General features: G+C 41.6%; 1 protein-coding gene across 1 annotated transcript; it reads right to left on the bottom strand.

Annotated features, from left to right (window-relative positions):
* Nucleotides 1–45,681: 45,681 nt before the first annotated feature.
* Nucleotides 45,682–122,770, bottom strand: LOC126355781 (aspartate aminotransferase, cytoplasmic-like). The gene is made up of 8 exons (XM_050006190.1): nt 122,575–122,770; nt 78,915–79,096; nt 71,518–71,626; nt 71,059–71,276; nt 70,792–70,942; nt 70,541–70,706; nt 55,384–55,526; nt 45,682–45,939 (listed from the first exon to the last, which is right to left on the bottom strand). The coding sequence occupies exons 1-8, from the start codon at nt 122,756–122,758 to the stop codon at nt 45,797–45,799; spliced, it is 1,296 nt and encodes a 431-aa protein (XP_049862147.1). The 5' UTR covers nt 122,759–122,770; the 3' UTR covers nt 45,682–45,796.
* Between the last annotated feature and the right edge of the window lie 21,409 nt (nt 122,771–144,179).

Genomic DNA, 144,179 nt, shown 5'->3' with positions numbered 1-144,179 from the left:
CTTATAGATGAGTGACTGTAATTGTAGTGTGATTACGAACAGAAGAAGTAGGAGTGAAATAAACTGGCTGTGTCATGCATAAGTCGTCACACACTGCAACCTCTTCGATATTATTAGAATATGCCGGAAGGGAACGAATAATAGAAAAGTGTGGGGGAATAGGCAGGCCATGTGCCGTAGGCACACGGTCAGAACTTCAGATACTGGCACATGTACCTTGGAAATTAGTTTGTCCTCCAACACTGGCTAATTATGAATGTTCAATGCCTAATTTTCCAACCAACCAGACTATAGCAAGTAAAAATCAAGTATAAATCAACAAATATTACGGAGTGGCAGCTTACAGGTTAAAAAGAGGGAATGGTAGAATCTGTCCACAAGATGTGGCATGGAAGCAACATGACATCACTTACACTGACATTGAGCAGATTGGATTCTGGCAGAAAGAGCATGGAGAAGATTGAAAGCAAAAGATGATTTGATCAGTAGGAAATTAGCTGCCTCAGCAGCGCCCAGTGCAATGAAAGTTGATATGGATATGGATATGAAAAAGAAGAATGCTGAGAACGTCATGTAAAGAATAATTAAAACAGTCTGAAGCACTCTAAACTGTCTGATTCCAGTCAGTAAACTCACAACAGCTGTGAAAATAGCTCGTGAAATTCATTCGCAAGTTGCTCCAAAATTGCACTGCAGAAAGTATATAATACCATTCTCAAAACAGGTGGAATATTTTCTCTCATCCACTATTCGCTGCGTTATCACATCTAGAGAATTAGCTGGTGGAGCGGTAGGTATTGCTGAAGCAGTTGACGAAGCAAAGGTGGCTTGCAAACAATTGGCAGAGATTCAAAGACATAATCAAACAATGGAAGCAATAGCACTTCGTGACGAGAAGCGCTTGTATTTAGGACCATATAAGACAAATGAAGACGATCTGAATCTGAATAAAATTTTTCCCCTTTAAGTCCTCCAACGAGAGCGCTTCCTAATATTGACTTAGAATATTACGCTAAAAAACTGGGCGTGTTTATGAGTGGGTCTTTATCCAAAACACCTAGAAAATATGAGAGCAAGATTGTCAGCCTCCAGACTCAATGTGTACCAGGTTCACATTTGGTGTGTCACAAGAACAAGGGTAACGTTGTATTCATACTACTCTGATGGTTTCTGCAATTTACCATCTCCTCCAGAGTCCCATAGTACTCAGAGCCAACCATCTCCTCCAGAAATAGTGAGGTGTTTCAGAACCTATACAACTAATAAAACTACAATATGCTTCAATCATCTAAAAGGAAGACGTGTGGTAATATTTGTATTAAATTAACAAATCACTCAGCGTATCCTGACATTATCACCATGTGTGTCCTCGATCATGATCTAATGTTTAATCTGCTTGCTAAAAGCTCAGTTATAACTGCTGTCCTTAACCCTACACTAAATTTATCTCAACATGCGCACGAAATTGCGTTATTCAACTTACACTATGTGATCAAAAGTATCCGGACTACCTCAAAAACATACGTTTTTCATATTAGCTGCATTGTGCTGCCACCTACTGCCGGGTACTCCAGATCAGCGACCTCAGTAGTCATTACACATCGTGAGAGAGCAGAATGAGGCGCTCCGTGGAACTCAGAGACTTCGAACGGGGTCAGGTGATTGGGTTTCACTTGAGTCCTACGTCTGTACGCGAGATTTCCACACTCCTAAACATCCCTAGGCCCACTGTTTCCTCTGTGATAGTGAAATGGAAACGTGAAGGGACACGTACAGCACAAAAGCGTAGAGGCCGACCTCGTCTGTTGACTGACAGAGACCGCTGACAGTTCAAGAGGGTCGTAATGTGTAATAGACGGACATCTATCCAGATCATCACACAGGAATTCCAAACTGTAGCAGTATCCACTGCAAGAACTGTGACAGTTAGGCGGGAGGTGAGAAAACTTCGATTTCATGGTCGAGCGGCTGTTCATAAGCTACACATCACTCCGGTAAATGCCAAACGACGCTCGCTTGGTGTAAGGAGCGTAAACATCGGACAGTGGAAAAACTTTGTTTGGAATCATGAATCACGGTACACAATGTGGCGATCTGATGGCAGGTTCAAATGGCTCTGAGCACTATGGGACTTAACATCTGAGGTCATCAGTCCCCTAAAACTTAGAACTACTTAAACCTAACTAACCTAAGGACATCACACACATCCATGCCCAAGGCAGGATTCGAATCTGCGACCGTAGCGGTTAATTTAATGTCACGATTTATTCGGAGCTATGTGGCATACTACTGGATTTGCTTATCATGTCAGGGTTTTCATGGAAGGTGTTGGATTTGCCTGACACCTTACAACCGGCCGGCTCCAATGGCCGGGTGTGGGTATGCGAATGCCTGGTGAGCGTCATCTGACAGCATGTGTAGTGACAACAGTATAATTCGGAAGCGATGTTGTTATGGTGCGGAAGTGTTTTTTATGGAGGGGGCTAACACCCCTTGTTGTTTTGTGTGACACTATAACAGCACAGGCCTACACTGATGATGTTTTAAGCACCTGCTTGCTTCCCACTGTTAAAGAGCAATTCTGGGATGCCGATTGCATCTTTCAACACGATCGAGCACCTGTTCATAATGCACGGCCTGTGGCGGAGTGGTTACACGACAGTAACATCCCTATATTGGACTGGCCCGTATAGAGTCCTGACCTGAATCCTATACAACACCTTTGGGATGTTTTCGAACGCCGACTTCATGTCAGGCCCCACCGACCAACATCGATATCTCTCCTCAGTGCAGCAGTGTGAGGGTGGAAGCTGTCATCAAGTCTAAGGGTTGGCAAACACCATAATGAACTCCAAATTACCGATGGAGGGCGCCACGAACTAGAAAGTCATTTTCAGCTAGGTGTCCGGTTACTTTTGACCACATAGTGTATTTATGTGCAATTCTGTACTGAATAGTACGCCGAGGAATAATAACTTTTGCTTTCATAATCAGACATGAAAAGTGAAAATTCTGTTGAGTTATTTTAAAACGTGGAACGTATGAACTCGGCGACATGTAGCCCTGTTGAGAGAGATGGAGTCATACAACATCAAACTGTGAACTTTGCGACTAGGGGATGTAAACTGTCTAAAACTGCTGTTGATAATATTTTTGCAGACAAATCTACGGCAAAAATTGCTACCACAAAACCAATAGTAAATGGGCTATCTGATCATGACATGCGCCATCTTATGTCAAATGTTTACTTTGCCAGGATAGAAAATATATTAAATCAGAGTACAGGAGGTTAATAAATCAGCCAAAATTGAGAATTATAGGAGATTGTTCTAAGACACGAAATGGATAAATGTTTATAATATTTCTGACTCAATTGCAAAACACAAAGCATACATTAATGAAGTTACTTTCTGATTTGAAAATTGTTTTCCCATAATGGTAACTCAAATCAAACAGAAGTCTAAAGAAAGAAATATGGAATATACAAGGAATAAAGGTATCATGTGAAACAAAAAGGAAACTATATCTACTGTCCAGGAACGAGTATGATGTTAACATTATAATGCATTACAAAGAATGCTGTAAAATACTGAAGCAACTGATCCAGAAATCTAAGCAGCTTTATTATGAAAAAAGATAATTACATCAGGCAATAAAATAAAAGCTATAAGGGTTAATGGGTTATAGTGAAGACAGTGGCAGCTGGAGCCAGAAAGGTAGAAGAACAAATGGCTCTTAAAATAGGTGAGACATTGGCAACAAGTGCTTGTAGTGTTGCAAACCTCTTAAACAATTACTTTGTTTCTGTTACTGATAGCATGGGGTTATCAGGCTCAGTAAACAGTGCAATGGAATATCTGAGACCAGTTTCTACAAATAACTTCAGTAAAATGAAAACGACACTCACTTCTCCCAAAGAAATAACATCCATCATAAACTCCTTAATATCAAAGTATGATGACATACCAATGAACTTAATCAAAGAGTGTTCATGTGAGTTGAGTTCTATCTTAAGTTATTTGTCTAATCAATCTCTTATCAGCAGACTGGGTAGAATGTGCTGAAGATAAGCCTCTCTACAAGAAGGTGGGCGGGGAGGTAAAGAGACACCATCAAATTATCAACAATTTCACTTTTGTGAGTTTTTTCAAAAATATTTGAGAAGGTTGTGTCCAAGTGTCTTCTTAAGCATCTGGCTGCAAATAATATAATGTCCAAGTCACAGTTTGGGTTCCTTAATGGTTCTGATATAGAGAAGGTTAATTACATGCGCAGTAAAAACGTACTTTATTCATCATGTAACAAATTAGAGGCCACTAGCATTTTCTATGCCCTACCAGAAGTCTTTGACTGTGTGAAGCACAGTTTTCTATTAAGTAAATTAGAACATTATGGTGTCACTGGCAGTGCTCCATAATGACTCAAATCTTACCTAACTAACAGGGAACAAAGAGTGTCGTTGCAAAATATATGTGCAGTCAGCTGTCAGTCTTCATCTGATTGGGAATTAATTGTATGTGGAGTTCCTCAAGGTTCCATATCGGATCTGTTGATTTTCTTGTGTACGTTAATGACCTCTTGTCTGTTACATTGCCAGATGCTATGTTTATATTGTTTGCAGACGATAAAAATATTTCGATAAATAGGGGCAGAGCTAATTTTCTCCATTCTGAGTTTGTCTGGAAGTACTTTTAAAAACTATAAAACATGTACAATAGCATTATTTTACTGCATGTCAATAGTTTACCTGGAAAGTTTTCAATCTAGTATTGTGCTACTGAATCCTAAAGCTCAGCTGTAATTCATTCGTATGAACCACATATTGCTTTAAGAAGTAAACCAAGTGTAAGACTCCATTCGCCCTGAAGTCACTGCAACCAGATCTTTCATTGCCAGCTTAAAACAATTTTCTGACTGCATTTTTCTTTAGAAAGATATACCCTACTTCTTTTTGCTACCTTGTCACGTAATATTATGGCACAGAACAGTATTGAGTGAAAGTACACTAGGAATGCCTTTTACAGGCCATGATAATGAGAGAGATTTTTAAGTGCAAAGCAAGCAAGACTGAGAATTTAGTTTAAGTTAGACACAAGCTGGAACCACCTCAATTGGATGAAATAATTTCTGTCAATAGCATCTAAAACAGGAATTGGGTACAACTCCATACTAATATTTGCAGTCATATCTCTCAGTTGTTGCTTATTCCCTTTTTATCTTGTAGATAAGTGAAAAGAGCTGCAAAAGATAAGTAATAATTATTATTATCTACAAGATAAACGTTATACTGGGTTTTGTACGATCCATCTTCATGAAATCGCTTAGAAAGCAGAGGAAGCCACAATAACAAAAACTTGGCATTTTTTTTCGACCATGCAATGACATCAACTGCTGCCATCTGTCGCGACTGTTGGTGTTGATACAAAGAAATGAAAACATGCGATTCTTTGGAAATATTTGTCTTTGTTGTCTTGTCCACTATCGTTCTGGTGTCTTATATGATGGTGTAAAGTGTACTTTGATTGTGTTTCTTATACAAGAGTAAATAAAGTGCTAAACTGTAATGGCTTTAGTAATCGGATATCATTTGTACTCACCGCCAAACAAATTCTTACATTGGTGATATGCTACAATAGTTTGTTCTGTGCCTAATTTGTGATTATGCAACACGCCTTATGGCCGAAATAATGGATATCACAGTGTATCAGAAGATACTATGTCTTTCGCCAGCTTGAACGACCTGTTCTAAGGATTGCACAGTGTGCCGAGCTGTGTGCAACCACTTTAGTCCGAAAATTCTAGTGTTAGTGACTATCAGCCACTTCCAGTGTGTATTCTAGCTTAGGCTGGTGCCGTGTGGCAACATTTACCTGATGGACTTTTCTTAGATGTATGAAGATCAAAAGATTACATCTACTTGTGCTAAAGAACCTGCACTTGATACCAGCATACAAGAACTGATGCAGTGCCTTACTCCTTCCATCGTGATGTGTGCTTCTGCGCCAGACAGTCAGGTTAAAAAATCCTTTTTTAACCAGCGGCTGAGTTCGACAGGCCGAGCCACTCCAGAAGGTCTCTGGGGTCGCTAACGCATCACAACCAGTCAGTGGGGTTCTGCATGCCAATAACACAAATTCGTCAAGTTTAGTACCTCGTGGACACTTTCCCACCAACCTTCCCTGCACAACAGATTCCTCCAAAGCTACCACAGTTCTCACCAGACCAACCACATATTTAGTTTGAGATCGTCATATAACTGCTCACTGATAGTATTTTCAACGATACTGGAGCGTACTCTGCTTTACTACGTCACATAGGTGACCATACAGGTTTGAAACAGTGGTGTCATTCTCTCACCACCACTGTTCAACAAATTTCAAGCAGCCAAGTCTGCTAAATCCAACAGACTGTCTACTCTGGACAATTAAATAAGAAGACACCTTCACGCTTTTGGCACCTGTCGGTAATGTGGAGAATCAAACTGCCTCGTGAAATTCAAACATTTTTTGTATTCAACAAATGACTCCTACAGGAAGTTACGTTACAGCTCACAGATACTGTTCTCGTGTTGCAAGATGGCTGCACTCAATACCCAGCATCCACCAACTGTGCTTACACTCAGCAGCCATCTTGTGCATTGACATTTCTGATGACTAGTGAGGAGACCCAATCACTTTTCATGCATGCCAACATGCTAGACATGGGGCAGTGTGAGCTACTTTGTCCTCCCCTGCAAAGGCGCCACGTGAATAGCATGAGACATGACAAGTGCCTGACTCTACCAGTAACAGTCATAGCCCTGTGGTGGCAGAGATAGACCATGCTTGTATGACAACAGGCAGCTGGGCATTGCCTGCCTCTTGGAGTACAGACATTGGTCAACAAATTGCGCATAACAGTTGGTTCCATGCACACTTTGACAGTGCTGTGCACAAGTGCATTCTTCCTCGTGAATACCCAAAAGTCGCCCAAGACTTTCACTGGGCGTCAGAGATCGCCACAATACTAGGGCACGCCACTGAACCACCTGCGTGAACCGATCGAGTTTGGTCCCATTGTCCACCAGAGGCAAGGGCTAACTGCTTATGTGACTGGCACACCAACCAGAATCTTACTGTAGACACTACATCTGAAGTCAGCACTATTCCAGTCTCCTCTACTCTTCAACCAACTCAGGGCGCCAAATGGATCTATAATTACAACATATGGTACTGCCGTATGTACCATTGATTTCAGTGACAGACAGACCTTTATGTGGACCTCCATACAGGTAGATATGAACGAACCACTGTTGGGAACGTATTTTCTTCGCCACTTTCATCTGTGTCCACCTTTGCAAAATGCAGTATTCCTTTGTCGAACGTTTGGTGTTTGCATCCCAGGCATGGTCAGGCGACATCCAACACAGGCTGTCAGACAGATCACTGACATCCTCCAAATACTGATGCAGGTGCCTCAGCTGCTACGCTCACCAATTAAAGAGCAACTACACACAACCAGTAAATTGTAATGTGCCAAAAAAGAAGAATATCTCATGTTACAAGAAGAGAATATAATGCAAGGGACGCGTTCAACCCACAGCCACCAAACCTCAGTTCCTGTCATCATCACTTCTTCCAGTGACCAGCGTGGAAAGTCTAACTTCACAGGACTTCAACTGCACAGGTATCCAAAGTAATGTGAAGGAACTTGAGAGGTGGTAGGAGGGCACAGAGGTGCTAGTATGGAAGGATCGAAACCAACTGGGGACACAATATAACAATATTCTTTATGTACAAAACATAACAACATTGCACACTGGTAGAAGCATAGACATTCATATTACAATCAGAGGCACTTAGCCCACAAAAATTTAAAAATGTAGAATGCATAGAAACGTAAATTCAAAATATATACCCACACACACAGGGTTGCTAGCCCCCCATCAGGTGCCCCCCAAGTGGAAGGCTTCCCAGATATGGGTGGCACCAGAGAAATGAAATACCCAGGGTAGACCAAAATTGGCAACATCTGTACTCCAGAGTCGTCTATACTCCACATTAGGGGCGGCCTTGAAAATCAGATTGCCAATCCGTGCTGAAGGAGTCATGATGTGTGACAGCAAGGTAAAATGTTCCCAAGTTAGATTAGCCCCACATTCGGATCTTCAGATGGGAGCTGCTTTAGTGTCACAAAATCCTAAGTCTACAAAACGAGAAAAGGAGTGCTTTCAGATATTCATGTATGATTGTCGTTCGCCATTAGAAGACGACATATTGACAGAAATAGAAGAGGAATTAGAAAAAAATTAACTGGAGCATTGTTGGCTTAAGCGAAATATATCCTAAGAGTGAAAACTGTCTTTGACTGAATTTGGGAAATCTCTTCCATAACTGCGACTGTGGTGGGCCAAACGGAAAATTAAATGGAGTCGGATATTTAGTAAACAAAATCGTAGTAGACAATGTAGGAACTTCAAGCAGAATTTCACGTTTGCTCCTCAAAATGTCGGAAAGATATAAAATCCAAATAGTTCAAGCACATGCACCTACTTCTAGTTACTGAGATGAGGAGATAGAATCCTTCTATCAATACCTGAAAGAAACCTGCTTTTATAAAACTATAATTGGTGACTTTAGCGCCAAACTTGGAAAGTACAAGCAGGGTGCTTCAGTTATTGGCAAACATGGAATAGATGAAAGACATGAAACGTCCGCTTAGAAAAATTAATGAATGATTGTGCTGATAAACCCCTTACATTATTTGATTTTCAAACATCTGAGCAAAACTGAACGTACTAAGACATTTCTCTCTTTACTTATACTGATCATCACTAAACTGACACACAATGTTTTTAGCGCAACACAATCTGACTTTCAATAATCCCTGCAAAAGAATGGCCCTGAGTAACAATAACCTATACCTTTCATGAATCATGAATCAGTTTTGAGAGCACATGATCTGGATGTGTGTCTATCAGGGATAGTAAATTTGTAAGACTGGATGTTATGAACTGATATATATATATATATATATATATATATATATATATATATATATATATATATATATATATATATATATGATGCTCTGGACGTGTGTCTATCAGGGATAGTAAATTTGTAAGACTGGATATCATGACATCCAGTCTTACAAATTTACTATCCCTGATAGACACACGTCCAGATCATCCGCTCTCAAAACTCTGCCATCTCTCTCCCCAGATCCACCATTGCTGGCAGCTCACCTCCAACTGCACAACGCTATGTACTGTTCACATCCAACTGCCCAACACTACAATAGCGAATATTACAACAATGCAAATCAGCCACAGACTGCACACAGCACAGCCAGTGATTTTCATACAGAGCACTATGTGGCGTTGCCAATATAAAAACCTAAACAGCCTACTTACAGACATAAGAAGTGAGAGACTGGTTCAGTTAACAGAGTGTATGAAGACACCTGTTATGAATACATTCTTCAAGAAGCATCCTAGTCACAAATGGACTTAGAGGGGCTTGTATTTAAAAGTGAAAAATGAAATAGACTTCGTTCTTACCAACAGGCCTCAAAAAGTTAAAGATGTCTTTGCACTGTCCAAGTTCAATACAAACAGTGACAATCGATTAATAAGAGCAAGATCTGAACTGAATGCACAAGATGAAATACTGAAACTAATTACAGGAACAAGAAAATTTTCAATTTCAAAAATCTCAAAGAACACAAAGAGGAATTTCAGAAAAGAATTAAGAGGAAATTGAAAGACCGTGAAACAGAAGCAGTGACAAAGATACTGATCACAATAACAGAAGAAGTGGGTGACTTGTGCAAATCTCGAAACCAACTAAAGAAGCTGACAAATAAAACATTAAATTTTATGAACAAGAAAAGAAAAATGAATGTAAAAACAGACAAAGATATGACAGAATATGCAGATTTGTGCAGGGGTCTAAGAAAGAGCATGAAAGGACACATCAAAAAGTATGATGAAGATGCGCTAAAAGTCAATCTTGAAAATGTGTCTAATTTGAAGACAGCTAAGCAGCAGCATATGATTGAAATAATCAGCTAATAGCGTTATTGCAGACCATCGTCGGATTATGGATAAGAAAGAAATACTCGAAAGTACTGAGAATTTTTGTAGTAACCTATACAGTAAAGTCAATGATGGTATCTAAATTCTAAACCAATTGAATGCCAGTCTTTCCCAAATCCCAGAAATGCTCCCCTCAGAAGTCAAACATGCTTTACACAATATGAAAAAGGAACCACTCCAGATAGTAATGACTTCTCAGCCGATATTTTAAAGCTGATGGATGATGAATCTATAGATCATTTAGCTAAAATATTTTCAAATGGTTTGCACAGTGGAAAATTAGCAAGAGATGGGAATAAAGTCATAATAATCCTAATAAATAAGAAAGGTAGCATTAAATACATAAAGAACTATCGCCCAGTCTCCCTGCTGTCCATACTATAGAAAGTGTTTAACTACCGAACTGAGCACTGCACTTGACCTGGCCCAACCCATTGAGCAAGCTGCAGTTGAGCAAGCTGCAGTCTGCACGGGGTTTTGTACAACTGATTGTATCCTCACTCTGCACGAAACAATGAACAGATGAACACCACTTACCTTTTCGCCTTACCTTCATATATTTTGAAAAGGCAATCGATTCGATCACTCATCCAGGTGTGTTTGAGGCTCTCACAGAGCAAGGAATAGAACAGGCTTATAACACATACAAATCCTCCTCAGTGTTTGTAAATGTAATTGAAGAAACCGATGAATTTCCCATTGAAAATGGCGTAAAACAAGGTGATTATATCTCCAACACTATTTTCAGAAGTCCTTGAAAAAGCAATGTCTAAATTAGATTGGAAAATAAAGAGAATCCAAAATGTGAGAAAGAGATTAAATACCATGAGATTCACTGATGACATTGTACTCTTTGCAAATAGTACAGAAGAACTTCAGATACCGGTTCGTAAACTTACGTTACTCTGTTCTGATGTTAGCCTAAAAATGAAACAAAGATCATGATTAGTGAATGAGAACCAGTGTGAAATACGTATGTTGGTCATACTCGACTTCAAACGGTAACATTTATGTCTGTCTGAGTCAACCCCTGGATATAAAAGGGAACCTAAAACCAGAAATATTTCGACTTATTAAATTAGGCTGGCAAGCTTATGGGAGATACTCTTCAGTTTTGAAGTACAAGATGTCGGCCGAGGTGAAGAAAAGTTGTTGACCAATGCACACCGCCAGTAATAACTTTTGGCTGTGAGACATGGGCGTCAAATGAGTTCATTGTCAGCCTCGATAGCTGAGTGTTCAGCTCAACGGAATGCTGTGCAAAGGGGCCCGGGATCGATTCCCGGCTGGGTCGGGGATTTTCTCCGCTCAGGGACCTGGTATTCTGTTGTCTTCATCATCATCATCTCATATCCAGCGACGTCCAAGTCGCCGAAGTTGCGCCAACTAGAAAGACTTGCACCAGGCGACCGATCTAACTGATGGGAGGCTCGAGCCACACCACGTTTCATTTCACTGTCAGAAAATTATTAATGGTCCAAAGAGAAATGGAAACATCAATGTATGACCACACAAAGAAAGACAGAAAGAAAGCAATTTATAAAAGTCAGACAACTAAAGTCAGTGGAATAATGGAAAGAGTGAATAACTTGAAATGACAGTAGGATGATCATGATCCTCGAAGAAAAGATGGTAGGTGGTCAAAACAAGTACTGGATTGAAGCCCAATTTACCAAAAAAGACCAAGGTGAAAACAATCAGACAGATGGGACAAAGACTTGAAAGGGGTAGCCGAACTGAACTGGCGATTGGAAGCTCAAGATTGGCAGAAATGGAAAAACCTGCAGGGCTCCTATGTTGCACACCAATAATAACAGTTGTTTGTCACAAAGGCAGATATCCAATGACGCTACACTCAATTGCCCCCCTGCCCCATTCCCAAGGGGTGGAAGGAGGGTCAAGTTTGAAATCTTTAATACGAACTCTCAGTTTTTATTGTGGATTCGGATTCTCCAGGAAAAAATAGGTAATTTTTGTATGGAATAACTTTATTATTGCATGACAGATGGCGCTGCAATGGACACAAATCAAAATGGGTTACAATTCGTTGGAACATGATAGTATCTAAGGAAATTACCCAACAGATTAGGATCGCAGTAGGTAGAAGTAATGCAACACGTGTGTTTTATGACAAACCAACCTGACTCTCCAGACCATAACACATTAAGTGTCCATGCCTTCACAGATGGCGCTGGAATAAAAAAGCAGTTGGAACAGGTGATTGGTTTCTTTAACAATGCAGTAATGGAAGAACCTGATGGGATCCTACATTGCACACCAATAATAGCAGTTGCTTGTCACAAAGAGGGACATCCAAATGGGGACATTTAGCATTACTCAAGAACAACGATGTAGATGTAGTAGTACTTTGTTCCCTTCAGTGTGCTTTTTTAATGTGAGTCCCCTTACCTCTCACTGTCAGGGTGCTTGTTGTAAGTGAATCCCCTCACCTCTCACAAATCTTCATGTTTTACTGAAGCAGATGTTCTAAACTGTGTTCGTTTGCTGCATTACACATTGCAACTCTATTCGTGAAACACAGTCCTACATCTGCAAGTGTCTCTTCGGTAATGTTGCAGATTCAGTGATAATTCGCTGCCACACATTTGGAGGAGTTGTTGGTACGTCCAAGACACATTTTTTTATCGTTTCCCACAGGAACAAATCGGGAGACGTCAAATCGTGTAAATGTGCACACCACTCATGAGGACCTCGTCATCCAGTTCATCTACCAGGGTAGTGTCGATTCAGAACCTCACGAGGTATTCATGAATAATGCGCTGGACCACCGTCACGTTCAAACCATATGTTCATTCTTGTCTGAAGTGGGACATCTTCCAGTAGAACCGGCAAAATATTATCTAAAACGTCACTACACATTCGATCATTCACATTACCGTCTATGGAGTAGAGGCAAATTATCCATATACTTAACACGCCGCACCAAACATTGACAATCCAGGGGCGTTGAAGCTCGACTTGCCTTAACGAGCGGAGATTCTCCACTTCCCAATAACGTATGTTACGCCGATTCACGTGACCAAAATTTGTAAGCATTGCTACATCAGAAAAAGTACCTGTGAATGAAAATCATCATTGGCTGCTAGTTGCTGTATCCAATTGCAAAAATTCAAGTGTCTTTGATCGTCGCTCCCATGTAGGGCTTGATGCAACGACAGGTGGTATGGGCGGTATTTGCGTTCATGCAGTATGCACAGAACACTTCGTCGCGAAATTCCTCTAACTAATGTGAGGATATGTAGCAGTTACAGTTAAAACACCCACTGCAGCATTTTCAGTTGCAGGAAACAGTTGGACCATACTGCGAAATGTCGTTGTGGAAGGAGCATTCCTCTCAAGGACAGTGGCGGATACAACAAAACCTCAAGGAGAGGGCGCTACCTTTACTTTTACCGAAATAAAAAAAATTATTGTCGATTCCGTTCGTTTCTAGTGCATTCGATAGAGGGCCTATACAGTAACAATGTGTTTTTAGGAAAGTCACTATTAACAGAGATATATGCATCAATAATTTCCCATACCTACAGTAGCAGTATGAGTTAGATTTGGGAAACTCTTGTTATGTTATTACTAAAAATATTGTTACAACTAGGACTTCTTACTTATTCATTCTTCAGTCTTAATATTTCTGCTTCTGAAAGTAAACTAGCTTCGTAATCGGTGAATAGTCAGTATTTGTAACGCTTCGTATCGAAAGTTCTGTGTACAAGAAAACAGTAAAATATTCGACTTTTCTCGAACAAATGCCAGATACTACAATGGACACGACTTTTCTCGTAGGTATGTGTTAGCTATCTATGTGCCTGACAGAAACATGTAAAATACGATGACGCGGATGTGCTTGCTACATAGGAAAATACAACTACTTGATAACTCGATTCTGTCGAATCGACTGACAAAAGAAACAACTTCATAGTTCACAGCACAGTACTGATAGCAACAAACGGCTAGCTCAACCACAAGAAAGGGTGCAGTCAACAGGAGGAGCAAGAAGCCTGCAGACATTGCACGATACAGGACAGAATGCAGCAACACCCAGGGATAAACCACCCACAGACAGTGACGGCTTCCATCACCACTATAGCACTGGTTGCCAGCCCCGTCCGCAATAGCTTCTCGAGTATCGGCACACGAGCATACTGCCCTCCCTTTGTCATCCCCGTAACTATCTGTCAAGCCTCACTGAAAACCGACCGACCACATGACTGACCTAGCCCACTCCAGTAAAGCTTTGCTCAGTCAATACCGCCACAGCAAAGGCGTTACCAATGGGAGAGCCAACACACAGCCTACTCCAAAAATAAAGAAAAGGTGCTGTAGCTCATAATTGCAAGGCAAAGTTCAGAACTTCATCCATAACCCTGGGGATAACAAAGGGTATGCTCACCTTGATGAGATACTGACCCAGGCTGTATTGAATTTGACACTGACAGAAACTTTTAACAATTTGAAGACATTCTGTTTCCAAAGAAATCTGTGAACACCATTCATCACTATGCAAAAAGCTGTTAGAATCATCATAGACTACACCTTCCCACTGCTGCCACCTAGGGATCGCATAAATGTCAGTGACCGTGCAACTTGTGACAGTGCAACTGGCGACATTGACTGCCTCGCATGTACATTTAGTGCAACCCATCTACTAAACCACCATGGCATTGAGGGTAGCATGGTCCACCAAATCGAAGCCATAGAGGGATCTCCCATCTCCTGTCTCTCAAAGGCGTGATACATTGCCTCGGACAAGTAACTGATGGGTAAAGCAGCTGTAGATGAATTCCTAACGAAGGGCATTATCTGCCTGTTGGTTTGCACTGATCCAGTTGACCTCCAAAAAGGACAGTACACTTGTTATGTGTGGGGACTATAAAGTCCTCAATGTCAGAACCATCCCTGATTGATATCCAGTACCCAACATCCAAGACTTGTCCCAAGCACTACCAGGTGGCTCCATTTTCAATGACATAGCAAGGTGTACTTGCAGACACCAACAGCAACAGAGGATGTTCCCAAAAATGGTATCCCCTTCTAGGTTCTTTTTACACATTCTGTTCATACTGAAAAATGCGGCACAAATGCAGCAGAAATTCACCGGCTCCACACTGCGCACATTCCTGTTTTGCTTTTCATGCCTGGACAAAGTACACATTTTTGCTTCTTCACCACACAAGCATGAAGATGATTTATAACACCCTGGAACGGTTAGGCATAACAATGAACACCGAAAAACGCCACTTACTACAACAGAAAGTGACATTTCTTGGTCACTCCATTTCGACAGAGGAGATCAAACAGACAGAGGCACTCAACTTACAAAGAACTCCGTAGAGTTATGGATGTGATCAATTTATATTGGCTACAGATTCCTCTTACAAGTGCCCTTTCCAGTATGAATGCTAAGAGAAACCAATCTGATCTGTGGTTAGGGGCTGTGTTATTTTCGAATATATCAAATAGTCACTGCTGAAAGCAGTGATGTTGGCTTACCCCTCACTCTCAACCCACCAGCATATCACTGCTGATGCCAGTGATACCACCATTGCCGCAGTTTTACAATAAACAGTAAATAGTATCCACCAACCACTACAATATATCTCCCGCAGGTTAAAGGGATATCAATGGTTATGGTCAGCATGTGACCATGAGTTACTAGTGCTTCATGAGGCTGTGAAAAACTGCAGGGAAAATATCGAGAGCCAACCCCTCACACTTTCCACCAGTCATTGTCCATTGCTCCATGCCATCTCCAACGATAGTAGGGTCATTTCCTCCTGCTACTTCGAATATCTCAATTTTGTTGCTCAATTTTCAATAGACAACCGACATATTGGTGGACTATAGTGTATGTCCTACTTTAATGACCTCAGCATGCTCATTGATATCAGTGATTTAGCTGCAGCACAGGAACAAGAAGAATGGTTATAGTTTCTCCTATAGGTCCCACAGTAAGGGTTCAAAAATGGTTCAAATGGCTCTGAGCACTAGGGGACTCAACATCTGAGGTCATCAGTCCCCTAGAACTTAGAACTACTTAAACCTGACTAACCTAAGGACATCACACACATCCATGCCCTAGACAGGACTCGAACCTGCGACCATAGCGGTAGCATGGTTCCAGACTGAAGCGCCTAGAACCGCTCTGACATACCGGCCGGCCCCGCAGTGTGGGCTTGCAGTTCCATCACATATAGAAACCTGGCTCTATAGTACGTTTAAGATGTGGCATGTCACAGGGTAGGCCATGATCTTTGCTCTCGATGTCAATCAGGATAACGATCTTTGACAGCTGACACAATCATGAAATGTACTCACAATTGCGAATACAGACAACTGTCAGCTCCATAAAGGAATGATGACACTGGAAATTTGTGCTGGTTTGGGACTCGAAGGCTAATTTCCCACTTTACATGAGTGATCACCTTAGCCACCTTCTCTATCCATGCACAACTCATGGCCAGACCCAGACTTACATATGTTGTCATTCAAGCATCACAACCTGTATTCATACATGCATTATGTGATTCCCATACAGGGAAGGACATTTTAATTGAATGTCGCTTTTGGTATAGGCAGACAGATATGATATTGCAGTGCCTATGTTGTTAAGAAAAACAATACAATGTTCCTTCAGACATGCATGCACAATATTGTACTTACATAATCTGTGTTAGCCAGTAGTCATCCCTACCATGAGAAATTATGGAACACTTTGTCTGGCCTGGAATTAAGGCAGACTGCAGGAAACGGTCACCCACCTGCATTCCATGGCACTGCACCAAAATTGGACACCATACATTTCCATCACATGGCGCCATTATACAATACCAAAATGGCGTTTCCAGCATGTTCACATGGATTTAATCAGATATTTGCCAGAATCCTGCAGCTATAAACACATCCTATTGGCTGTCGACCATACAGCTAGTTGTATAGAGCCTGGTCCACTGCAGGATATTATGGATGAATCTATGCCACACCCATTCATACACTTGTGGATATCATGATCTGGATGCCTGTTGTCCATTTCGAGTCACTCCTCTTTGCAAAGCTTCTGTGTAACTGCCTACCAATTGCAGAGCTATGAGTTAGTTGAAACATGGCATCACACTCTCAAGGTCACTTCGATGTTCCATGATGCACAATGGACCAATGCCTTGACATGGATGTTATTGGGTGTCCACACTGCACAAAAATGTGACCTTAAGCCCTCCCTTTAAAGTTTTGCCTGGTGCATACCTCACACTGCTGGCAGACGTCCTCTTACATTCAGTGCCGCTACCCACATTAGACTTATCATCCTCGATGCATCAACCTAAATGGCTCATCACTACTTATCACACTGCCCCCCCCCCCCCCCTTCACCCCATGCACATAGTGTAAGGCCTGTTTTCGTGCACAGGGCATTATGTTACTGCATTCACAACACACTGTGTAGTGACACAGTTAGTGCAGCACAACAAGAGTCATACAATGGGCCATAAAAAATTCTCAAACATAGGGAACAGGCATTTTCAATACTAGTGAAACGCAAACTATCGACAGTATTGCTCCAGTTGCTCAAATCCGCTTGGCTGCTGGACGACAACATCTGATTCCAACACCACCGCTGAGGAGCTTCACGCCGATACCGCAGCTTCATCAGCAATGTTCGACATGTGCCAGTCAGCCCCAGGCAACGCCACCACCAACCACTCCAGCTCCCACTTCCGCAGACCTCTCCAACGCCAGCATTTCCACAAGACTACATGTCAGAAAGACATACTTCCTACTCATTCAGCGGTGCTGATTGATGATTGATTGGTTAATTAGCAGGAGTTGGCCACTAGTAAGTCTTTCAGGTTCTTTTTAAACTGATCTCTATTTATAACTAAATTTTTTATGTTTGCTGGCAAATTATTGAAGATGAGTGTTCCCGAGTAGTGCACCCCTTTTTGAACTAAAGTAAGTGCTTTTAAGTCCTTGTGCAGATCATTTTTGTTCCTGGTATTGTATGTATGAACTGAGCTGTTTGTTGGAAAAAGAGATATATTATTGAGGACAAATTTCATTAAGGAGTAAATATATTGAGAGGCAGTAGTCAGTATACCCAGTTCTTTGAAGAGGTTTCTACAGGATGTCTGTGAGTTTACTCCACAAATAATACATATTACACGCTTTTGGACTCTGAAAACTTTTGTTTGACTTGAAGAGTTACCCTAAATATTATACCATATGACATTATGGAATGAAAGTAGGCAAAGTATGCAAGCTTTTTCACTTTTATGTCGCCTATGTCTGCTAACACTCGAATTGCAAATACAGATTTGTTAAGGCGTTTCTACAGTTCTGTGGGGTGCTCCTCCCAACTGAATTTATTATTAAGTTGTAATCCCAGGAAGTTAAGACTGTCAACCTCTTCTATCTGCTCTTCTTCGTACTTTATGCATATTCTGGGTGGAAACCTCTTACAGGTTCTGAATTGCATATAGTGAGTCTTTTCGAAGTTTAATGTCAGTGAGTTGGCTTTAAACCATTTATTAATATCCATGAAAATATCATTAACAGATCTTTCTAGAACTACACTCGACATACTATTTATTGCAATACTTGTGTCATCTGCAAACAAAACGAACTCTGCTTCTGGAAGTGTAACTGATGAGAGATCATTAATGTACACAAGAAAAAGCAATGGCCCTAAGATGGATCCTTGTGGGACACCACATGTAATTTCTTCCCATTCTGATGAAGACTGATGACTTAATTCACTAGTCCCTTGCACTGACACCCTTTGTTTCCTGTTAGCAAGGTATGACTTGGACCATTTTGCAACACTGCCCATGACACCATAGAATTCTAATTTATTTAAAAGATGTTGTAGTTTACACAATCAAATGCCTTTGACAAATCACAGAAAATACCTGCTGCTTGTAACTTGTTATTTAATGAATTAAGTACATTTTCACTGTAGGTGTAAATAGCCTTTTTGATATCAGAACACTTCAGAAACCCAAACTGTGTTCTTCATAATATGTTATTTGTGGTAAGATGGTTGAGAAGCTGCCTGTAGATTACTTTTTCTAAAATTTTTGAAAATGCTGGCAAAAGTGAAATCGGTCTGTAGTTTGATGGCATCTCTTTATCCCCTTTCTTGAATAGAGGCTTAACATCTGCATATTTCAGCCAGTCAGGAAATGTCCCAGTTATAATTGACTGGTTACACAAGTAACTTAGAATTGTACTAAACTCACAAGAACATGCCTTAATGAACTTTGTTGATATTTCATCATAACCACTAAAATGCTTTGTTTTTAAAGATGTTTTTATGGATGTTATTTCTTTTGGTGAAGTGAGTGACATATTCATGTACCTGAAGCTATTTGTAAAGGCTAGTTTCAGATATTCAAGGGCATTATTTACTGATCCTGACAATCCCATTCTATCAGTAATGGATATAAAGTACTTGTTAAATAGATTTGCCACACTATGTCCATCGGTTACTAATGTGTCATCTACCCTTAGTGCTATTTGCTCCTGTTCCTTTCTGGTTCTACCAGTCTCCTCTTTCACTATATCCCACATAGTTTTTATTTTGTTCCCTGACATTGCTATCTTCTTATCATAGTGTATTTGTTTAGATGTCTGAATTACGTTTTTTAATATTTTACAGTATTCCTTGCATTTAGCTAAATCATCAGCATTGGAGCTATACTTGGTCGACAGATCCGCACTGGGAGGGGGTAGAGGACGGTGTGGCAGCAACAACTGCTGACATCAACAGCGACCGCCGGTATCGACAAAAAAAATGAACAAATGTGCCTCTTTGGAAGTTATTGTCTTTGTTGTCCTGTCCCTATTGTTCCGCACTCTCATCTGATGGTGTAAATTGTACTGTGATTTCATTGCTTGTACACGAGTTAATAAAGTGGGGAAGTGCACAATTCATGGCTTTAGTTCTCGGATATCATTCCTACTCACTGCCACAATAATTCCCACAACCGTTCCTCTGGTTAACATAGGGTCAACCACCCATAACTTCTCTATTAAAGAATTATAAGCAGCTGTCTTCTTATCTCGATTACTGTAGACCTCGTTCTTAATTTTCCACAAACATGTGTGCCATCTACACATTCCAGTAAATTTACCAATGGACACTCTAGACTACTGACGAATATCTGCCATTTTAAAATACAATGTGAAAATACAGACGAAAAATTCTAGAGTAAACAAACAGCTGAATCAAACACGCTTCGCGCGCCAGGTTTGCGGTGATTCTGTTCATACGCTCTGATTTGTTTGCGCAGACGTGGTTGCTGGCCACAGTTTTCAGCAATGTTGCTCAAATCCCCAACTCCAGCTTCCATGTTTGCGCACCGTGTGTGCAAATTCCCTGTTCACATACAACCATCTGTATATTCACACGAAATATGGGCAGATATTTGCGGTGACAGGTCGTTGAGTGTGCACGTGCTTCCCAAATAAAACCTCGAACGCACCAAATCAACAAAGGTTGCATCTTGTTTCATACATCTCTTTGTAGTTTCACGTCTTTGGCGAATATTCTCGTAGCAAAGATGAGTGTGTTGTAACTGAAGAGCATTGTGTTTGTAAATAATGGGTGGAAAAGAAGAAGCTGCAAAACAAGAACGAGCTCCGGGTGATGGCATAAAGTCATTAAGAACATCTGCCATTTTTCGTGTAACCAACTTCGAATTATATGCCAAACCTGTAAGATACACGTAATAACTGTGCCCCCTTATGTAACTTCGCTATGTCAAATATAAAAATAGCAACTTGAAAAATAGGATTATTGCATCTTGACATCATAAAAGCTATAAAAAGTGGCGTGTTAAAATTAAAAATTCGTTCTTATGTTTCAAAGTCAAACCTACCCACGAAATAATTTCTTCATAAACATATACTACCCATAGTTGGCGTTTGCAGTTACTTTATTTTCCATAAGTAGATATGTGCTGGAACATGTATGAAATGAAACTTTTTGTTACAGAACAAAGTCGTAATGGGCATAGGATTAATGTGTATGGGAATATGCGTCGGATACATCGCTTACATGAGATCAAAATACGAAGGCATGGGTTATTACACCGCCGTTGATAAAGAAGGTTCAGAAGTTTTCCTGAAGAAAAAGTCTAAATGGGATATTTGATGAACAGAAGAAAAGTAGCAACACTTAAGTTTGTGGTTCCAAGCAGTGTATGTAGCAACCACGTTTAATCAGATATCTTCTGTACTCAGTTGTTTTGTGGAGACGATTCTATTTGTGAAATGGTTTATACGGCTTCGCCATTACCGTGATTTGATGTCATTTCCGTTATTTTTCAACATTATGATATTGATTAGAGAGAGTTTTGTTTTCCTTGCAAGTCTCAGATGACCGACGTTGAGATCTTTAATAAATCGGTGTTAGAAACAGAATGCTTATTTAGATTTGTTTAAACAGAGTGAAATTCATTTAGATTTCTCCATCCGAGATAGACGAATTTGCCACTTTTTTTTTATTTTAGAAGCATATTTGTTGTTCTAACATATCTACTACTGGTACACAGAACCCATAGCAAATTTTGATAGATGTACAGGTAATACTTTTGTAAAATGTCAGCAGTGACAGAGTCACTCTGAGAAGTGAAAAGTGCTGTGATAATCTCAAGTTTTTGTTTGTAATATATTTTCATGAATTTCTTTGCATCAATAAAGCTGTTTTCTATAAATTCTGTGTAGCTATTTTTTTAAATTGAGTGTCACTGCCTTCAATTCTACAACAGTTTCGTGTCATCATGAGTTCATTTTATTAATGGGTTCATTTTAGCACAACCATACTAATACTGTGATTACAGTATTGAAAGATAGAACAACTCTTTCTTTTAATATTTACAGTTGTACTACTAATGTAGTTTGCCCATTATGAGCAGCTTATTGTAAAAATCATAATTCTCCACCTTGATGAAAATAACATTTTTAATTTTTTTGACCTGTGATTCATATGTTTATTGTGTTCCATATAGCTCATGAGTAAGAAAACTTCCAGAAATGTGAAACAGTCAAATGAGAAATATTGGTCATGAACCTAATTTGCACACTGATTACAGTGGTGTGATGACTTGTGTGCAGTGCTGTAACTGGATATCTAATATTGTGAATGTAGAATGCTGCGGGAAAGTAAACTTTTTTTGTATAATTTGTGATTTGTATTTTTTTCCTGTCTGTCTCTCCATTTTCTGTGTGGTAACTAGTGGAATGTATCAACATGCAGCAGTTGCCCTGTGCAAAGAAATATCCATGGCAGGGGTGGATACTCCATGTAGCACAAAATATTATTGCACTGCATGAGGAAATTGGGATTCGCTCCTTCTGCATATTTGTCACCCTGCGGCAGCCGAAATCTAGATACGATTTGCAGTAACTGTGTTATTCTGATTACAATGCAAAGTTTCATTGGACATGTATTTGTGATTGCAAATAAGGACAACCATCAGCTGTAGAATGGATAGCCAAATAGTAAGGCAACCTCTCACGATAAGTGTCAAACCTGGGTTGGATTCCCAGTCCGGCACAAATTTTCACTGTCGTTATTCAATTCTACAGCTGATGGTTGTCCTTATTCGCAATTGTGAATACACGTAATGGATAAATGCACAGTCAAATGACAGGTTCTTATTAAAAAATATGTTGGGTGGGCAGCGGAATTATCACAATGGGAGGGGTGGAGAGAGTATCAGTCCTCTGTAGTACTGTGTAATTAAAGGAGTGGTCCTTTGTGGCCAGACGGTGGGAATATGGGGATGGCAGATGGCCAGTGTGACAAGGCTCAGGGAGATCTGTTTCTGGACAAGAGAGGGTGGGTAATTTCGGTCTGTGAATACCTCAGTGAGACCCTTTGCATATTTTGAGAGGAACTTCTCATCACTACAAATACAATAACTGTGGATGGTTAGCTGTATGTTACTCCATCCTGGACTTTAAAATATTTTAATGATGAATTTAGGTGTTCATGGAAAAGCACTTGTAAATGTTTCATGCAGTTTGGAAAACTTTTCTGGCTTTTCTATGTAGACTATAAGCTATAAACCACTCAACAAGGTGTTTCAGTTCATTCATAAGATTTGTGTTTGGTGTTCATCTCCCTATCAAACTCTCGTGATTTCAAATGGTTTACAGAAGCACCCTTGAAATTTTATTTTGGATATTGTGTTAGAATTACTCTAGTAATCCCTAGTGTTTTATCACTGACTACCATTTCTGCCTGTATATTAAGTACCCTATTGTGTTCATTGGAGTCAAATGACTTTTAAATCCATGTAGATAGACACTTACTGTCTTCCTCAGAACGTATTATTTTACTAATGTTCAAAGAACTCTATGTGTTACCTACTGCTCCTCCTTATAGTTATTCCCGAAAAAAATTTCCCCTAGGTTTTTCATTTTTCAAATTTTTGGTTGTATAAGTGGAAGAGCATTTGGAGCTACCTGACACAGATTGTCCTTGGCATAGTATTCAGAGCACAGCCAGCAAAAGTGAAAGTCCTCCACAGTTTGCACTTCTCTGTTGTCACAGCTCTTAGTGATGACTGGTAATCCCCCCCCCCCCCCTTTTTTTAAAGATTATGTTTGGGTCTTCCAACTCCATAGCATAGACAGTTAAGAACATACTAAATACTCCACTTCCCTTGGGGGTCAGAAGAGAGATTTTTATATGTCTGAGTTCCACAAGGACTGCTGCATTTCCACTCTTGCTGTGAATCCAGTAATGGTGTTCCCATGTCACCCCTCTCTCCACACTAAGGTTTTCTTGGATCATGATCCCTGGACGATTAGTGCACAGTAAGTCATATATGTCTATTTCAAACCATTAGCTCAGTTTATGGAATCAATACCAGAAATGAGAAAAATTGTCATAATAACTTGGTCACTCACTTTCATGCAAAAAAAAGGTGGCCATTGTTCATGCACAATTTTCAATGCCTTACCAGAAACCATAAAGGGCTTAATTACTGATAAAAGTACAGTTTAAGAGGAACCTACAGGATTTATTGGCAGCCAACTTCTGCTTCACTTATTAATTCCTAAGCAGAGCCAATTTATGTACATATTATTACCTGTATCTCATAATGTGAATGCTATGCAACACTCCAGCACAACTCCAGTGAAGTAATGTGAACTACTTGCAGACTCTCTTCATTTTTGATGATGTGTAGCTAGAATAACTTCTTTTTTCATTTCATGGGGAGGGCATATAGCCTGTTTTGTCGTAAGTGAAGCCATCTGTTTCTTGGTCATAGTACATTTCTCTTTCATATTGGTTTCTAGTCAATTAGATATTTCACTAATCTCTCTACCCCATTCCGTTGATATAGTATTTCCATTTTATGCATCTTTGCTGTGTTTGTTTCACTTTTTTAGTATAATATATGTTAAGTTCTTCTCTTATGAGACTGTTTCATGTTTCATCTTGGAAGGTACACAATTTAACTTCCCTTGAAAATTTCATTTCATCCAACTGTATTCTTCTGTGGTACTCTGCTCACATACAGATTCATCCCAGATGCAGTACATATTAATTACAAGATATGTGCTATTCATTCAGGCTAAGGGGCGGGTAAGATTTGGCGTTGTCTTCTGCACAGTAACATCGGCACATCGACAAGGCAACATGCAGAAGGGTCTTCTGCTGTGGCATCTTCACTTTTTGTAATTGGTGGTGCTGGCTCTTTAGTGGTATCTTGTGCATTAAGAAATCCAGGTTTGATCTGGTCAGTGGCAGCTGTAGTCAGTGCACCCTGAGGTAAACTCTGAACATGTTGTTGCTTCTAATTAATGTTGCATATGATTCCTCAGATGGTGGTTGAAGTGGTTTGCAAGCAGAGTCATTGCACAAAAATACGTGTATATAGCCGTCTAAGTCTGTGAAAATGAACGGACGTCACCCAGTTTGTTCTCTGGGGATAATGACCCGAAACTGGCATACACGCAATCTCAGTTTAACAGCAAACTCTGACAATGCTGTGTTGTCATCTGTCCCATCATGCATGAATGCTGCCAGCAATTGTGACACTTGACTGTACTTGAGTTTGGTTGCCTAGGTCATAAGAACACTCTTGAAAGATGTCTCAACCGAAGAAGCACAGTAAGCAGTGGCTCAGGCCACTGTCTCTGCCATGGTATTTGTCATTGGGAACACTTATTGCCACCTGGTGAATCGGTCCACTATTGTGAGGCTGTAACTGTAGCCATTGGAAATGGTGAGAGGACCTATAATGTCAATGTGGACATGCTCAAATTGTTGGTTTGGGGTACAAATGCACCCAATAATGTCTTAACATGTCACGAGATTTGATTCCTTTGACATGCTATGCAGCTCTTGACAAATGCTTTACAATTCATATGCTGTTTGGGCCATATGAAACTTTGTTTGATTAACTTAGTGATGCCTCGAAACTCCCGGACGTACTAGGCTGTTTTGTGGTACAAACTGTTATGGTCATGTTCTGCAAATATCACTATACAATGTGGCTTTATTTCAGGCTGACATAGTTTCAGTCCTGATTGTTGCGAAAGTGACATGTAATTCTTTAGCATGCTGTTGTGCCTGCACAAGATCATCAAAATTGATGGAGCCATAGTTTTGATCTGTGCTGTTGTATGCTCTGATACCTTCAAGGTTTCAGCACAGGACAGTGCGTCTGCGAGGTAGTTTTGAGGTTGCCTTGTACATAAACAAAACTAGTTGAAAATTGACCAATGTTGTCTAATTGCCTCAACCGTCTTGTGGATGCCTTGCTCAGTTTCACCTTAAAAGCTTAAGTGAAAGGCTTGTAGTGTGTATAAATACTAAAGTGTCAACCTTTTGTGTGAATTTTTCAATTAGAGCATATAATTCACAGTCGTATGTCACCCCCCATTGTTGGGAGCGTGGTTGTAAAATGTGAGTGGTTGCCAACAATGGTCTACTTATCATTGCAGTACTGCTCAAATATTGGTAAGAGTCATCAATCATACCGGTGGAGCTTGCACTGTAGAATGTGCTAATCATGTAATGTCTGCTGTTGCCATTTTTATGGCCTGGAAAGCAGAGTCTGTTTCACTTATCCACTGTAATGTGTCATTTGGCTTTGATGCTCCCTTAGAAAGTTCATTTAATGGAGTTATGATCAGAGCATGTTTGGAAGTGCAGCTTTGGTAGCAATTTGCAACAGCCAGAAACCAACCAAGCTCTCTAATTGTGACTGGATGAGGGTATGCAATTATGGCTGTACTTTATCTTGAGGCGGACATATGCCATTTGCCACTGTAGTGTATCCCAGGGAATGAACATCTGTTGCCTCAAAAATATATTTTGAAGGGTTTGTTACTGGACCTGTGAGGGAAAACAGTCTAACAACAGAGGTAAATGCTGTAAACATTCCTCTTCAAATGTCGACATTACGAGAACATCACCTGTTTGATGTAGCAGAAACTGGAGTCTAAAATCATCTCAACCATGAAACACTGTGACATTTACTCTGCTCAAATACAGATTTATTCCAAATATGTATTAATTACAATGTGCATGCTACTTGTAGTGCTAGGTACATCAGTGAATAAGTAGCAAGGAATAAGTAGAGAAAACATAATGTCAAAGAATACGTAATGGAAAAGTAGACACCCTGGTGTTTCACATTGCTGTGTCTGCTCATTCGCACAAGTAGCGCGAGTCACTTTATTGCTTATGTCTTTTTTTAATTAGGCCTAATGTCCAAGATTTGCTTCCATGTATTAGGAGGGGCCGTTACTTCGTAAAATTTTAACTTTGTATCCTTTCAGTCTTATCACCTGTTGTTCTGTGTATTGTGCCACATATTATTTGAAATTTATTTACTTTCTTAGTGACGTCATTTTTATGTATAACCTTGGAATTCTTTTATACGCTTCTGTATGTATGTCTTTAAATATATGTGGCGAGACTGTAAGTCTAGGTTTACGAACCATTTATTTTGTCTAAAGTTGTGCCTGAATACTGCTTATGTTGGTTGTTTAATTGAATTAAACAGCCACAAGTTAAGGATGTACGTTTTATGCAGGTGTAATGTTATTGTATTGGAGTGTTAAAGTCAATTACAAAATAACTGTAAACATTAATTTTTAGACTTTCTGTCAATATGAACTTCAGTGGACTAGAAGTTGCCTAACAATTGACTCAAAAGCTCATTTGGATTGTCACATGTAATAAGATGCTAATCACTTAAAAAGTGAAAAAAAGGACATAAACCATTATAGGTCCATGAAATTGTGAGAGTCCAGGGTTTGAATATATGTTGCCAGTAACTAAAATGAATTTTGGAATCTTCCCTTTTTGTTTCAAACACACTGCATTGGTCTTCTCCACCTTTCTGTATACTATTTGTGAAATATGCCATTGATTCAGTGAAACCTTTATAAGGTAGACAGTCAACAGCATTTCAGTGGTCAATGTCAGCATATGCCCCTGGATCAGCTCATCAGGTGCAATTCTGAGGTGGTGTGTAATGGGTCTGAACACACCCCAAAGGATGCAGTTGTGTTATTACAACTCTTTATGTCCATTCTGTTGTGTTTATTATTGCTGCCGTGTTCACTGATGACTTTTTAATTGATTAATTATTCTTGTCTAACCACAGTCATTTGGTCTAACACAAGGACCCATATACAATTCCAGAATTTGCTGTTTCTTGCCCAGCATATCAACACCAGTCACAGCTCATTTTAATAACTGTCACAATAAGGCAATCTATAAATTTCATCATGTCTGAGAGTAATGCTCCAGTTGTTATTGCACTTGTAAACTAAGCTTGACATTACATGTCTTGTGACATGACATTGTATGCCATCTTTCTTCTGAATCATTGATATTTTTTGTTGCATGTGTAAAAGTGTCCTATCAACACACATGGGCCGTTTTGCTACCTGACCTGTAGTGTTGCCTTAATGAGAAATATCCTGGAGCGAATAGTTAACCGTCATGTGGTCTGGTTGTTAGAGGCCAGGCAACTACTTAGCCGCTCCCAGAGTGCATTCCAGAGATTTTGGTCCACTATTGACAATCTGACCCTCCTAGAGATGGCTATTCAGGAGGATTTCCTGCATAAACATAACTGTCCCATCATATTCTTCAATATCGGTAAGTTATACAACACTAGTTGCAGACATAATATTCTCATGCAATTTCATCAATGGGGCTTTTGTGGCTACCTCCCCACTATCATATAGTCTTTCCTGTCCAAGCAATTTGTTAAGTCTCAGGTTTGTGACATGCTGTTGGATCATTTGGAGCTGCAGAATGGTGTTCCTCAGGACAATGTTTTAAGTTTTACCCTCTTTGTCATAGCCATAAACAGTATCACGAACATGGTACAGAGCCCTGCAAAGATGGGTTTCCAGTTCTCTGCAGATAAGTAAGTGTGTGTGTGTGTGTGTGTGTGTGTGTGTGTGTGTGTGTGTGTGTGTGTGTCATTTTAATCATTCTTCTCGTATTTTTTATTTATTGTCTTGCATATGCGGGACATCATTCTACATTTTAAAGACTCAGTGAGGTTTCTGGGCTTCATTCTTTACTCTAAACTACCATGCTTACGACACTTGAGAGACCTGAGAGCCAGAACCCAGAAGGCACTGAATGTTGTAAAGTGCCATAGTCACAGGTCTTGAGGATCAGACAGACCATGTCTGCTCTAGTTTTATAGGACTTTCATGCATTCACAGTTAGACTGCAGATTCACAGTGTCCGAGTCAGTAAGACCTTTTATTCCCAAAAAATTTAGGGAGATGTTCTTAATGTGTTAACAAGGTGACTGACTCACCCATGTTTCTGGTAAGTGATCTGCCAGTCATATTTCCATGTGCTTTTCTGTTACATCTACTGTGGTTTTACTTTTATTTTAATCCCAGGAATAGCAGCTTCCACCACTCTCCATTGTATTAAGGGCTGTGAGGCAGAGTGATTGTGTGGATCAACAAGAGTGGGCCCCACTGTTGAGCACCTGTAAGCTCCAAACGCAAGCAAGCGCATGCCCAGCCACACACACACACACACACACACACACACACACACACACACACACACACACACACACAACTATTAAACTATTACTGTTCACCTTTTGAACACTTTCTCATCACCATAAGAAAGTGTTGAAGGGATATTTCAAAGCCTATTAACAGAAAAACAACACAAATATGTGTGTGTAACAGTTTACACCAATTTACAGACTCTTGAAGTGTCCAGCATATATAACAATTTTATTATACAAAACAATTAAATCTTTTTTACAGATGTGTGCAGTTTGTAGGAGGGTAGCAAGTTGCATATCTAGGTTTCTGTCTGCTTCTATAGTTTACTTCTTCAGTCAGTTTTGCTTAGAGTGCATGTATGCTGTGTTCAGAAACAAGACTTGCTCACAGTTTGCAAACAACTGAATGTGTATTTGACTGTGGTCAGCTACCTTCAGGCTGCTACCTCCGAATGTGGCGAGATTTTTTGGCCTCATATGAGACACTTCAGGCATTGCTCCTTTCATCCACAGTCTCTGTTGCTGAGGCACCTTCTAGTGTTCGTGACCTGATGGATCTACCCTCACAACTGGCTGATTGGTGGAGGGCCAATGTGGAGACTGACCATCTGGCCTAGCGTATTCATGCTGTGAGTGAGCAGGTGCCCATTCCTTCAGCAGGGTCCAAGCAGGCCCTCAGGGGCATGTGTTTGTTAGTTATTGGGTGTTACAACATTAGGCATGTTATAGAGTGACTTGGTGAGATAGCATTCAGGGCCAGAAAGCAAGTCTATATGCACTCAGTGTGTTTGCCAGGGGGCCTCGTCCGAGATGTGGAGGTGGCTTTGCCTGCAGATATCAAGTGAGCAAAATGCAGTCATCTGCAAGGTGTGGCACATGTTGACGCGAACAACACCTGCCTCATAGGTTCTGAGGCTGTCCTCAGTTCTTACAGATGGCAGGCAGAAGTGCTCAATGCAGATGACCTAATGGGCATGGTGCAAGCAGAGCTGACAGTTTGTAGTATTGTTCCCAGAGATGATTAGGGTCCTTTGGTTTGGAGCTGAGTGGAGGATCTCAACCGAAGGCTTCATAGAGTCTGTGATGGTCTTGGCTGCAGATTTCTGGGCATGCATTATTTGGTGGGGAGCTGCAAGCCTCCCCTTGACAGAGCATGGGTGTGCCACACAAAGGAAGGAGCTGCATGGGTAGTGGAGTACTTCTGGAGTGCACATGGGGATTCCTAGTAGACTTGGTGGTAGTGTGTGGTACTCTTATGAACACTCGCCAGGCGATATCCAGGTAGCAAATGCAGACCACTTTCAGAGTACAGACACTTCAATCATCAAAATTTTATATGTAAATTGTCGAAATATTTGTATCAAGAGTTCCCAAATTTATTGCCCTCTAGGAAAGTTCTTCATGCTCAAATTATTTTTGAGCTGAGAGCTGGCTGAAATATGAAGTAGGAAGCTGTGACATATTGTGCAAATCATGGAATGTGTATTGGAAAGACGAATTAGATGTCATAGGAGGAGAGTGTTCATTGCAGTTTACAAAAATATTCTCTCTATTGAGGTCAAATTTGATTGGGAAATTATCTGATCAGGTATAACAAGTCTAGGTGAAATCAAGTTAATTATCTGATGTTTTTATTGGCCATCTGATTCCACTGTGACAGTTTTAGAGTTGTTAAAAAAAAAGTCTATGGTCAGTAGCACGTGAACAACTAGATCATGCAATATTAGTTGGAGGTTACTTCAACCTTCCGAGAATGGACTGGGACATCTGTGGATTCATTATAGAAGCCACAGTCACACAGTCTTGCCAATTAATTTTGAACCCATCGTCCAAAAACCGTCTTGAGCAGATACTTCAACAGATCGCATGCAATACAAATATTTTAGACCTTGTAGCTACCAACAAGCCTGATCTTATCAACAGAATCAGTATAGAGACATGGATGAGTGATCATGATGCCGTCATAGTGACTATGCTTAATAAAGTTAATAAATTGATAAAGAAGCCTAGAAGAGTATTTCTGCTAGAAAGAACAGATAACCAGTTGTTAGCAGTCCACTTAAACAATGAATTGACATCATTTAGTTCCTGTATGATGAATATAGAGGAATTACAGGTAGAGTTTAAAACAGATTCTAAATCGTGCTCTGGAGAAGTATGTGCTTAGTAAGTGGATTAATGATGGAAAAGATGCACCATTGTTTTACAAAGAAACTTTGAAATGCTTAGAAAGCAAAGGCTGTCGTATTCTTGGTACAAAATAGAACACACAAATAATGATATCAAAGTTTGGCAGAGATTTGTGCCTCTGCAAAAAGATCTATGCATAATGCATACAACTACCACTGTCATATCATAGAAAAAGATCTACATCAAAAAATTCTGGTTCGGTGTAAAATGGCTAATCATGTCTAAGGCTTCTATCCAGTCACTCACTGACCAGTCTGGTGTAGCAGTAGAAGATAGCAAAATGAACGATGAAGTTTTAAATTTCACATTTAAGAAATCATTCTTGCAGAAGAACTTCACAAAAATACCATAGTTTGACAATTACCCAGACTCCCATAAGGACGATGTGGTAATAGGCATCCCTTACATAGAGAAACAACTGAAAGATTTGAAAACAAATAAGTCATCAGTCCAGATCGTATTCCAGTCCAATTTTACAAGGCATGCTCTATAACACTGGCCCCTTACTTAGCTTGCATTTATTACAAGAGCAAAGTCCCAAGTGATGGGAAGAAAAGGCAGGTGACTCCTAAACATAAGAAGGGTAAAAGAGGAGATCCACAGATTTACAGACTAATATCCTTAACAAAGATGTCTTGAACATACTCTCAGTCTGAATATAACAAATTTTCTTGAGACGGAAAGGCTTCTGTCCACAAATTAGCACATTTTTAGAAGGATCGTGTGTGAAAAACTCAGTTTGCCCTTTTCCCACACAACATACTGTGAACTTTGGATCAAGTGCAACAGGTAGAGTCCACATTTCTAAATTTCCCAAAAAGCATTGACACAGTGCCTGGCTCGCATTTCCAATAGGTATGGGAAGGGGAGGCTGGCAAAGCTTATAGGTGACAGTTTAATGGGTGGCGGTGGTGCTGGGATCACCGAAGGAAAAATTCCTGTAGTAGCTGGTGTTAGAGCTGCACCTTTTTTAGATTGAAGTCAACTGATAGGTATACTTACTTAAAGGAAGTCCCTCTAACTAGGGGCTTACCTTCAGAGGATGTAATGTTTCCAAGTAGAGAAGGAATTAGTGTATTTCATCAAAATATAAGAGGTATTAGAGATAAAGTTAGTGAATTGCTCATAGGTGTTGACTCTGAAATTATTTGTATGTCAAAACACCACTTAAATAATTTACAATTCAGAGGCTTCCTTTACCAGGACACAGATTAGCTGGTTGGTGGGGTTGGGGTGGGGGAGTGGCTATGTATGTAAAAAACAGTATTCCATTTGAGTCCATAGACATATCGTTGCACTGCACTGAACAGATATTTGAATGTTGTGCAAGGGCAGTTGAATTTAGTGAAACTAAACTTCTAATTGTTGTTGTTTATAGGTGCCCTAACTCTGACTTAAGAGCATTTTTGTTCAAGCTAGAGAGGGTTCTTGATTCACTTTGTAGGAAGTACCAGAAATTAGTTACATGTGGTGACTTCTATATAAATTTTGTATATGATGGTGCATGAGAAAGAATGTTGATAGATCTCATAAATTTGTACGATCTGATTCAGACAGTGTTATTTCCAACTAGGGTGCAGGGGAACAGTAGCACAACCATAGACAACATTTTTATTCATTTTTCATTACCAGATGGTCATTCTGTTAGTAAAAAATGATGCACAAATTTTAACACTTTAGTACTCAAACAAATGTCACATTTAATTACAAACTATGCATGAAAGTTAATCCAACAGCTCTAGAGAGTTTTTTAAATCTTGTCAAGGAACAAGAGTGGCAGGATGTTTATTGTGCTAATAATATAGATTGTAAATATAATTTGTTCCTTAACACATTTCTCATGCTCTTTGCGAGTTGCTTTCCATTAGAACGTTCAAAACATGGTACTAGCAGTAATAGACAGCCTAGGTGGTTGACTAGTGGGATAAGGATATCATGTAGGACAAAGCAGGAATTATATCAAAATGTTAGAAGTAGTCACAGTCAAGCTGCAGTAGCCCATTACAGACAGTATTGTAAGGTGTTTAAAAATGTTATTAGGAAGGCAGCGAGTATGTGGTGTGCAAATAGAATAGCTAAGTCACAGGATAAAATTAAAACCATATGGTCAGCTGTGAAGGAAGTGTTTGGTGAGCAGCACAAGGTCAATGATATAAAGTCAGTTCGCAGTAAAAATATTCCCGTTACTGATAAATCAGATATATGTACAGTATTTAACAATCATTTTCTTAGCATTGCTGGTAAATTAAATAAGAATTTAGTTTTTACAGGGAATCATATAACTTTTGTGGCAAATGCCTTTCCGACATTGATCTCTACCCCCTGTGTGTCCGGGAGTTGGCATAGCCCGCAGTATTCCTGCCTGTCATAAGAGGCGATTAAAAGGAGTCTCTCACATTTTGGCCTTTATGTGATGGTCCCCTCTTGGGTTTGACCTCCATATTTCAAAATTATTTCAAAGAGCGAGCCAGTTGGGAAAGGGCACCTTACTTGATGCATTGTGTCCATCGGCATTGAGATCTTGAGCCCCCTTTCTCGTCGACATGCTGCATTCCCACCCATTCTCCATCTCTTGGGTGAGGATAAGCCATGCACTATGCAGTTTCGCTTTCTACGCCAACGGCCATGGACTTCTTTGCACCTGATATCCAGCACAGTATCAGTCCATTGTGGTGGGTCTGCCATGTACCCTGTTGGTTGTAGCCCCCTGACAACACAGGGATTGTTCTGCTGATGCCTGTGCCATTAACTCCCCACATATGCCAAGGAGTAGATGCCTATCTCCCTGGGGCATCGGCACTCCCAGCAATGGCCATCCTGCCAGATGGCCCTTGCTGCAGCTGGGTGCTTGGTGGCACACAATGAAGTGTAGCACTTCTCTTGCTGGTAGCCAACCACCAGTGGTCTCTAAGTTTTCGACTGCTCACTTTAGTGCAAACACATATGACTCCGAATCGTTCCCTTCCCTGGCCACACCATGAGAGGAATGAAAGGCTAAGGGTGGCAGTGAAGCTTATTTTTGCCCCAGTATTTAGTATGTACGAGAGCTGATGGGAAGTCTTTCATGATGATGAAGCCTCAGTTCTTTGTAGTGCATTTAGAGAACAAGTTTGGTGAGTTGGAGGGCTTGTCGAAATTGCACTCTGCGGCAGTTTTGATTAAAAACAGCATCCTTTGACCAGTCACAAGTATTACTTGCTTGTGACTTGGGGGATGTTTCTGTTACCAAGACACCCCATAAGAGTTTAATTATGATCCAGGGTATCATATTCCATAGGGACCTTCCTTTGCAGTCCGATGCAGAGCTGTGCACCATTTTAGAGTGGCGAGGGATTCATTTCATCTGCCGTGTCCATCGGGGTCTGAGGGACAGTCAGGTTGCCACCGGTGCCTTCATCTTGGCCTTCGTGGGTGATACACTGCCTGAGAGGGTCAAGGTGATGGTCTACCACTGTGATGTCAAGCCCTGTATCTGTCCCCCAATGTGGTGCTTTAAGTGCTGGAAGTTTGGTCACATGTCTTCCCGCTGTACTTACAGCCTCACATGTTGAGATTGCAGACGCCCATCATATCCCAATACTCCATGTGCCCTGTCTCCCATCTGCGTCAACTCCGGAGAGCATCATTCACCTTGCTCACTAGACTGCAAGAATTTCCAGAAAGAGAGGAAAGTCTTGGAATATGAGACCCTGGACCGACTGACCTACACTGAGGGTAAGCAGAAGTTTGAACACTCCCATCTTGTTTGTATGACCTCCTCTTACGCCGCCGCTACTGCTGTTATAGGTCCCATCAGCTCCACCTCCAACAGTCACCTCTCAGAGACATAAGACTACACCTGCCCCCTTGATGGTGGGGGGTGCTTTCCTCTCTGTTGCTCTTGCACCACCTACTTCAGGAGCAACACTCCCCCAACCATCGGGGAAGTCCATCCCCCCTTCTAAGCGGGAGAAATGTGCCCCCTTCTTCGGTTCCTCTTGCTCAGAAGGGGTCCCTTGTGTCCCTTCCTTCCCAGGTTTCTTCTCGTGGGAAGGCTGATGTCCGCCAGTGGCTGAAGTGTCTAGAAGCAACTGGTCATAGGGCTTCACAATCCTCCTCGGTCCTGGAGACTGAATCCATGAAGCCCTCCCAGCCAGAGAAACCAAAGGAACAGCAATACAAGTCAAGAAAGAAAACCCCTAAGACCAAGGAACTTGCGGTGGCACCCCACCACCACCACTACCTACCAGTTCTGTGTCTGAGGCTGAGGTGGAGATTCTGGTGTCCGCTGAGGACCTAGCTCTCGACGGACCCTCAGGCACCATGGAAGTCACTCTTACATGTACTCAGTCAGTGGCAGCAGGTGACCCTGAGGCGTAACCTGCCTCCTTGAGTGCTTCATGTCTTTCCAGCCTAATACTGATGTCATCCTCCAGTGGAATTGTGGCGGTTTTGTCCACCACCTTGCTGAGCTCCAACAGCTTCTCAGCCTTCACCCTTTCTTCTGCATTGCTCTCCAGGAAACTTGGTTTGGTTATTATAAGTATCGGGCAGCTTATGAGAGGGTATCTGGTGGAGTCTATGTCTACGTCCTTAACTCTCTTTACAACAATTATGTACCTCTTCAAACACCTTTACAGGCTGTCACTGTAAGGGTGTGGACACCTCGGGCTGTTACTGTCTGCAGTCTCTATCTTCCACCAGATGGTGATGTCTCGCACCATGTCTTGGCTGCACTGATCGCCGAACTGCCACTATCTTGTCTGTTATTGGGCAACTTCAACACCCATAACCCTCTGTGGGGTGAATTGGTGGCAACAGGCTGAGGCACTGTCATTGAGTGAGTGTTGGCACAGCTCGACCTCTCTCTTTTAAATAATAGTGCCCACACACATTTCAGTGTGGCGCATGGCATGTACTCAGCCAACCACCTTTTGGTCTGCAGCCCCGGCCTTCTACCGTCTGTCCAATGGAGAGTGAATGACGACTTGTGCGGTAGTGACCACTTACCGATCTTTCTGTCACTGCCACAGCATCGCTCTCCTGGGCGCTCCTCCATTCGGGCTATGAACTGACCGGGACTTGTTCACCTCCATTGCCTCTTCCCAATGACGCCATTGAGGTGGTGGTTCACTCTATCACCATCGGCATTGTTTCTGCCACAGGATCTGTAATTCCCCGTTCTTCTGGGTCCCAGCGGCAGAGGCAATTAGAGATCGCAGGTGGGCCCTCCAACGACATAAGTGCCACGCCTCCCTGGAGAACCTTATTGCCTTCAAATGGCTCTGAGTGCAGGCTCGCCTCCTCATCAAACAAAAGAAGTAGGAGTGTTGGGGACACTATGTCTCCGCCATTGGAACCTCCCCCTCTCAAGTTTGGACCAAGCTCTGCCAACTTTATGGCTACCAGAACCCAGCAGGTGTACGTGGCATTACCAAAAATCGAGCTGTATCCGTCAATCCCAATGTAATTGCAGAACATCTTGCTGAGTATTATGCTCACATCTCTGCATCGGCAAATTACCACCCCACCTTTCGTCTCCTCAAATAGAGGGTGGAGCGACACCACCTCTCTTTTGCTCCACTCCATCCTGAGCCTTACAACGCTCCGTTTAGTGAGTGGGAATTCCTTAGTGCTCTTGCCGACTGTCCTGACACATCCCCTGGCCCAGATCACATCCGTTCGCAATTGCTGAAACATCTGTCGCTGGATTCCCAACACCGCCTCCTTGCTGTCTTCAGCTACATTTGGAACGATGGTGAATTCCCATCACAGTGGCGGGAAAGTGTCATCATTCTGGTGCTAAAGCCTGGGAAGAACCCACTAAATGTTGACAGCTATTGCCCCGTCTGCCTTACCAATGTCCTGTGCAAGCTTTTTGAACGTATGGTGAGCTAACGGTTGTGTTGGCTCCTTGAGTCTCGGGACCTTCTGGCTCCGTCCCAGGGTGGCTTTCGCCAAGGACGCTCCACCATCGACAACTTGGTATACCTGGAGTCTGCCATTCAGTCAGCCTTTTCCTGGCAAGAACACCTCATCGCCATCTTTTTCGATCTCACGAAGGCCTCTGATACCACTTGGCAGCACCACATTCTCGTTACTCTGCATGAGTGCGGTCTTTGGGACCCACTCTCAATTTTTATACAGTACATTTTATCATACTGCACTTTCAGAGTTTGTGTCAGTGCTTCCCATAGTGCACCTCATGCACAAGAAAGTGGGGTCCCGTAGGGCTCTGTCCTGAGTGTCCCACTGTTTTTAATTGCCGTCAATGGTCTTGCACTAGCAGTAGGATTGTCAGTCTCTCTCCTCTTATACGCTAATTATTTTTGTATTTCTTTCTGCTCCTCTTCTACTGTTGCGGCTGAACGCTGTTTGCAGGGAGCTATTTGCAAGACACAGTTGTGGGCCTTCAATCATGGCTTTCAGTTTTTGGCCGCCAAAACTTCTGTGATGCACTTCTGTCGTCATCATACCATCCCCCCCATTAAGTTGGCTTCCCTATATTTGTCAGCTTAAGCACAAGTGCTGGCAGCACCTTAATCTTATTCGATGCCTGAGCCACACCGACTGGGGTGCTGATTGTCGTACACTACTGCAGCTGTACCAAGCTATTGTACGGTCCCGTGTTGATTACAGAAGTGTGGTGTACGGTTCAGCGGCCCCTCTGCACTAAGACTACTAGACAATGTACACCACTGTGAAGTTCGCCTCGCTATGATAGCCTTTCCATCTAGCCCCGTGAACAGCCTCCTTATAGAAACTGGTGGTCCTCCATTGTGGCTCCAACAGTAAATATTACTCGTAAATTATACCGCCCACATACATAGTTCACCTCACCACCCAAATTACCATCTTCTTTTCTCCAACATGGTGGTCCATCTTCCTCAATGGCGGCCCAGAACAGGGAATCCCTTCGCTGTATGTGTCCAGTCACTTTTTCATGACCTTTACGCTTCCCCCTTACCACCTTTCCTGTAGGCTCACTTCTGTACATCTTCATGTTCCATACCTCGACCACAGCTTCGGCTATACCTATTGCCTGGCCCCAAAGGGTCAGTCCCACCTGAGGTCCTCTGTCAGCATTTTTCTCTCTTTGTGGTGAGTTTGAGGGCTCAGAAATAATCCACACAGATGGATCACTGGTCGACGGTCTTGTAGGCTACGCTTATGCTCACGTTGGCCATACGGAATGACGCTCCTTGCTGGATGGCTGCAGCTTATTCACTGCAGAGCTGGTTGCCATCTATTGTGCTCTTGAAGATCTCCGCTCCTTCTCTGATGAGTCCTTCGTCATTTGTAGTGCCTTCTTAAGCAGCCTACAAGCTCTCAACCAGTGCTTCCATAGGCATCCTTTGGTACTGTATACCAGGAGTCTCTTTATGCCCTCTGCACTAGTGGCCACTCAGTGACCTTTATTTGGACCCCAGGCCATGTTTGGATACCGGGCAATGAATACGTTGACCGCCTTGGCCAAACTGGCCACCAGTAAACCATCTCTGGAGATTGGCCTCCCGGAGACCAATTTGTGAGCAGTCGTCCACCGCAAAGTTTTCGTGATTTGGGACACTGAATGACGCATCCTGAGCACACTAAACAAACTCTGTGCTATCAAGGAGATGATAAATGTTTGGCGGTCATCCATGGGACAATGCACGAACACAAGACACACAGTACACATAAATCGCCTGAACACACAGAACGAACTACATGCCATAATACACGACCCGGAAAGGTGGACTGAACTCAACAAACTAACTTACGAAATCTTGAAGACCCAACAAATAGAATACTTGCGCAACAGACCCTACCAAAGGCAAGTTGGTCCAAACAGACATCATGATGCCCAGGAGGACACAGATATGATTAGCACCACGAGTGATGAAGAAGAAACAGATACAGACCGGGGCACCAACACAGATACTGAAGCGTCCAGCATGGATGATCCATAGTGTCAACAAAGTCCACTTCAAAGAACAGTCTGGAACAAGCGACAAGAGGTGCACAAGTCACACACAATCCTAAAAACAGATTGGACCTTATATGTAAATAGCTAACAGCACCTCCATCTCTAATAAGAGCTTAAAGCTAGGTACCGCTTCAAGGGACCTACGCCTTCCGTTAAGAGGCAGCGCACAGTCTGGATGGAAGGATCTTAATTGTGGTCCCTCTCTTTTGAGCCCAACCCGACGGATACCTATGGTAGATCGGGGAAAACCGCCGTTCAGGTCGTGTTGTCGGCAGGGCCGGGAGGTGCTTGCGCCTGATGTACTCTACTAGGAGCCTTGTAGGCTCAACACAAACCATTAGTGTCGTTACCTTTATTACTATTACCACAAAAACCTTTTCATTAGCAACTTCGAGCCAAGCACAAAATCAGTTACCTCTCTATTGTATATAGTAAATAGTTTAGCACGCTGTACATGTAGGTCTTAGTGTTAGTTTATAGCTTTAATGTACCCTAATCTCTTCTAGCTAAGTTAGTTTTTAGGATGGTAGATGTTAAAGTCATGGTGAGCGATAGCCAGCATCTTGAGGGTCATTCCAAGACCCGGGCCGCCGCTCACAACCAGGTGACGAGCAGTATTATACCTGTCTCTTCTCTATTCTATTCTCTTCCTTCCTTCTTTCTAAATATTTAATTTCGGTTTGTTTATTAATATCTCACTTGATTTGGTATTAGTTATAAGTTTGTCTAATGCTGCACAAAAAAAAAGATATCAAATGGATGCAAACAAATAGAGCCCGCCTCCACATGGCGGGACACGGGCAACGGTGTGAGTGGAGACAGGAGCCGGGATGGTGTTACTTTCAGTCACCCCGGACCCAGTCACAGCGGCTAAGTGGCAACATATGACCCACCATAAGAAATTAGACGGTGGGTCATAAAAAATGAGCAGCTAGTGAAAAAAAGTGTCATCCACATCTTGCTGGGCTTCCCAATTTTAGCCACTCTGCAGCAGACCTTTAACCTTCCCAGCACTCTACCTTCGGTGTTGGACAATGATGCCTCAACAGCTGATTTAGTTTTACGTTTTATTCATGAGGTTTTTTTTTTTATTGTACCATCAAAAAGTAGGCATTTGGCCTTCTTTTTGGGACCTCCGCCCTTTTAACTCTGTCAACCTTTGTTTGCATTTGTTCCTCTTTGTGTTCATCTGTTCCCTACATGTGTTCATCTCGCCTTGCCTTTTTTGTGGTGGACATTTCAATGTGTTGCAGTGTGGCTGGCTCGTCCACTTTTATTCTTGTGATCAGCCACCCCAGACCATCCGCACTATGGTTTTAATGCCTTTTTCTACTTTTCCTTATGGTGTATGTTCTCCCTGTTTTTTGTTCATGCCATTCGTTTTCTTTTTAGGTGTGGTTCCACATTCCTTTCCCCCCTTTTACTTAGGGGGATGTTTTGCCCTGAGCCTTGTTTGCATCCAGAACAAGGGACCGATCACTCTGTAGTTTGGTCCTTTTATCCCTCAAGCCAACCAACCAACCACTGATGTCTGAAATACTCCTTTGTGATGCAGACAAGAGGGAGAGTGAGTCAGTAATCAAATCACTGAAGACTAGGGACTCTCGGTTATGATGGAGTGCCTAGCAAAATATTAAAGTACTGTGCTGCACATGTTAGACCTGTATTTAACCGTATTTGTAATTTTTTCTTTAGGAATGGTCAGTTTCCTGAGCGATTAAAGTACTCAGTAGTAAATCCGCTTTATAAAAAGGGAGAAAGGGATAATTTAGATAATTTTAGACCTATTTCTATGCCATCAGTGTTTGCTAAAGTTATTAAAAAGGTTGTGTATGTAAGGATAATTGATCATTTTATACCACACAATTTGCTATCAAATTTACAGTTCAGATTTAGAAGTCATTTAACAACTGAAAATGCTATATTCTCTTTTCTCTGTGATTTACTGGATGGTTTAAAAAAAAGTTTTGAATGCTAGGCATATTTTTTGATTTAACTAAGGCATTTGATTGTGTTGATCACAAAATATTGGTCCAGAAGTTGGACCATTACAAAATATGGGAAGTAGCTCACAATTGGTTCACCTCTTACTTTGGCAACAGACAGCAAAAGGTCATTATTCACAATGTTAAGAATGGCTGTGATGTGGGGTCTGAGTGGGGTACAGTCAAGTGGGGGGTGCCCCAGGGATCAGTGTTGGGGCCACTCATGTTCCTTATTTATATAAATGATATGCTCTCTAGTACTACAGTAACATTAATAAAATATTTCTGTTTGCTAATGACGTTAGCATGGCAGTAAAGTATGTTGTGTGCAACATTGGCTTGGTTTCAAATAGTGCAGTTCATGACCTAAGTTCATGGCTTGTAGAAAATAAACTAATGCTAAATCACAGCAAGACTCGATTTCTAACAAACAATTCTACAAAAGCTGATGTTTTAGTTTCACAGGATGGCCATATGATTAGTTAAACTGAACAGTTCAAATTTCTAGGTGTTCATATAGATAGTAAACGGTCATGGAAAGCCCACATTCAGGATCTTGTTCAAAGACTTAATGCTGCAATTTCTACTACTCGAACGGTATCTGAGGTGAGAGATCGTTTGACATGAAAAGAAGTCTACTTTGCGTACTTTCATTCACTTATGTCACATGGTATTATAGTTTGAGGCAACTCTCCCCATTCTAAAAGGATACTTTTGGCTCAGAAACAGGTGGTTTGGGCAATAAGTGGTGTAAGTTCACGAACCTCTTGTCGACCCCTGTTCAAGAGTGATCATTCCATTTAATATTCTTACAAAGTATTACACCCAGCTATTTGTATGAGTTGGCCGATTCCAAAAGTGACTCATTGATATTATAGTCATAGGATAGGAATGTTTTTTTCATTTTTTGAAATGCACAATTTTATGTTTCTAAGCATTTGGAGCAAGTTGCCAATTTCTTCACCACGTTGAAATCTTAACAAGATCTGATTGGATATTTGTGCAGCTTCTTTCAGATGATACTTCATTATAAATCACTGCATCATCTGCAAAAAGGTTGATTGTACTATTAATATTGTCTGCAAGGTAGTTAATATACAACATGAATAGCAAGGGTCCCAGCACACATCCCTGGGGCACACCTGAAGTAACTTCTACATCTGATGATCCGTCCAAGATAACATGCTGTGTCCCCCCTACTAAACAGACCTCAGTCCAGTCACAAATTCCACTTGATACCTCACGTGATCGTACTTTTGACAATAAGCATAGGTGTGGCGCCGAGTCAAATGCTTTTAGGAAATTAAGAAATACAGCATCTACCTGAGTGCCTTGATCCAAAGCTTTCAATACGTCATGTGAGAAAAGTACAAGTTTCACATGTTCAATGTTTTCAAAATCCATACTTGTTGGCACTAAGGAGGTCATTCTGTTCAAGATGCTTCATAATGTTTGAGCTCAGAATATGTTCTATGAGAAACCTGTTGTATTCGGTTAAGGATGATCTTGGCATGAGGAAATGTGGTGTGTAAAAGATTCCTTGCCACTGTGGGGCAGCATATATATGTCGCACTGCACAAGAATGCTGCGATGAACATCAGCATCATACATGCCTTCGTCATCTTTAAAAGTCGGCAGTTGCAGAACACTGTCTGAATACAGGACATAGTGTGATTTATGAAAAGCCACTTGTTTCAGTTGTCTTTAGTACTTTGGTAATCATTGTTGCCCAGGATGTCTTATCATGCGCACCACTAACAAAACTTTATTTTTCCCTTTTAACTGTTGGATGATTAGAGCCTTGACTGTTTATTACAGTGTGACTGGGGAAGTTATTTACAAGTGAACTGAGGGTTTTTCTCAAGTTTTCAGTTACATCAGAAGATGAGTTTGGTGGGTCCAATTACCATTTTATGCCCACCACAGGTACTGAATCTTGCCCAAACAGTCTTATATGCAGCTTCAATTTCTATCTGGGTTAATTTGAGTTTCTTGTTTACTGTGGAAGATACACCACCTCCATTTCCCATTTGCCTACCCTTTCGATATAAACTTAAATTTCCCCCCAAAAATCTCACTGCTATCAATTTCAGGTTTCAACCAGCTCCTTAACTAACAGAATCCAGTATATTGCCATTGATGGCAAGTGTTAATCAGGGACAGCATTATTGTTAGGAGTGCCTCAGTGAAGTGTGAAGTCACTGCTGCCATTTTTTAAGTACGTAAATGACCTGGTGGAGGCAGCAATCTGCAGCTGTTTGCTGTTGATGTTGTGGTGTTTGGGAAGATATCGTTGGGGAGTGACTGTAGTTGGATACAAGATGACTTGAACAATATTTCTAGTTGGTGTGGTGAATGACAACTAGGTCTAAATGCAGAAAAATGTAAGTCAATGCAGATGAGTAGGAAAAACAAACTCATAATGTTTGGATACAACATGAGTAATGTCCTGCTTGACACATTGATGTTGTTGACATATCTGTGCGTAATGATGCAAAACATTATGAAATGGGGCTATCATGTAATGATTGTTGTAGGGAAGATGAATGGTTGACTTCATTTTATTAAGAGAATTTTAGGAAAGTGTGGTTCATCTGTAAAGGAGACTGCATGTAGGACACCAGTGTGACCTGTTATTGAGTTCTGCAGAACCATATGGGATATTTACCATGTCAGATTAAAGGAAGACATCGAAGAAATTCAGAGGCTGGTTGCTAGATTTGTTAGTGATAGACTTGAACAACATACAACTATTGTGGAGATTCTTCAGGAATTTAAATGTGAATCCCAGGAGGGAAGGTGAAGTTCTTTTTGAGGAAGATTAATGAGAAAATTTAGAGAACTTTCGTTTGAAGCGGCCTGCAGAATGATTTTACTGCTGCCAACATATACTTCGCATGAGGACCTCAAAGATACTGTAAGGGAAAGTAGGTCTCTCATATGGAGGTATATACACAGTTTTTTTTTTCCTTGCTCGATTTGCGTGTGGAACTAGAATGAAAATAACTAGTAGTGGTGCAGAGTACCCTCCGCCACACACCTTATGGTGGGTTGTGGAGTATGTCTATAGATGTAGATGTAAAAGACACAAATATATAAGAAAAAAGCAAGCAAACTGTCTAAATGTAGCTGTTATCTCAAGTGATCTGCAACATCCTTTGTGATACCCATCTCTTTCATTCTCTCCCTCCTCCCCCCCCCCCCTTTCTCTCTCTCTCTCTCTCTCTCTCTCTCTCTCTCTCTCTCTCTCTCTCTCTCTCTCTCTCTCTCCCCCTCCCTCCCAACACACAGAGGAAGAGAGCAGTAGAGGCAGTATTTGGAGGTTGATGAAAATCGCTTGACAATTCATGTAATTAAAAATAATGGCACTTTATGTACAGTAAGTATTCCAATATACTATGAATAATACTGAATACATCCAGCATACTTAATAACTTCTTTGTGCTTCTTGTGTCATTTCTATACTTTGTTTAATGGTATGCAATGTTAAATGTGAATATAAATAAAACTGTAATAGTTCATTAAGATAGTGTGTCCTTGTTGAGTGTTTCGGGGATTTTTTTTTTTCCCCTTTTCAAGAGAAATATGTTTCTCAGTTTTAGCCAATTCCTATGTTTTATGTATGAGTTTCCTGTACATAAAAGAGTCTATATTCAAACTAAGGAACTTGCTTTTGAGATCCTCAAAAACTGTATTTCTAAAGTTAATATTGATCTCTTCATTATTGCTTGGTCCATTTTCATGTGTGTTGTTTTACTTCAGTTATGAATAGATTTTCCCCTCGAAATTATTTTCTTGCTGTTTCCATGTCTGCATACATCACCAATTGAAAGTCCATTACTAATTAGTACTAGAGATTGATACCAGCATACATAGTTCAATTTTCATTTTCAGCTCCTAAAATTTCATTTTGACATGAGTTTACAAAAGTTGCCCTAGTATAAAACTTTTTGGAATAGTGTATGCATCATACACAGTTTGTGATTTTATTCTAAATAGTGGTTACTGATTTTATAATACTGACTGATTCAGCTGTTTTACCAAAATTGTGAAATTACTCTTAACAAAAATATGTGACACATTTAGTCAATCAAAGGCCTTTGGCAGCTCAGTGAATACACTACAAAGATTTCCCTGTTCTTTCAGTAGTTTGATTATGTGTGTTGTAAAACCTGATATTGCTTTTTTGTGACTCTATCCACTTTGAGGTTGTGCTATGTACTGTTCAGTATATTATATGCCAGTGTGGTTCTGCAAATGGTGATGTATGAGATGCCCATAGCAAGGCTAGAATAAGAAGTGTTGTGTAGATCAGTGGGAGAGGTTTTGTACCTTGTCTACCAGGAGGTTTTGTACCTTGTCTACCAGGAGGCAAAATCGACAGGGAAAGGAGTGGGGAACTAGAGTGTGTGCTACGCATGTGTATCACATACAATTACAGAGTTTGTATTTATGATTGAAATTTTATTCAAATTTCACTTTATTTTGTTATTTCCACATCTTCATGGTGAAGTATGGTATTAAAACCATTCATGTAATTTATAGCCCTTGAGAGCTGTTAATGAGCCACATTTCTGATAGCATCGTTGAATGCTTTTGCCACATAATTTACATTTTTGGTGTTTAAACCACACATATTTGCTCTTCCACTGCTGTAGAGATAAATGTGCCATGTATCCCTCAAATACTCAACTTGCTGGGCTGCAACAAAACAACAGTAATTTTTTATGTGTACAAGCAAAATATGTACTATACATCATTAAAGGATGAAAGGAAATAACTCACCAGATAGGACAATGAGTCACTGATAGGCACATAACTCAGACTGAGAATACTACTAGCTTCTAGGTGAACCCTTCTTCAGGGAAACAGAGTGCACACATGCCTGTATAGCTACAGTGTCCTAGCTGACTATATTGCCTCTGCACTGCAGCTTGACAGGTATGAGCAGTCATGTCAGATGGAGTGGATGGGGGCAAAATGTTGGCATGGGAGGGAGGGAGGGTAGGGTAGAGAAACTGTGGCTGACAGCCGCAGGGTGTTGGAATGTGACACTTATGAGCTCATTCTCACTGCAGGAAATGAGAGTTGCACACCACATAGTGATGTGGTGGAGTGAACTGAGAAGGGGGAGAGAGAGTAGGATATGAGGTAGACTTCAGAGAAGAGAGTGAAAGTGCAGGAAACCAGAGCCTGGGGCTGTGATGGAGGTAGGAGTGGGGCAGGGTCTTGTAGGGACTGAGGCCAGGAGGATTAGGTGATTGGAGGATATGTTGGAAGGACAACTAACTTCACTCATTGCGCATTGTGTGTGTGGGAGGGGGAGGGGGGGGGGGGGGGAGGGGGCGACTGGGTACGAGTGCACACACACACACACACACACATGTGGATATGTTCTCAGTCTCACTATAGTGTGTATCCTATCATCAATTCATTGAGTTATTATAAAGTATACAATCTGACATTCTAATGGCTGTTTAATGTACACTAATGAGTCAAATAGAGGAACACTTCATGAGAGAAATGAAGATAATTTGATATTGGTTTTGCACTGAGTTATATCACATTGGTTGTGAGGTGGTTACATTATCCATTAATAATTTCCTCTCTAACATAATATGAAATGTGTGATTACAATAAAAATAAGCTTTGCTACTTGCATATGATACAGTGAGATCTTGCATTTGCTGGAGATATGCAGGTGAATATTGTCATGAAGCAAAAACACCCCTTTACTGACCTTGCCAAGCTTTTTGTTTGCAGTTGCTTGACAGAGTTGAGTTAATATGTCACAAAAGTATCAAATTCAACTGTGTTATCCTGGAGTGAAAAATCCACAAGCAATGCTCCTTGCTTATCTCAAGCACAGTGCATGTGATTGATTGGGATGAAGCTGTGTGCTTAGACTTCACTTCCTTTGGTGATGTTAAATGCTTCCAAAGCATTGATTGTAATTTTCACTCTGGTCTAGTAGAAGACGTCCATTTTTCATCTTCAGTGACAGTTTGTCTAAAAAATTCATTACCTTTATTATTTACTGCAGCACTCAAATGACTTCGAAGTACTCATTGCTTGACTGATTTTGTGCACATAGTCAACAGTTTAAGTGAACATTAGGATGGGGATTCTTTAATGCTGTAATCACTTTTTTACCATTCCACTACTCAGTGTTCTCACCACAGACTTCACTAATTTTCCAACGAATTTTGCATGTTTTATACTATTTTCCACATAGAAAGTGAATCACTGTAAATGTTTCACACACTGGGATTTTAAGTTAACTGAAGCATTGTAAATAAGCATGAACATACATAAACACTCATTCTTCTATTGTCTGTAGGAAACCAATAGATACGTATACTCAACACATGTACCCAGATTGCTGACAACAGTTATGCGTTGGACATAAAAGACATGCCTCATAACACTTCTGTTAACACACATATTTTTCATCTTCCCTCTCAACACTGTTTTTTTGTATGACACCTAAGAAATTACATTGTGCAACAGAAGTAAAGGATCACTTTTCTTAACACTTTAATTCCCACCCTCTGCAACACCTACATTTTAAATTAGGCTTGAAAGTGCATACAACTTTCCTCTCTAATGGTACAAGTACGTAGCACCCTGCAGTCACCCTTGGACTCCGTAATGCTTAAAATAGCAAGGTGTTGACATATGTGAAAAAAGAGCCACAGCTCAGAAGTTCATATGCTGTGTAAAGTGGGTTAATGATGTCACATTGGCACCAAAATTCACCACAATTGTACCCACTGCTATTGTTGACATGTCGTGTGACAGCCCCTCTTACCCACATTTCACCCCCTTCTTGTGATGCCTGCGCCATGATCGTTAGAACCATGACACACAGTGTTGAAATCATGTGGTTTACTTGCGAGTTGAGAAAAACATTCCAGACACCGCTCAGAATCAGCATGAAAAGGTCTCAGGGAGTGCTACAAAGGGCATCAATGGAACTACCCCCTTTCCCTGAGGTGTTGATTCCCACACATTTCATGATTGAAAATGACAGCAGTGCAATGAACAACAGGAATACATTCTTGACAAACTTTGACACTGTTGAATCATCATATGTTTCCACTCTTTTCTTAGGATATTGTGAGGCTACATCCCCATTAAACCTGATTTGACCCCTTTGGAGGACGGTTCAATCATATTTTTATTCTTCTGTACAAGCTGGAACAACTGTTCAAAATCATACTACGAAATCTGAACATGATCTGTATCAGGAAAGAGTACTTAATACATTTTTATCCCTCCTATTTCGTGTCCCCCTGTGGTGTTTTATGCAGGGGGAGGGGGGTGGGGTTGCAATATTGACACACATGAATAAAATGACCAACCTTGCAGTTCGGCAAAACCCCTCAATGGCACTTGTCCACTTTTATTGAGAACTGAGAAACATAACGATCCTGTTGTACTGAAACAACCTGAAAAGTAATCTGTGGTGCCTGCATGTAGGCAACTCATTGACACTGCTGCAAATCAAGTTACCTGCCTGCATGCGCCTCAGACTACTTTATGTGCTGTTTCTGTACACATTCATTTTTAAAATTGTCAGTAAAAGTGGGTGGATGCCACTGAGGGTTTTGCCATACTGGGGCCTCTCCCCCACCCCGCTCTCTCATGATCACGCCATAGAAGGATGCAAAACACGAGGAATGAAAAGATGTAAGAATCCTTCATTACTTTGGATCACTATTAGACTTTGCCAAACGGTTTTGAACAGTCCCTAGTGGTTCCAACTTGTACACAAGAGCAAACATTGCAGTCACACACCACTCCAGAGGGATCAGATCATCCTTAAAAGGGATGCAGCCCCATAATGTTCTTAGAGAAAGATGGAAACATCTGGGGGTGTGAGCAATGTCAAAGTTTGTCGAGAAAGTCTTCCTGTTGCTCACTGCACTGTGAATTTTTGTTTTCTAACACAAGATGTATGGAAATCAATGCCCCATGGTTTTGTTGACAATTACAAGGTTCCGTGAACCTTTAATTCTGTTGCACAGTGTATTTAGTGCAAGGTGTTTCTTTCTTGAATAGTATATGTACCGTAGTTGTCATCATGGTAGAGAGGCAGTATGCTAGAGTACTTATTGCTACAAGTCAGGCCAGTATGTGGGATAACAGTTCCTGTGTGAACATGTTCCCTTCTGCTGTTAAATAATCCTGCTTAAAATTAGCATTTGTACATGAAATATTTTTGCTACTTTTTTGTTATTTCTTTATTAACTCATAATGGTCCTCAAGTGTGAATGATTGGTAAAGTCTTTGAGTGTGTCCCATTTATTGACTAGCATTTCCAAATGAATGTGAATAACTTAAACAGCTAAACAGAGATAAAGTTGTAGGAAGATTATTACGAGAATATGCATCATGAAACTAGTTGCTCACATCCGAAGCAATCACAGTCGTCTCCAGCATCCGAAGACCGTAGCATTGTGTGAGAGTTCTACTTCTGAGGAAGGAGTTTGTCCAAAAGCTTTTATATTTCTAGCAATGTGCTGCAAACTTTGTGTGTCTTAACATAAGTAAAGAGCACAAAAAAGACTACTACTTAAGGCTGATGTTGATTCAAATGTGTCCGTAAATGAGATATGACTCATTGGAATAGTACCCCTTGCCTACATTTAGCTATTCACTCTGCAAGCCACTGTACAGTGCATGGTAATGGTGGTCCTTACCAGCACTAGCAATTTTTTGTACTATTCTTTTTTCAAATCGAGTGAGAGAAAAACTGACTGCCTGTACACATCTTATGTGACCTAATCTCTCTCACCATACTCTAAAGATACCTGTGTGAGATATGTGGTGATTGCAATGGTAGTGTCACATAGTTTTCCTCAAATATTAGCCCTCTAAATTTACTCAGTCTAGATTTGAGAGTGCAATGTCCATCTTTCATCCAAAGTTCCCCAAGCATCTCTTTAACTTCAGTGTAAGCACTGTACTAATCTGCTCCACCTCTAGCTGCACATCTCTGAATGTGTTCAGCTTCTACTAGTATACTTTCTTAGTAAGATTCCAAATGCTGGAACAGTACTACAGAATTTCCTAGGATGTTCTGGTAAATCTTTCACTGGGATATAACAGTGGAAACTATTGTAGGCATTGCATGTAGCACTTATTATAGGTGCATGTAATTAAGCTACTTCTGTCAATTTCCCTGCATTCTCTTTTGTAGCATACTCTGCTTTCACAGTATTCTCCAAGTTTATCACTAAACAAAGTTGGGTGTTTGGCATCTTTCATTACCATACATGATATATATTTCTTTAGATTGCAGTTGGTGGTGTCTTTCAACTGAAGCACAGTTGTACTCTGTTGGATTTGAAGTAAATGTTCTCTGTTCCCCTTTATGTAGGTTGTTTTGGCTGTCTTTCTTTTTGACTAAACACAAATACTATATTAGCTTTCTTGATGACTTGGCTCTTGAAAAAAATCAAGTTTCTGTCTAGCCAAGAGCCTAAAACATTTCTTTTGTGTTTTGTCAGAAAATGCATTCACAATTGCTTAACAATGCAGTGTGTCCTTACCATTGATAACATGTGCATAGCTTTCTCAACTGACATGTGCCAAAAGCACATGACCATAAGCATGGCTGTGGGGATGATTTCAGCTGGTGGGAAACAAGGATTATATTTTCACAGTTAGGCCATTGTGAAAATCAATCATCAAGATGACCATTGTGGCAATATACTGTTATTCCCATGATTCCTTTCAGTTTTATTTCCTTTAGTCTTTAAGAACAGATTAAAACAGTTTTATGCACCTGCATATAGTTGCATAAGTCAATTGTATGCATTTGCATGGCTGAGTGGTGTAACTGAGATTATCATTTTAGCAATTTTCTGTTATCCATTTTAACCTCTCTCATCTGAATGTTTGCTCTAATCCAACTGCCATGTGCTATATAATCAAATTCTTGTCATCATCCTTTAATGTAATTTTATTGCTTTCTCATATGTTGAGTGGCATGCTTTTAAAATGCATGAAAGTTTTTCTGATCAGGAAATAATGAGCAATCAGAATTATCATATTCAGTCAAGGTGATGGCATTTGGTTTGATAACTATCCAAATTTCCATTATTGTCATAATAATTTGTCCATTGTTCAGTGTCCATTTGGTGCTATTTCTGCACTCCAAGAAAATTCCTGGCACAGTGGCCCACGGGAGTAACTGAATCAATAGAAATCGAGGAACATAAACTGGTGTTAATCACTTTCTGTTTAGCTACCAAACAACACTGTGTTTAGTACAGCTACGTTGAAACTAGACTTGACATGTGGAATTAAGCATCATTGAAATGTTGTGTGTAATTGAGTTTGAAAACCTCTTATTCTTGACACTTTAAACTTATTAAACACTGATTCCTCTACTAGATAAAGACTGAATTAATAGTTCTATATTATTATCCTGTAGGCTTACACTTGCATGAACGATGTGTACTTGTAATAAAGGAAATGTCCTGAACAAAAAACATTCACTATCATGTATTTCCTAAAGACAAACTATTTTGATCGGACTTTCTAACACTAATTATTTCAAAGAAAAATTTAAAAATATAATTTAATATGTAATTATTAACACTGAAATTTATTTTCCACTAGGTGGCATTGTATGCTTTTTCAGAAAGTTACTGTCATGTAAATCATGCGATAGAGTTTTGGGCAGACTTCTTTTAACTTGATACCTGAATACCAAGGTATTGTTTCAAGGATGGTCAGTTGGTGAGATATGTTGTGGGTGTATATATTTCTATTTTACCTGCTTTGAATTATCTTTTGTACTGTATATTATTATTTTATTTGCACTACCTTACAAAAAAATGTGAAACATTCAGAAAATTTGGTTGGATGTCAGTCTAACTTTGTACACATACACATCATCAGCACATATGCAAGTGATGAGAGTTGCAATTTTCCATGACAAGTCGACTATCTACCCTTGAGCATTAATGTTCATGTTTAGTGTTGTTACCAGGCCTCATAGGATATATATGGGGCACAAACAGCATCAGATGTTGTGTGATCTCTGCGAAGGTCACAAAATGCCACATACTTGTATGAGACAGCATTATCAGAGGCTGGCACAGTTTGAAAGAGGCCTCATTGTGGATCTCCATTTGGCCAGTTGGTCAAGTTATGCAATAACTAGATCTGTGTGGAATTCTAATGTGACAGTGGCCAATGTTGGACAGTTTGGGAATGTGAGGGGAGACCTACTTCTTGTCAAGGTTACAATCAACCACATCTTATCACCAGGAGTGATGATCGCCATGTAGTAGGCAACACACATTTTGATGAAATCCATGCAATGTAATTTGTCTCTGGATGAATAAACTACTACTACTACTACTACTACTACATCCCTTCACATCTGTGCCTGCCATCCAAGAACAAGTCACGGACTCCCTGCAATATTCTGTCAGTCCACAGCATTTGTCCAGCAGCAGCTGGACTAGGGATTATCATTTAGTGTGTGGGTTGCTGTTAACACCACAGCAAAATGACTTTGTCTGGAGTGGTGCCATTCCTGAGCATCGTGGACTGCTGATGATTTATGTTTGGCAATGAATCACCATTCTGCACTACACCAGATGACCACCCTCAGGGAGTGTGGCAGCAACCTGGAGAGTGCACCCATTCTTCCAGGGTTTGGAGAGCCACAGTGGTGTTACTCCTGGTGTTACAATGTGGGGAGCCACCAGGTGTGGCTTCGTGTCACACACGACTGGTAGTGATGGAGGGAACTCTGACAGCACAACATTTCATCGCAGACATCCCATGTCCTAATGTGTTACTTCATGTGTGACAGCATCCTGGTGCCATTTTTGAACAACGCAATGCCGCCCACATGTGACATGCAGCTTTGGAAATGGTCTACCTGATGTTGAGGTATCCGTGCGGCCAGCAAGATATGCAGATCTGTCTACGATAGGATGTGTGGAGCCAGTTCGGATGTCAGCTCTGCCCCAGTTCTGGTGTCTGGGATCTTGAGGACCAATTGCAACTTTTGTGGGGAGTTTTCCTCAGAAGAGGGTATGACGACTTTATGATATTCTTCTCCACCAATTCAGTGCACACATTCAGGCCAGAGGGGCTGCAGTGTCGTACTGATATGTGAGTTCATACAGCCAAGTTCCCTGCCAGTTTTTCCCAGTTTTGTATTAACTGCAATAACATCACATACCCTCTCAACCTGTGAACTTTCATTTCATTTCCTCCTCACCCTCTGGGTACTTCACTTTTTATGTTAAGCAGAAGTGTATGTACAGAGATGTAAAGGTTCAGATGCCTAGACTTTTAAAATGATTTCCGTTCTCTGTACTGTTGATACAGTTTGTAGAGTCCATAGTGTACTATCTGAGCAGTGGGTCTGGGAATATATACAGTCTATCAGTATAAAGTTCAGAAAAGTGTGGAATCTTGCTTATTATTGTGCAAAATATGAACTTACTCATAAACAGTCAACAGTGCCATAAAACTGTTATGACATAAAGTCAAGCGTCAGCACACCAGTCGGGAATGAGAGAGAAGAGATGGCTGTGAAAAGATGTCAGCCAATAGCACACTCACCAACCCCTCTACAGGATGACAATGCAACAGTAGTTGCCCCTAGGTGAAGAGGACATAACCGCTGCACCTGACTGGTCGCGGCAAAGTTGAAGAGCAGCTTCAAGATTAGGGACTTGTATAGCAGCGACTACTCTATTCACATCTGTGTAACATGGATGTGGGAGTTCTTATATTGAAGAACATTTTGCATGTCACCCTTTGCTTGCAACACATTTCTCTAATCCAAGTTAAGTATCTGTAAATTCCATTTTGTAATAAAACTCATTAATACAATTTGTTTGAATGTCATCTAGCGATCCAAGAAAGTAGGTTACCTAGACACCCTGAATTTGTCGACTGGGCAGGATTTAACAAAAATGATGGATGCTTTTTGATAGCATCACCCCTCCACGAAACTTTTGCTACAGTCAGAAACAGCCAGTGTCCCTTGTTCAGCATGAGTTAAGTAAAATTATAAACATGAACGCCAGTCTGTCGATGAACCATTCAGTTTGAAACCAGTAACAAAACTATTTATTTTTAATAACTAGCATATTAATAGTGGCTGAGTGATATTTTTTAGTTTTTTGTAAGAATTAACCTGTATTGCCACACTGTCACAGTCTCACTGTGTCGGATTTCAACAAAATAGCAAAAAACCATAAATCTCACTTCTCTACTTTTAGTGCCATAATCACATGACACTAAAATTAAAGAAGTTCAGACCCATACTGCAACCCACTGATGTTCTAAATAGAAATTAAGAAAAGATTCTGGTACATGTTAACTGATTATTCCTTTGCTGCTTGGCAGACTAACTTCATATTTATAGAAGATACGCACAAAGTTGTGGATGTTATACAGCATTAATTTAGTTAGGTAACGAGTTTCCTGCTAATGAGGCCATGGTCAAACAATAATAATAGTCACCTTGAAAACTGAAATCTAGTTAATTAAATAAATCAGTACTACTGTCTAATATCCATGAAGAGTATGCAGGGCCGGGCGGCACCAATATGTGGCATGCAGGTCGTGGTAAACACCACTGCAGCCACAGGCATCTACCTATTGGTGTCCATGTGACACAAGCCAGAATTCCTCCACTGTCAGGTACTTAGGTCACCGCTTAGCTAGTCTGTGGCCAGCTCAGCTCTGTGCCAACTGCCAGCTGCCCTCAAGCCAATGTTTCGGACCACAACACGTGCTGTTGCTGCTACCGATCTGACAGTGCTGTCTCGTGCCTTTGCAGGATCACATCTGCTTTGAAAGGCCTGCTTCCTCAGCTCATCGTCACTACCATTGACCACAGACTTTGTCATAGTGTCCCCCATAATGCATCATCACAGGAGGACATTTTAGAAGTGCTCATTGTGGGCTTTTGACCTCTGACACAGTACTGAGTTTAGTTACCGTAATGCGTCCATATTGGTCGTATCCTTGGTACATGACACAGCCAAGGGTTACAGTAATCCAGATTTTTGTGCTATTCTTTTAGTTAAATAAATGTTTCTATTAACTACAATTCACAGAGGAGCAGAAACAACACATACAAATTGGATGACGTACCTGTGAGGCCAGTGTATGAGAACATTCCTTTCTGTTCTGTTATATGGTTCCAGTTACCTGGTGTCTGTAGCTTTTCTAGAGACAACTTCAGCTCTGACCTCATTTCCTGTATCCGTTTCGTCATGATCTTCACACAGTCTTTCCTGAAATGTAGAAATAAAATTAAATGTGATCAGAATTAATCATATTGTAATTGTAGACAAACAGAGGCATAAAAGTTAAGGCAGTAGTTACAAAGGGAATGAGATAGGCTTGTAACCTATCCACGTTATTCGATCTGTGCATGGAGCAAGTAGTAAGGGAAACAGAAAACATATAGAGAAGGTATAAAAGTTCAGGGAGAAAATATAAGGTCTCAATATTTTGCCACTAACAGTGTAATCTGCTCAGAGATTGCAGAGAACTTGAAAGATAGGTTGAACAGAACGGATTATCTCCTGGGAAGATGTTCTAAGATGAAGATTAATCAAACTAAAATTGGGCTAATGGAGTCACTTCAAGTCAGATGATTCTCATGGAATTAGATTATTTTATTTTAGAGTGTCTTATTTTAATAAGACACTATTTTAATAAGATTTACTCCTTGAGTAGGAAACTAATAGATTGAGAAAGACATAAACTAGAAATAAAACACAGTTTCGCTTAAAAAGTGAAATATATTAACATTGTATTTAAATTTAACTTCTAGGATGTATTTTCGGGAAGAAATACTGCAGTGCTATACACCATGGATTCAGATATAATTCTGTATGAAGTATGTCCCCCAGAGTAAAATATGTATGAATGGTTTTTGCACTCTCAGTATACTGTATAAAATTGAAAAAAACTTTATTTCAGCCTCCATGTAGCCCTTCTGCTATATAATTTCCTGCTGAAACATCCAACCTCTGTAAACAATAACCAAAATAGATGGTCATAATTAAACTCAACCTTTTGTTCATCTTATCAACATATCAGGACTGTTGCTCGACAGGAGGTTTGAATATACATCAGACAGTTGTGATGCATTCAACATCTACATCTACATTTATACTCCACAAGCCACCCAACAGTGTGTGGTGGAGGGCACCCTACGTGCCACTGTCGTTACCTGCCTTTTCTGCTCCAGTCGCGTAGGATTTGCGGGAAGAACGACTGCCGGAAAGCCTCCGTGCATGCTCGAATCTCTCTAATTTTACATTCGTGATCTCCTTCGGAGGTATAAGTAGGGTGAAGCAAAATATTCAGTACCTCATCCAGAAACACACCTTCTCGAAACCTGGTCAGCAAGCTACACCGTGATGCAGAGTGCCTCTCTTGCAGAGTCTGCCACTTGAGTTTGCTAAACATCTTCATAACACTATCACGTTTACCAAATAACCCTGTGTCGAAACGTGCAACAAAGTGACTATGAGGCAGTGCCAGGCAATAATTGAAATGAGCCTAACCATCATGTGGATCATGAATTATTCATTAATATTGGGAAAGACAGATTGCTACTTACCATAAAGATGACTTTCTAAGCTGAAGACAGTGACAGTTAAAAGATTTTTAAGTGTGCCAGTTGGAACTTAGCGAGTCATCTTTAAGGTAAGTATCAATCTGTCTTTCCTACAAATGTACCTTCACTCACATGGAAAGTTGGGCCAATGCTGCTGAACACAGCTAATACTTCCACATGACATCACTGTTGAGAAGCATCAGTAGCACAAGACGTATTCTCTCATTTGCATGTGGTGTTATTCCATTCATACTTACGTTAATTCACTAAAACTGAATGGCAATGTAACCAGTCAGGGGTTCGATAGAAGTTAACCTACATGGGGACTGAATGTTGCTACTTTTTATGACTATAAAACTCTTATATATCTTCCTAGTAATGGCAAAACTATTGACTGTGGCTCCCTTAACATGTATATTCTATTATTCAATATTTTCTATTCGATAACTCACAACCTTGCATCCGTCCGTTCCTTTTCAAATATTATACTCATTTCAGTCATATGTAAATGCAACACTCACCAGAGCTTTCAGTCTGGTAAATATATTGTTTGCATCACAGCCAAAAATAGTTTATAACACTTTTCTCATGCAGATATTAAACAATAAGAAAACGCTATAAAACCAATTATTTGACCCATTACTACATATGATGATACAGAAGCTAGAAAGTTAATCACCTCATTTTCATCAATTTGAAGAAGAATTTAAATATCTTAATCTGATCTGAAATGAACTGCTGAAACTCTCCACCTGTGCGTTGTTTTCTGCTGCTGCTGTTTGGCCCTCTGTGTCTCTGTTGATGTGTTGAGGTGTATTTTCAGATAAAGGTTCTGGTCTCTAGCATACACTGGATGACCTCTTGAGAAATAGCTGGAAAATTCCCACTTAAAAGTCTCCACAGGTTACGAACTGTATTGGCATCTTTACACAGACTGCTGCCATGAAAATTTGAAAATAGCAGCTCTAACTTCTAAACAACTTCAAATCACTCATCTGAAAGGACAATTGAGCCACCATGGGAGAGCGTCTCAAGCCGCCCAGAACTTATAGGTTCTTCTGACACTTCCATTATCTTGCCAGTAGGATGGCCAAGTGATTTGTGTATGCAGGTGCATCTGGAAGCAATATATCCAGCGAAACATTCTAGAAAGAACTCTGAAGCTTCTATCAATGATAAAACAGTTAAATCAAGTAGTGTAATGTCTCTCATTTGTTGCTCACCTTCTATCACTGACATCACTTCCTCAGTGTCCAGCAGAGTCCTATAGATAACATGGAAGTCAGCTAGTTTGTACCATCTTCCGCTTCGACTGGTGAAGAATTATGTAAGTGAATGTCAGCAATATTTTTGTTCATAATTAAGATATGCAAATGACTTTTGAACTCCACTGGTAAGAGATGATCGTAAACTCTGACAGTTGCTCTTATTTGTAAAAATGAGTTTTCCAGCCAGTCTTGGTTGAACCTTGAGGTCAAATCATAGCTATGTTTCAAATCAGAGAAACAACCCAGTGTAAGGAAGTAAAGTTTTATGATTTTTCTACTCTTAATTTTTTCACAGTTTAGACTCTGTGAAAAACTTCCTCTTGTGTCTCCATACACAATGCAAAATCACTTGCAACTGGTCACTTGCCAGCAGGTACCCTCAAATTCATGACGGCAAACATATTGTTTACCAACTTCAAGAATTCTGCAGTGTCTTTTTCTTCAGTCGTTATGAAAGAAATTCCCTCTGACTCAGTGTTGGAAAAGAGCTGGCAGGAAAGATGAACACACTGTCAATCCCTTCTGGAAACTGTCAGATGATGAGCAGTAAGTGTAGGGCACAGTTTTTACTCACCATTATCTTTCCGCAACAGCTGTTAGATTACACCTTTTATTATTGTTTTTCCATTGCTTAACGAAAAACCATCATCCAAAAAGTGATTTCTCAAAAGTTTCAACATATGTGGTCCATCAGCAAATACCCAAACTTGTTTCATTTCATTGTTGGGTTTGATGAAGCATGTGTTTGTGTAGTCAATGTGGTAGTCCTTCCACACTTCGCAATTTTACCACCCAAATCAGATACAACACCAGCTACAACAAATCCCACTTTCTGTGTCTCTTTGATAATAATGACCAGCAAACCTTGATTCATCGTGATATCAGAATTATAATACATAGGCTGCTTCCAGGTTCCACATAAACCACATGCCGTAACAACCTGCACCTGGCTATGTGTCCCGTACATGCTGTCAGTTTCTTGGCTGTAAGCATATGCAACTGTCCACATTCATTTAGTCAAAACTCAACACTCACAGTCTTTCTGCTTCATGTAAGCTTGTTGTTTGCTTACTCATTGAGTGCAACACATCCATCAAAATGCCAGGAAGACAGAAAAGAGCATTAGAAATCCATATTTTTAACATAGAAAATCCCAGTAATGGTATATCTATTATGTTCCTGTAATAAATGTAATTTTTTCTCAACAGAGAGTGCAGAAGAAAGCCTTTGCTATCTTCCTGGCCCCAACGTATACTCTTCTTGGTGTTCATGAGACATTTAGTGTGTGTGTGTGTGTGTGTGTGTGTGTAAATGCTTTTTGCAAAATTTACTGTACTTTACTTATCACTTCAGCACTTTTTCCACACTGAAGGCTTTGGCACTGCTTCCTCTGTCTGCATAATGAATGAGACAGTAATTTGTTTTTTGTCTTCAACGTATTGTTTTCAGCTATTAAACGCTGGTTTTTTTTCCTCGGTAGCGATGATTCTTTTTCAGGTCCCTTCATTTCACCCTCAATATGTCCTTTCTCTGTTCCTGTGCTTTGATCTACTTTTGTTTCCTTTGGTGGCAAAGAAGTTAGCATGTTGACGTGTTTCACGTTTTTTTCTTTTTTTTTTTTTTTTTTTTTTTTTTTTTTTTTTTTTTTTTTTTTTTTTTTTTTTTTTTTGTTGTCAGACGGAGGATGAAGCAGCAGCAGAACTGGCTTCAGTAAGATGCAATGTATAAACTGCAGTGAGCTTTAAGGTCTTCTTTGGCTGAAGTTACAATAATTCAGCTTGGAGATCATGTAAATAATCATCTTCTTTAAAATGTATGCTACAGACAGTAGCATTCTTAATGTTAATAGTATCACTTCTGCAGAGCTAAACACACTTCAGGATTTTTGGAGAACGTATGATGGCAACTCTATTACCTTTACTCTTCTGATAGCAGTTTTCACACACAGCCACAGTACAATTCCATAGTCTTAACATAAAACAGCAGAAATAATAAACTTGATGTAACACGAAAATAAATCACAATGACACAAAACTTACTCACTTCAACACATAAGAGCGCAGGTGAACTCGGCAGTGTTTCTTGATGATGATGTATTGTGCAGAACAGTGAAAAATCTCTGTTCTGCACATGTAGTATGGCCCCTCATGCCCCTGCCTTCCCTCAGGACACACACTATTTCAGAGATCTTGTGTCCACATGCTTTACAGGCCCACTTACACCCGAGTCAGTCCCTTACATGCTCTGATGAACCGCCAAAGAAACAGTATTACTTAAGCGATCGCAAACAAGTTCTTGGCCAAATCTCTGCCTCATCCACTGCTTGAATATTCTGCAGTCATATGGGGCAATGCCGCTGACACCCGCATACAACAATTACAGTGGGTGCAAGACCATGCATTGTGAGCCATACTCCATCTCCCCCAAGGGTATCATATGGATCTTCTCCATCAATTGGTGCATGTTCTTCCTCTCTGCAAACACTACTGTGAAACAGTGCAGCAGTTCTGCGACCACTGTGCTGATTCTAAAAACACACACATTCATGCCCTTCGTCACAACCTGTGCTGGCGGCACAGCATATGATGGCCTGATCTACACTGGCACTGAGTTGACCATCCCTGCTGTCAGTGGTGTACTAAGTTAGACAACTTACAGCAACACTCGCTTTGCGAGGGAGTTCCTGTCTTGCTCACACCCATGGCACCAGCGAAGACACACAGACTGAAACAGCAATCTTGGTTAGTCTGATGACACTAGCAAAGTCCAACCTCAAGGCAACAACAATATCAAGAAATCCACAACGACAACACCCAACACAGGCAGGAGAAGCATTTCAGTGCTGGAACTATCCTTACCTCAGGGTCATGGCATCCCGTTGACAGACGATAGCAGAGTGCTCAGCCTATTCTGTAATCTGTATTCTGTTGTCCAGTCAATGTGTGACATATACTTCATTGTATCTTATATTGACTCTATATAGTACAATGTTCCCTATCACATTTTTTCTTACTATAACACCTACATTGTTGACATTCCTTCCGGGGTTCTCCATTGTTTGATCAATTATTCATTCATTGTCTACCTTTCTGCATGCTTGTTATGATGTCACAGAAATGAGAAGCACATCCTGAGAGTGAGAAACTAAAAATTATTGACCATGTGAAGAAAGATGAACTAAAGCTAGTGTGGTGTACCTGAAGACACAATCAGGAGATGGGTGAAATAACAGAATAAACTAAGAAGTTTTGAAAACACTGAGAGTGATGTGGGAATGGACAGAACAAGGACTAAACTAGGAAAAGACAGTGAAGTTGATGCCTTTATAGGAGGTTTTTAATAAATGGAAGTGAAGGTGTGCCACTTCGTGGGCCAATTATTAAATCCCAATCTGGAAAATTTCACTATGATTTACATGGTAGCCAAGATTGGGAAAAAACGCAGGTCACATCTGTCTACAAAAAGGGTAGTGGAAGCAATCCACAAAACCTCCGTCCAATGTCCTTGACATCAATTTCTTGTAGAATCTTAGAACGTATTCTAAGCTCGAATGTAATGAAATATCTTGAACAGAATGACCTCCTCAAAAACACCAGCCATGTGAAATCCAACTTGCACTTTTCTCACATGACCTACTGAAAGCTTTGGATCAAAGCAATCAGGTATATGTAACATTTCTTGATTTCTGAAAAGCATTTGACTCAGTACCACATATGTGCTTATTGGCAAAAGTTTGATCGTATGGACTATCAAGTAAAATTTGTGATTGGTTTGAGGACTTTTTGGTATCACGGATGGAGAGTCGTCATCAGATGCAGAAGCAATTTTTGATGTACTCCAGGGAAGTTTGTAGGGACCCTTGCTGTTCATGTTGTATGTTAATGATCTTGCAGACAATATTAATAGTAACATCAGGCTTTTTGCAGATGATGCAGTACCACTTGAAAGAAGGTGCATAAATTTTCAGTCAGATCTTTATAAGATTTCAAAGTGGTGCGGGGATGGGCGACTTGCTTTAAATGCTCAGAAATGTAAAATTGTGCACTTCACAAAACTAGAAAACAGTGTCCTGTGATTATAATGTTGATGAGTCACTGTGGGAATTGGCCAACTCATACAAATACTTGTGTGTAACACTTTGAAGGGATATAAAATATAATGATTAAACAGGCTCAGTTATGGACAAAGCAGGTGGTAGACTCTGTTTTATTGGTAGAATAGTAGGGAAGTGCAATTGGTCTGCAAAGGATATTGCTTACAAATCGCTTGTGCGACTAATTCTGCAATATTGCTCAAGTGTGTGGGACCCATAACAGATAGCATAACGGGGGATACTGAACATATTCAGAGAAGGGCAGCGGGGATGGTCACAGGTTTGTTTGATCTGTGGGAGAGTGTCACAGAGATACTGAAGGAAGTGAATTGGAAGACTCTTGAAGATAAACTATGCCAAGAAAGTCCGTTAACAAAGTTTCAAGAACCAGCTTGAAATGATTACTGTAGAAACATACCTCAACCCCCTATGTATTGCTCACATAGGGGTTGTGAGAATAAGGTTAGAATAATTACTGCACACACACACACACACACAGACATTCATTCTTACCATGCTCCACTCGTTAATAGGGCAGGAAGAAACCCTAATAACTGGTACAATGGGACATACCCCTGCCATGCACCTCACAGTGGTTTGCAGAGCACAGATGTAGATATAGATCGAGAGTAGTGAAGTAGTCAAGGATGAGGACGATGAATTGATGGAGTGACAGAGTGAACCAAACCAAACTGAGTTGTTGAACCTGATGAACATAAAGCAATACACATTAAAGAAACTATGTGGAATGAACTCTCAAAGAAAGCTAATTGAATTCTGTAGCTTGTATGGAGTGTTGTAAATTATCATTTGATAGTGTCAAACAATGGAAAATCCAGGATGGAATGTAACAATAAGAGAAGGAAAGTCACTACTCACCATATAGTGGAGATGCTGAGCCGCGATAGGCACAATAAAAAGATTCACACAATCATAGCTTTCGGCCATTAAGGCCTTTGTCAGCAGTAGACACACATACCCACACGCACGCACACACTCGCATAAGAGCAAGTTGCACACACATCTGCAGTCTCAGAGAGCTGAAACAGCTGCACCAGTGCATGATGGGAGTGGCAACTGGGTGGGGCTAAGGAGGAGGCTGGGGCGGGGAGGGGGAGGGATAGTATGGTGGGAGTGGCGGACAGTGAAGTGTTGCAGTTTAGATGGAGGGTAGGAGAGAAGGTGCGGAGGGGAGAGGGGGTAAGTAGTGGAAAGGAGAAAAATAAAAGAAAAGAAATTAAAAGACTGGGTGTGGTGGTGAAATGACGGCTGTGTAGTGCTGGAATGGGAACAGGGAGGGGCCTGGATGGGTGAGGACAGTGACTAACGAAGGTTGAGGCCAGGAGGGTTATGGGAATGTAGGATGTATTGCAGGGACAGTTCCCATCTGCATAATTCAGAAAAGCTGGTGTTGGTGGAAAGCAGTCATTGAGATGAGGGATATCATGTGTGGCAGCGTGTTTAGGTACAGGGTTGTCCACTTGTTTTTTGGCCACAGTTTGTCGGTGGCTGTTCATGCGGACAGACAGTGGTTGCAGCTTCTCTTGTAGATCACATGACTGGTTTCACATGTAGCCCTGCCTTTGATGAGATGGTTAATGTTAGTGACCAGACTGCAGTAGGTGGTGGTAGGAGGATGTATGGGACAGGTCTTGCTTCTAGGTCTATTACAGGGATATGAGCCATGAGGTAAGGAATTGGGAGCAGGGGTTGTGTACAAATGGACGAGTATATTGTGTAGGTTTGGTGGACGGTGGAATACCACAGTAGGATGGGTGAGAAGGATAGTGGATAGGACATTTCTCATTTCAGGGCACAATAAGAGGTAATCAAAACCCTGGTGGAGAATGTAATTCAGTTGCTCTAGTCCTGGATGGTACTGAGTTATGAGGGGAATGCTCCTCTGTGGCCAGACTGCGGAACTTTGGGAGGTGGTGGGAGACTGGAAAGACAAGGCACAGGAGATTTGTTTTTGTACAAGGACGGGAGGATAATTACAGTCAATGAAGGCTTCAGTGAGACCCTCGGTATATTTAGAGAGGGACTGCTCGTCACTACAGATGTGATGACCACGGGTGGCACTGCTGTACCAAAGGGACTTCTTGGTATGAAACGAGTGGGAGCTGTCGAAGTGGTGTGGCCAGTTACTGTACCCTCATTGAGAGAATCTCTTATCTCATAGACCAACACCTTCAACCTATTACCCGGAACCTATCCTCCTATATAAAAGATACCAGCCATTTCCTCGACTGACTCTCCACAGTTCCTCTCCCTTTACCACACGGTGCCCTGCTAGTCACTATTGGATACCACCTCCCTGTACACTAACATTCCTAATGCCCATTGCCTTACTGCTACTGAACACTACCTTTCCAGATGCCCTATGGATTCCAAACCAACAACCTCCTTCCTAGTCTCCATAACCAACTATATCCTCACCCACAATTACTTCTCCTTGAAGGCATTACCTACTAACAAATCCATGGTACGGCTATGGGCACCCACATGGCACCATCCTATGCTAACCTATTCATGGGCCATCCTTCCTAAAAACCCAGAATCTTAAACCCCTCACCTGGTTCAGCTTCAGTGATGACATCTTTGCTATCTGGATTGAAGGTGAGGACATCTTATTCACATTCCTCCAGAACCTCAACAACTTCTCTCCCATTTGCTTCACCTGGTCCTACTCAACCAACAAGCCACCTTCCTAGATGTTGACCTCCGCCTCAGAGATGGCTACATCAGTACCTCCTTCCATACCAAACCTACTAACAACCAGCAATACCTCCATGTCGACAGCTGCCACCCATTTCATACCAAGAAGTGTCTTCCATACAGCCTAGCCACTCATGGTCGTTGCATCTGCAGTGATGAGCAGTCCCCCTCTAAATATACCGAGGGTCTCACTGAAGCCTTCACAGACCGTAATTATCCTCCCAACCTTGTACAAAAACAAATCTCGTGTGCCTTATCTTTCCAGTCTCCCACCACCTCCGAAAGTCCCACAGTCTAGCCACAGAGGAGCATTCCCCCTCATAACTCAGTACCATCCGGGACTGGAGCAACTGAATTACATTCTTCGCCAGGGTTTCAATGACCTCTCATCCTGCCCTGAAATGAGAAATGTCCTACCCACTATCCTTCCCACCCCTCCTACCATGGTATTCTGCCGTCCACCGAACCTACACAATATACTCATCCATCTGTACACAACCCCTGCTCCCAATCCCTTACCTCATGGCTCATGCTCCTGTAATAGACCTTGATGCCAGACTTGTCCCATACATCCCCCTACCACCACCTACTCCAGTCCGATCACTAACATTACCTATCACATCAAAGGCAGGGCTATTTGTGAAGCCAGTCATGTGATCTACAAGCGAGGCAGCAACCACTGTGCAGAATTCTACGTAGGCATGACCACCAACAAGCTGTCTGTTCGTATGAACAGTCATCAACAAACTATGGCCAAAAAACAAGTGGACCACCCTGCAGGTGAACACACTGCCAAACATGATACCCCTCATCTCAATGACTGCTTCACAACCTGTGCCATATGGATCCTTCCCACCACCACCAGCTTTTCTGAATTACTCAGGTGAGAACTTTCTCTGCAATACATCCTATGTTCCCGTAACCCTTCTGGCCTCAACCTTTGCTAGTCACTGTCCTCACCCATCCAGCCCCCCTCCCTGTTCACATTCCAGCACTACACTGCCACACCCAGTCTTTTAATTTCTTTTCTTTTGTTTTTATTTTTGTTTCTCTCCTTTCCACTACTTACCCCCTTCCCCCTCCTCACCTTCTCTCCTACCCTCCGTCTAAACTGCAACACTTCACTGTCTGTCACTCCCATCGTACTATCCCTCCCCCTCCCCGCCCCAGCCTCCTCCTTACCCCCACCCAGTCATCACTCCCATCATGCACTGGTGCTGCTCGCTGTGTAGTTTCAGCTCTCTGAGACAGCAGATGTGTGTGCAAGTTGCACTTGTGTGTGTATGTGTACATACTGCTGACAAAGGCCTTAATGGCCAAAAGCTATGATTGTGTGAATCTTTTTACTGTGCCTATCACAGCTCAGCATCTCTGCTGTATGGTGAGTAGCAACTTTCCTTCTCTTATTGTTGTATTTTATAGTGTACGTTATATATTGTATTGAAACCCAGACTACTGTTGGGGCAATGTTTGAGTGAAGTTTGCCCAATTGCTGTACCCTGTTTGGTAAGTTTCTGAAATGTTAACCATCAAATCTTCATTAAATTAAAACAGAATAGAGTACACTGAGGTGACAAAAGTTATGAGATAGCAATAAACACATATACATATGGGTGTAGTATCATGCACACAAGGTGTAAAAGAGCAATGTCTTCGCAGAGCTGTCATTTACACTCAAGTGATTCGTGTGAAAAGGTTTCCAGTGCACTTATGTCTGCACAACAGAAATTAACAGATGTTGAATTCAGAATGATAGTTGGAGCTCGACGCAGTGAACATTTCATTTCAGAAATCATCAGGAAATTCAGTATTCGGAGAGCCACAGTGTCCAGAGTATGCCAAGAATACTAAATTTCAGGCATTACCTTTCACCATGGACAGCTCAGTGGCTGACAGCATTCACTTTTAATGACCAAGAGCTGCAGGATGTGCATAGAATTGTCAGTGCCAAAAGATAAGCAACACTGCGTGAAATAATTGCAGAAATTAATGTGGGATACAAGTTGAGCATATCCATTAGGAGTGTGTAGTGAAACCTGTTGTTAATGGGTTATGGCAGCAGACGACTGACACGAGTAATTTTCTAGCAGCACAACATCACCTGCAGTGCCTCTCCTGGGCTCGTGACTGTATCGATTGGGCTCTAGGCCACTATAAAGCCATGAGCTAGTCAGATGAACCCTGATTTCAATTGGTAAGAGCTGATGGTAGGGTTCGAGTGTGATACAGACCCCGCAAAGCCATGAACCCAAGTTGTCAGCAAGGCACTATTTAAGCTGGTGGTGGCTCCATAATAGTGTGGGCTGTGTTTACATGGAATGGACTGAGTGCTCTAGCCCAACTGAACCAATCATTGATTGGAGATAGTTATGTTCAGCTACTTGGAGATCATTTGCAGCCATTTGTGCACTTTATGTTCGCAAATAACAACATTATTTTTGTAGATAACAGTGCACCATGTCACCAGGCCATAATTGGTCATGAATGGTTAGAACATTCTGGACAATTTGTGTAAATGATTTGGGCACTCAGATTGCCTGAGATGAACTCATCAAACATTTATTGGACATAGTCGCGAGGTCAGTTCATGTTCAAAATCCTACAGCGGAAACACTTTCACAATTATTAATGGCTATAGAGGAGGCATCATGGCTCAATATGTCTGCACGGTACTTCCAAATAAATGGTGAGTCCATGCCATGTTGAGTTGCTGCACTATGTCAGGTGAAAAGAGGTCCATCACTATATTAGGAAGTATCCCATGACTTTTGTCACTTCATTGTATAATACTGCATTATTTGTTCTTCCTAACTTCCCATACATAGTTTGTCATTATACAGCTCATTCTCAATGTTCCACGGATGTGCTATAAAGTGGAAGTAAAGCAGTCCCTGGACAACTGTGTTATATCAGGCTTCAACTGTGTTTTTATGGAGATTTGATGATAAACATTACAGACAATAAGAAAATAGTAGATTTTGATATGCAGTATTACAGAAAATTGCTGAAGACTAGATGTTTAGATCAGGTGACAAGTGAAGAGGTATCAAATCAAGAAGAAAAAACTTTATAACACAAATTAACCAAAAGGAAGGTTTTACTGACAGAAAATATCTTGAGACATTGAGTAACAGCTAATTTGGGATTTGGTGAACAAGCATAAAAATTGTGGAAGGTGGCCAAGACTGAGCACAGAAAATAAGTTCAAATGAATGTAGCCTGTAATAGTTCTACAGAGATCAAAAGACTTGCAGAAGATGAACTAGTGTGAAATGCTGCATCAAATTAGTCTTTGGACTGAGCACTACAACTACAGACAAACAGTAAAGTTATCAGTTAAATCTACTTACCACTCATTACTGCAACACCTCACTGTCTGTCACTCCCATCGTACTATCCCTCCCCCTCCCCGCCCCAGCCTCCTCCTTACCCCCACCCAGTCATCACTCCCATCATGCACTGGTGCTGCTCGCTGTGTAGTTTCAGCTCTCTGAGACAGCAGATGTGTGTGCAAGTTGCACTTGTGTGTGTATGTGTACATACTGCTGACAAAGGCCGTAATGGCCAAAAGCTATGATTGTGTGAATCTTTTTACTGTGCCTATCACAGCTCAGCATCTCTGCTGTATGGTGAGTAGCAACTTTCCTTCTCTTATTGTTGTATTTTATAGTGTACGTTATATATTGTATTGAAACCCAGACTACTGTTGGGGCAATGTTTGAGTGAAGTTTGCCCAATTGCTGTACCCTGTTTGGTAAGTTTCTGAAATGTTAACCATCAAATCTTCATTAAATTAAAACAGAATAGAGTACACTGAGGTGACAAAAGTTATGAGATAGCAATAAACACATATACATATGGGTGTAGTATCATGCACACAAGGTGTAAAAGAGCAATGTCTTCGCAGAGCTGTCATTTACACTCAAGTGATTCGTGTGAAAAGGTTTCCAGTGCACTTATGTCTGCACAACAGAAATTAACAGATGTTGAATTCAGAATGATAGTTGGAGCTCGACGCAGTGAACATTTCATTTCAGAAATCATCAGGAAATTCAGTATTCGGAGAGCCACAGTGTCCAGAGTATGCCAAGAATACTAAATTTCAGGCATTACCTTTCACCATGGACAGCTCAGTGGCTGACAGCATTCACTTTTAATGACCAAGAGCTGCAGGATGTGCATAGAATTGTCAGTGCCAAAAGATAAGCAACACTGCGTGAAATAATTGCAGAAATTAATGTGGGATACAAGTTGAGCATATCCATTAGGAGTGTGTAGTGAAACCTGTTGTTAATGGGTTATGGCAGCAGACGACTGACACGAGTAATTTTCTAGCAGCACAACATCACCTGCAGTGCCTCTCCTGGGCTCGTGACTGTATCGATTGGGCTCTAGGCCACTATAAAGCCATGAGCTAGTCAGATGAACCCTGATTTCAATTGGTAAGAGCTGATGGTAGGGTTCGAGTGTGATACAGACCCCGCAAAGCCATGAACCCAAGTTGTCAGCAAGGCACTATTTAAGCTGGTGGTGGCTCCATAATAGTGTGGGCTGTGTTTACATGGAATGGACTGAGTGCTCTAGCCCAACTGAACCAATCATTGATTGGAGATGGTTATGTTCAGCTACTTGGAGATCATTTGCAGCCATTTGTGCACTTTATGTTCGCAAATAACAACATTATTTTTGTAGATAACAGTGCACCATGTCACCAGGCCATAATTGGTCATGAATGGTTAGAACATTCTGGACAATTTGTGTAAATGATTTGGGCACTCAGATTGCCTGAGATGAACTCATCAAACATTTATTGGACATAGTCGTGAGGTCAGTTCATGTTCAAAATCCTACAGCGGAAACACTTTCACAATTATTAATGGCTATAGAGGAGGCATCATGGCTCAATATGTCTGCACGGTACTTCCAAATAAATGGTGAGTCCATGCCATGTTGAGTTGCTGCACTATGTCAGGTGAAAAGAGGTCCATCACTATATTAGGAAGTATCCCATGACTTTTGTCACTTCATTGTATAATACTGCATTATTTGTTCTTCCTAACTTCCCATACATAGTTTGTCATTATACAGCTCATTCTCAATGTTCCACGGATGTGCTATAAAGTGGAAGTAAAGCAGTCCCTGGACAACTGTGTTATATCAGGCTTCAACTGTGTTTTTATGGAGATTTGATGATAAACATTACAGACAATAAGAAAATAGTAGATTTTGATATGCAGTATTACAGAAAATTGCTGAAGACTAGATGTTTAGATCAGGTGACAAGTGAAGAGGTATCAAATCAAGAAGAAAAAACTTTATAACACAAATTAACCAAAAGGAAGGTTTTACTGACAGAAAATATCTTGAGACATTGAGTAACAGCTAATTTGGGATTTGGTGAACAAGCATAAAAATTGTGGAAGGTGGCCAAGACTGAGCACAGAAAATAAGTTCAAATGAATGTAGCCTGTAATAGTTCTACAGAGATCAAAAGACTTGCAGAAGATGAACTAGTGTGAAATGCTGCATCAAATTAGTCTTTGGACTGAGCACTACAACTACAGACAAACAGTAAAGTTATCAGTTAAATCTACTTACCACTCATTACTGAGGACTGGATCATTAAGGATGTGACTAACCACTCGAGCTCCATGAGCCGGAGGGCTCTGATATATAGGTCTTATGATAGCATTGAACTGGGATTGTATTTTAAATTTGTCTTGTGGTTTTTTGACTACAATTGCAAGATTCCCAACCCTTTCACCTAAAACAATAAGGTAAAAGATGTTTAGATTAAAAGGCCAAAATACAAACTGTATTCTTATGTAGTGATTGTGCTCATAACATACTGTATAGGCCAAAATTCTTTGCAAATGATTGTGCACAAAACAGTTCAAAACCTCGCTCTTCAAAGTATCTAACAGGCCAAGCATCTTCTTCCAGGTCCCCAGATGCGAATCCAAGATAAGCTGCATCAAAGTAAGGGAAGAGCTTCCTCTCCTATACAAATAAAATTTTGTAATTGGTCACATTACAGAAAATACTTATTAAAATTAATCATTTCATCAATGTTGAAACATTCTGCTTTCTTGAGATAGCAAATTTTTGACAGTTACTTGCATGATATCAGCAATTCTGATCCACTGTTCCTTTGATGGATCACAACCAGTTGGATTATGAGCACAAACATGCAATATAATGACAGAATGTTGTGGTGCAGTAGAAAGATCATTTATCAGTCCATCAATATCCAGGGATCTTGTTGCAGGGTCCCAGTATCGATACTGCCGTACGTCGCTGAACCCAGAGTAGTGCAGAATTTTTTGATGGTTATCTGAAATTACATTTTTGTATCCAGTTAAACTGGTTTTTAAAGTATGTTTCTTACAGTTATAATTATCACACATTAAATATTCATAGATGCATTGCTTTTCATTTCATTTGATTTGTAGTGAAATAATTTATCTAGAACCGTTGTACAGGAATTGTAAATTGATTTCATGATCTTCTTCTGACTTAAGTAATAAGCCTAAATGTATCACAAAATTTCTAGAAGAAAGTTGAATTGAACATACCCCATGATGGCATGGAAACATAAGCAGTGCTGTAGTTTAGTATTTTTGATAGGAACTCTGTTCCAATTCTCAGTGATCCTGTCCCACTGAGAGAATGCACACCAAATGCCTTGAAAAGAAAATTATTGGAGATGTATTTGAACATAAATGCAGTATTAAATAAAGTGGCAACTATTAAAGCTGTCAGTTTTTTAAAAAGTAATACTAATAAAAAATACTGAAGTTCATTTGTAATACTAGTATTTCTCAGTAATGTCACAGTTAACAATATCTGACTAACAACCAAAACAGAAACATTTGAAGTAGAATTGTTGCAGTTATACCTGTTAAGATGGTTAGTAAGTAGAAAACATCTATGTAATCAAGCAAAAACTAAAATGCTAATAGAAGTTATGTAGCAGACAATTAGTATAACAGAAGGTGTAAGTGTTTATTTTATTTTATTTTTTAATAGTGGCTTTCCTTCTGATATGAATTAGTGAATGACAAACCTCTTCTGTCATAATGAATATCTTTAATATTCGTGTTTACATAAATATGAAAGCCACATATTTTATTAGACTCTCAAAAATATGCATACTGGATCCATCTCTATTTGTGTTCATACAGTTCTATCGTAAAGGACATATACTGTAAAGTACCTCTCTCATCAGTATCCTCTCTTGAGCTTTTTAAGTGGAAGATCGTTGTTTGCATGTTTCTATAAGTGTGCTGACTTCTCTAATTGAATCTTTGTGGTATGTGTGTGATATTTATGTTTATGTCAGTTTGTATTCAATAACACTGTTTACTGTGGATTTAGGCTCATTATCAGTTTTCCCTAGTCATCAGCATCATTGCAGTTGTCAAAAGTTGCAGTAGTATGATTATTTGGAGTGTTTTAGAATATAAATAAAGCAAATTCTTCTGATAAATATAACATACTGATACTATCAGTCATGGTAGTTGGTTAGCAGTACAGTGTTTCTCTGCACTAATCATTTCTTGAGCCAGTACATGTCATTGGAGGTTCTTTTCCATGTTGGGATTTATGGAAAACCAGCTAATTATCTGACATAACCCTGTTGCTTGTTTATATCAGTCTTATCTTATATAGTGGCTTTAGCTAGGGATGTCTTAGCCAGTCATTATTTTTTCCTATATATGTTGTCATGTGTGTGTTAAGTTTGGTTAAAATTACTGAAGTATATTTTTGAGTTTCTAGCTGAGTTCAGTAACCAGCAACTGACCCAGCCAGCTTCTTCAAATGCTGCAAACATTGTTCTTATTGTGTTCTTAATGTCTATACTCCAGTCAGACTTTTGAAATTTCTGATAACAAATTCTTTTTGATAACAGTGTTTGACATCCAACTTGGAGCTGGAAAATATTGTGGTGAAATAGCTACATCAATTAATGGCAAAAAACCACAAGAGAGGATATGTTGGATGACTGCTATTAAGCATTACTATAAATAGGGGTATGATGCCAACTTCTGGGTGGAATAGAAATAATAAAATGAGTAAGGGTGATATCTCACTATGACAAGGCACTGAGCTGTTGATAGGCACATAAACAAGATTTATAACATCACTGATATTTCACACAATGTGTCTTCAGATGTAAATAAGAAAACTGACACATAATATAAGATAAAGGACAGATTGCTACTTACTATAAAGATGACACACTGAATTGCAGTCAGGCACAACAAAGAGACTGTTAACTTTCGGCCAAAGCCTTCTTCAGAAAAGAAAACACACATTTATTGAGACTAGCTAGCAAACCTCTCACACACATGACCACCATCTATGGCAGTTTGGACTACAAGCAATCTGGAGGCGTCAGGGAACGTGAAGGATAGCAGGATACAGGTGGGGAGAGAGAAGAGCGCTGTCTGGCAGAGTGTAGAAGGACTAGACTGCCAACAGGGGAACCTATTGCCTGTAATCTGCTCTTCCACATCAAAGGTACTGATGACTTCCTTCATCAACTCTCCACCATCCCCACCCCTTTATCTCTTGGATCCCTACTCATCACTGTTGACAGCACCTCTCTATACATCGGCATTCCTCATGCCCATGGTCTTCGCACTATTTAACACTAACTTTCCCAATTTCCTTAAGACTCCAGATCCACTACCTGATTTCTCGTACCTAACTAATTTATCGTAACTCAAAACTACTTCTCCTTGGAAGGGAATGTACACAAACAAATCTACAGTGTAACCATGGGCAATAGTGTGACACACTCCTCTACCAGCCTGTTTATGGTCCATCTAGAGGAGACCTTCTTCCTATCCTCCAAAAACACCAAACCTCTAGTCTCATTCAGGTCACTGATGCTATCTTCCACGATCTGGACTCAACACCTTCTCTCCCATCCTCTTCACCTGGTCCTTCTCAACCCAGTATGTTACCTTCCTGGACGTTGACCACCACCTCTCTGATGGTTCCATCCACACCTCTGTCTACATTAAATCCACCAACCGCCAACAGTATATGAATTTTGACAACTGTCATCCGTTCCACATTAAAAAATCCCTCCCATACAGCCTGATTTCCTGTCAGAAAGGTCACAGTTCGTAGTAATAGACGGAAAGTCATCAATTAAAACAGAAGTAATATCTAGCATCCCCCAAGGAAGTGTTATAGGCCCTCTACTGTTCCTGATCTATATTAACGACATAGGGGACAATCAGAGTAGCCATCTTAGATTGTTTGCAAACGCGCTGTCATTTACCATCTTGTAAAGTCATCAGATGATCAAAACTACTTGGATTTAGATAAGATATCTGTATGGTGCGAAATGTGGCAATTGACCCTGAATAAAACAAAGTGTGAAGTTATTCACATGAGTACTAAAAGAAATCAGGTATATTTCGATTACGCGATAAGTCACACAAATCTGAAGGCTGTAAATTCAACTAAATACTTAGGGATTACAATTTCAGATAACCTAAATTGGAACAATCACATAGATAATATTGTGGGTAGAGCAAACCAAAGACTGCAATTCATTGGCAGAACACTTAGAAGATGCAACAGCTGTACCAAAGAGACAGCTTACACTACGCTTGTCCGCCCTATTCTGGAGTACTGCTGTGAGGTGTGGGATCCGCATCAGGTGGGACTGACGGATGACATCAAAAAATTACAAAGAAGGGCAGCTCGTTTTGTATTAACACAAAATAGGGGAGATAGTGTCACAGATATGATATGTGAATTGGAGGTGCAATCATTAAAACAAAGGCATTTTTCATTGCGACGGGATCTTCTCATGAAATTTCAATCACCAGTTTTCTCCTCTGATTGCGAAAACATTCTGTTAGCACCCACCTACGTAGGGAGAAATGATCATCACGATAAAATAACAGAAATCAGGGCTCGCACAAAAAAATTTAAGTGCTCATTTTTCTCGCGTGCTGTTGAGAGTGGAAGAGTAGAGAGACAGCATGAAGGTGGTTCATTGAACCCTCTGCCAGGCACTTTATTGTGAATAGCAGAGTAATCAGGTAGATGTAGAACAGTGTATTTGCAGTGACAATAACTCCATTTCCCAATATTCTTCACTGACAGGCACTGCCTGCCCGACGTAGTACACAAACATATTTCCTGTGCCATTCCATCTCACATCCGCAATCCTCCCACCACCCCCAAGAACCATCAACAAAGGAGTATCCCCCTTGCCACCCAGTAGTACCCTGGACTGGAATGACTGAACCACATCCTTCACCAGGGCTTTGATTGTCTATTATCATGCCCTGAAATGAGAGACATCCTACCCAAGATCCTTCCCACCTCTCCTAAAGTGGTGTTCTATCGCTCACCTGACTTCCACAGCATCCTAGTTCATCCCTATCCCACTCCCAATCCCAACCCCTTGCCACAGGGAAAATATTCCTGTGGAAGACCAAGGTGTAAGACCTGTCCAATCCAGCCAGCCAGCACTAACTAAATCAGTCCTGTCTCAAGTTTATCCAACCCCATCAGAGGCCAGACCACTTGTGAAAGCATCCAGGTCACATGGCAGTTCTGGTGCAGTTGTCAGATTTTTCTATTGGTGTGACTGCCACACAGATGTTCACCAGGATGAATGGCCACTGCCAAACTGTGGCCAAGAGCAAAGAGTAGACCAAATGGTGGCACAACATGCAGGTGAGCATAACACACTTTAGTTCAATAGCTGTTTCAATATGCAAGCCATATGGATCCTCCCATCTTCCACCAGCTTTTCTGAACTGTGCAGATGGGAGTTATCCTTACAACATGTTCTCCACTCCCAAAATTCTCCTGGTCTCAACCTACGGTAACCTACTGTCCCAGTAAACCTCAATGCAACAGTTTGCACCCCGTCTGCCATGACGTCCACCTGTCTTTCCTTTCGTGATACCTCTCCTTTATCACTCCCTGTTCCTCCCACCCTGTCTCCCTCCCCTCTCTCCACCTCCCTGTGGTGGTACTAAGTAATAACATTAAATTTATTTAAATACTTATAAGAACGTCCACTAAAAATACATTTTAGCCAGTCTGATATAATATTAACAATACAATCAAAAGAGTAGTTGCTACTCACCATATAGCTGAGCTGCAGAAAGGCACAATAAAAAGACTATCACCAAATTAGCTCTTGGCCAACAAGGCCTTTGTTGGAATTACCGGTAGACAACATACACACATGCACACACTCATGCAAATGCAACTCACACACTCATGACCACAGTCTCTGGCAGCTGGCTGGCTCCAGCTAATGGTGTGAGGGTCTTTTTATTGTGCCGTTCCGCGACTCAGCATCTCCACTATATGGTGAGAAGCAGTCTATCCTTTTCATTATATTACAGCGAAAACAATCAATTATTGACAAAATTATTTAATTGGATGTATAAAAAATCTACTCACCAAGCAGTGGCAAAACACAGATATGAAATACTGCTGTAATCGACAAGCGTTTGGAGTTAGCGGCTTCTTCTTCAGGCAGAAGAGTTGAAAGGGAAGGAAGAAGGGTGAAAGAAAAGAACTGGAGAGGTCTAAGAAAAAGGGTAGATTTTGGGAAAGTCAGCCAGAACCGCGGGTCAGGGGAGATTTACCGTTATGGGATGACAAGGAAAGACTCCTGTACAGTAAGTCTGCCCTGACCCACAGTTATGGGTGACTTTCCTGAAATCTCCTCTGAGCCATGGTCTTTTTCCTCTGGTCCATAGCTAGAGGGGGTCACAATGCATAGTGGGTGGTCACTGGTGGCTTTCAGAGAGAGAGGACGGACTAGCATACGGGCGTTTTGTGGTAGGTGGCCCATGTAGATGGCTGAGTTTCACGAGTGGGATTGTATCGTATGGTGAACTGTTTTGAGGAAGGAAGCCACGCCTCATGGCGGTTTGTGTTGCAACTCATCCAGAATGGTGGTGAGGCAATGTGCCTGGAGACAAGATGCTCTGCAGTTTGTATTATCGAGTTCCTGGCTTCTTGTGGTAAGATTGCTCTTTCCTTATACATTGTAAAGAGGAGCCTTTTGACAGAGCGACATTGAGTGTTCAATGAGTGTACAGTTGAAATTACGGTTATAACTAAATATGTTGTTGCTCTGTGATTATTAAATATTGTTGTCTAGATTACTACCTTTCAACAGAGCGCCGTTGATATTCCTGTTGTTGTTAACATGCACCATTGAATGACAATTTATTTAATGGCAAACAAGAAGAAGAACCTTTTCACAGACTGCCATTGAGTATTCAATGAGCATGCAGTTGAAATTACTGTTATAACCAAATACATCGTTGCTCTGTGATTATTAATAACTTGGCAAGATTACTATCTCTCGACAGAGTGCTGTTGATATTTCCTGTTGTTACTAAGGTGCACCATTGAATCACAATTTGTTTAATGGCAAGCCACAAGAAGAGCGTTTTGAAAGAGCGCTGTTGAATGCTCAATCAGTGTACAGTTGAAAATACTGTTATTACCAAATGTTTTACAGCCACTAGCAGTTGTACTCTGGGCTTGTGGCTTGGTTAGTTACATAGTTTTAGTTTATAGAAAGAAACTTCCACATGGGAAAAATATATTAAAAACAAAGATTCCAAGACTTACCAAGCAGGAAAGCGCCAGCAGACAGGCACAATGAACAAAACGCACAAACACACACACAGAATTACTAGCTTTCGCAACCGATGGTTGCTTCTTCAGGAAGGAGAGGGAAAGACGAAAGGATGTGGGTTTTAAGGGAGAGGGTAAGGAGTCATTCCAATCCCGGGAGCGGAAAGACTTCCCTTAGGGGGAAAAAAAGGACAGGTGTACACTCGCATACACACACACATATCCATCCGCACATACACAGACACAAGCAGACATATTTAAAGGCCTTTAAATATGTCTGCTTGTGTCTGTGTATGTGCGGATGGATATGTGTGTGTGTGTGTGTGTGTGTGTGTGTGTGTGTGTGTGTGTGTGTGTGTGTGTGTGTGTGTGCGCGCGAGTGTACACCTGTCCTTTTTTTCCCCCTAAGGGAAGTCTTTCGCTCCCGGGATTGGAATGACTGATTATTAGCATTGTCAACAAGATAAAATAGTTCTAGTTTTATATATATAGTGTTGTTTAAACTTCTTTATTTTTAATATATGTACATGCTGGGTCGCAGCAGGTCTGGAGACTAAGTATTACTGTTGTTAGTAACACTTGCTACTTGTTGCTTCAACAATTATCTTGTTGCAGTCCTTTATCTATGCCTCTTAATATTTAAAGGGTAAACTAATTCTGGGCATTTAATAGTCTTACCAGCAGCAGGTTTACCTGGTAGCTTATGGCCATCAGCTGTAGTATTCTGGGCTTGTTGCTTGGTTGATTACATTTTTCTAGTTTTATGTACATACATACTGTTTAAATATTTATTTTGGTATATCCTTTTGCATACATTCTTGTGATGTAAGGTTTGGGAAGACAACAAATGTTTGTATTTATGATCATTGCAGGGCTGACATTGGTTTCCGATGTTCCGCATCCAACCGTGATCCTGTACCCTGTACCTTGGGTGTGTATTTGAGTTGAGAGAGTTGCTTATTCTGAGGCATGCCACTTGCTATCTCTGTCGGAGCCTGCATCGCTCATTCTCCCAGAACTTGGCCTAGCCCTCCCACTCCTACTTAATGATAAATCCAGATTTGAGTAGGACCATATCATACCCTTTTTCCTAGACATATCCAGTCCTTTTCCTTCACCCTCCTTCCTGAAGAAGAAGCCACTGACTCTGAAAGCTTGCCAATACAACAGTCTTTTATGAGTGTATTCTGGTGTCACTTGGTGAGTAGATTTTTTTTATCTTTTGATTATTTTGTTACATTCCATTCTGTATTTTCCATTGTCTAATGTAATATTACATGTTTCACACTACAAATATAAAATTTTACTGTATATAATATTGCCATACCCGATTTTCAAGAATAGCCCTCGACTTTTCTCCCAGCAGGAGTTTAGTGGCAGCAGAGCTGAGTGAATCCATCCCAAGAATCATCAGATATTCATGGTTCAGGTTCTCGTCAGTCACAACTTTTTGTTCAGTTCTTTTCACCACTGGTAACACCCATGGCTTGCCTTCATTGGTCCTGTAAGCTAAACATTAATAAATTCTGTTATATTTGGAAATAATGGAGTATATAACTTGGTCTTATTTGCATGTATCTATTTACATGTGTTCATATTGGAATATCATTTAATACCAGATTTAGCAGTATCCACAGTGAAGATTGAGAAAGTAAGACTGTACATACCACACCCCCACAAAGTTTTCGTATATTCGAGGAATATAATGTAAGTGCACACTTATGACAGAACACGAATTATCCTTCCAGTTTATTTCTAATTTTTTTATTCTATTTTATTTTATTTTATTTTTCTCAGCAGTGGTCTCTACATTGTATATTTTAGTGTGTATTTTGGGTCTTTTATGTTTGCACATTTAACAGTAGTGAATATGCACAGATATTATATGACAGATTTGTTTTGTATGTTAGTGAGATATTAATGATACACTACATGAAAGACTTTGCATAAAAATCCAGCATATCAGCTGTATAACAAACTACAACACAGATAAATTAATCAAGAAACTTGGTTTGGAATGTTTTTTTCAGCATTGTGTTTATTTGATAATATGCTGATTTATTTTGCATATTTTTACAGCAGTATGAATTTATTTTGGATACTTTAACAGTCTTGTGTGGAAGATATATGAGTGATGCAAAACACCCTTACATTTAAAGAATAATATAGTAATTCCAATTACAATGAAGGCAGGTGCTGACAGGTATATATATTGGTATATTACTGAACTATGAGTTTAATAAATCATTAATGTGAAATACTGCCAAAAATTATTTACAGATTAGTGGAAAACTGGTAGAAGACAGCCTTGAGGAAGATCAATTTAGGTTCCAGAGAAACATAGGAACACAGGAAGTAATACTGACCTTAAGATGCATTTTAGGAGAAAGCTTAAAGAAAGGCATTTGTAGACTTAGAGAAACTTTCAGGTTTATCAGGGCAGCAAAGTATTGGAAGAGCAGGTTAAAGGAATGGATAGTGCCTTGAAAAGAGGTTATAAGATGAACACCAACAACAGTAATGGGTGAGAAGACATTTTTACCTGGGCTTAAGATTCCATACCACACTTTTCATGAGTGCTGTAGAGCAGCCTTTACTGATCGAGTCATCTGAGAAGGTTCATCATGGACACATCACATACTCAGTAGGGTGATAGTGTCCCAGGGATGGGAAAGGCTTGTATTTTTTTTTTGTCAGTGATTATACTGAGACAGTCATATAGCTACCATACATGGCAATACCATTGTGTCATCATGAACATTATGGTGATTTATAAATAGGAAGCCGCCATTAACTTAAGCTTCAGTGGACCAGTTTCACTGTTTGAAACTCGGGACCTTTGCCTTTCGTGGGCAAGTGCTCTACAGTTTTAATCTGCCAGGAAGTTTCATGTCAGTGCACACTCCGCTGCACAGCGAATATCTCATTCCAGTTTTACTATTTGTTTGAAAAAAACAAAAAGCATGCTACTAAATAGCAACCCCATACAGGATGCTTACAAAATCATGTGGCCCCTAACTGTGCAGCTGATGCAGAAGAAGAGGGAAATGGTAGGGGTCAGGGGACAGAATGGTAGGAGAGGTGTAGCTCTACAGCCGAAGCCTTCACACAAATACCTTTCTCACAGAACTTTTAAACTACAGCTTGCGCGTCTGCATATGATCGTATTAACAGATTATGGCAGTAAAATCAATGACTGGACAAGTCAATCATTAATTGTTAAAATCCACAATTAGTTACAGGATTATGCTGAAACTGCAACAGGAGAGATTTATTTTCATCTTACTTGCAAGACTTTCTTCCTTTCTGTTGCTGCCATGTTAAAATTAGCTTCTGTTGCCAAATACAATGGTATTTGCACAATTTCACCTCACTAAAATGCTAATGCTGCTGCAGTTATGGCAGATTCCTGAAACAGTCTATTATTAAGCAAACAACCGAGGGCAAGTCAGGTCCATAACATATGAAAAGCTGAAGCTTAGTATAACAGATATTTGAGTCTTTAACTTACTTTTTTACAAACCCATACTAATTCTCACGTCACCAGTTACCAATGACTTAAAATAATTACAATATTTAATTGAAAAATCTGTTGTTGCCCATATATTGCAGTAGGTGACTTTTGTATGTTAACTACATGGCAAACTGCCCCCTGCTGTGTATGTTACTATTGACAAAGATTGCCAAGCAGCCAATGTGTGCACTCCTCTGTATCCACAGTGCAGCTAGAGCAAGTAGAGAATGTTACATTCAAAAGAGCTGAAGCATACAGCCCAGTAAGGAGCAGGAAACTGAGTCAGGCACCCTTTTGGAAACTAGCACTGAGAATGAAAACGTTCTTTAAAAATAACCATTGTTAGACCACTGTTATCAATATTGTTACTAAATATGAAAATTAGCAGTTTTTTCCAGTGGCTTCAATATCATTTATGTTCTGTAAGTTAGTTTTGTTTTTCAGTAATGGTCAGGAAATGTCAGGTAGACTGTGCATGAGTCTGAGGCACTGGAATGAGTCAGTCAGGGGCTAGTCATAAAGGGTGACGGTGAGGTTGCAGCCCAAAAGTGCAGGCAGACAATTAGTTTTGAAGTATAAATTTCTTAAAAAGTGATAACGAGGACCATTTAAGTCATGATGTGATTGAATATGAGTGGAAAATCATTTATTAAAGTGCATTGAGAAGACTCATGAGCTATGAACAGTTTAAAGACTGAGTAGTGACCCATTAGTAGTGGGTAGGAGATTTTTCTATTTATAGGTGACCCTGTGTGAAGGTTGTATATCAGAAGTAGTCTTAAACACTCATTTGAATTATTCTTAATGTGAAATCAACGAAAGAAACTAACATGTGGCTAAGCAGGATGAGTGATGTTGAGCTGAGAGACATTGATGGGGCCCCTTAAACTTGTTCTGTATGAAATGGTATACTGTTTTCACTATGAGCAACTTTTATCATTTCAAAGCAGTCATTAAATATCAATTCCTATACATATAGGATACAATGTGCATGTTAGTTTAGGATCTTTCACTTGTCTGTTTTTCTACAAACTTGAGTGAACCTTTATTATTCGAAAAATAGATAAAAGGGGGATTTGCTCTGTGTATATACATTGACCAGATGTATCAGTAACAAGTCAATAAATAGCTCATCAAGAAAATGTGGATAATCCTTCTTCTGTCCTGACCTCTAAGCAGAATGACAATACTCCATGTTGCAGAACACAGTAGTGTTTATCATAGAGGCAGCGACCATCGTACAACCTCTACCACCATCAAGATGGGATACACAATATCATAATCATTTTGACTCATTAAGAGTAGAATTGGCTTTCAGTGCCCCAGCAACAGGCAGGGACAACACCATGGACCTACATCTACATCTACATGACTACTCTGCTATTCACATTTAAGCGCTTGGCAGAGGGTTCATCGAACCACAATCATACTATCTAAATACTATTCCACTCCCGAACAGCGAGCGGGAAAAATGAACACCTAAACCTTTGTGTTCGAGCTCTGATTTCTCTTATTTTATTTTGATGATCATTCCTACCTATGTAGGTTGGGCTCAACAAAATATTTTCGCATTCGGAAGAGAAAGTTGGTGACTGAAATTTCGTAAAAAGGTCTCGCCGCAACGAAAAACGTCTATGCTGTAATGACTTCCATCCCAACTCGTGTATCATATCTGCCACACTCTCTCCCCTATAACGTGATAATACGATACGAGCTGCCCTTTTTTGCACCCTTTCGATGTCCTCCGTCAATCCCACCTGGTAAGGATCCCACACCGTGCAGCAATATTCTAACAGAGGACGAATGAGTGTAGTGTAAGCTGTCTCTTTAGTGGACTTGTTGCGTCTTCTAAGTGTCCTGCCAATGAAACGCAACCTTTGGCTCGCCTTCCCGACAATATTATCTATGTGGTCCTTCCAACTGAAGTTGTTCGTAATTTTAACACCCAGGTACTTAGTTGAATTGACAGCCTTGAGAATTGTACTATTTATCGAGTAATTGAATTCCAACGGATTTCTTTTGGAACTCATGTGGATCATCTCACACTTTTCGTTATTTAGCGTCAACTGCCACCTAACACACCATACAGCAATCTTTTCTAAATCGCTTTGCAACTGATACTGGTCTTCGGATGACCTTACTAGACGGTAAATTACAGCATCATCTGCGAACAGTCTAAGAGAACTGCTCAGATTGTCACCCAGGTCATTTATATAGATCAGGAACAGTAGAGGTCCCAGGACGTTTCCTTGGGGAACACCTGATATCACTTCAGTTTTACTCGATGATTTGCCGTCTATTACTACGAACTGCGACCTTCCTGACAGGAAATCACGAATCCAGTCGCACAACTGAGACGATACCCCATAGGTCCGCAGCTTGATTAGAAGTAGCTTGTGAGGAACGGTGTCAAAAGCTTTCCGGAAATCTAGAAATACGGAATCAACTTGAGATCCCCTGTCGATAGTGGCCATTACTTCGTGCGAATAAAGAGCTAGCTGCGTTGCACAAGAGCGATGTTTTCTGAAGCCATGCTGATTACGTGTCAATAGATCGTTCTCTTCGAGGTGATTCATAATGTTTGAATACAGTATATGCTCCAAAACCCTACTGCAAACCGACGTCAATGATATAGGTCTGTAGTTAAATGGATTACTCCTACTACCCTTCTTGAACACTGGTGCAACCTGCGCAATTTTCCAATCTGTAGGTACAGATCTATCGGTGAGCGAGCGGTTGTATATGAGTGCTAAGTAGGGAGCTATAGTATCAGCGTAATCTGAAAGGAACCTAATTCGTATACAATCTGGACCTGAAGACTTGCCCGTATCAAGCGATTTGAGTTGCTTCGCAACCCCTAACGTATCTACTTCTAAGAAACTCATGCTAGCAGATGTTCGTGTTTCAAATTCTGGAATATTCCATTCATCTTCCCTGGTGAAGGAATTTCGGAAAACTGCGTTCAATAACTCCGCTTTAGCGGCACAGTCATCGATAACAGTACCATCGGCACTGCGCAGCGGAGGTATTGACTGCGTCTTGCCACTTCTGTACTTTACATATGACCAAAATTTCTTCGGATTTTCTACCAAATTTCGAGACAATGTTTCGTTGTGGAACCTATTAAAGGCATCTCGCATCGAAGTACGTGCCAAATTTCGCGCGTCTGTAAATTTTAGCCCATCTTCGGGATTTCGCGTTCTTCTGAACTTCGCATGCTTTTTCCGTTGCCTCTGCAACAGTGTTCGGACCTTTTTTGTGTACCACGGGGGATCCATTCCATCTCTTACCAATTTATGAGGTATGAATATCTCAATTGCTGTTGCTACTATATCTTTGAATTTGAGCCACATCTCGTCTACATTCGCATAGTCAGTTCGGAAGGAATGGAAATTGTCTTTTAGGAAGGCTTCTAGTGGCACTTTATCCGCTTTTTTAAATAAAATTATTTTGCATTTGTTTCTGATGGATTTGGAAGAAATGGTATTGAACCTAGCTACAATGACCTTGTGATCACTAATCCCTGTATCAGTCATGATGCTCTCTATCAGCTCTGGATTGTTTGTGGCTAAGAGGTCAAGTGTGTTTTCGCAACCATTTACAATTCGCGTGGGTTCGTGGACTAACTGCTTGAAATAATTTTCGGAGAAAGCATTTAGGACAATCTCGGAAGACGTTTTCTGCCTACCACCAGTTTTGAACAAATATTTTTGCCAACATACCGAGGGTAGGTTGAAGTCCCCACCAACTATAACCGTATGAGTGGGGTATTTATTTGTTACGAGACTCAAACTTTCTGTGAACTGTTCTGCAACTGTATCATCGGAGTCTGGGGGTCGGTAGAAGGAGCCAATTATTAACTTAATTCGGCTGTTAAGTATAACCTCCACCCACACCAATTCACACGGAGTATCTACTTCGACTTCACTACAAGATAAACCACTACTGACAGACACAAACACTCCACCACCAATTCTGCCTAATCTATCTTTCTTGAACACCATCTGAGACTTCGTAAAAATTTCTGCAGAACTTATTTCAGGCTTTAGCCAGCTTTCTGTACCTTATGATCATTATGGAGAAGCTAGTTGAGCTGCAGCAATGTGGAACCTGGGCAAGCTTTCTCTGGAGTTCCATCACACTAAGGCATCAAACAAAATGGTCATATGGATGTCTTTGCAAAGGACACAACACACAATGGGTACTTACTTATCTATAATTTCTATATGTTCCAATACATAACAATATTTCAACTCCGAGGACAAGAACCCGCAGGAATTTATTATTTTTCTATTGTAAAAATGAAAATAACATTCAGTAGAACAATCTTAGACTTTACATAAATGAAATAATTTTATGGCTGGTGCGTCAGATTAATTTTTCCCAGACTAATTTATCAGTGACTTTAAATAAGAATATTTACGACACCAGTGTTGTTATGGATATAGGTTGTGGTGTGATATATTAATTATTTGGTGCATACATTTTATTGTCAAATAAAGAACTATTGAAACTCATTATAGCTAGGATCAGCAGCACATAAATAAGAATTGTCAGAGATTATTTATTTCTTGCTGCTACATTTTTATACATTTTACAATAACATGTACGCACCACAACAACATTAAATAGAACCCAATTACCCATTACAAACTGTATTTAAAATATTGTGCAGACTAATTTCCTAGTAATATCATCAGCATCCTTGTGTCAGGAAAAGTAGTAGCTTACAAAATAATCATAAACTTTTAAAAGGGTGTACCTTCCTATATAATTGTTAGTTACAGTGTGCTAACATAGATTTGTTGTAAACATCAGATGTTCTAGTAAAGTAATGTGTTTCTGCTGCAAGACTTGTTCAACAAATGACAATAAATTAAGAAGTGAGTGAATAAAACTGCTTGACAGTGCAGGATGAATTAAAGTTGACACTAGTACAAGATATAGCCTGGAGGGGGAAAATCTTTTGATGTAATGCACATGCACTTGAAAACCATGCTTATTAGCAGTGTGTGTCACTGCTACCAGTGTTAGTAGTGTGTCATGAAAGATCAATACTGTGAACTTTTGACAGAACCTGCCATGGGTGAAGGCCTATATAAACCCTGCCGTGCTATCCGCGCACTTGTTTATCATGTTATTACTGCTTACATTCATTTGCCTTCTCTTATAGTGTTCAGTGTATGGTATGCTGATTGGTGTACATACCACAAACTAAAAAAGTTGTACTAACATTCTTGGTTGTGTTTTGTGTCCATCTACATCTACATCCATACTCCGCAAGCCACCTGACGGTGTGTGGCGGAGGGTACCCTGAGCACCTCTATTGGTTCTCCCTTCTATTCCAGTCTCGTATTGTTCGTGGAAAGAAGCATTGTCGGTATGCTTCTGTGTGGGCTCTAATCTCTCTGATCTTATCCTCATGGTCTCTTCACGAGATATACATAGGAGGGAGCAATATACTGCTTGACTCTTCGGTGAAGGTGTGTTCTCGAAACTTTAACAAAAGCCCGTACCGAGCTACTGAGCATCTCTCCTGCAGAGTCTTCCACTGGAGTTTATCTATCACCTCCGTAACGCTTTCGCGATTACTAAATGATCCTGTAACGAGGCGCGCTGCTCTCTGTTGGATCTTTTCTATCTCTTCTATCAACCCTATCTGGTGCGGATCCCACATTGCCGTGCAGTATTCAAGCAGTGGGCAAACAAACGTACTGTAACCTACTTCCTTTGTTGTCAGATTGCACTTCCTTAGGATTCTTCCAATGAATCTCAGTCTGGCATCTGCTTTACCGACGATCAACTTTATATGATCATTCCATTTTAAATCACTCCTAATGCGTACTCCCAGATAATTTATGGAATTAACTGCTTCCAGTTGCTGACCTGCTATTTTGTAGCTAAATGATAAGGGACCTATCTTTCTGTGTATTCACATCACATTACACTTGTCTACATTGAGATTCAATTGCCATTCCCTGCACCATGCGTCAATTCGCTGCAGATCCTCCTGCATTTCAGTACAATTTTCGATTGTTGCAACCTCTCGATACACCACAGCATCATCTGCAAAAAGCCTCAGTGAACTTCTGATGTCATCCACCAGGTCATTTATGTATATTGTGAATAGCAACGGTCCTATGACACTCCCCTGCGGCACACCTGAAATCTCCCTTGCTTTGGAAGACTTCTCTCCATTGAGAAAGACATGCTGCGTTCTGTTATCTAGGAACTCCTCAATCCAATCACACAATTGGTCTGATAGTCCATATGCTCTTACTTTGTTCATTAAACAACTGTGGGGAACTGTGTCAAATGCCTTGCGGAAGTCAAGAAACACGGCATCTACCTGTGAACCCGTGTCTAAGGCCCTCTGAGTCTCGTGGACGAATAGCGCAAGCTGGGTTTCACACGACCGTCTTTTTCGAAACCCATGCTGATTCCTACAGAGTAGATTTCTAGTGTCCAGAAAAGACATTATACTCGAACATAATACGTGTTCCAAAATTCTACAACGATCGACGTTAGAGATATAGGTCTATAGTTCTGCACATCTGTTCGACGTCCCTTCTTGAAAACGGGGATGACCTGTGCCCTTTTCCAATCCTTTGGAACGCTTCACTCTTCTAGAGACCTACGGTACAACGCTGCAAGAAGGGGGGCAAGTTCCTTCGGGTACTCTGTGTAAAATCCCATCAGGACCAGCGGGCTTTCCTCTTTTGAGCGATTTTAATTGTTTCTCTATCCCTCTATTCTCTACTTGTCCAAGTACAACACAAGTGACAATGAGTGAGAGATTGTCCTCCACACAGTTTTCAGTCTCTGGTTGGTCCCCCATTGAATTATGATGTCTGATGGTGACACTCATGACTTTTTACACCATCTGGTTGATCAGCAAGGGATTCTTATTGCAGCATCTCAGTCAACAGCAGGGGGTGTTTGCCACAGCACAACACAACCAAATCCAGATACCGCAAATGCTTGCCTCTGTTTTGGCCTTTTCCGGTCCATTTCAATCTACATCACATGCCGCACATCCTGTTTTGCCTGTTGCTACACTGGTTGGTTACCTCCTGCTATATCCAGCTTACATTGAGTCCGTCAAAGAATGGAAAGCCTATGAAAAACAATTGCACCAACATTTTCATGTGTTTGGATTGACTGAAGTTAGCTTATGCCATGCTTTCTTTTTTCTTTGGTTATCACCTCCCATGTATCAACTCCATTGCCAACTGCCCCCCCACCCCCCATCCCTCCCCGCCTAGTCGTTGTCAAGAAGCTGGCAGGATGGTTATGCCTTTGTGGCAATTTCAAAGTTTCTGTCAATGCTCAGTCTATTATTGACACATATCCCTTGCTGTGCACTTATGGACTTTTGCTAAGCTCACTAGTGGTCAGTATTGTTCCAAGATCGACCTCTCCAATGCATATTTTCAGTTTACCATTGACACTGACTCTTCAACGGCTGTTGGTCGTTAATACACCTTTTGGCTTGTATCAGTACGAGTGGTTATCATTTGGCATGACATGCCCCCAGAGACTTTTCAACGATTTCTTGAACAACTCAAGAGGTCTGTACCTGGATGTGCCAACTATCTTGATGGTATTGTGGTCTTCAGCTCCTCCACTGCTGAACATCTCTACAACATATGTACGCTCTCTTGGTGTTACAGGCCACTGGGTTAAGATGCAATTTGGAGAAGTGCTGCTTCTTTCAGCCTTCTTTCGTTTCTCTTGGATTTGATGTCTCTGGTGCTAGTATCAAACCCCTTCATCGGAATGTCTCTGCCATTGTGTCTCTTCTGCATCCTATGTCGGTCAAGGAACTCCAGGTTTTTCTTAGGTAAGATTGCATATCATCAGTTTTTGCCAGGGGTGGTGTAAGTTGCACAACTCTTACATGCCTTGCTGCTTAAGGGGACATCTTTCCACTGGTTGCAGGCATGTGAAATAACGTTTTCCAAACTGAAGTCTGTGTTACAACCTGCACCTTGCCTCATAACCTACCAGCTGGGTCTACATTTTTAGTGTTAGCAACAAATGCATTCCAGCACAGGCTGGGGGCAGTGTTACCTCATAAATATTCTGATGGTTCTGTGCAGCCTATTTTGTACTCATCAAAGACGCTTAATTTGGTTCAGATTAGGTATTCAGAAATAGAGAAGGAAGCCCTCACCATTGCTTATGCATTAAAGAAGTTTCATGTTTTCCTGCATAGTGTAAAATTCCATCTCATTATGGATCACAAGCCTTTAGTTTTGCTGCTTAATTCCTCAGCATTGTTGCCAGACAAAGAAGTGCATTGCCTTCAGCATTGGGTGCTCTATCTCTCTCGGTATTCACTTACATCCCAAGGGTAAACATGTGGATGCTGACGTGCTCTCCCGTCTTCTGACCAGTCTGGACATAGTTTTTGAACATGAGGAGTTACTCTGTGTCTACATCGATGAGTGTGTTCAACAAACAGTCAATGGTTTTCCAGTCACTAGCACTCCAGTCACACAGGTTAGTGCTATCAACCCAGTTTTAAAGAAAGTGATGTACAGCGTACAACATGGCTTGCCTGAGGCACATCCATGTGGACTTCTGATCCCCTCTGTAACTGCTATGAGTTTTGGCATCAGTTCTCTGTCATTGATGATGATCTGTTCCTGGATACGACCTATTCAGCTCCTTGCATAGTGGTTCCCTCAGCTCTCCATTCAGAGATTCTGCAATTGCTGCATACTCATCACTGAGGAGGTATCATGCACCAAGGCATTAGCCCATTGTCAGGTTTTTTGGCCTGGTTTGGATGGTGACATCACTCGTTTGGTTATGGCATGTTCTAAATGCACATTGAAGCAGGCTGCTCCGCAGGCAACATTGTGTCTGTGGCTACAACCTTCACAGGCCTGGGACCATCTCCACATCGATTTCACTGGCTGTTTCCATAATGCATACTGGCTAATAGTAATTGATGCATTCTCTCTGTTCCCATATGTTTTTCACTGCCCATCAACTTTGGCCTCTGCCACTGTGGCAGCCCTGTCAAAAATCTTTTTCATCAAATGACTTCTGGCAATGTTGGCCTCCAATAACGGCCCTCAGTTTGTTTTGCAGGAGTTTGCCTCTTTCTATAACGTCCATTGAATGCGCTGCATTCTTGCCCTGCCCTTTCACCTGGAGTCCAACAATGAGGCCAAAAGATTAGTTTCAACATTCAAAATGCAAATGAAAAATTATGTGACTTGATTCCAATCCGATATTGCCTTGAACCAATTTCTGTCCTCCTATTGGTTCACACCGTTCGGTGACAACAGCTCTGCTGAACTGCTCAAGAGGCATAAACACCGGATGCTGCTGCATCTCCTGTGTCCTGGTCAGGGATGCCAACCTGTGCAGCCATCATCCCATTTCTGGCATGTGGTGGCTGTCTGAGCATGTGGGTTTGACAGTCATCCAAAATGGATTGCTGCTATCATCTCCTGATGCTGCAGCCACCATCTCTGTGACATGCGTATGGAGGGCCTCTGTGCATGTCATTATGACCAACTGCGCCTGTGTGTGGATGACCGGATAAACCTGTCTGGGACACTGATGTCACCAGACCAGAGTGCGTCGCTCAACAGATCACCTGATGCAGCTGGGTCTCTGCCATGACATACGAGGGTCCTCCATCACTGGTGGACAAACCTCACATAGCTTCTCCAATACTGCTTCCACTAGCAACCCAACCACCATTCATACTGGAGCCATCTCCTCTGCCTCAGCCATCAAATGTGGGGGCATGACCACCAGGCCTTGGATCTGATGTGGACATAGAGCTTGTGCAGACAGTATCCACCCTACTGTTGGGGTTGACACTATAAGGTGGACTGTGACACTGCCCGCACCCCAGGTACTTCGACCATATGCCCCAGTATCAGCATGTCATCTGAGTCAGAGCCTCACAGAAGAAGACACCATGGACATCTTGTGAATTTGAGCTGTTCCGCAAGGGAAGAGGAATGAAGTAATGTGTGCATATTTGAAAGCTGTGTGCATAAGAAGTGTGTTTTCACATGCGAGAGTGCGCCGAGAAAGAGCAATACTGTGAAATTCTGTTAGAGCCCACCACAGTCGAGTGCCCATATCTACATCTATGTGATTACTCTGCTTTTCACAATAAAGGGCCTGGCAGAGGGTTCAATGTACCACATTTAAGCTGTCTCTCTACCATTCCACTCTCAAACGGCATGTGGGAAAACACTTAAATTTTTCTGTGCGAGCCCTCATTTCTTTTATTTTATCTTGAGGATCATTTCTCCCTATGTAGTTGGGTGTCAACAGAATGTTTTCACAATCGGAGGAGAAAACTGGTGATTGAAATTTCATGAGAAGATCCCGTCACAACAAAAAACGCCTTTGTTTTAATGATTGTCCCTCCAATTCACATATCATGTCTGTGACACTATCTCCCGTGTTTTGTGATAATACAAAGCGAGCTGTCCTTCTTTGTACTTTTTCAATGTCCCACCTGATGTGGATCCCACACCGCACAGCAGTACTCCAGAATAGGGCAGACAAGTGTAGTGTAAGCTGTCTCTTTGGTAGACCTGTTGCACCTTCTAAGTGTTCTGCCAATGAATCGCAGTCTTTGGTTTGTCTGGTTCTTGACTTGTTTTGCAGCATCGGATCTTGGAATTTTTTGAGTGAAGCTTTTCATGATGCAAGAGGTTTACCTTTTAACTTTTTCCACTGCAGTTTCTTGAGCATTTCTTTGTCACTTTCACTGTGACCTTACAAACACATGATGAATATTGTAGCTAATCAAAATATCCACGGGTGTACTGCCGGTCTATAGTGCCCGTTGGACACTATAGACCGGCAGTACACCCGTGGATATTTTGATTATCAAATACGCCAGGAGAAACTCAAGAATCACAATTTTGTAGCTGTTCTTTCCGGAAAGAAAATGAAAGGCATACACCGTGAAACACTAATCCAATATTTATCAGTCTTTGTGAAGAGGCGCCGCACATAATTGGTATTAGATTATTGAACTGCCATTCCATATAGTACTGGTGACCATCGCCAACATTAATATGAGGTGTAACACTCTTGAGAACAATTGCAATCTCGTATTTGTTGTGGCATAGGGGCAAATGGCATCCAAATGTCAGTGTGAGGTATCTCTTGCCATGCCTGAAACACGTGCTGTGTTGTTAAATGAAGACTGCTTATAGAATGCTTGCATTATATTGCTGGAATATGCCATTTGGCATCCTGGTCATTAAAGATGTGACAACACGGTTTACCATTCACGTCACAGACCGGCAGGCATTTTTTCTCCTTAATATAATTACCAGATCAGTCCTTTTGTCATATCCAGTAGCTCCCCATGCTGTGATTCCAATAATTGGAGGGCTATGAGTTTAGAGAATTGTTATATCTTTTGAGGTTGAACCTGGTCATCTAAGGACACATTGACTTCTATCTGATGGCCACAAACAGAAGTGAGACTCATTGCTAAATACCACAGAACGTCGCTCAATGTCCCAGCTGCCTCTGGCTCTACAGCACGAAAATCTCTGTTGTCTGTTGTACAGTGTCCACAGTAAATAGTGCATGGCAGCCTGATATCTCATCACAGCTTTTAGTATTTTCTAACTGATTGTGACATTCTGGTCTCAACTATTATCATCCATCTATTCATCAAAGCCAGACAATGAAGTGTACAATCCTGTCATGGTGTGGTCCTTCTGGATGGACATGTGGCCACTCTTCTTGTCCTGATCTCATCACTGAGTGGGATGGCACAGTGGTTAGCACACTGGACTCGCATTCAGGAGGACGACATGTCAAACCCACGTCCAGACATCCTAATTTAGGTTTTCTGTGATTTCTCTAAATCACTTCAGGTAAATACTGGGATGGTTTCTTTGAAAGGCCATGGCCAACTTCCTTCCCTAATTCGATGGGACTGATACCCTTGCTTTCTGGCCCCCTCCCCCAAATTAACCAGCCAACCTGAGCTCAACTTCTCATCACTCTTCACTTGTACAGACATTGTGCTAGAGTCCACTGTCTATGCAGGTGTTGGTATGATGCTCCCATGTCCATCATGTCATTGATTCAGATTTTCTCAAACTTTGAAACATGCTAATAAGCTGCATGTTCACACTCTCTTGGCATGCTGTTTTGTTATCTCCATCTGAAAAGTTCCAGCGATGTTACACACACCTAAGAGTAATCATGTAGTCCCAAATTTCTTTATTTAGAGGAAATGATTTGCCTGTAGAGAAAATAAGTTCACCAAAGTATGAAATTGGAATCAACATACCACACAAACATGTAAATACTGCAATACCAGTTTGGCACTCATGGTGTAACACCTCCCATTTCCACCTGTGTATGTTATATGTAAATTCAACATAGGAACAGTCATTATTAAAAGCAGAAGCATTAGGTCTCTTTACAAGTTGCATACTCCTATTTTGTAACCGTTGATGGGTAGGAACATCGTCTCATAGTGACCGGTCGGATCTACAGCAGGTTGCTGTTGTCATTTGGGTAACTGCAAGGGGATGTGTAGTTTCTTGCCTGTTGTCCTAAATGTAAACAATACCAACATCAGGTCAGAGACTGCTTGTCGACCTTGCTATGTGCATCTCATTGGCTAATGGTCTGCCATCTGTCGTGAGCCTCTGCCGCTGCCTGAGTTTCCTCGATTTGCTGCCGGAGAGTGTCAAGTTTTGCCTGATCGTGTGAATCAGTACAATTTACACGTGCCTATTGAGTTATCTGTACTGAAAGACAAATGACAGAAAACATTCCCTTCTCATGTCCTATAGCCCTGGAGTAGCAATGCTTCATACTCATCTGCCTCTGGGGTAGGCAGCCAACTTTTCTTGGCTCGTGGCTAAATTCGCCATCATCAAGAAAGATTTGTAGTTATTTTTGTTTGTTACTGAGCAGAAAAACTACACTCTTAGAAAGCTATCATCAGTTGATTTTTTGGATTCATCTCCTAGTGCCGAATGGCTAATATCATAAATTTTGTTCATGATTTGTGGCCTACACAAATACTTGATTTGTGCTGCATGCTGCAGTTTGATGATTACAAGTGAAGTCTAATGATATCAGATGTTTTCATCTATTCATTTAAATTTATTTGTGTTTAACGTCCACTATCAATGTTTACATCAGGCACTGATCATCAGAAAATATCTCTGCATTTATAGTCCAATTCAAATGGTTCAAATGGCTCTGAGCACTATGGGACTTAACATCATTGGTCATCAGTCCTCTAGAACTTAGAACTACTTAAATCTAACTAACCTAAGGACATCACACACATCCATGCCCAAGGCAGGATTCGAACCTGCAACCGTAGCAGTCACGCGGTTCCGGACTGAGCGCCTTAACCACGAGACCACCGCGGCCGGCTATAGCCCAATTAAAATTGCTTTGTGACTGATATTTCACTGAGTTGAGTGGCAGGGGCCAGCCACCATCAAACGTAGTTCTCTGTAAAAAGTCCATATCTACACAGGATGGCTGCAGGACTGCTGCTGTTCACTATAAATGTCAAATCAGAAACACCTTCAGCCGTTTATATTTTCAATTTTATTTTATTTTTGCGACTGGTTTCGGCGTTTCGCTACGCAATCTTCAGGCCGCCTCACCGATGGGTAGGAAGAAGTCAACCTCATGTACATTCAAAATAGGGCCCAGCATACAGTCACTGGTCTACATTAGTCTTCATTTTTAGCAACGCAAGCCCTTCATGCGTCAGTTGCAGAGTCTGCACTTAAACACTTATGCATTCGCCAATGTCAGCTGTGAGTCTCAGAACACCTGAATGCAAATATGATAAACAGACTGCAATGCATTCATTTTGCTCCAGTAGGCGTTGTACCATATTAAACATACTGTACAATCGGACTTACGATTCCTGAACTAATTTACCTACGGGTTTTTTCATTAGATACTGGAACTCACGAAGTTTTTCACTAGGATTGTAGCTTTTTTTGAAATAACTGACCATTTTTCTGGATTTTTACCGTATAATAGAGAGTTCACCGTTGTTGTACAAAGAACTTTTCACAACTAAATTAACACTGCGTTGCTAAACAAACAACCTGTTTTATGTTTATGTTGCCACTGTGGATAAGCTGTATGGCCGCAGTTACTGTTAATTAAATGACGAGTTTCAGCCATATATGCCTCACAGTTCAGCGAGGTCCAAATATCAGCTGTTGAAGAAAGACAGGTGGAATCTTTCACTTCCTAGGTTGCAGTCTCTTTCACTTTCTGGTAATTTTCTTAAGCCATGTGGCGCATTTTTTTTATTTGGTATCGAATATTTTGGAATACCGGTAACTATACGTCGAAAACGAGTGTCCTCAACGACTGACAGTGGTTGAAAATCCTCTGTTATGATGGCCACTAGTTCGTGTCGGCGTTTACTTTCCTCTATGGAGCGAGACGTTAGATTTAGATCAGTGTTCCTGCAGGAAGATCTATTTTGCTCGAATACTAGTCCAGGAATTATATATCGTACTGTGCAGAAGCTTGGATCATTTTGATTTTGAGATGTGTTTAGTGTTATCGGAGTCCGATTTAAAAATCCTACTTCATTGGACTGCCTCTGGCACTATCCGACCTGTTGCGCGGAATTCCCTTTTTGTGCGATTTGAACTGATAACATACTCGCAGCACTCCGCATCGTTTTCGTTATCCGCAGTGATAACAGCGCCCCAAGCGGTCAGCAACCGACACTTCTGAATACGATGTAAGATGAGTGCGAATATTAACGTTTATATTGACATGTAACATAACTCTTACAACAGGAAGTACCGTATATGCAGTGCCATATAAATCGACAATAAGTAAAAAGTTACATCACATTTGTGATTCTTTAGTGTCCTGAGGGTTCTGGGAGATACGAAAACGCCCATTACCGGACAGTTTTTTATAATTCTCTTGTAACGTACAAACCTTTACTGAATAACCACGTTTTCCTTTAATAACGAAAAACTAATAGTGAACTCCAGAAGACACGACAGTTAATAGAAAGACGTCTTATTTCTACCCGACAAAGCAGAGTTTTGTTCACTACACTTTCAGCCAAATCGAACGTGGAACTTAGGAAACCTATGTGCAATGTAATACCTACATTATTTAACGTATCAAATAAGCCACTGCAACTGTAGCTTAAGGGTAAACCACACACATCTAGAAAGACTGCGTGGTAATTTTCGACGTGAAACATTTCCTGGACAACCAAAATGTAGACTTCTAAAGGGTGAGTCAGCATTACCTAATACCTTTGACTTAAGCAGTAGCGATCGAGTCAGAGAAGTGGAAGAGCTTGCTTGGAGTCATTGTCTTCCCGACAGCAGCAGTTTAGTGACAATGGAGAGGTGGACCGCACGACGCCATGCGTGCGTCGTAAGAGACATTCTTTAAACATGCAGAATGTATGGCCACCACTCAGAGGAAGTTCTGCCTCCAATTAGACGTTCCACATAATCGTGCAATTCCACCCTGCAATCGCACTCTGCTATAGGTTAAGAACTTTCGTGAAACAGTTTCTGTAGTGCAAACACAGCCACGTCAGCCTGAAAACACTGAAGTTGTGCATCGTGCAATTTGGCAGAGCGCTGGCGGATCAGCGAGACGACAAGCACAGTCTCTTGGGTTATCAAACTCGTCCATTTGACGCATTTTACACCGTCTAAATTTTTATACCTACAAAACTGCGATTGTTTAGGAGTTGAAGCCTCAAGATTTTGTGAGAATGAGAAGTTTTGCTGAGTAATGAGAGAGATGTTGGTAGAAGAACCTGGAATTGTAATTTTAATATCATATAAGACTCAATTTTACCTAAACAGCATTACTAATAAACAAAACTGCCGTTACTGGTCTCCAAACAACCCTCCGCAGCTGCAGCAGCCCCCACCATATTGTGACAGGTCAACATTGTGAGCAGGATTATGGAAATTTGGTTTCATAGGGCCTTATTTCTTCGAAGAAAATGGGAGAGCCGTCCCTGTGAACTCAGAACGTTATTTCTCGTCCTGGAACTTCATTGCCGTGGCATAAGTCTTCGAAGTGCTTGGTTTCAGCAAGACAGTATGATAGCTCACACTTCCCGTGTGTGTATGTCTGAAATAAAGAAGTTGTTTCTGGGGAAGGTGACATCTAACAGGTGAGATGTTGACTGGCCATCTCGTTCTCCAGACCTTACTCTGTGTGACTTCTTCTTGTGGAGATTCCTCAAGAAAAGTGTCCACCAGTATGCCATGTACTGTGCTTCAGTTAAAGCATACCACTGAGTGAGAGATTCATCATACACCCCAAACATGTTGGAGACTGTGATGACAAGCTTCGCACAAACAGTTGACAAGTGTGGCAGAAACAGGGTCCGTACTTAAAGGACGTTATCTTACACAAATAATTAATTTCTTTCAAAATTAACATACACTGAAGAGCCAAAGAAACTGGTACACCTGCCTAATATCGTGTATGCCCCACGAGCATGCAGAAGTGCCACAATATGATGTTGCATGTACACGATTAATGTCTGAAGTAGCGCTGGAGGGAACTGACACCATGAATCCTGAAGAGTAGAAGGAGGTGGAGATCTCTTCTGAACAGCACGTTGCAAGGCATCCCAGATATAATCAATAATCTTCATGTCTGAGGAGTTTGGTGCCCAACACAAGTGTTTAAACACAGAAGAGTGTTCCTGGAGCCACTCTGTAGCAATTGTGGATGAGTGGGGTGTCGCATTGTCCTGCGGGAATTGGCCAAGTCCGTCATAATGCACAATGGACATGAATGGATGCAGGTGATCAGACAGGGTGCTTAAGTACATGTCACCTGTTAGAGTCGTATCCATATTGCTCCAGCTGCACATGCCCCACACCATTATAGAGCATCCACCAGCTTGAACAGTCTCCTGCTGACATGCATAGTCCATGGACTCCTGAGGTTGTCTCCATACCCGTACACGTCCATCTGCTCGATGCAATTTGAAACAAGACTCATGCGACCACGCAACATGATTCCAGTCATCAACAGTCCAGTGTTGGTGTTGATGGGCCCAGGCAAGGCGTAAAGCTTTGTGTCATGCAGTCATCAGAAGTACACGAGTGGGTCTTCGGCTCTAAGAGCCCATATTGATCATGTTTCGTTGAATGGCTCACATGCTGACCCTTGTTGATGAGCTAGCATTGAAATCTGCAGCAATTTGCGAAAGGATTGCACTTCTGTCACGTTGAATGTTTCTCTTCAGTCGTCGTTGGATCCGTTCTTGCAGAGTCTTTTTCCAGCTGCAGAGATGTCGGATATTTGATGTTTTGGTGGATTCCTGATGTTCACGATACACTCGTGAAATGGCTGTACGGGAAAAATCCCCACTTCAACACAACCTCGGAGATGCTGTGTCCCATCGCCCGTGCGTCGACTATAAGACCGATTTCAAACTCACTTAAATTTTGATAACGGGCCATTGTAGCAGAAGTAACCAGTCTAACTACTGCGCTTTATATATACCGCATCGTCGTATTCTGCCTGTTTACATATGTCTGTATACCAAATGTCCAACTGTGTGTGAAATCTTATGGGACTTAACTGCGAAGGTCATCAGTCCCTAAGCTTACACACTGCTTAACCTAAATTAGCCTAAGGACAAACACACACACCCATGCCCGAGGGAGGACTTGAACCTCCGCCGGGACCAGCCGCACACTCCATTACTGCAGCGCCTGAGACCGCTCGGCTAATCCCGCGCGGCTTTCTGTATTTGAATAGCGTGCCTATACCTGTTTCTTTGGCGCTCAGTGTAAAAGATGTAATCTGTCATTTATTGTATATCTTAAAATGTGACAGTGTGCTATAGATTCAAAACCCATCAGACAACTTTGACCCACCCTGTACAACTAAGGTTTGCAAAACACCATCCACCTTTGGAGAGGTGGCTGCGTGATCGCTATTCACCTCCATCATCGTACCTGAACTTGCCACTATTTTGCTGGAAGAATGTTATGAGATTTCCTTGAAAACCAAATTACATGGCCTGTGTTTTTTATCCATTCCGATAAGACTGGAAGCTGTTTTGAATGCCAGCTGTTTTCCTACACCGTCTGAGGTATGGTAATGTCTCGTGCTTTTGGTTTTTTCCTATTTTTGTCCACCCGCTGTGTAAGGATGGAAGATGCAGAACTGTAGAGTAAGGATGGAAGGTGGAGGATCTACAGGGTGTTACAAAAAAAGTACGGCCAAACTTTCAGGACACATTCCTCACACACAAATAAAGAAAAGATGTTATGTGGACATGTGTCCGGAAACGCTTAATTTCCATGTTAGAACTCATTTTAGTTTCGTCAGTATGTATTGTACTTCCTCGATTCACCGTCAGTTGGCCCAATTGAAGAAAGGTAATGTTGACTTCGGTGCTTGTGTTGACATGCGACTCATTGTTCTACAGTACTAGCATCAAGCACATCAGTACGTAGCTTTAACAGGTTAGTGTTCATCACGAACGTGGTTTTGCAGTCAGTGCAATGTTTACAAATGCGGAGTTGGCAGATGCCCATTTGATGTATGGATTAGCACGGGGCAATAGCCGTGGCGCGTACGTTTGTGTCGAGACAGATTTCCAGAACGAAGGTGTCCCGACAGGAAGACGTTCGAAGCAATTGATCGGCGTCTTAGGGAGCACCGAACATTCCAGCCTATGACTCGCGACTAGGGAAGACCTAGAACGACGAGGACACCTGCAATGTACGAGGCAATTCTTCGTGCAGTTGACGATAACCCTGATGTCAACGTCAGAGAAGTTGCTGCTGTACAAGGTAACGTTGACCCCGTCACTGTACGGAGAGTGCTACGGGAGAATCAGTTGTTTCCGTACCGTGTACAGCGTCTGCAGGCACTATCAGCAGCTGATTGGCCTCCTCGGGTACACTTCTGCGAATGGTTCATCTGACAATGTGTCAATCCTAATTTCAGTGCAAATGTTCTCTTTACGGATGAGGCTTCATTCCAACGTGATCAAATTGTAAATTTTCACAATCAACATGTTTGGGCTGACGAGAATCCGCACGCAATTGTGCAATCACGTCATCAACACAGGTTCTCTGTGAACGTTTGGGCAGGCATTGTTGGTGATGTCTTGACTGGGCCCCATGTTCTTCCACCTACGCTCAATGGAGCACGTTATCATGATTTCATACAAGATACTCTACCTGTGCTACTAGAACATGTTCCTTTACAAGTACGACACAACATCTGGTTCATGCACGATGGAGCTCCTGCACATTTCAGTCGAAGTGTTCGTACGCTTCTCAACAACAGATTCGGTGACCGTTGAATTAGTAGAGGCGGACCAATTCCATGGCCTCCACGCTCTCCTGACCTCAACCCTCTTGACTTTCATTTATGGGGGCGTTTGAAAGCTCTTGTCTACGCAACCCCGGTACCAAATGTAGAGACTCTTCGTGATCGTATTGTGGACAGCTGTGATACAATACGCCATTCTCCAGGACTGCATCAGCGCATCAGGGATTCCATGCGACGGAGGGTGGATGCATGTATCCTTGCTAACGGAGGACATTTTGAACATTTCCTGTAACAAAGTGTTTGAAGTCACGCTGGTACGTTCTGTTGCTGTGTGTTTCCATTCCATGATTAATGTGATTTGAAGAGAAGTAATGAAATGAGCTCTAACATGGAAAGTAAGCATTTCCGGCCCCTTGGCCACATAACATACTTTCTTTCTTTGTGTGTGAAGAATGTTTCCTGAAAGTTTTCCCGTACCTTTTTGTAACACCATGTATAGTGTAAGGAAAAGATGATGACATGAACTTTGTCTCTTCCTGTAGCATATGATTGGTATCTCGTTTTTTTTGTCTTTTTATTTTTGCGTACGGTACCGAGTCCTTTTCCCCAGTATATTATTCCATACCTGATTGTAGACTGTAAATGAGCTGTCAGTATTTGTAGCACGTAGCAGATTGATGATAGTTCAAAATAAATTCTCTGACTGCTAATATCTAGGCGTAACCTGTGTTAAGTACAGATGTACTACTTATTAGTGACACATGAAAATTTCCAGAATGATATTTCCACTCTGCAACGCAGTGCGCGCTGATATGAAACTTCCTGGCAGATTAAAACTGTGTGCCAGACCGAGACTCGAACTCGGGACCTTTGCCTTTCGTGGGCAAGTGCTCTACCATCTGAGCTACCCAAGTACGACTCACGCCCCGTCCTCATAGCTTTACTTCCGCCAGTACCTCGTCTCCTACCTTCGAAACCTTACAGAAGCTCTCCTCCGAAACTTGCAGAAGTAGCACTCCTGAAAGAAGTTGCGGAGACATGGCTTAGCCACAGCCTGGGGGTGTTTCCAGAATGAGATTTTCACTCTGCAGCGGAGTGTGGGCTGATATGAATCTTTCTGGCAGATTAAAACTGTGTGCCGGACCGAGACTCGGACCTTTGCCGTTCGCGGGCAAGTGCCCTACTAACTGAGCTACCAAAGCACGACTCACGCCCCGTCCTCACAGCTTTACTTCCGCCAGTACCTCGTCTCCTACCTTCCAAACTTTACAGAAGCTCTCCTGCGAACCTTGCAGAACTAGCACTCCTGAAAGAAAGGATACTCGGTACTGGCGTAAGTGAAGCTGTGAGGAGGGGGCGTGAGTCGTGCTTGGGTAGCTCAGTTGGGAGAGCACTTGCCCGCGAAAGGCAAAGGTCCCGAGTTCTAGTCTCGGTCGGTCACACAGTTTTAATCTGCCAGGAAGTTTCACATGAAAATTTGTCCCGGACCAGTACATATATACCTAACACAACTGATGCCTAGATATTCGGATTGAGTGAATTCATGTCTAAATAATTTCAGATGGCTTTTAATCGTCAGTAATGCTTTTCATACAGACATGCAATTAGATGATAGTTTAGCTGTAGGAACAAGAAAATGTGTTCCATTTTAGACTACTCTGTAAATACAAACCTAAGAATTTCACATCATCAACCAGTTTTGAACTCTTATCTTCGAGGAGCTGTCATTTTGTTGCTCTGGTAACTCGTGGCTACAGTATTTTCAGTGTTTATTATAAGCTTATTTTAGTTTTCATAGCAGTGTGCTAGCTTCATCAGTGATGCGTCTGTTGACGATTGAAGGGCTTTTCTGACAAAGGCTGTAATCAATTTGGTAGTGCCATTTGTGATCAAGTCACATGAGTACAGGCAATGAGACATTATTTCTATGTTTTTCATTGTCGAATAATCGAAATTTTGACAGGCTGCCGCCGGGGGTATTGTCGTGAAGAAGAATGGTACAGTTTTATTCTGGCTTGTTTTCTGTTGTCTGATGTACACTCCTGGAAATTGAAATAAGAACACCGTGAATTCATTGTCCCAGGAAGGGGAAACTTTATTGACACATTCCTGGGGTCAGATACATCACATGATCACACTGACAGAACCACAGGCACATAGACACAGGCAACAGAGCATGCACAATGTCGGCACTAGTACAGTGTATATCCACCTTTCGCAACAATGCAGGCTGCTATTCTCCCATGGAGACGATCGTAGAGATGCTGGATGTAGTCCTGTGGTATGGCTTGCCATGCCATTTCCACCTGGCGCCTCAGTTGAACCAGCGTTCGTGCTGGACGTGCAGACCGCGTGAGACGACGCTTCATCCAGTCCCAAACATGCTCAATGGGGGACAGATCCGGAGATCTTGCTGACCAGGGTAGTTGACTTACACCTTCTAGAGCACGTTGGGTGGCACGGGATACATGCGGACGTGCATTGTCCTGTTGGAACAGCAAGTTCCCTTGGCGGTCTAGGAATGGTAGAACGATGGGTTCGATGACGGTTTGGATGTACCGTGCACTATTCAGTGTCCCCTCGACGATCACCAGAGGTGTACAGCCAGTGTAGGAGATCGCTCCCCACACCGTGATGCCGGGTGTTGGCCCTGTGTGCCTCGGTCATATGCAGTCCTGATTGTGGCGCTCACCTGCACGGCGCCAAACACGCGTACGACCATCATTGGCACCAAGGCAGAAGCGACTCTCATCGCTGAAGACGACACGTCTCCATTCGTCCCTCCATTCACGCCTGTCGCGATACCACTGGAGACGGGCTGCACGATGTTGGGGCGTGAGCGGAAGACGGCCTAACGGTGTGCGGGACCGTAGCCCAGCTTCATGGAGACGGTTGCGAATGGTCCTCGCCGATACCCCAGGAGCAACAGTGTCCCTAATTTGCTGGGAAGTGGCGGTGCGGTCCCCTACGGCACTGCGTAGGATCCTACGGTCTTGACGTGCATCCGTGCGTCGCTGCGGTCCGGTCCCAGGTCGACGGGCACGTGCACCTTCCGCCGACCACTTGCGACAACATCGATGTACTGTGGAGACCTCACGCCCCACGTGTTGAGCAATTCGGCGGTACGTCCACCCGGCCTCCCGCATGCCCACTATACGCCCTCGCTCAAAGTCCGTCAACTGCACATACGGTTCACGTCCACGCTGTCGCGGCATGCTACCAGTGTTAAAGACTGCGATGGAGCTCCGTATGCCACGGCAAACTGGCTGACACTGACGGCGGCGGTGCACAAATGCTGCGCAGCTAGCGCCATTCGACGGCCAACACCGCGGTTCCTGGTGTGTCCGCTGTGCCGTGCGTGTGATCATTGCTTGTACAGCCCTCTCGCAGTGTCCGGAGCAAGTATGGTGGGTCTGACACACCGGTGTCAATGTGTTCTTTTTTCCATTTCCAGGAGTGTATTATTAGTTGAGATGGGCACTGAATACCATCAACCATGTAGAAAAAAATAACACATTAATTGGCTTATTTACAATATGGTGCTTAATAATTCAGATGTACGTAACTGTATAGGCTCTTCTGTGGTACTGTGTTACAAATTTAAAAGTGCTGTCTCTCTCCCGGGTAGCTGTGAACGACGCGTGGTTCAGCGCGTGCCATTGGCAAAGGTGCCGTCGGCAGCGTAGTCTGATCGATGATTTGTTGCAAATAAATTGTTGAATACTTCATCATCAACTGTTCTTCGAATGCGTCAAGGAATGGTCGCGCAATGTCCGGTATAACTAAAGAAACAGATGAACATTATTTCGGAAGTGCTTCACGAACAAACCACTTCTGATTGCTTTTCTTTCTTTCCAGACATTATTTCTGTAAAAGCTTATTGCACAAAAATTACTCGTCCAATTTCTGTGTTGCTATTATTTTAATAATAACAAATTATAAATTTTGAAACTAGTAATGTCGCATCACAACGGTGCTGTTCGTTAAAAACTCTGAAGGTGACATCTGGATAACACACTACTGGCCATTAAAATTGCTACACCAAGAAGAATGCAGATGATAAACGGGTATTCGTTGGAGCATTGAGTCAAACAGAGCTTGGATGGCGTGTACAGGTGCAGCTACCCAAGCAACTACAAAACGATACCACAGTTCATCAAGAGTAGTGACTTGCGTATTCCGACGAGCCAGCTGCTCGGCCACCATTGACCAGACGTTTTCAGTTGGTGATAGATCTGGAGAATGAGCTGGCCAGAGCAGCAGTCGAACATTTTCTGTATCCAGAGAGGCCCGTACAGGACCTGCAGCATGCGGTCGTGCATTATCCTGCTGAAATTTCGCAGGGATCGAATGAGGGGTAGAACCACGGGTCGTAACACATCTGAAATGTAATGTCCACTGTTCAAAGTGCCGTCAATGCGAACAAGAGGTGACCGAGACGTGTAACCAATGGCACCCCATACTATAACGCCGGGTGATACGCCAGTATGGCGATGACGAATACACGCTTCCAATGTGCGTTCACCGCGGGGTCGCCAAACACGGATGCGACCATCATGATGCTGTAAACAGAACCTGGATTCATCCGAAAAAGTGACTTTTTGCCATTCGTACACCCAGGTTCGTCGTTGAGTACACCATCGCAAACGCTCCTGTCTGTGATACAGTGTCAAGGGTAACCACAGCCATGGTCTCCGAGATGATAGTCCCTGCTGCTGCAAACGTCGTCGAACTGTTCGTGCAGATGGTTGTTATCTTGCAAACGTCCCCATATGTTGTCTCAGCGAGGTGGGACGTGGCTGCACGATCCGCTACAGCCAAGCTGATAAGATGCCTGACATATCGACTGCTAGTGATACGAGGCCGTTGGGATCCAGCACGGAGTTCCGTATTACCCCCCTGAACCCACCTATTCCATATTCTGCTAACAGTCATTGGATCTCGACCAACGCGAGCAGCAATGTCGCGATACGATAAACCGCAATCGCGATAGGCTATAATCCGACCTTTATCAAAGTCGGAAAGATGATGGTACGCATTTCTCCTCCTTACACGAGGCATCACAACAACGTTTCACCAGGCAACGCCGGTCAACTCCTGTTTGTGTATGAGAAATCGGTTGTAAACTTTCCTCGTGTCAGCACGTTGTAGGTGTCGCCTCCGGCGCCAACCTTGTGTGAATGCTCTGAAAAGCTGATCATTTGCATATCACAGCATCTTCTTCCTATCAGTTAAATTTTGCGTCTGTAGCACGTCATCTTCGTGGTATAGCAATTTTAATGGCCAGTGGTGTAGAAACAATAGCAGTAACCCGCGAGTCTTTCAAAAATGTAACTCGCATGTATCCGTTTCAAACGCCTGACTGCTTTACAAATGTGTTTATGTGTTAAATATTTGACGCTAAGTATGTAAGCGAGAAAAAAATTATAAAAGGTTTGAAATTACGTTTAAAATGTGTTGGGAGTCGTTAAGTGGTCTCAGCATGAAACACTGGATGAATATATTCTGGGTAATACCCTGTCTATTTCAAGAAAAAGCTGTTTTTCATGTATCTCCTGAATTACGTGTCGTAAAACTACATTTTATTTATTTATTTATTTATTTATTTATTTATTTTTTTTTTTTTGCAAGGACATTCAGTGCTGTATGTGGATACCGTCTGCAAACATCTTGTAGAAGCCCTTCAAGGATCTTTGAATTCTTACTCTCACTTGTCAGTATATTTACTCCTTACAGTTCTTTTTACAGATAACAATAATCTGTTTCCGCTAAACTTTGATTTTCGCAACTGTGATAAAAAGCTAGAGAAATAAGTTCAATGTAGACTACGCTATCTTTTCTTGGTATCAGAGTGCAGTTAAGTACCCAAGTGCACAGGTAGGCAGCAAGCTCCCGTGTAATATAAAGCAATAAACTGGGAATCGCTACTCTGCTCTAGCACATTATATGACTATGTAGATAGAAGGATTCAAACTCCCTAATAGCTACATGCCATTGGCAGTGTTCATTGTAAATTTGTTTAACAGGCAGTAGTGTATTGTAAACAAGTCTCTGCACTTGCAGATGCGGTTAACTATTTTGTTTGAAAAGTACCACTGTAATCAAGTAAACGTTGAACTAGCGGTAGGAGGCCAACAGCAATTGTTGTGTTTTCTTTTTTAAAAAAAGTAGCTACCGTCCTCGTAATTACGAGGCAGCACAAGTAGAGTTAACCAGTACTGTGGAAGGTTATTTGTAACACGGTGTTAACATTAGGTTTATGAGAGCTGCTGATTCTCATTTGTTAATACATACATTCTTTTGTGCCACATACCAGGAGAATTTTGTTTCTGAAGGGCTTTATGTAGCACGTCGCGATAACGAATAAATGAACTCAGTTTAGTAATGCTTTCCGTAGATTTGTCATCCTTACATCACGCTGTGGCTTGGGGACATGATGTGAAGAGTCTGTTTTTGCCTTCCTGTCTGTCTGTGTGTGTGTGTGTGTGTGTGTGTGTGTGTGTGTGTGCGCGCGCGCGCATGCTTGACACGGGTAACAATGCACTGGGTCGTTAGTTTGGACGTCTCGCTTTACTCCACCGTCTCGCCAAATTAGAAGGAATACAGCACTGCTGCCTTATATGTATCAGAGCGAGGCCCTCAATACCGACCACTGTTTTGCTCTTGGAAGCAGCAGAGATGCATCCTTATGTTTGTCGCCACTTCCTGGTAGAGAGATTTATGTTGCGAAAATTCTTAACTTGGGAATCCGTCAGGTCAGAAATTAACTGAACTGATGGAGCTTCTCCAGACCAATTTCCGTTTCTGAGTTGAAACAAAAAGCTCGCTGCTGAATATCAACCTCTGCTCAACGGGGACATTTCGTTCCTAGCATGTTCACCAGAGCTACTAGCACTTCGAAACTCTTTTTTCCTCAGATACTCGTTCCGTGCAACATACATCTGGTCCAGAAAAGTGAAACGCCTGACGTTGACAACATATTCAAGACAACTCGGCAAACGCAACGGCAGGTCGGAAATAAGTTATGAATCGTATGTGGTTTGCGCCTTCTTTTGTCCTGATCTCCAAGTAGGACGGTCACACCCCGCCATCGCCGACTCCAGAGGCAGAAGTCACCGTGCAGGCTCTCCACTTTGCAGGCTGCTACAGTTGTAAGAAGGGGGACGTGAGACACAGACGCAACGCTGGGGTAAATGTCACTCTGGGCCACTGTTTCTGCTTTTGACTCTGACTACAGCAATTTAAATGCTCGGGGACCTGTCGCTGTGACTTGTTAACAAAATACTTGGCGTGCTTTCTTCATAGCGCCCCTAATGAAAACTACAGAGTATAAGTTATCTCACCACACTTCATATTTCGTCGCGCGGTACAGAACTGGGCGTCTGAGGTTTGCATTCGACACTGGTCCTTCTGTCAACAGATGCAAAAGTGTCGCAGGATGTAGTGGCTGTATATATGGAATGAAAATCAGTACAAAGTAAACTAAAGTAATGGTACTGGGAGGAAATAAAAGTGCGAAAATAATGCTGAAGGAAGAAATTTTAGAACATGGGCAAAGCTTACAATTCCTAGGAAACAGGAGAGAAACTGGCTGGGAAGAGCAACACAGAAATTGAAACCCGGATAGCAATGTCGAAAGAAGCATTTTGTAAGAAAAGAACAATTTTCTGTAGCAGTATGGACAAAGATTTGGGGAAAACACTAATGTAATGTTACGTTTAGAATGTTCTCCTGTATGGTGCTGAAACGTGGGCACTGAGGAAGGAAGGTACACAAAAGCTGGAGGCTTTTGAAATGTGGACGGTGGAGTGTGGAAAGAATAAGTTTGATGTACGGAGTGAAAAATGAAGAGGTACTGAGAAGAAAAAAACGTTCAAATGTGTATGAAACCGTATGGGAATGAACAGCTATGGTCATCAGTCCCTAAGCTTACACACTACTTAACCTAAATTATCCTATGGACAAACACACACACACACCCATGCCTGAGGGAGGACTCGAACCTCCGTCGGTACCAACCGCACAGTCCATGACTAATATTTTTTTTTAAATCTCATTTTGTTCATTGCTTCTGCTCGGGGCGGACGTCGTAAGACATCCGTTTAAGTTCGTTGATGATCGCTTAACTCAGTTTTTTTTTTATTATTATTATTACAGAGGGCACGTAACTCTCTGACCGAACACGCTGAACTACTGTGCCGGCATGACTACAGCGCCCTAGACCGCTCGGCTGATCCCACGCGGCCTACTGAGAAGAGTCGAAGGGTAGAGAAAGAGATTTCAGATCCGCGGTGATGTGATGGATGGCAGCAGATACAGCGACATTTAAATAGGAAGCAGTGGATCGCGGGAAACAGAGACGCAAAGGACCTACTAGTATATTTTAGAAAATCGTTGATTATGTACACCACGGCTTGTTACCGTGTATCATCCCACCACCCCCATTTCTTAGGTACATACACTACAGGACTAAACAAGATCTCGATTACACCTGGACCGTTAAGTGGAGTTTCGCCTGTCTACATCCCAGCAATACGAAGGGACTCAATTGATGTAATATGGAAAGTTGGTGGAGTTTCTCTGGAATCCATTGCAGTAATGTATCCAACGAAAAGACAATGTGGATTCCCTCACAAGGGAAGGGGGGTTCGCTTAACCCTGATTCGAAAGTTTCCAACAACGTCAGTGAACCCAAAGCGAAGACCAAGAACGTATGGAAATCAAGTGTGGAAACAAACACACAGCACCAGAAAGGCGACTAGTGGATCCTGTCCCCCCCCCCCCCTTTCCTTCACTCTCCCCTCCCCATCTCCCAGCCCAGAAGACCATGATTTACTCCTTGCACCTGCGTTAGGGTGTAACGAGAGCGATACAAGTTAGTTTTCAATGTGGATGATTTAAATCACCTATTCTTCTCATGTGAGTGGTTACTTCAAATAGTAAGATGCATATTATTATGGCAGACCAAGCAAGTTTTATTGATTGCTGCACTGTACATCAAAGTTGCACAGATACGTGGCACTATTTTTCAACATAGCCATCGAGTCTCAGTAAACAACAGCCGAGAAGTTCAACCAATCGTTCAATTCCTGCACATTAGAAATACGCTCCTTGGTCACAGGGCCATTCGAGAACAACTGTATGAACGTTGTCATCGTTCGGATTGCTGCGAATCAGTGCCCCAACTTCCTGGAGATTGTCTTCTGTGGTCTTTATCGACGGCCTTCCTTCCAGGTCAGCCTGATACACATCTGTGAGGTCTTGGTAGAATTGAAGACATGCGCGGAGAAACGGGATAACTCTCAAATGTAAAAGCTTAGAGATAAGTGTTGTTGTCTGTTTCTGGCTACGGGAACTACCAAAAGTGACACTGGTCTCACCCCTAAGTGGTATTTAAGGTCGAGACCAACGTCAGTTTTGATACTTCCCGTACCCAGCAACAGATGGCAACACTTATCTCTAAGCTTCTACATTTGATGGCTACCCTGTTTTTCCACGCGTGTCTTCAATTGTTGGCACCATTTCATTACGGCTGCGCTGCACGCGACACTGCATGCAGTCCATGTACTGCCTAAATTTCACGGTGAATCTGTGCGCAATTTAGGCGTTTTGCCCACAAGTATAGTACTGTCCAACGCAGTTCATCTTTGGAGTATGTTTCCAGTTTTGGGGCCATTTCAGTCCCGCGCTGTGATGCATCTGTTATCTGTACCGGAGCAGATTTGTGTCTACAGGAAACCGGCAACACGTACTATTTCTGACAAGGCGCCTCCCTTGTTACGCAACAGACTTAGCGTGGGACGACAAATGCAACTTGTTTTCTGCAGTCCCATCTCATCTCGGCCAGCAAGTTACTTTTTTCACGTGATTAAAAAGCTGAAACACCGATTCCTTATTAGTACCACAGTTACCCTCTCGTCAGAAAATTCAAAAGCTGACATCTACAAGGTGACAATTATTGAACTATATGAAATAAAATCGTCATAACTTCTGAGGGTTTACGTTAGGACGTTCAAACTGCAGAGTTGGCCGCGGGGCATGATGGGAATTACTAAGCGCTGTATGGTTTGCTTTAACGACGAAGCCGACTTTCATTTGGATGGGTTCACCAATAAGCAAAATTGGCGACATTTGGGGAATTGAGAAATCGCATTGCGCGATCGAGAAGTCTCTTCACAACGAGTGACTGTGTGGTGTGCAATGCCCCGTCACGGAATAATTGTTGCAACATTCCTTGATGGCATGGTGACTACCGAACGGTACGTGAAGGTTTTGGAGGATTATTCCACCCCATAATCCAAAGTGACCCTGGTTTCGACAAGATGTGGTCCATGCAAGACGGAACTCGACCCATCGAAAGTGGAGAGTATTTGCTGTCCTGGAGTAGCATTTTGGGGACTTCATTCTGGCTCTGGGGTATCCAGAGGCCACTGGCATGGGTTTCGATTGGCCGCCATATTCTCTGGATCTGAACACAAGCGACTCCTTTTCGTGAGGCTGTATTAAAGACAAGGTTCACAGCAATAACCCTAAAACCATTGCTGAGCTGGAAACAGCCATTCAGGAGGTCATCGACAACATCGATGTTCCGACACTCCAGTGGATGATGCAGAATTTCGCTATTCGTCTGCTCAACATCATCGCCAACGATGGCAGGCATATCGAACATGTGATAACCTAAATGCGAAAATCTGTAGTGAAGTTTACATGTTGAATAAAGTGTGTGCACGCAGTAGTTTGTAACTAATTTACGTATTTTTTCATATAGTTCAGTGATTGTCACCCTGTACATACAAACTCTACAGGCCAGTTTGGGCGCATGGCTCAGCGCACTTTTGCTACGACTGTCATATCCTCCCTTGCCTGTTCCATTCGCAGTTGTTCTGCACAAAGAACGTTGTCCGTATGCCACCTTATAAATTCTTACTACTCCGATTTTACCATCACGAACGTTTCCTTAAATATGTGTAAGAGTAACTAATGATATCGTCAGACGTATCTTGAAACACTCGGTCTGAAAGATATTAGTGATGCTCGACCGACCTCTCACGTAGCGTCTGCCATTATAATTTGATGAACACTTCCCGAAAGCTCTCTTCCGTATACTGAACGATTCTGTAACGAAACGCGCCGCTCTCCTCTAGATCTTCTCTGTCTCCTCTATAATCCTACCTGACAAAAGTTCCAGACTGGCAAGCAACACTCAAGAATCGATCGAACGATTCATTCGTAAGCCACTTCTTTCGTAGATGAATTCCATTTCCTTAAGATTCTACCAGCGAATCTGAGCGCGGCATCTGCTTCATTTTAGACCGCGCCGAACGCTCTCTCTCAGGTATCTTGCAATTGTTACTCTCTCCAGTGATTTATCGTAGATAGTCTAATGGAACAGCAGTCGATCTCTTCGGCTGCTTACACGCAATGTGAAACATTTGTTTACCTTTCGGGCCAACTACCAGTCCCTGTGTGAATCCGGGGCACGCCTTCCTGCATTTCATCAGAGTCTTCTGGCGGTGAATCCTGGCTATAGAAACAGCATCGTCCGTCCTACCAACCGTATCCACTATGTGACTAGGCTATATGTAAGGGGCGACCAAAAAGTTTCCGTTCGAAGGCCCTACAGTCCAGACTCGATATGCCAATCAGGCAAAATCGCCGAGAGCATTGAGGCAATGATCTCGCCGGCGCACGAAGTTGAAGCTACCGTTTGGTAAAACTCCGTGGCATGCTGCGTAAAGAAGTCCGCAATAACTGCCTGCTGCATGTCCTCGTCCGAGAGAAATCGTTGACCCTTCAAAGCCTTTTTTAAGCAACCGAAGGCGTTATAATCGCATGGGGAGAGATCAGGACTATAGGGAGGGTGCTAGAGTGTCTCTCGCTGCGTTAAGACATTTGCGATATAGGGACGTGCGTTATCACGAAGCGGAAGCATTCTTTTTCGACAGACATGCTGCCCCATACACATTCTTCATCCTCCGAAAGACATCTCGCGGTGTTTGTCCTTCGGCAACCAAGAAAGAAATAACAGAACGCTGTTCCCGTTTGGACGCATTTGGTAATAACTTCACGTTTCAGCATTTACTGCTCACATGCCGGAAAGACACGAACACTGCACGAATCCCCTGCCTGCATGTCGGTGCTTATATACTTGCATTGCAGACGCACTACGTTGCATATACGCTGCAGCAATGCCCTCAACCGGAACCATTTTGAGGATATGTTGTAAATTGTAACGAGTCTACAGGGTGTTTCAGGAGGAGTGGTAAATATTTTAGGAGGTGGTAGTATAGACAAATCACAATTAAAAAAGCCATATAACACAGTGTCGACTTTTATTCAGTACACAGATACAACTGAGTTCAATGCATTTTCGTTTAGTGTGTTGGTACACCCGTTGCTATAGATTGATATGGGCGTATTTATCGAATGTGTAAATGAACAGACTGTGGATGAAGCAGAAGACATTATTCAGTTGGTAGAACGTAATCCTTCAACAAGCGCACGTAGAATTTCTGCACCTATCAATGTTCCACATACACTATGTGATCAAAAGTATCCGGACACCCCCCAAAAACATACGTTTTTAGTATTAGGTGCATTGTGCTGCCACTTATTGCCAGGTACTCCATATCAGTGACATCAGTAGTCATTTGACATCGTGAGACAGCAGAATGGGCGCTCTGCGGAACTCACGGACTTCGAACGTGGTCAGGTGATTGGGTGTCACTTGTGTCATATGTCTGTATGCGAGATTTCCACACTCTTAAACATCTCCAGGCCCACTGTTTCCGATGTGATAGTGAAGTGGAAACGTGAAGGGACACGTGCAGCACAACCGACTTAGACTGTTGACTGACAGAGACCGCCGAGGGTCGTAATGTGTAATAGGCAACATCTATCCAGACCATCACACAGAAATTCCAAATTGCACCAGGATCCACTGCACGAACTATGACAGTTAGGTGGGAGGTGAGAAAACTTGGATTTCATGGTCGAGCGGCTGCTCTTAAGCCACATATCACGCCAGTAAATGCCAAACGACGCCTCGTTTGGTGCAAGGAGCGTAAACATTGGACGATTTAACAGTGGAAAAACGTTGTGTGGAGTGACAATCACGGCACACAATGTGGCGATCCGATGGCAGGGTGTGGGTATTGCGAATGCCCGGTGAACGTCATCTGCCAGCGTGTGTAGTGCCAACAGTAAAATTCGGAGGCGGTGGTTTTACGGTGATGTCATGTTTTTCATTGAGAGGCTCGCACCCCTTGTTGTTTTGCGTGGCACTATCACAGCACAGGCCTACATTGATGTTTTAGGTACCTTCTCGCTTCCCACTGTTGAAGAGACATTCGGCGATGGAGATTGCATCTTTCAATACGATCGAGCACCTGTTCATAATGCACGGCCTGTGGCCGAGTGGTTACACTACAACAACGTCAGTGAACCCAAAGCGAAGACCAAGAACGTATGGAAATCAAGTGTGGAAACAAACACACAGCACCAGAAAGGCGACTAGTGGATCCTGTCCCCCCCCCCCCCTTTCCTTCACTCTCCCCTCCCCATCTCCCAGCCCAGAAGACCATGATTTACTCCTTGCACCTGCGTTAGGGTGTAACGAGAGCGATACAAGTTAGTTTTCAATGTGGATGATTTAAATCACCTATTCTTCTCATGTGAGTGGTTACTTCAAATAGTAAGATGCATATTATTATGGCAGACCAAGCAAGTTTTATTGATTGCTGCACTGTACATCAAAGTTGCACAGATACGTGGCACTATTTTTCAACATAGCCATCGAGTCTCAGTAAACAACAGCCGAGAAGTTCAACCAATCGTTCAATTCCTGCACATTAGAAATACGCTCCTTGGTCACAGGGCCATTCGAGAACAACTGTATGAACGTTGTCATCGTTCGGATTGCTGCGAATCAGTGCCCCAACTTCCTGGAGATTGTCTTCTGTGGTCTTTATCGACGGCCTTCCTTCCAGGTCAGCCTGATACACATCTGTGAGGTCTTGGTAGAATTGAAGACATGCGCGGAGAAACGGGATAACTCTCAAATGTAAAAGCTTAGAGATAAGTGTTGTTGTCTGTTTCTGGCTACGGGAACTACCAAAAGTGACACTGGTCTCACCCCTAAGTGGTATTTAAGGTCGAGACCAACGTCAGTTTTGATACTTCCCGTACCCAGCAACAGATGGCAACACTTATCTCTAAGCTTCTACATTTGATGGCTACCCTGTTTTTCCACGCGTGTCTTCAATTGTTGGCACCATTTCATTACGGCTGCGCTGCACGCGACACTGCATGCAGTCCATGTACTGCCTAAATTTCACGGTGAATCTGTGCGCAATTTAGGCGTTTTGCCCACAAGTATAGTACTGTCCAACGCAGTTCATCTTTGGAGTATGTTTCCAGTTTTGGGGCCATTTCAGTCCCGCGCTGTGATGCATCTGTTATCTGTACCGGAGCAGATTTGTGTCTACAGGAAACCGGCAACACGTACTATTTCTGACAAGGCGCCTCCCTTGTTACGCAACAGACTTAGCGTGGGACGACAAATGCAACTTGTTTTCTGCAGTCCCATCTCATCTCGGCCAGCAAGTTACTTTTTTCACGTGATTAAAAAGCTGAAACACCGATTCCTTATTAGTACCACAGTTACCCTCTCGTCAGAAAATTCAAAAGCTGACATCTACAAGGTGACAATTATTGAACTATATGAAATAAAATCGTCATAACTTCTGAGGGTTTACGTTAGGACGTTCAAACTGCAGAGTTGGCCGCGGGGCATGATGGGAATTACTAAGCGCTGTATGGTTTGCTTTAACGACGAAGCCGACTTTCATTTGGATGGGTTCACCAATAAGCAAAATTGGCGACATTTGGGGAATTGAGAAATCGCATTGCGCGATCGAGAAGTCTCTTCACAACGAGTGACTGTGTGGTGTGCAATGCCCCGTCACGGAATAATTGTTGCAACATTCCTTGATGGCATGGTGACTACCGAACGGTACGTGAAGGTTTTGGAGGATTATTCCACCCCATAATCCAAAGTGACCCTGGTTTCGACAAGATGTGGTCCATGCAAGACGGAACTCGACCCATCGAAAGTGGAGAGTATTTGCTGTCCTGGAGTAGCATTTTGGGGACTTCATTCTGGCTCTGGGGTATCCAGAGGCCACTGGCATGGGTTTCGATTGGCCGCCATATTCTCTGGATCTGAACGCAAGCGACTCCTTTTCGTGAGGCTGTATTAAAGACAAGGTTCACAGCAATAACCCTAAAACCATTGCTGAGCTGGAAACAGCCATTCAGGAGGTCATCGACAACATCGATGTTCCGACACTCCAGTGGATGATGCAGAATTTCGCTATTCGTCTGCTCAACATCATCGCCAACGATGGCAGGCATATCGAACATGTGATAACCTAAATGCGAAAATCTGTAGTGAAGTTTACATGTTGAATAAAGTGTGTGCACGCAGTAGTTTGTAACTAATTTACGTATTTTTTCATATAGTTCAGTGATTGTCACCCTGTACATACAAACTCTACAGGCCAGTTTGGGCGCATGGCTCAGCGCACTTTTGCTACGACTGTCATATCCTCCCTTGCCTGTTCCATTCGCAGTTGTTCTGCACAAAGAACGTTGTCCGTATGCCACCTTATAAATTCTTACTACTCCGATTTTACCATCACGAACGTTTCCTTAAATATGTGTAAGAGTAACTAATGATATCGTCAGACGTATCTTGAAACACTCGGTCTGAAAGATATTAGTGATGCTCGACCGACCTCTCACGTAGCGTCTGCCATTATAATTTGATGAACACTTCCCGAAAGCTCTCTTCCGTATACTGAACGATTCTGTAACGAAACGCGCCGCTCTCCTCTAGATCTTCTCTGTCTCCTCTATAATCCTACCTGACAAAAGTTCCAGACTGGCAAGCAACACTCAAGAATCGATCGAACGATTCATTCGTAAGCCACTTCTTTCGTAGATGAATTCCATTTCCTTAAGATTCTACCAGCGAATCTGAGCGCGGCATCTGCTTCATTTTAGACCGCGCCGAACGCTCTCTCTCAGGTATCTTGCAATTGTTACTCTCTCCAGTGATTTATCGTAGATAGTCTAATGGAACAGCAGTCGATCTCTTCGGCTGCTTACACGCAATGTGAAACATTTGTTTACCTTTCGGGCCAACTACCAGTCCCTGTGTGAATCCGGGGCACGCCTTCCTGCATTTCATCAGAGTCTTCTGGCGGTGAATCCTGGCTATAGAAACAGCATCGTCCGTCCTACCAACCGTATCCACTATGTGACTAGGCTATATGTAAGGGGCGACCAAAAAGTTTCCGTTCGAAGGCCCTACAGTCCAGACTCGATATGCCAATCAGGCAAAATCGCCGAGAGCATTGAGGCAATGATCTCGCCGGCGCACGAAGTTGAAGCTACCGTTTGGTAAAACTCCGTGGCATGCTGCGTAAAGAAGTCCGCAATAACTGCCTGCTGCATGTCCTCGTCCGAGAGAAATCGTTGACCCTTCAAAGCCTTTTTTAAGCAACCGAAGGCGTTATAATCGCATGGGGAGAGATCAGGACTATAGGGAGGGTGCTAGAGTGTCTCTCGCTGCGTTAAGACATTTGCGATATAGGGACGTGCGTTATCACGAAGCGGAAGCATTCTTTTTCGACAGACATGCTGCCCCATACACATTCTTCATCCTCCGAAAGACATCTCGCGGTGTTTGTCCTTCGGCAACCAAGAAAGAAATAACAGAACGCTGTTCCCGTTTGGACGCATTTGGTAATAACTTCACGTTTCAGCATTTACTGCTCACATGCCGGAAAGACACGAACACTGCACGAATCCCCTGCCTGCATGTCGGTGCTTATATACTTGCATTGCAGACGCACTACGTTGCATATACGCTGCAGCAATGCCCTCAACCGGAACCATTTTGAGGATATGTTGTAAATTGTAACGAGTCTACAGGGTGTTTCAGGAGGAGTGGTAAATATTTTAGGAGGTGGTAGTATAGACAAATCACAATTAAAAAAGCCATATAACACAGTGTCGACTTTTATTCAGTACACAGATACAACTGAGTTCAATGCATTTTCGTTTAGTGTGTTGGTACACCCGTTGCTATAGATTGATATGGGCGTATTTATCGAATGTGTAAATGAACAGACTGTGGATGAAGCAGAAGACATTATTCAGTTGGTAGAACGTAATCCTTCAACAAGCGCACGTAGAATTTCTGCACCTATCAATGTTCCACATACACTATGTGATCAAAAGTATCCGGACACCCCCCAAAAACATACGTTTTTAGTATTAGGTGCATTGTGCTGCCACTTATTGCCAGGTACTCCATATCAGTGACATCAGTAGTCATTTGACATCGTGAGACAGCAGAATGGGCGCTCTGCGGAACTCACGGACTTCGAACGTGGTCAGGTGATTGGGTGTCACTTGTGTCATATGTCTGTATGCGAGATTTCCACACTCTTAAACATCTCCAGGCCCACTGTTTCCGATGTGATAGTGAAGTGGAAACGTGAAGGGACACGTGCAGCACAACCGACTTAGACTGTTGACTGACAGAGACCGCCGAGGGTCGTAATGTGTAATAGGCAACATCTATCCAGACCATCACACAGAAATTCCAAATTGCACCAGGATCCACTGCACGAACTATGACAGTTAGGTGGGAGGTGAGAAAACTTGGATTTCATGGTCGAGCGGCTGCTCTTAAGCCACATATCACGCCAGTAAATGCCAAACGACGCCTCGTTTGGTGCAAGGAGCGTAAACATTGGACGATTTAACAGTGGAAAAACGTTGTGTGGAGTGACAATCACGGCACACAATGTGGCGATCCGATGGCAGGGCGTGGGTATTGCGAATGCCCGGTGAACGTCATCTGCCAGCGTGTGTAGTGCCAACAGTAAAATTCGGAGGCGGTGGTTTTACGGTGATGTCATGTTTTTCATTGAGAGGCTCGCACCCCTTGTTGTTTTGCGTGGCACTATCACAGCACAGGCCTACATTGATGTTTTAGGTACCTTCTCGCTTCCCACTGTTGAAGAGACATTCGGCGATGGAGATTGCATCTTTCAATACGATCGAGCACCTGTTCATAATGCACGGCCTGTGGTCGAGTGGTTACACTACAATGACTTCCCTGTAAATGGACTGGCCTGCACAGAGTCCTGACCTGAACCCTATAGAGCACCTCTGGGATGTTTTGGAACGCCGACTTCGTGCCAGGCCTCACCTACCGATATCGATACCTCTCCTCAGTGCAGCACTCCGTGAAGAATGGGCTGCCATTCCCCAAGAAAGCTTCCAGCACCTGATTGGACGTATGCCTGCGAGAGTGGAAGCTGTCATCAAGGCTAAGGGTGGGCCAACACCATACTGAATTCCAGCATTACCGATGGAATGTGCCACGAACTTGTATGTCATTTTCAGCCAGATGTCCGGATACTTTTGATCACACAGTGTACAAAAGTATGGTGGACATTACCTATGCACGTGCTCCAACAGTATCAATTACAACTCATCCGACACCTTCGAGCAGGAGATGAAGGTAGACAATTCGAATTTAGTCATTGGATATCTGAAAATCGCGAGCTAATCCTATTTTTCCTCTTAACTGATGAAGCCACTTTCACTCAGGACGACATCAATGAAACTCGTAATTCACATTAGTGGCCTGTAGAAAACGCACATGCCAGTGTGGAGTCATTTTCAAGATCGCTTCTCTGTAACTGTGTGGTGTAGCTTGATAGGCAATGAGTTGATTGGGCCTGATGTGTTACCGCATCGTCTTACAGGCCCCGTTATCTATACTTGCTTTAAAATGAGCTTCCAGCATTATTGGAACAGATTCCTTTGGCAACAAGAATACGTAAGTTCATTCAGCAAGATGGGGCTCCTGCACATTACAGTCACCGGGAGACACTTCGTCTGAACCTGATATTCCCCGGAAGAAAATTAAGTGTGAATGTCCTCATTTGCCTTTGTTTAAGTTTGTTTGGGTTACATACTAACAGCCTTACCTCTGAACTCAATAAAAATTGGACACATGTTAAACGGCATTCCTCCTCAAACACACTGTATAACACGAACTTGTGGTGCTCCCGAACTCACTTTTACAAACTAATTGTGGACTACAGCTATTTTGTTAGTAATGACATATTTATGGTTCCACAATTGTATTATAAAACGTTTTATAGCACCTACCATCCACAAGCCAACTCATCAAACATTTCCAAACTATTTTCTCGTCTCTTGCCATACTTATTACTGGTTTCGAACATTTTGTTCATCGTCAGACAGCTACACCGTGTTGAATGATCAATTGTTGAATGTAAAACGCCGTGATTTACCAATTATTGCCGAAAACTTGCATGCTAAAAATACTGAACAAAACATTTGACACCAGTAACGGCAAGGTATAATCTGTATCTACGTGACTGATCTGCAATTCACACTTAAGTATCTGGCAGAAGGTCCATTGAACCACCTTCAAATTATTTCTCTACCGTTCCAATCTCGAACAGGGCCCGAAAAAAAACGAGCAGGAAAGGCGTTCGGTATGCGAGCTGATTTCTCTTATTGTATTACGTTAAGCATTTCTGTCTGGGAAGGTGGGCGTCAACGAAATATTCTCGTATCCGTAATAGAAAGTTGGCGATTGAAATTTCGTGGGAAGATCCCGCCGCAACAAGAAACGCATTTGTTTTAATGACGTCCAGCCCAAATCCTGTATCATTTCAGTGGCACTCTCCCCCCTATTTCACGATAATACAAAACGTGCAGCCCTTCTTTGAACTTTTTCGATATCCTCCGCCCATCCTACCTGGTAAGGATCCCACACAGCCTGGTTTACACGACGACACTAGGTTGCAGGCAACTGCACTACCGGCCACTGCGCATTTGCGCGCGCTGCGCGTTTGCACAACTCGTCGGTGAAACTAAACACTTTCGGCGACACTAGATGCGTGAGTTTTGAGGTTATGTGTGTTCGTAGAGTGTAGACAAACTGAAATATGAAGTGGAAAACGGAGAACCAATTTCAGTTTTTGGATATCTATGATTTGCATAAGTGTTTGTGGGATTTCAGTGAGCCGGCCGGTGTGGCCGAGCGGTTCTAGGCGCTTCAGTCTGGAACCGCGCGACCGCTACGGTCGCAGGTTCGAATCCTGCCTCGGGCATGGATGTGTGTGGTGTCCTTAAGTTGGTTAGGTTCAAGTAGTTCTAAGTTCTAGGGGACTGACGACCTCAGATGTTAAGTCCCAGCGTGCTCAGAGCCATTTGAACCATTTGATTTCAGCGATGCTGGTTACAAAAATAAGCAACATATTGCTGCCGCTGAGACCACCATGTGTGATCAGAAAATAGTTTGACAATATCTTAGCTGCAGGGCAAAATTTCTTGAATTAGGAGCACATTTACAACTGAATTAAGAAAATTACAAGCAAATGTAATTCTACCTGTAGAAGTGCTCTTGTCTACAAGATTAAATCCTATCGTTCGTTAGCATACTTTTTTTTTTAAAGAACATTGTTAACAGGATGGAAGGCTACACAAATCAAGAAGCTACATTCTTTATTCAATATTCATCTTCGTAAAACGTCGCAGCAGTGATCCCCATTCACAGATGTTGGAATTTATAAATATTGCCACTGTACAGATCTATCTTCAAGGGATTTGTTTGTAAACCGTTCTCTTCTTAATGAGGCCTTCTTCGAATAATTACTGCTGTTAATTTTAACAATTATTACTGTTAATAATTATTGGTATTAATGAAAAAGCGTCATCCCCAACTAAAACAGCACCTTATAGCATGCTGAATGCATGCAATGTGATATGTAATTTCAGTTCTGGCGACAGTGCTTCATGCATTACAATATCTTTATTACTTATCGCATAGTTAACTCTATTTAGAAGAAACGGTAACAGTTCTGGTGACATTCTAAAATAATTAATAGAACTTCTTGGGTCTTCCATTACAAATTATTTCAGCAAAGATGCTGAGCAACCGCTCTGACGTCTTTTCTTCATCTACTCACGAACCGAAACACGTTTCTTATTTTTTTCTTACGCAGCGATTGCACGCAACAAGCTGTAACTCAATCACAATTCGTGCGACGTGCAGCTGCCAAAACTTTCTTTTCAGACACGACTCAGGAACCCACAATACGACGAAACTGAAGTGTATACTGGTTTCGCCGTGTCTACAGTGGAATATGAAACCATTTGCGTGCAACACATTCCACGCAATGAGTGGCGCAACACAATGTCGTCGTGTAAACTAGGCTTGCTGCACAGCAGTACTCTAAGAGGAGGGGCTAGCGTAATGCACACAGTCTCTTTAGTAGACGTGTTGCATATTCAAGTGTTCTGCCAATAAAACGCAGTCGTTGGTTCGCCTTCTCCGTAACATTTACTATGTGATCGTTCCGATTTAAGTTGCTCGTTATTCTGATCCCCAGGTATTTAGTTGAATTGACAGCGTTCAGATTTGCATGATTTATCGTGTAATGGAAATTTATCGAATGCTTTTTAAAACTCACGTGAATGACCTCACATTTCTTATTATTCGGAGCCAATTGACATTTTTCAGTAATAAGATACAAAAAAAAAAGGTTTTTAAAATATTGCAGAAATTGATTTGCGCTTGAGAGCTGTTGTATATCAATTTAAAACTGAATTTTTTAAGAGACTGCAACATGTAGGCATCTACACAATTCTCAGGTGCTGTGTATTCTGTATGTGCTGACATAAATTTGTTGTAATCATCAGATGTACTGAAAAATGAAATGATCTTATGGCATTGTTGGCCGGGAGGCCCCATGCTGGGAAGTTCGGCCACCGTATTGCAAGTTCTATTTTGTTGACGCCACTTCGCCGACTTGCGAGTCAATGATGATGAAGAACACACAACACCCAGTCATCACGAGGCAGAGAAAATCCCTGACCCCGCCGTGAATCGAACCCGGGACCCCGTGCACGGGAAGTGAGAACGCTACCGCAAGACCACGAGCTGTTGACCTCAGATGTTTTATTAATGTTATATGGCGCTACGGCTGCGTGGTACGCACAGCAGACGCGAGTGAAATTAAAGTTAAAAAAGAAATACCTCCGATGCCGAGATCGACTTTGTTCTCGCTCGTGTCCTGCGCGAACCCCGTCCTCACTTTCCACAGTTCCAGAGGGGGCGCAGCTTGTACAGGGTCGAACACGGACCCCTCGGCGTTCGTTGCCATGGCGCGAGACAGCTGTGTCCGCAGGCTCCGGGGAATGAGCGAAGCTGCCCGCCGCATGGCTTCACCACGACTGCCGGCGCTGACCCGTGCGCATTACGTCATACGTAAACAAGAGAGGATTCGTTACAGTTCGGGAGCGCTCGTACATCATCACCGCCCAAGCTTAGTCAAGGAGACGCAGACAAGCCGGAGAGATTACACTGCTGCAAAACAACGACGTATGAATGCGTTACGCAACAAGGGAGACACTCGTCACATTGTGGTCACATCTACAGCACTTAACATGTACCCTGTTTATCGTTGCACTGGACTCCTACATCTACATCTGTACACCGCTGTTAAGTATGTGGCAGAGGTTAATTGCTACTGTATCGTCTATTTAGGTTTCTCCTTGTTCCATTCACAGGTGGACGTACCGTGAGATGAACAACTGCTTGTATGCCTCTGTATACGAGCAGCCATATGCCTAATTTTTTCTGAGACATGTGGGCAGGGTCGATAGCATAGGATTGGGGAATATTATCAGTTTCTGTCCTAAGAACAGTTCTCGGAGTTTTCTAAGCACGTTCTGATGAGATACACTGTGTCTTTTTTTTAATGTCATATTTTCATTATTTTGCTAGTCCAACAAGCTAGTGATCATTCACACCGCCTTTTATAGTATATATAGACACCAGTACATTCGATGTACGCGCTCGGTGCAACGTGATGCTGGTCTCAATCCCTTCAGCAGCACTCAGGTATGATCTGTGCAACTGCCTGTTGCCCGTCATCCATAGTTCACGGTATACCATGTGAGAAAAGGTCAAACTGAGTTTCACACCAAGCTCATCCGCAGACATAAGCTTCTCTGTCTCAAGAAAATTTATTATATTCGAATTAGGGATATTGGTCTGTAATTTTACGGATCCGTTCTTTTACCCTTCTTATATATAGAAATCACCTGCACTTTTTTCCAGCTCTAAAATCTAGTGTTGAAAGCCATAGGTTTAATCCCGGGCAAGAGCGGGGATTTTCCCCTCTCCGGTCCCACCAGGACAGCTCCAGACATACCCTTTCTGCTGCCAGACTGAGTACTGGGGATCCCTCCCTGGTGTAGAAAGCTTCCGGGGCGATGGGCTATCCCCCGCCACCCAACTGCCAAGTGCTAAAGCGAACGAAAGGCTGCCGTCTACCTGCAATCAGGTCAGCAGCTCGTTCTCGGGTTCTTCGCTACAGACTTAACTTTTTATGTGCAGTTCCAGTATCTCCACCAAGCTGCTGTATTTTTGTCGAGCTCTACCTGGATATTACTGTAAGTTCAATTTCATAAAACCTCCCCATATAATTAATTTTATGACAATTACACGTCACTTTATATACACGAACACAAAAAAATGTTTACATAATTTACAAATTTACAGACATTTTAACATGGTTCAAATGGCTCTGAGCACTGTGGGACTTAACTTCTAAGGTCACCAGTCCCCTATAACTTAGAACTAGTTAAACCTAACTAACCTAAGGACAGCACACACATCAATGCCCTAGGCGGGATTCGAACCTGCGACCGTAGCGGTCGCGCGGTTCCAGACTGAAGCGCCTAGAACCGCTCGGCCACCCCCGCCGGCACAGACATATTAGTTGTATAATTTACTGTCTCTGCAGTAGCGTCCAAGGATTCCGAGGGGTTTCCAGGGTGCGAAATTTGAGGACGCTCTTCAATATTGTGTCTGACAATCTGTCTTGAAAAGCGACAGGTGCACTCAGCCCTGGTAGCCTTCCCTCACCGGTGTAGTGTGTAGTAGATCACCGCATCTCCCGCGGTAGGGCCGCATTCTGTTGAGTGCGCTCCCTGTCCTCTGGGACAGATCGAGTATGTTACTAACTTGGAGAAAGCTACTGAGCTCTGGTGGAGTCGTATTATACAATTCTTGCGTCCAGGCTTCGTGCAGATTTAAGTTATGATCCAGAAGGTTGCTAGCTGTTCTGAGTAAGGGATGTCTGCAGCAGAGTCTGTTGATTCAGATAGCAGGTATGTCGTCACGAATTGGCAGCTGCTGGCTGTTGCAGATTTTCTTATATTCCCTCAGAAGATTGTTCCAAGGGTAGGTACTGGAATACTTCTCAGGGCAAGTAGCCACAATACTGGAGTTGACTTAATTGTGGCAGTAACAATCCGCATCGTTTGATTTAGTCGCATATCTACCAGCTTCGTGCGGCTGTTTATCCAGACCACCGAGTAGACAAAAGCAAAGGGGGATAATCATATGGTCGAACCTGCTAAACTCCACTTTGTACCTTGTCATTTAAGCAGCATCTAACAAAGACTGCAGCTAAACTGAGGTCAAGAAATAATATTCTGCCATCCTCTCATAAATTAACAGATAGTATGAACGGCAACAGTCGGGTTACACCCCTCGTTGTCTGTAGATGTCTTCCCATCCACTATAAAACGCTGCTTTCTGCCTGGCAGCGTATGTTCGATCCAGTTGCAGACCTGGGTAAGTGATTCAAACCATACGGAAAGTCTAGAAACAGAATCACACTGGTTTCATCTGTCCATTGCACTGACTGTATCTTGTTTGAACAGTGCATCTTGGGTTTCATATGATCCATGCTTTCATAACTTACTTACCTACGTTATTACTTTGGTTTCCACGAAGAGGGTTCATTGGCTCCAGGTACGTTGTATTCAGAATGTCTTCCAGTACCCAACCGCCAACAGATGTGAGTAATTAGATATGAGTTCGGTGGATCAGTTTTTTTATAAATAGCTTTGATTTCTGCTCTACTTTTCAATTACAGGAAACATATCTCTGCTGAAGGTATCCGCAGTAAATTACCGTAAGGAGGATTTCCACATGTAGTCGTTCCTATCGACAGTTTGTTGTAACAACAAATATTTTCCCACACAGCGCCATGAAACTCATGGGACAGGTTACTGGGAAAGCTTTTTTTAATTTAACTTTATTGGCATTTGGTGAACATTCCGCGCAGCCATAGGCGTCTGCAGAAATTTTTCCAGGGGTTGCAAGAATCTAAAATCGAAAATTTGGCTATAAATGAGTCAGTCAGTTTTGCGATGTGTCATGCCACAACAAATTAATTTTATAGATGAGACAAAAAACTTATTATTTCCCAGAGCATTTATGGCTGTCCACGTTTTATGAGAATTATGCAATGAATAAAAACTCTGCATACAGATTCCAGAGGGGGGGTGGGGGGGGGGGGGGGGGGGGCAAGTGCTACATCTTGAAGCCCATCACCTCTTTCCAGTGCCTATGTGTGCAGCTCCGTATTACATTAGCAGTACATCTGTTATTTCCAATGAATTTATCTTAGTATGTACAGAGTATATACGTATTATATGTGTAGGTTACATGCTCTTAATAAATATATTATTATTTTGTAAGTTTCTGCATTCTGTAATGAGAGACTGGGTGCGATATTACTGAGTAATTCGTGTTGCAGTTTCCTTAATCTCTTGTTCACAGTGTGTTACCGATCGTAATGCCAGTCAAACGAAATGGATATGTTATTTTAATCATCTTCTGATGTTGAGGTGTTTCTCTCAAGCCTACCCTGTGGAGGTGAAGAGCAGTTTTTGTGACGAAACGGCATTCTTGTGGTGGACGTTAGGTATCACATACCGCATGTCCAACCCACAACGCTAAGTTAAGATGACAGAAATCAAGCATTTAGATATCTGACATTCAACATAGAATCGATCATACGAGCGTGCGTTAACGCAGCTTTCAAAATTCGGTGACATTTTCGCAAAATGCATTTTCGTAAACTACCCGTATGTCATCTCAATAAATCTCTAGACGCAGACGAATACACGTTGATGTGCGGTTAGAAAGATGGATGGCGCCCTTATGCTGTTCAGTTGACCACGCATTTCCGTTGTTACCAGACGTATTTGCTGTTATTTTTCTTTCTTGGACATTGCGAAAATGAGTGAAACCGAAGACGAGAAAATTGATATCGAGCAGCACTTATACTCGTGAGATTTCCTCCTAAGGTGTCTTCATGTTTAAATGTGATGCGTATCGTTTTGCTTTCCTACAGTTACACTACTGTAGTGGCTGCGTTCTTGAACACGGCTGCCAAAATAATTAGTACAATGTACATACACACTCATTTACTGCGACACACACCAGGCATAACATCCAGTCAGGGTTAAGCATTAATATGACCTGAAACTTCATGGAAGACTAAAACTGTGTGCTGGGCCGAGACTCGAACTCGGGACTGTTGGCTTTCGTGGGCAAGTGCTCTACCATCTGAGCTACCCAAGCACGACTCACAACCCGTCCTCACAGCTTCAGTTCTGCCCGTACCTCGTCTCCTACTTTCCAAACTTCACAGAAGTTATTCTGCAAACCTTGCATAACTAGCACACCTGGAAGAAAGGATATTGCGGAGACATGGCTTAGCCACAGCCTGGGGGATGTTTCCAGAATGAGAGTTTTACTCTGCAGCAGAGTGTGCGCTGATATGAAACTTTCTGGCAGATTAAAACTGTGTGGCGGACCGAGACTCGAACTCGGGACCTTTGCCTTTCGCGGGCAAGTGCTCTACCATGTTACCTGTCCAGGCTGAGACTAAGTCAAGGACACAGTGTAGGATGGTATGAATAAAAAAAGGGATAACCTATGGAGAAGATTCTCAGAGCAAAAAAACGTTCTTTGAGGAAATTCTCAGCTTTGAATGAATAGAAAACTTTGAAGCATATTATCTAAGGAGCGAGTGTGTGGCGCTGCTGTGTCCATCACAGAACACACGCGTAATTTTACATTTCATTCAGCTCGTTGGAACAAGCAAACCATTCAATGTACAAGTCAATGTGTTCTAGAAGAGATGAACTACGTTTCTATTTTAGTTTTATGTACGGCAATAAGCTTTTAAGCAACATACAAATAGTTGCGAAAATGCATTTTCTGAAAATGTTACTGAATTTTGGACATTCCGGATTTTTTTTTTTTTTGTTATTGAAGTTAACTGAACATTTTATAGGAACTATATCTTCAGAATATATCAGCTTTTCATCTACTCCAAGCCGGAACGTTTTTTAGGGTTTTCTGACACTGGATAATTTCGGTTAAATGTCACGAATAATGGTCCTCCCTCGCGTCAAGTACTTATGCGGTCGCCCTTGAGATTTAGTTACGAGAAACAGATTACTAGATTTGTAAAAAAACAGTTATTACTTTTTTGGATCCACCTACTTTTTTTTACGTAACAAAATATATTATATATGCTTCAGAAAACGTGGTGAAAAACATATAAAAATGTCAACATACAGCTGTCTGGTTTATACCTGTCTTCTACTACACCTCCGAAAATCTGGATCTGCTACATAGCATAAAAATGTTTCCATTTTCGCTTCGCCTGCAACGTCGCGCCCTCCTCTTCCATGACTTTCGGGAAGGAAATTCGCCAACCAAATAACATTTTTGTTGTTGAGCCTCGGTAATACTTGACCTCGACCAAACTTACTCAGCTCGAAGCATGCTACAAACTTGACTCCAAAAAACGAGGAACGTTCTCCACTTGTGAGAAACTTGTTTTAACTTTATTCATTCGAAATCGGAGAAAGCTCTTCGCGTCGGGCAGCTTCCCCCACCCTTTTACTCAAACCGATAACATCCCCAGTTTATTATCTCACTCGCTTTATTCTTGCAAACGTGAGAATGTTCTCCGGAATTCCGAGAGTAAACTACGTTCGGCGTTTTATTCAGACGGCCCACAGCCATTTCCCAGAAGTAGCTACACACTGTCCAGAGCTAACTGAGTCCATTACCGGCGACGCTGAGTAACAGTGGCTGCAGCGGCTAGTAGACTTGTGGACTGTGTTCTGCAGACTGCTGATTCCAGATTGATAGCTGCTCTCTTCAGACTGCTGCTAGCACTCGAACCCCACACGAGTGCTCACAGACTGGATATGAACCAGCGCTAACTCGCTGGGGCGCGAGTTACACAGCTATACGGGCGGGTATTGAGAATGCGCGTTATTTCCTGTGGCCGCCGAGCGGTAACGTGCGTCTCTCTTGTTCGCTTCGCAGGCGGAATGTCACTTCTCTGCACAGATGGTGCACGGGACGAGGCGTGCAAACAAATATTACAATCTCCCATTTGTAATTTTCTGCACTTTCTGATGAGATTATGATAGTGATACTAGTGAGAGACTCATGTTCAGTTTCCTTGTTCTCTTCCACGTAGTGCGCTGGCTTCGCCTTGATGTAGGCCAAGCCTGCACACCACTCTGACGGAAGGGCAGCCTACCTGGCAGGGGTAGTGGCGTGAGGGTCTAAAATATCCGCCTCTCGCTCGAATATTATTGTGAACTACTGGGACCGTTTTTACAATGTGTTCGACACAGTCCACACTGACAGCTAATGGGCGATGTAGCAGTCTTCTCACTACACACTATACCAAAACTACGCTCAATATACTTACCTGCTACCGAGCAAGGTGGCGCAGTGGTTAGCACACTGGACTCGCATTCGGGAGGACGACGGTTCAATCCCGTCTCCGGCCATCCTGACTTAGGTTTTCCGTGATTTCCCTAAATCGCTTCAGGCAAATGCCGGGATGCTTCCTTTGAAAGGGCACGGCCGATTTCATTCCCATATCCTTCCCTCACCCGAGCTTGCGCTCCGTCTCTAATGACCTCGTTGTCGACGGGACGTTAAACACTATTATCCTCCTCCTACTACTTACCTGCTAAAGTTAGCCAATAGTTAAGTATCTTTATTTTCCCCTTAAGTTAGCTGCTTTCCACCATACGGTTTTATCAAATTCCCCATCAGCTAAATGCTTCACCAACAACAATCACATAAGTGCCATGTCGTATTTTTCTGATAAAGCTTTTGGTTTTGGTACATCCAAAAAATTTCTGAGAGTTTTTGATGTAGAACAGAATCTCTGAAAGTTCCTTAGTAGCTGTGTTTTCCATAAGATTCAGTGTCTGCCCAGATAAAACGATAGTCTGCATCGCATTGAGCCAACAGCACTAGAGAAAAAAATATTTATTTAAGGATAAGGAACTTGAATGTTCTGGATTTTGTTTTCTGGTATGTTTACCATCAATAGCTCTGATGCAACCAGGAAACTTTCTGTGCCCTTCAAATCCTTTGAATATTTCAAGCTATTTTTCTTCATGCAGTGTTGGCATCACAATTTCTTTTAATTTTGTCCAAATAAGATTTGGAGGTCTATTAAAATATCTTCAAAATTCATATAGTTGAAGATAATGGCGTCTTATGTGCTATAAGTATTCCCATACACTGTAACAACTTAAGACCTCCACAGCTCTCAATAAGTTTCTTCTGTTTATTGTCCCCATTTGCTACACTTTGCCTAATGGCAAGCAATGTTAAATATTAATATTAATAGTAGTAGTGTAGTTTATTTAGCCAGAGACACTATATGCTGCAAAGATTTCCTCAGAAAATACATAACATAAAAAATACAAGAGTGTACAGTATCCTGCATAATACAAGTGCGTGCAGTGCCCAACCAAAAGACATATTTTGTTCAGAATATGATGCTTCTCCAGAAAGTAAGTTCCAATCAGTTGCAAAATGGACACCACATTGAAAACCCGATGAAGCTTTGCACAGATGTGTTGGGTAATGTCTATAGTATCAATGTCGATTGCATCAAGATTCTATTTTCAGTTGTGATCGCACTGTGAGTGAGTAAAGGTGCCTAGAACAATAATGTCTCCTGCCAAGTAGGAGGGACTGCTGAAAGGTTTCACCTTAATGAATGCAGCCCACCTAACACAACTGCCATGCACTTACTTCTTCATGGCAATTCTCAGCCACACTCTGCAGGTGTGAATATGCACACCTAAAAATTTGTTGACAGCTACCCTCTCAGTTTGTTTATGTTGAATTTGTGAGTATTCCTGTAAGAAAGAACAAGAACATGGCATCATTTTTAATGAACATCTGCTAAGTGAAGAGAATGCAGCCCACCTAACACAACTGCCATGCACTTACTTCTTCATGGCAATTCTCAGCCACACTTTGCAGGTGTGAATATGCACACCTAAAAATTTGTTGACAGCTACCCTCTCAGTTTGTTTATGTTGAATTTGTGAGTATTCCTGTAAGAAAGAACAAGAACATTGCATCATTTTTAATGAACATCTGCTAAGTGAAGATCAGTTGGATGTGTGTGTGTGTGTGTGTGTGTGTGTGTGTGTGTGTGTGTGTGTGTGTGTGTGTGTGTGTGTCGTGTCACCTTTCACACACTACAATAATAGAAATTCTTCTACAGAATATGAGTTGTCAGAGAGAAACTTTCTCAGCTTGATTTCAAATTTTACTTTGGTGTCTGTCAGACATTTCATATCACTGGTAACTGATCTAAAATTTTTGTTGCAGCATTGTGCACCCCTTTTCTTCCTAAAGCAACCTTGATGTGGAGTAGCGAATGTCATTTTTTCTTCTGGTATTGTAATTATGTGCATCATTGTTCCTTTCGAACTGTGGTGGATTATGGCAGAATAAATATACTGTGAAGCAGTAGTCGGAATGCTCAACTTCTTAAATAGATGTGTGCAAGATGATCATGGGTGAGCACCATATACTATTCTTACAACATATTTTTGAGCAACCAAGACTTTCTTTCTTAAAGACGAGTTGCCTCACAACTTTATTCTCTATGACTTTATTTAAAGAAAATATACAAAATATGTCAATGTACAGATTTGTCTTTCATTAAAGATTTGCAATAATTCTAAATGAAAATGTGGCTCAACTAAATTGTTTTAGGAGTTCCAAAATGTGCTTTTTCTGGTTTAAATACTCACTGACATGGAGACCCAAGAAGTTTCCACCTATTTATTATTTACTCAACATGTGTTACACTTACCATTGGTGTAGTACCCTAGATGTGCAGAAATGAATATGTTGTGTCTTTTACAAAATCGAGGGTGAGACCAATTCAGAGAAAACCAGTCAGTAATACTTTTAAGAACCTTGTGTACCATTTCTTCTGTTTTTGTTTGTATGTTTGGACTGAGTGTAATACTAGTAGTGCCACTTGCAGAAAGAACTAATTGTACTTGTGTATTAGATGAAAGTTCATGTGATAAACAATAGTAGACCTGTATTGTATTGTATTGGTCCAGGCAATCATAGTATTGTACAGTTGTACATATGATATTGGACAGGTCAAGAGAGGATAGTTACAAGTAATTTTTACAAATTGATTTTTACGTTATTTTGTTGTGAGGAAATTACCTATCTTAAACAAAACAGTCAATACAAAGCATAGAACTGTACGATTGTACATATGATATTGGACAGGTCAAGAGAACATATTTACAAGTAATTTTTAATAAATTGATTTTACATTATTTTGTAATGAGGAAATTATCTATCTTTAACAAAACACTAAATACAAAAGTTGTATAGTAAAATACAAACAGCCAATACAAATTTAATAGTAAAATAATCTAGTATATTTCATAGACATGCTCAGTATGTAATTTTTACACCTAATTGAAAATTTATTATGAAATTGTTTACAATTTTAACCCCTTTCACAAAAATGATCAACTGCATAAAAGCATTGATCCAAGAGATATTTTTTTTTAACTTATGTGTGAAGGCTCTTCGATTCTTTGTTGCTTGGATTTCATTTGTTAAATTATTATGTATTTGTATTCCAACATTTAAAACACTTTTTTGGTAGCAGGTAGCTCTGGACTGAATCATATATATGTCAGATTGCTGCCTTGTTGCATAGTTATGAATATTTCCATTGAATTTTAATGTGCAGTCATTGCTTAACAGGAATGACTTGACAAATGAGATAATATTATAAATGCAAGCAGAGGGAAGTGTTATAATGCCATTTGTTTTGAAATGTTGTCTGGATGATTTGTTATGTCTTAGGTTACATATTATGCGCATTGCCTTTTTTTTCCATTTTGAAAATATATCTACCCCCATGTGAGTTCCCCCAAAATACGATTCCATTCTGTAATGTAGAGTGGAGGTAAGCAAAATATACATGTATGAGAAGAGATTTTGTGACTGATTTTTTGAGTATCCTTAAAATGTAACACACAGTTGATAGCTTTATTGAGGTATAATTTGTGTGAGTCTCCCACTTAAGATTTTCTTCAAGCCATATGCCAAGAAACTTGACAGAGTTCACACACACAAGCTCTTGGTTGATTAGGATCACATTGGGCATTTCTTGTTTTTTGGGACGAGAGTCTGAAGTTGATGTACATTGCTTTCTGTATATTTATAATCAGTTTGTTCTCGTTGAACCATTTGCTGAGTGACATCATAAGTGGTTTAATATTTTGGTTGTGGTCCTCTGCATCAGTACCTGTTATTAGTATAATAGTGTCATTGGAAAATAGTGTGATATGTCCTGTATCAAGCTACATGCTAATTCTTTTTTCTTAGAAATGAAATTACCCTTTGGTTGGCTGTACCTTATATCCCGTAAAACTTTGATATATCTAGGAAAATACTATGATTTATGGTTTACAAGAAGTTAGTTGCCTTCTGGGGCAACTGACTTGTAGACTGGCAGTATTTCATTATTTAATGTTTTTAAAAACTGCTGAGTGGATGTGTAAGTTGCATTCTTAGTAGAGCAACCCTTCTGGAACCCAAACTGTGATTTGCTGGGGATATTATTGTTGCTAAGGTGAGTTACTATTCTAGAATACATCATCTTCTCAAGAATTTTGAAAAATGATGTCAGCAGTGAAACAAGTTGGTAGTTACTGACATCTCTCTTATCACATTTCTTAAAAAAGGGATTAACAATGTAATGTTTCAGTCTCTCTTGGAAAAATGCATTGAGTTAGTGATGCATAACATATTACAGATCAGACAGCGCTTACCACAGGTAAGTATCCTATTGGGAACACCATCAAAACTAGATGAGCTTTTATTTTTGAGAGAGTGGAAGTTGGTGGCATTTATTTTAATTGTTTATTTATTTAGCACCCATTTTATCACATTCGTGATATTGGACTGGACTGACAAAGTACAAAACAGTATAAAGTTATACACATTTACATTCATGTACAAAATAAAGTCACGTATTGCTAGTAATGTTTCATCAAGGTTAGACACTTTCTTATCAACCCATCTTCATGACAGTAATAATAATAATAATAATAAAGATTTTATTGTCTTTAGGCCATTACAGCAATTGAGAACGTCAAGTGAAGTTACAATTTTTAATACAGTGTGATAAGGTATTGACTACTGAAATAGGAAGATCCTATATAGTATGTGGCAGCTTATTAAATAGTTCGTGCCCTGTGACTTCATAGCTATTTATTGATTTTGATAATCTGTGGTTGTTGTTGTTGTTGTCTTCAGTCCTGAGACTGGTTTGATGCAGCTCTCCTTGCTACTCTGTCTGTCCAAGCTTCTTCATCTCCCAGTACCTACTGCAACCTACATCCTTCTGAATCTGCTTAGTGTATTCATCTCTTGGTCTCCCTCTACGATTTTTACCCTCCACGCTGCCCTCCAATGCTAACTAAATTGGTGATCCCTTGATGCCTCAGAACATGTCCTACCAACCAATCCCTTTTTCTAGTCAAGTTGTGCCACAACCTTCTCTTCTCTCCAATCCTATTCAATACCTCCTCATTAGTTACGTGATCTATTCACGTTATCTTCAGCATTCTTCTGTAGCACCACATTTCAAAAGCTTCTATTCTCTTCTTGTCCAAACTAGTTATCATCCATGTTTCACTTCCATACATGGCTACACTCCATACAAATACTTTCAGAAACGACTTCCTGATACATAAATCTATATTCAATGTTAACAAATTTCTCTTCTTCAGAAATGCTTTCCTTGGCATTGCCAGTCTACATTTTATATCCTCTCTACTTCGACCATCATCAGTTATTTTACTTCCTAAATAGCAAAACTCTTTTATTACTTTAAGTGTCTCATTTCCTAATCTAATTCCCTCAGCATCACCTGATTTAATTTGACTATATTCCATTATCCTCGTTTTGCTTTTGTTGATGTTCATCTTATATCCTCCTTTCAAGACACTGTCCATTCCCTTCAACTGCTCTTCCAGGTCCTTTGCTGTCTCTGACAGAATCTGTGGTAAGGCGTGTATATGTGTTTGATGCTTCTTGTGTTGTAACAATGTACATTTTCTCTACGTTTCACATTTTGTAGGTTCTTCTTCGTAAAGATTAAGACATTGTATATATAGAGGTTTATTACTGTCATAATTTTTTGTTTAGTAAATAAGGGTTTGCAGTGAGCCTTATGTGAAGAATTTGTAATTATCGTAATGGCTTTCTTCTGCAATAATGGGATGCCATGTATATGACTACAGTTACCCCAAAAGATAATGCCATAGGATATTATACTTTGGAAAAATGCAAAATAAGATGATCTGATGTATGTCTCAGGTACACAATTTCTGAGTTGTCTTGATAAATAAATTACTCTATATGGCTTACTGCTAATATAGTTTACATGTTGGCCCCAGGATAACTTTTTGTCTAAATAAACTCCCAGGAATTTAACAGAACTAGGGTCATCAGATAGTGGCTTGTCTCTTAGAGTGAAGATTATCTGCCGAGTTTTATTTTCATTTAGCAGGAAACCATTTGCTCTGAACCAATATGCTGTGTGAGTGGGTGTATCTTCAGCACAGGTTTTAAGATCATTAATATTGTTACTGCTATGAAGAAAAGTTGTATCATCTGCATACAATACAGTGGTGGATCTAATAAACGAGGGGAGGTGATTGATCATTATCGGAAACAGGAAGGGGCCCAGTACAGATCCCTGAGGCACACCTACTTTAACATTTTCTGTGTTTGACATTTCCTTACCAACACAAACTACCTGTTTACAGTTGTTGAGATAAGCTTTTAATAGTCTGAGACTGTTTCTTTTGATGCCGCAGAATTCTAGTTTCTCTAGTAGTGGTGTGTGCTCAACACAGTCGACGGCCTTGCTTAGGTCACAGAATGAGACCTGAGCAAAGCCTTTGTTCTCAAGTACTTTGAGGATGTAACTGACTACCATGTTGATTGCATCAATGGTCGACAGATTCTTCCTAAACCTGTATTGTGCAGCATTAATTATTCCTAGATTCTCAAAGTTATATGATAGTTGTTGGCACATGATCATGCTATTACCTTGGAGAATGTGGGTACTATTGAAATAGGCCTGTAACTAGATGGAGAGTCTTTACCTCCCTTTTTGTATACTGGGATGATCCTAGACAGTTTTAACTCATCAGGAAAATTCTCTCAAGTAAGCACTTGTTTATGCAATGGTTTAAAGGGTACAGAATGCAATCACACACTTTTTTTAGCAGGTTACATGATATGCCATATATATGTAAGCTATCAGATGATTTCAGTTGTTTTATGACCCCTTGTACAAATCTAGGTGATACTTCGGAGAAGGTTAGCATGCTTGTATTAAGTGACTGTCTACCCCAATTTTGGAAGAGTAGCTCTGATGGACTAATGTCTGGTTTGATAATTGCGTCTCCTATTTCTTTCACTAAATTAATAAACAACTCATTGAGTGTTTGAGGTGGGATATTAATTTTGTCTTTTTTATTATCTGTGGCAGCACTGTTAATTACTTTCCAAGCAGTTTTGCATTTATTGGTGGAATTATGTATGCTCTTGGCATTGTAAGTTTTTTTGGCTTGCAGGATGGCTTTTTTTGTATTCATTCCTGCATTCCACATAGGCTGATTTGGCATAGTAAGACTTCATACTATTGTATATGTTGTACAGTAACAAAACTTGTTTCTTTAGATCTGTCAGCTGTTTAGTGTACCATATATTTTGTCTGTTTTGAGATCTGGGTTTGTGGCTGCTGTCCATTATTTTGATTTTCTCTATGAGAATACTATGGTTAAATAGGGTCAAGAAAGCATTAAAAAACTATCAAATATTATGTTGGCTGGCAGGTCATTACTTGATGTGTAATGTAGCCCTGCGCCTGCTACACGGACATTTGAGTCACAGCTTCCGTACAAGATAAGTAATTTTAGTAGTAATAAACTGTTTCTAACACTTTAAACTAATTTATTACATTAATTATAGTGCTCTTCAAGCATACCATTAAAAGTTTTTGTCTTACTCGCGTATTTTCACAGTAATCAAGCAAAGTTCGTTTTGTTTACATATCGGGGCCAGGCCGAGCTTTTGAGCTTTCAGATTAAACTTCATACTGCAATTTTAAGTGTATTTACTGATAGTTTAGTGTACCAAATACGTTTGCTGCCCCTTTATATCTGTAGAGTATCGTCATCTCTTAAGTAATTTCCGGTAAGAAACTTCTGAACCATTGTTTACTTTGTCGCGAGTAGGCCTAATTTTTTGTACACGTATTTTCACTGTTTTCCGGTAACTTAATTGTCTTTCTGTTACTAAAATCGATTTGTACCATGAGTGTAAAGTGCCTGACGTGCCGTAGAATCGTTAGCTCCGGGGTCTGGTGTGATGGATGTAGTAACTCTTTTCATTGGGGAGATTGTAGTGGTGTGGGAATTGGGAAAATGAGCGAGACTAATTAGTGGTTCTGTAGGCTATGCAGTAGAGATAGAAAGATTGTGGAACAGGAGGGGAAAATTGCTGCCCTTCAGGCTGAGTTAGATGAGGCTAGACGAGAACTGTGCAGGTTAAGGGGGGAGAAGGGTAAACAGGGGTGGGAAGTGGCAACAGGCATAAGGAACAGGCCAAGAAATTCTTCTGGCAGCTTTGTTATTAATGTACAAAATAGGTTTGACCTGTTGCCTCAGCCGGAAACTGATGAGCCTCTCACAGAAGTATATGTAGACAGGGCTCAACAAGCTTTCAGCAGCAAATTGAATAAGAAGGTAGGGAAGTGTGCAAAGAGAAAGAAAGTCTTGTTGCTAGGTAGTTCGCATGCTAGGGGTGTGGGCCAACTTCTGCAGGATGAATTAGGGTCAGAATACCAGGTCACAAGTTTTTTTCAAACCTAGTGCTGGACTGGGGGAGGTTACAGAGGATTTAGGTTCACTATGTAGAGGCTTTACTAAGGAAGATACTGTGGTTATTGTGGGTGGGCCGGGCAACAGTATTGACAGAGATCCGGGGTACAGCATAGAGTGTGACCTGACAAATATTGCATCGGCATTGAGTCATACCAGTGTTGGGTTTGTGTCGGTTCTGGAGCGCCACGACCGGCCTCATTTGAGCTCTTCTGTCAGGAGAGTTAATTTGGAGTTGGAACGGCTACTTGGATCTGATGCGGGGTCACACATTGGTGTGGTTCCTGTTGATTCACTCTGTAGGTGGGACTATACTAGACACGGCCTACACCTCAACAAGAAGGGGAAGGGTAAACTGACTGGGCTGATAGCAGGAAATTTATAGGGGGGAGGAACTACATCTCATGGTGGTAACTCTTTTTTAGTGTAAGATCAGTGTCCAGTGGGAAACTCAGCCAGGCAAGTACTAAAGATGTTAAAAAAGTTCAAGACACTCACAAAAGTAAAATGAAAAATGTTAGTATATTTCATCAAAATATTGGGGGATTGAAGAATAAAATTGATGAGCTTCTGCTTTGTTTAGAAGATATAGAAACTGAGAATGTAATAGATGTACTATGCCTGTCTGAGCATCACATTGTCACTCATATGCAAAAGGTTAGCATCAATGGGTACAAATTAGCTGCACATGTAAGTAGAGATAATATGATGAGAGGAGGAGTTGCCATATATGTCAAAAGCTTCCACAGCGCAAAACATTTAGAAACTAAAAAATTTTGTGTAGAGCAACATATGGAAGCATGTGCCACTGAACTAAAACTAAATGATGGCACTTTCATAATTGTAACAGTGTATAGGTCCCCCTCAGGGAATTTCCAGCTATTTCTAGAAAACTTGGATGCTTTGTTGTGCTATCTGTCAGACAGGGGGAAGCAAATTATCATTTGTGGGTATTTCAATGTTGATTCCCTGAAATAGTGTGATAGGAAGAATGACCTTGTAGTATTACTCAGTTCTTTCAGTTTGAGCTCCGTCATTGATTTTCCTACTCAGATAACAAAGAACAGCAGGACATTGATAGATAACTTTTTTATAGACCAAGATAAGTTTAAGGACTTAAATGCTTATCCTGTTGAGAATGGTCTTTCAGATCATGGTGCACAGTTAGTTACAGTACATGGCACAGCTCCATGCAGTATATCAAATCAGAATTTCAAAGCAGTGCGTTCAATTAACAATATAATTACTGCAAACTTTAGGGAAAGACTAAAGGAGCTAGACTGAGATGAAGTGTATATGGAACCCGATGCAAACTTGAAATATAACTTATTTCAAGATACATTTTTAAGGGTATTTGAAAATTGTTTTCCCAAGAAAACAGTGAAACATAATTCCAAAAAAACATATAAAAAACCTTGGCTAACTAAAGGAATAAGAATATCTTGCAACTGTAAAAGAGAACTGTATCTAACAGCAAGAGGGAGTACTGACCCCGAAATTGTTCAATATTATAAAAACTATTGTGCGGTACTAAGAAAAGTTATTAAAAAGTCCAGAAGCATGTGTATAATGTCTGAGATCAGTAACTCTGATAATAAAATTAAAGCAATTTGGAATATTATTGAAAGGGAAACAGGGCAACCAAGAGTACAGAAAGACTTTAGTGCCATAAAACTGAATGACAAGTGTACTAACAAACAATCTGAAATTGGAAATATTTTCAATAATCATTTTTTAAATGTTGTGGAGAAAGTAGGATCTAGATCTTCACTAGAAGAGGCAAGGCTTCTAATAGAAGAGGCCATACCTGTGCAGTTTGAAACAACTGTATTTCCACGAACCTCTCCCTCTGAAATCAGTAAAATAATAAACTCACTGAAAAGTAAAAGCTCTTACGGAATTGATGGCATTTCCAGCAAGATACTTAAAGCTTGTTCCCCACAGATAAGTAGGATTCTCAGCCATGTATGTAATACCTCTTTGCAGCAGGGTGTTTTCCCCGATAGACTGAAATATGCCATTGTAAAACCATTGCATAAAAAGGGGGATACGTCGGATGTCAACAACTATCGCCCAATCTCTCTTCTGACAGCTCTATCAAAAATTTTTGAGAAAGTAATGTATTCAAGAGTAACCTCCCATATATGTAAAAATAAAATACTAACAAAATGTCAGTTTGGTTTTCAGAAAGGCTTTTCAGCATAAAATGCTATTTACGCTTTCACTGATCAAATATTAAATGCTCTGAGTAACCGGACATCACCCATTGGTATTTTTTGTGATCTCTCAAAGGCCTTTGACTGTGTAAATCATGGAATTCTTTTAGATAAGCTAAATCATTATGGTTTGAGGGGGCAGTGCACAAATGGTTTAATTCATACTTAACTGGAAGAATGCAGAAAGTTGAAATAAGTGGTTCATGTAATGTTAATACAACAGCTGATTCCTCAAACTGGGTGGCTATCAAGCACGGGGTCCCACAGGGTTCGGTCTTAGGTCCTTTACTGCTCTTGATATACACTCCTGGAAATTGAAATAAGAACACCGTGAATTCCACCTGGCGCCTCAGTTGGACCAGCGTTCGTGCTGGACGCGCAGACCGCGTGAGACGACGCTTCATCCAGTCCCAAACATGCGCAATGGGGGACAGATCCGGAGATCTTGCTGACAAGGGTAGTTGACTTACACCTTCTAGAGCACATTGGGTGGCACGGGATACATGCAGACGTGCATTGTCCTGTTGGAACAGCAAGTTCCCTTGCCGGTCTAGGAATGGTAGAACGATGGGTTCGATGACGGTTTGGATGTACCGTGCACTATTCAGTGTCCCCTCGACGATCACCAGAGGTGTACGGCCAGTGTAGGAGATCGCTCCCCACACCATGATGCCGGGTGTTGGCCCTGTGTGCCTCAGTCGTATGCAGTCCTGATTGTGGCGCTCACCTGCACGGCACCAAACACGCATACTACCATCATTGGCACCAAGGCAGAAGCGACTCTCATCACTGAAGATGACACATCTCCATTTGTCCCTCCATTCACGACTGTCGCGACACCACTGGAGGCAGGCTGCACGATGTTGGGGCGTGAGCGGAAGATGGCCTAACGGTGTGCGGGACCGTAGCCTAGCTTCATGGAGACGGTTGCGAATGGTCCTCGCCAATACCCCAGGAGCAACAGGGTCCCTAATTTGCTGGGAAGTGGCGGTGCGGTCCCCTACGGCACTGCGTAGGATCCTACGGTCCTGCGGTCCGTTCCCAGGTCGACGGGCACGTGCACCTTCCGCCGACCACTGGCGACAACATCGATGTACTGTGGAGACCTCACGCCCCACGTGTTGAGCAATTCGGCGGTACGTCCACCCAGCCTCCCGCATGCCCACTATATGCCCTCGCTCAAAGTCCGTCAACTGCACATACGGTTCACGTCCACGCTGTCGCGGCATGCTACCAGTGTTAAAGACTGCGATGGAGCTCCGTATGCCACGGCAAACTGGCTGACACTGACGGCGGCGGTGCACAAATGCTGCGCAGCTAGCGCCATTCGACGGCCAACACCGTGGTTCCTGGTGTGTCTGCTGTGCCATGCATGTGATCATTGCTTGTACAGCCCTCTCGCAGTGTCCGGAGCAAGTATGGTGGGTCTGACACACCGGTGTCAATGTGTTCTTTTTTCCATTTCCAGGAGTGTACATTAGCGACTTACCATTCCATATTGATGAAGATGCAAAGTTAGTTCTTTTGCTGATGATACAAGTATAGTAATAACATCCAAAAACCAAGAACTAAGTGATGTAATTGTAAATGATGTTTTTCACAAAATTATTAAGTGGTTCTCAGCAAATGGACTCTCTTTAAATTTTGATAAAACACAGTATATATAGTTCCGTACAGTAAATGGCACAACTCCAGTAATAAATATAGACTTTGAACAGGAGTCTGTAGCTAAGATAGAATTTTCAAAATTTTTAGGTGTGTCCATTGATGAGAGGTTAAACTGGAAGCAACACATTGATGGTCTGCTGAAACGTCTGAGTTCGGCTACGTATGCTATTAGGGTTATTGCAAATTTTGGTGATAAGAATCTCAGTAAATTAGCTTACTATGCCTACTTTCATTCACTGCTTTCGTATGGTATCATATTCTGGGGTAATTCATCGTTGAGTAGAAAAGTATTCATTGCTCAAAAACGTGTAATCAGAATAATTGCTGGAGCCCACCCATGGTCATCTTGCAGACATCTATTTAAGGATCTAGGGATCCTCACAGTAACCTCACAGTATATATATTCACTTATGAAATTTGTTGTTAATAATCCAGCCCAGTTCAAAAGTAATAGCAGTGTGCATAGCTATAACACCAGGAGAAAGGATGATCTTCACTATGCAGGGTTAAATCTGACTTTGGCACAGAAGGGGGTAAATTATGCTGCCACAAAAGTCTTTGGTCACCTACCAAACAGCATCAAAAGCCTGACAGATAGTCAACCAACATTTAAAAATAAATTAAAAGAATTTCTAGATGACAACTCCTTCTACTCATTGGCTGAATTTTTAGATATAAATTAAGGGAGGGAAAAAAACTAATTTATGCATTAGTGTCATGCAATATTTTGTGTAATGTAATATCTTGTACAGACATCTTTCATTAACCTGACACGTTCCACATCATTACGAAGTGATGTGTTAATTATGTCCTCAGTAATGGGTCTGGTAATCACAACTGTTGGGATAGTACTGTTTGCATTGCTCCTATTGAGGAGAATTTTACTTGCATAATTTAGAGATACGGAGTCATGGTCAGAGAATGGGAACACTACAAATTTGCATGTGTTTTCAGTGGTCTTGAAGTTTACAAAGATGTTATCTAAACATGCTTTGTTTCTTGTGGGCCTGTTACTGACATGATGTAAATTGTATTGTCTTAGTAAGTTTTCCAGATCTGCAACACTACCCTTACATTTAGTAACATCAAAATCAGCATTCAAATCACCTCCTATTGCAATATCATAGTGTAGCCATTTAATATTACTTAATTCACTCAGTAGCATGTCCATTTTTTTTCTAAAAAATATGTTAATGCTTCCCTTTGGTCATCTGTACATGGATACTACTATTAGCTTATGACTATTAATGATTATACCCGTAACTTCAACGTTCTGTTCATCACACAAGGAATTTAGGTCTAATTTGGCTATTGTACAATTGAATGTGGATCAAAACAAAATGTCCAGACACTCTGTGACCAAAATGGTACTGAAACAGAGGATGACAGACTAAAGGCCAAAACACTAAATGTCTTCTTCTAAAGCTGTTTCACAGAGGAAGACTGCACTGTGCTTCCTTCTCTAGATTGTCGGACAGTTGACAAAATGGTAGATATCGAAATAGACGACAGAGGGATAGAGAAACAATTAAAATCACTCAAAAGAGGAAAGGCCGCTGGTCCTGATGGGATACCAGTTCGATTTTACACAGAGTACGCGAAGGAACTTGCCCCCCTTCTTGCAGTGGTGTACCGTAGGTCTCTAGAAGAGCAAAGCGTTCCAAAGGATTGGAAAAGGGCACAGGTCATCCCCGTTTTCAAGAAGGGACGTCGAACAGATGTGCAGAACTATAGACCTATATCTCTAACGTTGATCAGTTGTAGAATTTTGGAACACGTATTATGTTCGAGTATAATGTCTTTTCTGGAGACTAGAAATCTACTCTGTAGGAATCAGCATGGGTTTCGAAAAAGACGATCGTGTGAAACCCAGCTCACGCTATTCGTCCATGAGACTCAGAGGGCCTTAGACACGGGTTCACAGTTAGATGCCGTGTTTCTTGACTTCCGCAAGGCGTTTGACACAGTTCCCCACAGTCGTTTAATGAACAAAGTAAGAGCATACGGACTATCAGATCAATTGTGTGATTGGATTGAGGAGTTCCTAAATAACAGAACGCAGCATGTCATTCTCAATGGAGAGAAGTCTTCCAAAGTAAGAGTGATTTCAGGTGTGCCGCAGGGAAGTGTCATAGGACCGTTGCTATTCACAATATACATAAATGACCTGGTGGATGACATCGGAAGTTCACTGAGGCTTTTTGCAGATGATGGTGTGGTGTATTGAGAGGTTGCAACAATGGAAAATTGTACTGAAATGCAGGAAGGTCTGCAGCGAATTGACGCATGGTGCAGGGAATGGCAATTGAATCTCAATGTAGACAATTGTAATGTGATGCGAATACATAGAAAGATAGGTCCCTTATCATTTAGCTACAAAATAGCAGGTCAGCAACTGGAAGCAGTTAATTCCATAAATTATCTGGGAATACGCATTAGGAGTGATTTAAATTGGAATGATCATATAAAGTTGATCGTCGGTAAAGCAGATGCCAGACTGAGATTCATTGGAAGAATCCTAAGGAAATGCAATCCGACAACAAAGGAAGTAGGTTACAGTATGCTTTTTCGCCCACTGCTTGAATAGTGCTCAGCA

This window comes from Schistocerca gregaria, chromosome 3 (genome assembly GCF_023897955.1).
Source record: "Schistocerca gregaria isolate iqSchGreg1 chromosome 3, iqSchGreg1.2, whole genome shotgun sequence".
Lineage (NCBI taxonomy): Eukaryota > Metazoa > Arthropoda > Insecta > Orthoptera > Acrididae > Schistocerca > Schistocerca gregaria.
The sequence above is the reverse complement of the archived record's forward strand: the minus strand, read 5'-3'. Positions and strand labels throughout refer to the sequence as shown.

Coding starts and splice junctions, on each gene's coding strand:
- LOC126355781 (XM_050006190.1), bottom strand. CDS start 122,758: ATGCGGCGGGCAGCTTCGCTCATTCCCCGGAGCCTGCGGACACAGCTG. Junction 79,097..122,574: donor AGTCGATCTCGGCATCGGAG/GTATTTCTTTTT, acceptor ATTAATGTTTAG/CTTACAGGACCAATGAAGGC. Junction 71,627..78,914: donor GGGCTATTCTTGAAAATCGG/GTATGGCAATAT, acceptor TTTCTTTTCAAG/GCATTTGGTGTGCATTCTCT.